Below are 118,731 nucleotides of genomic sequence, written 5' to 3' on the forward strand. Positions count from 1 at the left end.
TGAAGTCTTAGTCATAATGCTTTACAAAGCCTAAGTGCCATACTCCTAAATTTAGCTTCTGCACTTGATCATGCAACAATATTATGTTTTTGGCTTTTCTACGTGATGAGATTACCATCTACAAAGGTGAAGTGACTTGAAGTAGATTGCATGTCATCTACTACTTTGACCCAATCAACATCAGCATATGCATCCACACTTTGATAATCTCCATTTTTAGTGACTAGGATTCTTTTTCTAGGAGTAGACTTCAAATACCTCAAAATGCACATAATTGCATCCATATATATGTTGCTCTCTAAGGTTATGCATAAACTGTCTGATAATACTTGATGCATAAGAAAGGTTTGACCTTTTATGTGCTAAGTACATCAATCTCCTTACATAAGTCTATGATATCTCCCTTTATTAGTTAGTACCTGATCGGAACGTTTTTCCACGAGTGTATCAGTTAGTTGATATGCTAACATACCAATCTCTTGTTATAGATCTAAGGTATATTTCCCTTAAGATAAAAAGATTCCTTTATTAGATTGAGACACTTTGACCCTAGGAAAATATTTCAAAGGACCTAAGTTTTTCATTTCAAATTCTTTAAACAAGTAATTATGTAGAGAATTCCTTTCTTTAAGATCACTTCATGTAACCCCACCATGTCAGCAACATATACAAAGAGTATAGTAATCTTACCCTGTTGTTTCTTTAGGAATAAAGTGTGGTTTGAATTGCTTTGATGGTAGCCAAAGGCGATCATAGACTTTGTGAATCTTCCAAATCATACTATCAGGGATTGTTTCAACTCATACAATGATTTCTTTAATATGCACATATTTCAACTATCTTTTTGGTATCATGCACCCTGGTAGGAGATCCATGTAGACTTTTTCAAATGATTTGCCATATAGAAAGGTGTTCTTCACATTGAGTCGTTATAATGACCAATCCAAGTTCGTAGCTAAAGACAATAAAACTTGAACTACGTTAATTTTAGCTACAGGTGTAAATGTCTCTGTATAATTGATCTCATAGGCTTGAGTTTACCCTATTGCCACCAGTCTTACTTTAAAACGTTCAACTATGCCATCATCTTTGTATTTCACAGTGTAAATCCAATGACAACCAATTGGTTTCTTTCTTGGTGCATGGAGGTTTTATTTTTCCAGAAGTATTTGATATTCATATATGGTTGCTTTCCACCTTGGCTTTGCTAAGGCTTTCTTCACATTATTAGGAATAGATATAATAGATAATTGATTTATAAATGACTGATTTGATTTTGACAAATGATGGTTAGACACATAATGACTCATGGGATATTTAACTTTACTAGAAATTTTAGGTTCATATGTGGGTTTAGGAATACCTTTGGTGTGACATTATGATAACTATTTTTTGAATGACTCAAATACTAAATCAGAAACATTCTTAACAAGTGATTGGTTTGGTATATCAGTTGCTTATGGAATGATGTATTTAAACCTAGATGGAGGTGGAGGTGGAGTCACACCTTTAGTTTATGAGCGTTCACCACCACTCAATTCTAATTCACTAGTTTCTTGATTGACTGGTCCAATTTATGATTCATCACCACTGGAATCCAAAGTTTATACCACTCATACTCCAATTGCCCACATCCTAGTTATCAGATTTAGGGAATTCGTTTACCTCATAGGTGTGAAAATCATAGTCTAGAGTTTGATTATTTCATGATATTTCTGAAATAACAAGTTCACTTCACCTTTGGACTTCATCAAGCACAACCAGGTCATCTTGGTACATTCATCAATAAAAGTGAGAAACCAATGTGATGCATTCAAAGTGCGGACTTTGGACAGATCGCAAACATCAAAATATATAACCATAAAAAAGATTAGACATTTATTTAAAATGAATGAAAAGGAAGTACGATGGCTCTTTGCCAGTTCACAAACATCATGATGCGACCAAGACACATCACATTTTTACATAGACATCACGGTGTGACCAAGAAACATAACATTTTTACAAATATATATAAAACATCACATTTTTACATAAACATTGCGATGTGACCAAGAAAGATCAATCCAATGACTAAGGGTTAAAGGTTTGACCCAAATGAATACATCCAATTTAAAGAGACAAATCCATGTGAAATTAGAAGTTCGTCTTGGGGCCAAGTCTTGTCTGCTGGTTGTTACGCCTCGACAAAGAGCTTATAAAAAAATAATTATAATTCATTATGCAAATGGAGTTACCAAAGATGTGAATTGTCATTATTGGTGAGGTTGAAGATGTCTTTGTCTTTCTTGTTCCCATGCCCATCCCTTTCATTCCAAAAAAGCAAAATTTAAGAATAGTGACAAACTGACCTTAAGCAAGTTACCAATTTTTAATTTCTTCTTTAAATAAGTACTGCATATTGAAAAGTTTTCGGCAAACCATAGATTAAGCCTTCTGCTCTCCCTCTCCAAAGAAGGTCTCATGGCTGACATCAATTGTACAGCCCAAAGGGGACGCAACAGGGATTTGTGTAATGCTTTGATGGGCAAACAGGACATGGAAGTGATCCGAGTTTGCCGTGATCTTCCTGAAGGCCCATTGCAGAGAATTGGTGCTAACAACGATACAGTCCTCCACATGGCCGCTCACTCCGAACAAAGTGATCTGGTACTCGAATTACTGAAACTTTTACCCGGAAATTGCAGCCATGGACTGGTAGATATAAAAAACAACGCCGGTGACACTATACTCCACGAAGTAGCCACCAGCGACAACATGATCGGGGTGGGGGAGAAGGTGTTGAAGAGAGATGAGGGGTTGCTCTTTGCGCAGAACGACTAGGGAGAGATGCCTATTTTTTGTGCAGCCCGCTATGGCCAAATTGTGATGTTTATGTTTCTGGCTGACAAAATGGAGCTGAAGAAACGAAGTTCAGAAGATGGTAAACGCCATTTGCAAAGGAATGATGGAACAACAGTTCTTCATATTTCCATCGTCACTGAGTGTTTTGGTAAGTTTCTTTAAGCACTTTCACTGCTCAAATCTTTGAAGGTATGTGATCTCTATTTCGAAAAACATGAAGGGTATGTTTGATTCCCAAATAATTGAGAGAAAATAGAGATAAAAATTGAAAAAAAAAATAGATTTAAAGTTAATAAATTACTTTTATAGTTACTTCAAACTTATTAAACTTTTCCATATATAAACAAAATAATTTGAAAATGTACAAGTTTTTTACTAATTTTAATTATATTTCATTTTTTTCTATTTTTTAATGATAAAAATAAATATGAGAAAATTATTTTTTAAATATTTTTTTATTTTTATTTTTTAGTATCTTTTGAGATTAAACATAATGTAAAAATAAGTTTTAAGAATAAGTTTAAAATAGTAAAAAATTAATAATAAGTTTAAACTCAATGAACTTTAATACATTCTCTAAATTCATTTTTCTTTGTTTGTCTTTCTATAAAAAAAAATTGAAAGTGTGAGAATTTATATATTTAGAATAATTTTGATTATATTTAATTAATCAAATAAGAGAATTTATATGCATATTTATCTTTTAAATACTTTATAGGATGCAAAGACTGCAATAGGCTACTAATTTAAGAATTTTGTTTTTTGTTTTATCTTGCATGATTACATTGGAATAGAGTTAGCCCACTTAATTGCAGAGAGCTACCCATATTTCATTGAAGAAAAAGATCAAGACTCAATGACCGCTCTTCAATATCTCGCATGCAATCCAACCGTATTTGGAAGACAAAAAGTGAAAATGAGACGAGGGTTCGTCGAGGAGTTGATTAACTCTTGTATAGTACATTTGATTTCTTCTTCATTATCATTTATTCTTCTTTTACTCAATTACACTTACTTGCTTTTTTAGTGAGGTAACTTTTTTTTTTATTGAAATTAGGTGTGTTGTTCTTGTTTTTTTCAAGAAAAAAAATAGTTTAGAGGAGAGTTAATTAACAATCTTATAAAGTGTAGTGCACTCTTTTGTTTTTGTTTTTGTTTTTGTTTTTTATTTTATTATTATTATTATTATTATTTTAATCTTTCATCTTTTAACTTTTTTCTTTTGTTACATAGATTGAACTATATAGGGAGGGGAATAGATAGTTCAAACAAGATTAATTTCAAGTTAATTCAATAAGACTAAAAGTAATGCAAAAAGCAATAGGTGAGACAGATGATATATGTGGGACTTCCTTGAAACTCTTTTCCTTGGATATGTTTTTCATTTTTTATTTTCAAAAAAGAAAATATTAGTAATTTTTATATAAAATATAAGAACTCTTAAAAACATACATTAAAAAAAATAATGGTTTTCTAAAAATAGTTTAAAATTTTGAGGTATTAGAAAATTTTATCACCTCAAATTTTAAAATTTTTAAAGTGGTTTTTAAAGATGGAGGCTAAATCTATACCTAAATCTATACTTTTGTATAGGACTTTCTAATTTTATATTAAAGTTACTATTTCTTGTTTTTAAAAATAAAAACAATAAATATATCCAAATGAGAACTTACTCTAACTAGAACCTACTCTTTTTTTAATGGTATTTACATCTAGTAATCATCTTTAGTCTTCTCTAACTATATACTGCTTCATTCATCATGTGCATTAATGGATTACTTCATTCATGTGATATTAGACACTCTCTTTAATTGTGCTACTTTATGTATAGATTTGTTCTAATGGATTTGTTTCTTGGTCTGTCTAATAAAATTTGGTAATTTTTTAAATTTCATTCACCATTAATTATTTACCTTGATTTCTTATAATCGATGACTGTTTTTTTTTTTTTCGTTACATAATTTTATTACTATTCCTTACAATCATAGCCTAAACATCTCACAAACAAAGTTCTTTTTCAGATTGGTCTCCCAGAACTAACAGCATGACAAGAGATGAAAGGTGAGACATACGGAAATTTTTTGTATGCATTGATATTATTTTGATGGTTTTTTCTTTTCTTTTGAAAGCTCTTGCATTAGAAAATTAAAATATAATCATGAATTTTAAAAATATTAAGTTGGAGGAGAAAAGAAATGTAATTGAAAAATGTTATTGATAGGTTTTGCAAATTTCTTCTCGAACATATGAATTCTTTCTCAAATGTACAAAAATTGTTGATACAAAATTATTTGCACAATCCCAAAGATAATGTTCGACTTAAGTCTCCTACTAGGCCTAAAAACACTTTAATTAATTTTTGGCTTTTATTCATAAAAGGAAAATTTTAAAGGAAATTTTTTGGCTTTTTAATGGTATCATAGTTTAGCTAGGCTTCGTTCCATGTTCTTGGAGTAAACTTTACTAACCTTTCCTAATCACCATCCTTTTGCTTAAGGATTTAAAAACTTTTGGTTTAAAAGATCATCTTGAAATTTTGAAATATATAAAACAATGCTTAAAATTTCCTTTTTAATGGTACTATAGTTTAATTGGGCTTAGTTCCATGTTCCTGAAGTAAATCTTGCTAACCTTTCCTTATCACCATCATTTTGCTTAAGGATTCCATGATACCCTATTTCTAAAGCATCTATTTCAACAACGTTAAAAGCTTTTGGGTTGGCTATGTTCGGGCAAGGTAAAGTTTTAACTCGATCTAGTCTTGATAAGTTTAGCAATTCTAGCATGTTTTCAATCCATACAAGAGGATCCTTTTTAAGTCTCAATCTTAAAGGGGCATGAATGTTGCTTAGGTCCTTAAGTTCTTGTTTAGGATTTTCTTTAAATATTCTCGATCTAGTCTTGATAAGTTTAGCAATTCTAGCATGTTTTCAATCCATACAAGAGGATCCTTTTTAAGTCTCAATCTTAAAGGGGCATGAATGTTGCTTAGGTCCTTAAGTTCTTGTTTAGGATTTTCTTTAAATATTTTAATTAGTTCATTAGCTTCAACATCTAAACTAATGTCTTCATTAATGACATTAATTCTTCTTATATAAGAGGATTGTGGAGTGTTTGAAGTAATTAAATTCTCATTTGATGCTTTTAACTTATCACTTATTCTTTTTATTAGATATTAGTCTAGTATAGGGTTTTCTTGAAATTTCTTAGATAGCTTAAATGACTTAAATAAAGGTTTATCATCTTTTTAAATAAAGGTTGTCTTAATGTTCTTGATTTTGGACGACTTCTACTTTATGGAGTTGATATACTAGAGTCTTAAGAAACAAATTAGCATAATTATTTTGTTCTATGATTTTCTTTATATCTACTACATTATCATTTTCTTTATCATCACTCTTAGTCTTAAAAGATGATGTTTTTACTATTGTTCCATTAACATTTTTGTCTATCTTAGCTTATAGGGAATGATTGGATTCTATAATAATATTATTGATAGTCTTCCATCGTTTAACATTTCTTAAGTCAATATTGATATCCTTGAATGGGTAATTGGGAATTTCCCTAAAACTTTTGAACCATTGCCAAAATTTAACATGTGTTTGGAGTTTTCTTAGATAAACATAAAATTCTTCTTGATATATGGTTCTAAACAATTAGGATACATTATTGAAGTACCATAATCTTTTGACTTTGTTTTTTTTCTATGAACTAATCTTATCCTAATAGCTTCTAATTAATCACAAATTCTTGATCTATCATATTAATCATTTGGGAATATGTGGGTGACATATTTGGTGATCCTTGTGTAGACTCCTTATTTTCTTAATAATAGAGTTGTGCTATATTTGTGTGGCTTCTAACCCTTAATAACTTAATATTCTTAGATTTTGAGGACATGGATCCTTCTTCCATCTTAGCAATCCTAGTATAAATGGACGAGCGTGATGCTCTAAAGGATTTATATTTTGAAATGCTATGAATTCCATAATGTCTAAATGAACTAGAGAATATCAAATCTCCTCATCCACAAGGGTATTGAACTATTTGTTCAATTTTTTCCATTCTTTGGTTTATGGGTTGAACAACATTAGATAAATGTCATGATTTAGGAAAATCAACCTTTTTCCACAAGATTTCTAGGATGATAAAGTTAGATTTACTAACTACATCCTATTGAAAGAAAATTGTCTCTCCCTTAATACTGGTGCATAAAGCTCTAGATCCCACAATGGTGGTCATACTCTTGTAAGCAAACTTGGTATTTATGAAAACTAAGATTGTTTCCTTCCTTAAACCTAAATTTATGAGTCTTAACATGAAGAACAATTGAATATAAGATATCAACATCTTTTAATCATATTGTGAAATTAGGATACCGCTAAAAATAAATTGATTCATCATTTAATTGTGTGTCTACTGCTTTAATAATAGAATCTTTGTAATCAAGATATCTATCATTTGTTAGACTACTTAACAATTAAGTTATTTAAGCATATTCTAACCAACGGCTTAGAACCTACTTAAACAATTCCTAAATATATAAAACTAGCTATAATTTGTCTTATGTGGTTTTTTTTTTTTTTTTTATGGATTTGCTATTTAGAAAACTTATTGCCTGAGCATCTAATTCTAAGCTTATGGTTTGTTCAACTGTCTTAATAATGTTATTTGAGAAAAATTTAAAAGATTATTTCTTATAAAAAAAAAAATTGCTAGAAATCTTAGGTAATTTCTAATTTTCTAAGTCATTTTAATCTTAGAATAATTTACTTTTTCATTGTTTACTATTGCTTCTTTGGGGATTTATGGATCTCCCAAACATATATATAGATTGAACCATTTTAGACCTTAATCTATAGCCTATTGACAGGTTTAGAAACCTATGTAATCATTAGAAATCTTGTCTTAAAATGCCTCTTTTTTTCAACTAACATGAGCTCCTCTAGATTGTCTTTAGGCAAACCATTATTGCTACAATAGATGAAGCTTTATAACAAACCCAATATCCATGTCCATGGCTTTGATACCATTAACAGACTAGACGCTATAGTATATAGTGAAAGAGTAAATGTGGCTAAGTAAATGAAAACAAAATGTGGACAGTGAAAATAGAATGGTTTGTGGCTTTGAATTAATATGTTAAGAATTTATTCTTAGAGGTCCGTTAAATCTATATATTAGTACATTGTCTTAATTCTTGAACTTCCAATTTGTATTGCCTTATTTCTTCTTGAAGATCTTTAATGGTAGCTTCCTTAGAAACATTATGATGGAACCTTGTTAAAATTTCTATGGATTTCTTACTTTCAGGCTTGTGAACAAATTTCCTAAAGATTTCATTGATTACTACTCAAAAAGTGCTATTTGATAGCTTATAATTAATCCTTTTAAACACTTTTGAGTAGTAGTTAGAGCCTTTTAACCCAATTAGCATGTTAAGGCCCCTTTCAATCAATTCTAATCAAATTGTGTAAGTTTTGGTGTTTTTGTTAGTATTTTGATCACCAAAGCATTATGAGATTGAGGAGAGTTATATGGAATCCTTGGCAAGTAATGGGAAGCTCAGAGGCATGAAGAATCGAAGCTTTGAAGCTCTTTTGCCATAAGCAAAGTGGAAATGCAAGGGGAAGCAAAGAGAATTCAGCCATGAAGCATTCTTGATGACAGTCACTGTAGCCAATTTTGGAGCACTTCCTGATGTCCAAATTATGCATGCTATATGTCATTTGAAAGCTTAGGAAGTCAACAATCTAATGCTTCAAACCGTGTGCAATTTGGAGCTGAAATGAGGAAGTTACAGCCTTTGGAAGATAACTGCTCCAAGCTGAAGAAAGGATTCAGAAAAGTGCTGCGGAATCAGCCTTTTGTTGCGAGATATTTCGCAACACTTTTGTATAGTGCTATGGATTTCCCCTGAAGCTTCACGCCGCGATGGAAGCCAAACACCACAAGATAGAAGTCCACTTTGCAAAGGTGTTGAATCAGCTGGTTGCTATGAAGAAATTTCGCAGCTCTTCTTGTTCACCTGCGAAATTTCGCAGACCTCACTTTTCACCTGCGAAGTGGTCCTGAGTGCTTCCCGATATTTGTAACCGACACTTGGAGATATTTTTCATTAGATTTTTGTTGCCTAAATGCCCAAATTCTCCTTGTAAGTCACCAATGATAGGATTCCTTAGTTTTTAAGTTAGGAATTTGGCAAAAATATCAAGGTAATAGCTATCATTGTAATTTTGGTTTTTAGGGAGCCCGAGGAGCCTGTTCTGAGGGTGTTAGAAAAGTGATGAACCTTTTGTAAAAATTTCAAAGGAAGAAATACACAGAGCTTGAGCTCTGCTTTACCTTCTCACTTTGATTGTGTCTTTTATTTATTTTACTAAGTTATGCACTCTCTGAGGAGTTTTCCCCAGAGAATGAGTAGCTAAATCTTTTAGTTCCTTGGAGTTAAGGTTGCCGGGAAAGGTTCCAAGTGCATCAATCAGAAGCTTTGTGGTTTCAGCTAAGAATGAAGAGTAAGTGTGTCCCGTGAATGGTTTCTAATGTTTTTAGTTAACTTAAAACACCTTGGAGTCACCTGGGCCAACACTTGGTAAGGCAAGTGATCTCTAACCATGGAGATGCACTAGTTTACCCCTTGCGAGCCTCTGGTAGGTGACTTGAAGGTAGGATTTTCTAGAATAGCCAACACTTGGTAAGCTTTTGGACTCTTAGGAGACATCCATTAGTTACCTCTTGCGAGCTTTTGATGGGTAATCCAAGGTTAAAGATCACCTTGAATGGTAAAGGCTAAGTGAGAGGCTCAAACCATTGCAAGTTGCATCAGTGAGAGAATTAAAGCTGAAATCCAAGTGAGGGATGCATTTGTGCAGCACCTGTTAGAGAATTGACTTTAAGTTAATTCTCTAATGTGAGGAAATGAACCAACTGACCGGAGCTATGCTATTGCATGAGGAACCTCCCCTGTATACCTGAATCTCCAAGGAATGCTTTTCTTCTTAAGTTATTTTCATCACTTGTTGTGTTGTTAATCTAAGTCCATACCTTTTTCAACCAAAGTTTGTGTTTTATTTCTTAAGCTAATCTTGAAATGAAACAACACCAATTCACTTTGAATTGGTATCATTTTCAACTTGAGTACCCTTCCCAGTGGAACGATCCTAGAGCCACTATGCTATAGTAGCTTTGTATTTGCTACCCTAGTTCATGGTGTTATAGGTTATAAATATTGTTGATTACTCTCGCCATCAAGGAGCACCAGCTGGACACGAATCAGCTGAGACACCAATTAGGTATGAATCAAATACAACTCTATTTTTACTGAAAAGTCTTCTATTGTGTTAAGTAATTCTAAATTCATTTTTTGTTCTTTGGTTATGACATTTATAGTCTTAGGTTGTGAATCACAATCATTTTTAATATATCCTCCTTGATCACTAGAGTTTTGGCTTAAGCTTTCTTCAATGTTTTCAAAAAGGTTAAAGATACAAAGAAAAAACAATAAGGTACAAAAACATTGGACCTTAATACAAAGATAATTTACAAACAAATGGAGTCATTCTTGCTATGTGACTATTCTAATTGGCCATGACCCAATCTTTAATAATTTTTAAAAAATATTATTAGAAAAATACTAAAAGGAAAATGAAAAAGTCTATTTTATAGATCAATTGACCTAATACTTGGAAAATTTAGTGAAATGTTCTTCACCTTTTATATATTGGATTAAATTTCAATTGTGATGCTAAAAGCTATTGATGTTGGAATATACTATTGGCATAATATTAATCAAAATGTGTTTACTAATACATGCATGGCATGTGAGGACTAATATACAGTATAATAAACTATTAGACTTTAATTATCTTCTTCAATGTAATGATATTTCCTACTCAATGTCTCACATTACTGAAAGCAGATACTCTTCACTTCAACAACTTGTCACACTTTTGGTAGAGAATGATACTTCATGGGAGTTTGAAGCCACAACAACAGTGCCTTATTATAATAGTGCCCCAAACCTAGTGGAAAGGCAAAACTCCCAAGAAAGTTCAACTAGCGAGCCCAAAAAGAGTGATGAAACTCCATTATTCTTGGCAACAATATCAAACAATCCAGATATTGTCAAGGCAATACTTGCATTCCACCCTCATGCACTCCAGAATACTAATAAGAAAGGAAGGAACATATTACATGAGGCAATCCTTTACCGTCAAATTGGTATTTTTGATCTAGTGTTAGAGTATGAAATGTTTGCAAAAAGGCTATTAACAGCTACGGATAATGAAGGGAACTCCTTACTACATATGGTTGGCAAAAAAAGAAAAAGTCAAGCTAGTGAAAAGATGCAAAGCCCTGCACTCCAGCTGCGAAATGAGATGCTTTTGTTTGAGGTGCGCTTCCGTTTACCCATTCATCATAAACATAAACATTTTTCACATGCATCCACTTGTGTCAAGCCATAATTTGATTGTTAGTCTTCATTACTAAAAGTAGTAAATTATTAAGAAAGCAATGAGAAATATGTATCAAGTCAAGATGATAAGGTACATGCCACATGGGTATCATACCAAATTTGAGTCGTTATTATGTATACCAAAATATAGATCATATAATAAATAAACAAAGAAATAAAACTTAGATATAATTAAAGAAATAAAATCAAATTAAGTATAAGGAAATTTAACCTAAGCACAAACAAATAAAAAATAGGTAAAAATAAATAGGACCTTACTAAAAGTATAAACAAATAAGATCATTTTTGTCATATATTCACTTTTCATTGAATATTACTTTTTTTGTATGGTATCAAAGTAGATTGTATACTGTAGAATGATCTTTTTAAGACTTAGACAGGGCTCAATTCTTTTTTCCTTTTGGAAGACAGGAGCGAAACAATCAACCTATTTTATATGTATAGGTTTCATATTTTATATGTATATAAGTCTTTTATTATTATATGTTAATATATAATAATATGATAAAAACATGGGAAGAATAAATACATGGGCAAAATAAATATATCAACTAGATTTAGATTCAATTCTTCCCATAAATTAAGATACGGTAAAAAGTTACTAGCTAGTTGACCTATAAGTTTAAGTTATCAAATAATAAATGATATATACTTCCCCAACTAGGAGTAAAGTTTAAGACTATGTTTAGTTTCTAGAAAGTATTAAGGAAACAAAAACATGATATAGAAAATGATTTTTCCATATTTAATTTTATCTGAAAACTACAAAATAAAACCAAATATAAATAAAATTAGTTATAAACTTATATATTTTCAATTAAGATATATATAGAAAATTTAAAATAAATGAAATGAGTTTAAACTAATATATAAAAATAATTTTTTTATTTTAGATCTATTTTATTTTCCTTCACTTTTATTTTCATCTTCTTTTCCTCTCTATTTTCTTTCCTCTAGATTTTCCCTCAAATTTTTTTTGGAACCAATCATAATCTAAAGGTTAATCATAAATAATTGGTTTGAGTCACCATGTTCTAATTTTGTATGATGATAGATGAAGGGATTACAAACAAAAAAAAAATGCTTGTAGTCAAGGTTATGTTTCGTTTCCAAAAAAATACTAAGAAAAATAATTTTCACATATTTGATTGTATCATGAAAAATATTAAAAAATAAAATAAAATATAATAAAAATTAATTAGAAACTTATGCATTTTCAAATTATTTCATCTTTATATTAAAGAATTAAAATGACTAAAATAAGTTTGAAATAGTATATAAAAATAATTCATTGACTATAAATCTATTTTCTACTTTCCTTCGTTTTTTCTTTCTTTCTATTTTTTCTCTCTATTTTCTTTCTTTTGCATTTTCCCTTCAAATTTTGGGAACCAAGCATAGCCTAAATATATTACAAGAAGAAATGATACTACTTGTGATTGTATTATGAGTGCAGAAAGTGAAGTCAGCCTCTAGGATGCATTTCAGCAAGGCTCTCAACAGAATGAACCAGACTGCCGAAGAATTATTTGCTGCTACTAATGATCAACTCCATCGGGAAGCAAAGGAATGGCTAATGCGCACCACGGAGAATTGCACCATTCTTTCTGTTTTCATAGCCACTGTTGCCTTCGCAGCAGCCTACACAGTACCAGGAGGTCCTGATCAAAGCACTGGTATTCCAATCCTAAACTGTCAATCCTTCTTCGTGCTTTTCATTTTAGCCGATGTGATCTCCCTCACTTTGGCTTTAACATCTGTGGGTATATTTCTCTCAATCCTTACATCCTCATTTCCATTACGAGACTTCAAGGCATATCTCTTTAAGAAGCTGATACAGGGAATTATATGTCTGATCCTCTCGGTCTCAATGATGGCGGTGGCGTTTGGAGCAACAATCATCCTGATAATGGCACATAATTGGGAAAATGTTTTATGGCATGTGGTTGCATTCCTTCCTGTCCCCATTTTTTTTCTCTCATATTCACCTCTACGTTCAGCATTCTTGGGAACTTGCAGAGAGCTGCTCAAAAAACTTGCTCTTCTTGTGCTTGTAATATTCCTTGCTCTCCCCATCTTTCTTCTCTGGGAAGCTGGCAAAGGACTGTTCAGGACTCTGGCATGGGGTTGTGCATCTGTAGATAAATCTGTTCGTTCGATATCTCGGAATAAATCACAGCCCACATCCGATACCCATTCTCCTCAGCCAGCTGGAGGTCATCGTAGCGAAGTTTGCAAGCACAAACAGAATCTCGTTTCAGAACTCTTTCAGAACACATGCATGCATGGATGAATAATGAAATATCACACTCCTCTATTAAGAGTGTAGCATTAGTTGATTACTATGTTTTGGTTAACTTCACTCACGGCCCTTGGGTCCGAGGTTTGAGTTAAATACATCTAGTTACCGTTAGATTGAAATTTTATTAAATACCTTTTTTATCCTTTTTATCCGAGGTATTTGATGAAATTACAAACTTTCGGGAGATAAGTAAAATTTACCCAAATTTTAAATGCTATATACGATGTGCTTCAACTTTATCTCTTTGAATATATAGAAGATGTGTGTTGAATATAAACCATAATCTGGGTGAACACAGCACACTAGGTTGGATTGTTGCTAGTTGTACTTCTAGTTCTCCTACCACTAGTAATCATACGCGCAAGGGCTAAGTCAGCCTGAGACAGCCTGATGCTCAGTCTTGGACATAAAATTCCATTTCGGAGATAGGAATGGCAGGCAGGAATTTTCGGATACTTGTCCTACTCGCTACTCATAAAGAGCAATAAGAGACAAATTCACAAGAAAATTTTGTTGTGTTTAGTAAAATTAACAGAAAAGACAAACATGCAAATCTACCAAAACCAAGAAGTTGGGAAAAATAGATAAGGACTTTGCAACCTTAAAACCAAAATAGTTACTTGCATTAAGGTAAATTGTCCACTAAAAGAGTCAAGAATCCTTCTCGTTCATCCAAGCCAATGATCACTACATCCAAAAACAAATAAAATAATTATGGGATTAGATGAAATGATTCTTTTGTTGAGTATGAAAATGCTAAATGAAGTACTGGAAAAATAAAAAAAGAAAGTGAAAATACCTTAACACAATAATGTTGGGACAATAAAAGTTTTGAAATTGCTTTTTATGTATGCGAAAGCTCTCGTGAAAGAATATAAAATAAAATCATTCACACATAAAGGTATACAAGGTCCTAATATGGTTTGACTGGTCATATCTATCTCTATGGATGAGAGATAACATTCCATTATAAATTAAATAACATTAAAAATGACTGATCGAAACAGATACACAACTATTGGATTTCGAAACATCCCACGGTTTCCCACTCTTTGTACATATGTTCACCCTGCCACCTTGACCAAGAGCCCTTTTGCTTCACCGAATTTTTCTCACCCTTCCTCACATCTTTATTCATCTCATATAGTTTTCACAAATCTATATTTTTTAAAACTTTTTTCCTAAAATATTTATAGAGATATTTTTATTAATTGCAATCACATATAAATTTTGAAAATATTATATATATAATATTCCTTCTATAAAAAAAAATACATTAGAGTTAAGAATTCGAGACACTTTCAAACAAATAAATCACTAACCTCTTGGTCAAGGAATTCAATCTTCCACACGCTTCCATGTACCCTGCTCATATATTTCATTCCACCACCTAAGCCTCACTAAGATCCTTCCACAAACATCCTTGACTACCCAAATCATTTGAGGTCTAAATTAAAAGATAATTTTAATCAAAGTCCACATCTAATTTATAGATCAAGAACGCCCCCTATTGGAGACTTTTCTTAATAATCAAATTATCACACGGAAGTGTTACACAAGGGATAGCCTTGGTCCAAAAAAAACCATTTCCATCATGAGTTTAGGCCTTCCCATTAGCTCATGCATGTTCTTCGTTACTCCAGGAGCTGACCAGTTCAACCCTTGACCGTCAACCACTTAATACAAAGTTTATTAATTTGTTTACAAAAAGCGTGGTCGATCATACACCGCAAATTTTAGCAGCACGCGTAAGGAGGGGGTTTCGTAAATCCCCTTCATGACTTAAAGTCAATTAATAACTTAATTTAAGTTATTAAATGATTAATTATATTTAATAAAATAATTTAATATCATAACTTAAATTTAAAAATGATTTTAAGTATAAAGTAGTTAATTTATTATTAATTTTAAATCTTTTTTGTCTTATTTATCCATATCTAATAACGATTTCATATTCATGACTTATTTTTTATAATAAATATTTTAAGATTTATGAATGTTTAATAAATAAATTTATTGATTAAAAGTAATAAAATAAATATTAATTAAAATTAATGATAATAAATGTTAATTACAAGTAAATACATCAATTTAATAATACAAAATAAATTTATGTAATTAAAGGATTTCTTACAAATTGACATTTATTGTCAGTAATTATTGCCAAGTCTCTGCAACTTGATCATATGGTCGCCGAGAAGCAGCCTAAACGCGGAGACCAAGTCTTGGGTATCTCTTTCACGCACGCTGTGGACGTAAAAACAGACGCAACTGTGGAAAAGTGTAGCTATAAGAATCCCAAAGTGATTCCTTGTAATTCATAGGTATTGAATAAAGTTAAATTAATCTCTTTTGCATATTCTGATCAGGAGTTCAAACATGGAGTGCAGGAAGTTCCTGATTACCCTTCGTTCAGCTCAAGATCTTGTGGACGTCCGAGTAAGATTCAGAATGAAAGTTTACGCCCAGATTTCATTCGCTGGCGATTCCCGAACAAACAGAAAAACCCCAGTGGACAAAAAAGGGAAGACCGACCCCGCATGGAACTTCACCACTGGATTCACAATAGGCAATGAGGCAATTGAATACCAAGGCGTCATGCTTGTCATCAAGCTATACTGCAGCCGGACTCTAGGAGACCGGTACGTCGGTGAGGTGAGAGTATCTTTCAAGGACCTGTTTGATGGTGCCGCGCCCACCAGCCAAGGCCGCAGATGCGGTATTGTAAGTTACCCAGTGATGAGAGGTGCAGCGGATTCACAGGGGCTGTTGAACTTGTCATACTCTTTCGGTGGTATAGTGATGGTTAAGAAACCATCTCATGTCTTGGCCAGATATTTGGCGGTTGCTGGTATCGTTATTGTGAGAGTGGTTTTAGAGGTTACCTTAGGAACAAGCCTCAGTCTCGAGATTCCATTCTTTGGAGAAGATGTTCCAATTGAACTCCGTGAAAGTGTATGATATCCGTATTCAACCCAAATTCTGAGCTTAAGCTCTTAGAAAAATTAGTAATTTAATATAATATTAAAACTTGGTGTTCAACCCTTATCCATAATTTATCTTCATTTTTTTTTTTTTTTTTTTCTTTTTTCCTTTGAAGTTTCCAAAAATTAAACATAACCCTAAAAAACTGTCATAAATTAAAAAATAATAAACAAATGTCTTATCAAACCAAAAAATAGTAATAACACTAAGATTATGTCATTTTTTATTACTTCAAAAAAAATTAAATTTGATGTAGTATGAAAATTTTAATATCATCTATTTCTAAAAGTCGTTACTTTTTAAATTTAAACTTGTAAAAATTATTGTATTTTGATATATACTTGTTTTTTTGAAAGAGAAAATATAAAATATATCCAAACACAGCCATGACCTACAAGTCTCGAACTTAATTAGACTTTTCAAAGAACTAGCATGCCATGTTATTGGACCAATTTTCAAAGAAAGTGATGTGGCAGGAAGGCTCTTCCTCCCTTCCTTCCTTCTTCCCCTTCTCAATCCCTGTGGGTAGCCCTGAAAAAACCATTCCTCCACTTTCTCAGTGGAAGGCGTCTCCTGCCAGCTGCCAAAATGTCCCCCTCAAGAGTGAGAAAATATGGACAGCCGCCAAAATGTCCACCTCAAGGTGGTCCTCAAGAGTGAGAAAATATGGAGCCTAAAATAATGGTCCACAAATATGAAAATCTTTGGTATTTTCTTTTATATTTTTAGAGTCATTTTTTATTTATCTTTTTGCATAGTAATTAAATATAAGAAATTTATTTATTTTAATATTCTTTCTACTTTCATCAGAATTAATTTTGAGCATGCAACATAAGTAATCCCAATAAAATAAAAAAAATAAAAACTATTAATTTTACAGCTTAACATATAAATTTATGTAATTAAAGATTTTATCAAAAAATGAATATATAAAAAATCTCTTTTATAAAAAAATAAATTATTTATTTATTGAATATGAATCCACCCGTATTTGTAATTTGTATTTCCCCCATTTATTTGTAAAATACGAATTCAAATTCTGGATATCTCCCATCAAATGTTTCCTACTTTTCCTATTTATAGAGTCATTTTTAGTCTATTTAAAAATCTCTTTTCTATTATCATGATTCCATAAGAACCGCTTTTGGTATATCATGATTCCAACAAGAACCACTTTTGTTGTGGTACAAGAGATCTTTCTCATAATCTTTAAGTTATGTTTGATTCTTGGCAAAGTATTAAGGAAAAAAAATGTTTAGTCATAGAAATTACTAGGAAAAAAATGTTAAGGAAAATTATTTTCTTATATTTGGTTTTATTATGAAATATGTCAAAGAAAATCAAATATAAATAAAATTATTAAAAAAATTATATATTTTAAAATTATTTAGTTTTTATATATAAGAGTTATATACATGAAAAGTTTGAATAGTATATAAAATAATTTATCGATATTAAATCTATTTTTTATTTGGAGAATCATGTAAAGCTTTACTAACAAAAAAATATATATTTTTAAGTACTTTTAAAAAGTAAATTTATAAACATGCACTCCAATAGTAACATGAACAAAATTTCAAAATTGTCCTTAACTTTTCTACCTTCCATAGCTTGTCGTTAACTACTATACCTAAAAAATTGACATGACAATTGAAAGAGCTTATAATTGTCATTTTAAAAAAAAAAAAATTGACATGGGGAGATCAACCATCCCACATAAATTTTTTTTTTTTTTTTCCCTTTCTTGGTTTTACCATGCTCAGTTTTGGACATAAAATTCGATTTCAAAGATAGGAATGGCAGGCAAGAATTTTCGGATACTTGTTCTAATCTTATTCTATCTTGTCCTTTATAGGATGAATTTGGGGAAAAAAATTTTAAAAAGTTTAATTTGAGATAGGTTAGGGTATGATTTTGTCCCACTCGAATTATATATATAATGTTAAAAAATTATTTTAATTGTTTTTTTTTTCTCATTTTCACCTTTTTAAACATATACAATAAAAAAAATTATTTTTCACAAAAAAAAAAATTATTTATCTATAATTATTTTATTTTTAATATAAATTACAAAATTTAAAGTTGAAACAACTTGAAAAAATAAAAAATAATGACAAAGATCAAAGTGGGGTAGGTATAGACCATTGATACCACCCCATTAAAATTTTTTTTTTGAGTAAGTACAAGAATAGATATAAATAAACAAGATATGGTCGAAATAGGGTAACTCGTTTCAAACCCATTCTATTACCATCCAAGTACCATAACAAATTGGGGTTTTAACATGAACTATTTTGTGATCAAAAGAAAGCATTTCATGGTAAAAGAGTTCTTCCCATAAAAAAGTTATTTATGGTGAGTTCACTTATATAAATTTGTAAGTAATTATCTGTAACCATAAAAATGATATTTGTAACATAAAGATGAACTTAGCTAAAAACAATCAAAATCCCTGTTATTTTTCACAAGAGATGGGACCAAACCACACAAAAGACAAGCAAGGAGAAGCAGAACTTATTTCTTTATTTTTGGATATACAAAAACATTGAAGAGTAGCATCTAAATAGTAGTCATAATTCTGATAGAGCATTCCGGCCTCTACAGCTTCTCTAACAAACAAGAGAAGACCCTTTTTCCAAATTTTGTCCACAAACTTTGCTAGCTTTAGCTTATGACTCAATTACCACCTAGGGTTGGCTATGACCAGCTTAGAGAGAGAGACAGAGATGAGGGTTAATTTAAATCAACAAAAAGAAAGCTTACTACCTCACCAAGTTAAATACCAATATGAGCTTAAAGATCCCCGCCCCTCCATAAAAGCAAATCCTGAGGTATCCATGTTCATTACACTTATTAGACATGTCCAGAACTACTAGTTGAGTCCTCATTTTACCACTTCCCTTGTGTGCTCTTCTTTCGTGTACTCACATGCATTGTCCTTAAAGATAATAGAATAGGAAGACTATGTTTAGTTTATGGAAAGTTTGGAAAATACGAAAAAAAGAAAATAAAGATAAAAAGTAGAATGAAAGAAAAAGTGCAAAAATAAATAAATAAATCTAAAGTTAATATATTGTTTTTATATCTTACCTCAAATTCATTTCATTTATTTAACTCTTTTATATAAAAATTAAATAATTTAAATATATATAAATTTTTCAATAATTTTAATTATATTTATTTTTTTTTCATATTTTTTTAAGGGAATCAAACATAGTTGAAGAGTATTAGAACTTTCAATAAGTTGGCTATCACAAAAGGTTTGATATGCTATATATATTTTCACAAGGTAAAACGAAAGCATAAATATTAAAATAATGGCAACCAATTACAGAAGAAACATTACCTTTTAACTATAGCATCCAGCTGCATATCCACTCGTTACTCACAAGGAGCAATAAAAGATAAATCCACAAGAAAAGTTTGTTCTGTTTAGTAAAATTAACATAACTTGCAAATATACCATAACTAAGAAATTGGGAAAAATGTACAAGTTCATACCAATCATATCACCGGATAAGGACTTTGCAACCTTAAAACCTATATTTACTTGCAACAAGGCAAATTGTCCACCAAAAGAGTCAAGAATCCTTCTTGTTCGTCTAAGCGAATGATCACTACATCCAAAAATAAATAAAATAATTATGGGATTAGATAAAATGATTCTTTTGTTGAAAATGCTAAATGAAGCACCGTAAAAATAAAAAAGAAAGTGAAAATACCTTAACACACCGATAATGTGGGGGCAACAAAAGTTTTGATACCACTTGTTGCATATGTGGAAGTTTTTTTTAAAAGAATATAAAATAAAATCGTTCATACGGAATGGTAGATAAGGTTTTAATATAATTTAACTAATCATACCTACCTTTATAGATGAGAGATAATATTTCACTATAAAATAAAGAACATTAAAAGGATAAATCGAAGCAGATAAGAAATAACATTCCACTATATAATAAAGAACAATTCAACAAATAAATCAAAATATATATATAATTATTAAGTCCCAAAACATCCTACATTTTCTTACTTTTTATACTTTTACCCTAAATCAAGAGTCATTCTACTTCATTAGGTACTTTTTACTCTTCCTTACATCTACCCAATGATCAAATTAAGAAAAATTTTACTTCAATATAGTATCAGAACTTAGTTTGGTAGGATGTTTCTGATTCGACCCTTTTTCTGTAATTTATATTCATGTGATGCAATATTGGTTGATCCCTCTCTCCGCAATTTATATTTTCCCTAATTTTTTTGTTAAATATGAATCCAAATTCTCCTCGGCAAGAACCCAAATTCTATCTATCCTATATTCTATTTTTCAATCAGTTTCAATCACTTTAGTGTATTTTCTATCATTCATTGTATGTTTCTTATTTGTAGAGCAATGTTTCTTCTAACAAGAATCCCTTTTAGAATGGTATAAGAGATCTTTTCCCTGATCTTTAGTCTATGTTTGGGGAGAGCCATAATTGTTGAATATTCCAAGCTCAGTGAGGGCATCCATCAAGGTTTGACCCAAATATCTGGGAGAGGGGAAAAGCCTACTATAGCAGCTGCATGTGTTCATATGGATAGACAATACAAAAAGAAAAATAAATAAAATAAAATAAAAATACATAAAAAAAAATTTAAATAAAAGACGGGATCTCAAGGATTAGGGTTTTAAGGTGAAAACACAAGAAAGAGAAAGAAGATAGGTTTGAAATTTGATTGATACCCCTTTTTTTCATTTTTATTTTTTATTTTAACTCACTTGCCCTTTGACTCAAAGTAAGAAATGTGTATGATGAGATCAAACTTATAAAACTAGATATATTTAACCTAAACTTCAAGAAAAATAAATTAAATTAACTCCAATTTTAAAGGTAAAAATAATTTTGATAAATCTATTTTACATGGGTTGTAATTTTATACAAATTTAAATTACCTTCCATGATATTAATATGATAAACAAAAAAAGGATGAGATAGGAATATGTTCATATGCTAATATGTTATTATTAAAATAATAAAATATTTTTATTAAAATTATGTTTGAATATGAATAATAATAATTGAAAATAAATATAAACTTTTATTTATTTTTATAAAGAATAAAAATATGCATATCCAACTGTCTAAATTTGAATTTCAATACATACCATTATGGTATGTTAGCATCTGCCTAGATTTTAATACAGTTAACGGCGCCGCTAATTGCCAAAACCCCGACTTTTGCTGTGTAGTGGGAAACGGAGATTATGAATTTCAGACGACGTCGAATTCTGCCACAACAGAATGAAACGGCGGCATTGCTGACCTGCTACAGTGTTTTCTGAGTTCTTCACGAGACGCCATGGACGACGTTGATCGCTTGTTTCAGTGCTTCAAAGGTGGCGTGTCTCCTCCAAGTACTCTCTCTACTAGTCTTTATATAGATAGATATGATCGATTTATGGTATGTTTGGTCGCTGAGAAAATGTGGAAACAAGGAAAAGAAAAATCAAAATTGTGAATCATGGGATGTCTGAATTGGGGACGAGAAACCAAGACCTCTACTTTTTTGCGATTTTCATTATTTGGAAGCCAATATAAAATACTAAAATAAGTTCAGAACTGTTTTCTTGAGCTTTCCTCAGTTTTCTGCCAACCAAAAACGGTGTGCTTGCTTCTCTTTCTTAAATGCTTGGTTAGGGCTTTGTTTTCGTTACTGTGACCGGACATTTAATTAAAGTTAGTAAAAGTGGAATTTTCTGATAATTATGTTTAATCGAAGCAAAATGCGTCCCCAAATTTTCTGATGATTCAATATTAGGGATTTTAGAATTTTTTTCTTGCTTCCTTCAAGTGGATTGGTTTTCAGACTTTCTAGGGAAAAAAATGTTACGCACACATTGGTTAGAACTCACCTTTGAAAACCGACCATCGAAGATAGGGTGCCCAATTGCTTATAAGCCAAATCACTAACCCTTAATTTCTCGATATGGGACGCAATTAGGTCGTTACAAAAACTTCTCCGAAGTTGAAAGATTTGAGTCCACTTTTTAAGGCATGGTGTGCCAGCATTTTCAAGTTACTTTTTCTTTTGGCCCTTCAAGCAAAAATTTCAATGATTTTTTTCTTTGATAAGCATAGACTAAGGAATGGCTCACAAAAACACTAATGATAAAGAACTTAATTCACTTTATTCCATTTGTTTGGGGCTGTTGATACCCTTTTCTTGGCTGACTTTCAGGTGGGCTCACCCAGATAGCCTATGAAACATCCCCTTTTAGTGAACTATGATCCCATAAAACCAAGTTGGAAAAGTATATTCAAATTTTATGAAAACAGTACAATCATTGCATTGGCCGCTGAAAAAGTTCAAGAAAAATTGAAACTTTGTGCACCAACATCTCATTATTAGGCAAAGAAGGGAAAACTTCTCTACTCAATATAACATATTTTATTTTAGGTTAATTTTTCTTTTCCCTTCTTATAGAAGAAAAAACCACTAAACATAAGATTTAAACTTTAATTTTCTTTTCTGTTCATCAGTTTCTCGGATACCAAGTAGAGGAAGTGATAAATGGTGTGAACCTTGGTCTCCATAAAATGAAACAACTTTGTGAAGTTTGAAGTGAATCGAGAATTATGCCTTTCACCATACTATTTCTTGACATTTTGAATTAAACAAGTTACTTTCCCTTTATGTTCTTATGGTAATTGTTTCCTTGTATATTTACCTTGTATTTCAGAATCTGCTATTAAAGAAAGAAAACATAATAAAGAAAAATTGAAGCAAGCAGGTTCAACTCATGAGGCATCTGCATATTCTGATGTTCAATCTCCAGGATCAGCTGGAGAAAGACATCAAAACACAAACAATGTGCAATCCTGCATGAAGGAAGTATATGTTGTAACGACTCACTCCCAACCGTGTAGATATTGTTCACTTTGAACCCAAAGGGGCCCTCACGGCTTTAAAACGCGTCTACTTGGTTAAGAAGAGTCTCTACATATATAGCGCCAGAAACTTTCTCCCTTATCCGATGTGGGACATCACAAACACTCCCTCATGCAGACACAGCGTCCTTGTTGTGTCTCATGAGATTGCGGAGTCAAACAGACAAACACCCCTTACGGGGTCAAACAAACCCCCACACCCCACTCCCAACCATGTAGATATTGTCTACTTTTGACCCAAAGGGGCCCTCATGGCTTTAAAACGCGTTTACTTGGTTAAGAGGAGTCTCTACATATATAGCGGCAAAAACTTTCTCCTTTATCTGATGTAGGACATCACAAACTCATTAAAGGTAAAAAAGTCCTTTTACAATTAAAAATCCTAGATATAAATTAGATTTTCCTCTTATCTTCTTTATTTAGAAAACTTTATCAACCAAAAAACTGAGAATTGAATAACGTAGGGCTAAAGGTCATTGGGATGATTATTTGCCCCTAGTGGAGTTTGCCTATAATAATAGCTTTCAAGCTAGCATTGGGATGACACCTTTTGAGGTGTTATATGGTAGGAGATGTCGATCTCCTGTTTGTTGGGATGATGTTGGAGAAAAGAAACTTTTGGGGCCTGAACTTGTGCAGTTAACTGTTGAAAAGGTCTCTTTAATTAAGGAAAGATTGAAAACAACACAAAGTAGATAGAGTGGTATTGTTTATGATGTTCCACATCGGATAAGGGAGAAAGTTTATGACATGATATATGTAGAGGCTCCTTTTAACCAAGTAGACGCATTTTAAAGTCGTAAGGGCCCTTTTGGGTCCAAAGCGGACTATATATACACGATTGGGAGTAGATCATTACAAATGGTATCAGAGCCGATCCTTCACCCCGGTGTGGAGGTTTGTTTGACCCCGTAAGGGGTGTTTATCTGTTTGACCCCGCAATCCCATGGGATACAACGAGGACATTGTGTCTGTATAGGGGGGTGTTTGTGATGTCCCACATCGGACAAGGGAGAAAGTTTCTAGTAATATATATGTAGAGGCTCCTCTTAACCAAGTAGACGCGTTTTAAAGCCGTGAGGGCCCTTTTGGGTCCAAAGCGAACAATATCTATACGATTGGGAGTGAGTCGTTACATATGCTCTGTCTTTCATTTTGTTTTTAGACTTTCGTGTTTTCTCTTTTTTTATGTCGATTGCTTTATGCTTAAAATGAAGTTTCTATATTTTTGTTGCGGGCAGCAAGCAAGCAGGTATCTTGATTCATGGAACAGTCATAACTCATACAGACTGGTATTTGGTTGCATGTAACACCAAGCATCTCATTGAAGCTTGATATCCAGTCTCAATGACTTGTGTGCTCATGCACACACAAATTCTTGTATGTTAAAGTTATATTCAATTAAATATTGTTCCTACAGAAAATAATCATTTGGCTTCTTGAGTTAATCATGAATTTTGAAAGTGATAGCCATTGAATCTGTTTGAATTGTTGGTTGGACATATCATACTTCACTATTTATTACTTATTTTAATGGATGGTTTGATTCTATATATCATTATTCCTTCATCTTGGTCCTAGAACAGTTGAAGCAGAGAGGTTTAATTGTCACAAGCACATTTCTCCAATCATATTACTGGATAAGGACTTTGCAAGCTTAAAACCTATATTTACTTGCAACAAGGCAAATTGTCCACCAAAAGAGTCAAGAATCCTTCTTGTTCATCTAAGCCAATGATCACTACATCCAAAAACAAATAAAATAATTATGGGATTAGATGAAATGATTCTTTTGTTGAAAATGCTAAATGAAGTACCGTAAAAATAAAAAAGAAAGTGAAAATACCTTAATACACCAATAATGTTGGAGCAACAAAAGTTTTGATACCACTTGTTGTATATGCGGAAACTTTTTTGAAAGAATATAAAATAAAATCATTCATACACAAAGGTAGATAAGGTTTTAATTTAATCCGACTGATCATACCTACCTTTTTAGATGAGAGATAATATTCCTATATAAAATAAGAACATTAAAAGGGACCGATCAAAACAGATAAGAGATAACATTTCATTATATAATAAAAAGACAGTTCAACAGATAAATCAAAATATATATAATTATTAAGTCCCAAAACATCCCACATTTCCTTACTTTTTATACTTTTACCCCTAAATCAAGAGTCATTTTGCTTCATTAGGTATTTTTTACTCTTCCTTACATCTACCCCATGATCCTTCTTACTCCATTGAGTAATATCTCTCGCTCTTCATCATATCTTTATGCATTATGTATAGTTTTCACAAACCTATATCGCTCATCATTTTTTTCTCCATTATAACTTAAAATATTTATAGAGATATTTGGACTAATTTTCCTCATTATATAAAAATTTTAATTTGAAAATATTATATATAAAATCTCTTGTCAAAAAGGAAATATATTTCGCTTTGGAATACACTACTCGATCAAGGCATTCAAACTCCCACATGCTCCCACCCTGCTCATACACCTCATTCCACCACCTAAGCCCCACAAAGATCCTTCCACTAACGTTCTTGACTACCCAAGTCAATGTCTTATCTATGCAATAAAGTCCACATCTGTCCTTATAAAGCCCCTCGTTTCAATGATATATTTGTTGCAGAGACAACTAATTTTGTAGAAGAAAGATATAATGCAAAAATAGCTTCAAAAAACCAACTAAACCTCTAAATCAATGTATATAGAACAAGACACAAGCAGGAAAGGATTTTCCTTCAAGCAAGTTTAAGTAACTGTCCATCAAGAAAATGGCTTCCATGATTCCGTCTAAACAATAGAAACTCCAAAAAGTGGAGTAGGGTGCACGAGATCAAATCGAGATGTTTCACGACCCAAATTCCGGGCGACCCAAAATTTGGTCCATGACCCCATGTCAAAGGTTTGACCCTAAGGGTTTCTCATACTCCACGATGGTAGTCAACCAAAACACTCTGAATTTTTTTTTTTCCACGTATAAACAGCACTAAGGTTCTCACCAACTAACAATATTTCAAACATTACTCAAATGCATCAAGATTTAATAATTATCATTACAGTCCAAAATAAAAGTTCATAGTTAATCCACTTAATCAAATTAAGGTCTCATTACACATTCATAGTTCACAATTTATTAAAACAAGTTCCAATATCACAAACGCCATAAATAAGACATGTTCCACTAAACCGCTCCAAGGGCATCCTAAAGTCCTCCCTGTCACACCTGTGGATCCTCAGGAGCGATATCTACATCTAAAAAAATGTAAAAAGGAAGGGGTGAGCATTTTCACATTGCTCAGTAAGGTGCCTAACACCCAAGGGGTTACGAGGAATTACTAAGTTACACAATAACATAAAAAATAAAAAATAAAAACATTTCAACAACATTGATCAAGCCCCATAATTTAATATACATAATTATACACAATTCCACAATATTCAACAAATAAATGAAATGCATATGAACATATGTCACACAGTCATACAATGCACTATCGTTCTCGAGCTTTCACCGAAGGATACGCGTCCGCACCCAAATACATTCCCCATTCGGAGTCTTCTCAGAGTAAACTTTTGGGTTTTTCACCCTGGGGATCTCTCTCCCTTCTTAATTCGCTTCATACGGATTTTCACTTTTCATCATTATTTCATATTTTTTTTCTTTCTTTTTTCCATTTCATACACTTTTCACAATTTTTATCTTTTCTTCACACAACCATGATGCAAATGTATGTTACAATTCCAAAATTTCTCAATAATTTCAACAACTTTAACAATTCCAACATTTCCAATAATCTAATAAAATAAATTTTCCACATTACAATTTCCAAAAATATTCCAACAAATTTTCAAAATTTCACATATCAATTAACTTGAAATTATACCACACTTTCGGAATTTTTCAATAATTCTAATAATTTCCAATATTCTAAATTAATCAATTCTCCACAATAAAATTACAGAAAATATTCCAAAAATTCTCAAAAATTCACATACTAATAAATTTGAAATTATACCCTAATTTTAGAATTTTCCCACACTTCTAATAATTTTTAACAATCCAAAACAATTAATTATCAACCAAAAATAAATTCCCGAAATTACAAAAATTCCTAAAAAAATTCCAAATCATCCAAAAAAATTCCTACAACACCAATATTATCTACTTAACTCAAAATGACAAGAATTATAATTTTTTTCAATGAAAAACGCATTTAATTAAAGTTTTAGGGCTAAGTTCATCTACCACAGAATTAAGAATTTGACAGTTAAAATCAAAATCGGTCATCGTAGAATTGTTTCTCTTATCGAGTAGAACACCTCCTCAAAATTTGGGCTGAAACGAGCATCGTTCGATCGTCCAAATGGTGGGTCAAAGTTCCAGCGACAATGAGATTCTCCACAGTCCGCAAGTCTCCTTCTCTACGTTTTTTTTTTTTTTTTGTCCTTTTTTTTCAGTCACCAGCTGCTCAAGCCCAGTCCAAGGCCCAATGAAGTAATTCCCTTTCGTTTTAACAACCAACAGTTCACGGCCCACTATCCAACTTTTTGATTTATTATTTTTTTCTTTTATTTATTTTCATTTACTTATTTTTTATTTCCAAATTCTTTTTTTTTATAACATACAATTTAATTTATAAAATGCCAACTCAAAAATTTAATTTTCTCAATTTTATTAATAAACAATTTAATTTAATTTTTTTAAAATTAATTCTAATTAATTTTAACTAATTCACTTTTCATTTTCTTTTTCAGAAATTTTCAATTTCTAAAATCTCAATAAATTTTTTATCCTAAGACTCACATGGTACAAAATTTTCAACTCACCTAATTGACCAACATAATAAATCGAATTTCACCAATTTAAAATTAACATTTATTCTCCAAACACTTCTCATTTTCACTTTTCAACCACCACACACAAAAGAAAGACATTTTAAACTAAAATTTTCAACGTGACCTAAATTATCAGTCAATGTGTGAGACCCTTATAATTAATGACATTAGGTGTGAGACGACCCTTATAATTAATGACTAGTTGTGAGACATCGAGTGTTTGACAGGATGAACATGCAAAAGAATTGTTGATAAGAAAGAATCTCTGCAGCTCCATTAAAAAAGTAGGTCATGGTCTTTGACTATTCCAAGAGCTAACCAGTTCACGACTTGACCATCAACCACTTAAAGCAAAGTCTTTTGGGCTTTAGCAATATTACATACTTAGACTATAGTTGCATTTCAATTACATTTGTCAAAAAATTGATAAAATTACATACTTAGACCCATTAAAATCTTAAAGAAATCTTCCCAAAATAATATGAGAATTTAAGATTAATAACATATCTTAATTAGGTTATTTATGAGAATTTGAGAGAAAAATAAATTTCCTCGTACACTTTTAAAAAAAAAAAGACTTTTTCATAGTAATTAAATATAAGAAAGCTATTTTTGAAGATTAAATTTAGTTTCAGATTTTCTTAAAATATGAACAATTACTGCCAGTAATCATTGGTTGGCCGCCAAGTCTTCTGTAATTGATTATGTGGTTGCCCACTTGCCCACTTGCCCACATGCAGCCTAAACGCGTAGACCAAGTCTTGGGATCTCTTTCACGTACCCTATGGACGTAAAACCAGAAGCAACTGAGGAAAAGTGTAGCTATAAGAATCCCGAAGTGATTCCTTGGAATTCATAGGTATTGAATTAAGTTGAATTACTCTCTTTGCATCTTCTGATCAGGAATTCAAACATGGAGTGCAGGAAGTTCCAGATTGCCATTCTTTCAGCTCAAGGTCTTGAGAACGTCCGAGAAATATTCAGAATGAAAGTCTACGCCCAGCTTTCAATCCCCGGCAATCCCGAAATAAAGAGAGAAACCCCAGTGGACACAGAGGGGGAGACCAACCCCGCATGGAACTCCACCATTGGATTCACAATAGGCAATCAGGGAGTCGAACACCAAGGCGTCGTGTTCGTCATCAAGCTATACTGCAGCCGGACCCTAGGAGACCGGTACATCGGTGAGGTGAGCCTATCTTTCAAGGACCTGTTTGATGGTGCCGCACCCACCAGCCAAGGCCGCAGCAGCGGTATTGTAAGTTACCCAGTGAAAAAGGGTGGAGCGGATTCACAGGGGGTATTGAACTTTTCTTACTCTTTTGGGGATATAGTGATGGTTAAGAAACCATCCCTTTTCTCGCGCAGAAATTTGGCAGTTGCAGGTATCTTTATTGTGAGAGTGGTTTTAGAGGCTACCTTAGGAGCAAGCATCGATCTCGATATTCCATTCTTTGAAGAAGATGTTCCTATATGTTAACGAGCATGATAAGCATATCGAGCTCAATCAAACTTGGTTTGATAGGATGTTTCAGATTCGACCCTCTTTCTGTAATTTACATTTCTACTACTTGTTCTGTAAAAGCTTAACCTTTAGTGTATGGTGGGAGGTCTTGGTGTCAATCACTTTAGTGTATTTTTTAGTATTGATTGTATGTTTCTTACTTGTAGAGCAATGTTTCTTCTCTTCAAAGATCTCCATGATTCCAACAAGAATCCTTTTAGAATGGTATAAGAGATCTTTTCCCTAATCTTTAGTCCATGTTTGGGGAGAGCCATAAATGTTGAATATTCCAAGCTCAGTGGCATCCATCAAGGTTTGACCCAAAGATGTGGAAGAGGGAAAAGCCTACTAGGGCTGCTGCAACTGTTCATAAGGATAGACAATACTAAAAGAAAAATAAATAAACTAAAATAAAAATACATAAAAAAAAATTTAAATAAAAGACGGGATCTCAAAGATTAGGGTTTTAAGGTGAAAACACTAGAAAGAGAAAGAAGATAGGTATGAAATTTTACCGATACCCATTTTCATTTTCATTTTTTATTTTGACTCACTTGCCTTTTGACTCAAAGTAAGAAATGTGATTTTCAATTTTTATTTTGACTCACTTGTCATTTGACTCAAAGTAAGAAAGGTGTTGAAATTTCAAACTTACAAAAATAGATATATTTAACCTAAACTTTAAGAAAAATAAATTAAATTAACTCCAATTTTAAAGGTAAAAATAATTTTAATAAATCCATTTTATATGGGTTGCAGTTTTATATAAATTTAAATTAGCTTCAATAATATTAATATGATAAACCAAAAAAGGATGAGATAGGAATATGTTCATACGCTAATATGTTATTATTAAAATAATAAAATATTTTTATTAAAATTATGTTTGAATATGAATGATAATAATTTAAAATAAATATAAACTTTTATTTATTTTTATAGAGAATAAAAATATACCTTTACAACGGTCCAAATTTGAATTTCAATACTACCATTATGGTATGTTAGCATCTGCCTACATTTTAATACAGTTAACGGCGTCGCTAATTTCCAAAACCCCGACTTTTGCTCTGTGGAGCGGGAAACGGAGAGTATGTATTTCGGACGACGTCGAATTCTGCCACATCAGAATGAAACGGCGGCGTTGCTGACTTGCTACAGTGTTTTCTGAGTTCTTCACGAGACGCCATGGACGACGTTGATCGCTTGTTTCAGTGCTTCAAATGTGGCGTGTCTCCTCCAAGTACTCTCTCTACTAGTCTTTATGTAGATAGATATGATCGATTTATGGTATGTTTGGTCGCTGAGTAAATGTGGAAACAAGGAAAAGAAAAATCAAAATTGTGAATCATGAGATGTCTGAAATTGGGGACGAGAAACCAAGACCTCTACTTTTGTGCGATTTTCATTATTTGGAAGCCTATCTAAAATACTAAAATAAGTTCAGAACTGTTTTCTTGAGCTTTTCCTCAGTTTTCTGCCAACCAAACACGGTGTGCTTGCTTCTCTTTTCTTAAATGCTTGGTTAGGGCTTTGTTTTCGTTACTGTGACCGGACATTTAATTAAAGTTAGTAAAAGTGGAATTTTCTGATAATTATGTTTAATTGAAGCAAAATGCGTCCCATATTTGCTGATGATTCAATATTAGGGATTTTAGATTTTTTTCTTGCTTCCTTCAAGTGGATTGGTTTTCAGACTTTCTAGGGGAAAAAATGTTACGCACACATTGGTTAGAACTCACCTTTGAAAACCGACCATCGAAGGTAGGGTGCCCAATTGCTTATAAGCCAAATCACTAACCCTTAATTTCTGACGCAATTAGGTCGTTACAAAAAATTCTCCGAAGTTGAAGGATTTGAGTCCACTTTTTAAGGCATGGTGTGCCAGCATTTTCAAGTTACTTTTTCTTTTGGCCCTTAAAGCAAAAATTTCAGTGATTTTTTTCTTTGATAAGCATAGACTAAGGAATGGCTCACAAAAACACTAATGATAAAGAACTTAATTCACTTTATTCCATTTGTTTGGGGTTGTTGATACCCTTTTCTTGGCTGACTTTCAGGTGGCCTCACCCAGACAGCCGATGAAACATCCCCTTTTAGTGAACTATGATCCCAAAAAACCAAGTTGGAAAAGTATATTCAAATTTTATGAAAACAGTACAATCATTGCATTGGCTGCTGAAAAAGTTCAGGAAAAATTGAAACTTTGTGCACCTACATCTCATTATTAGGCAAAGAAGGGAAAACTTCTCTACTCAATATAACATATTTTATTTTAGGTTAATTTTTATTTTCCCTTCTTATAAAAAGAAAAAACCACTAAACATAAGATTTAAACTTTAATTTTCTTTTCTGTTCATCGGTATCTCGGAAACCAAGTAGAGGAAATGATAAATGGTGTGAACCTTGGTCTCCAGAAAATGAAACAACTTTGTGAAGTTTGAAGTGAATCGAGAATTATGCCTTTCACCATACTATTTCTTGACATTTTGAATTAAATAAGTTACTTTCCCTTTATGTTCTTATGGTAATTGTTTCCTTGTATATTTACCTTGTATTTCAAAATCTGCTATTAAAGAAAGAAAACATAACAAAGAAAAATTGAAGCAAGTAGGTTCAACTCATGAGGCATCTGCATATTCTGATGTTCAATCTCTAGGATCAGCTGGAGAAAGACATCAAAACATAAACAATGTGCAGCCCTGCATGAAGGAAGTATATGTTGTAACGACTCACTCCCAACCGTGTAGATATTGTTCACTTTAGACCCAAAGGGGCTCTCACGGCTTTAAAACGCGCCTACTTGGTTACGAAGAGCCTCTACATATATAGCGCCAGAAACTTTCTCATGCAGACACAACGTCCTCGTTGTGTCCCATGGGATTGCGGGGTCAAACAGACAAACACCCTTTACGGGGTCAAACAAACCCCCACACTCCACTCCCAACCGTGTAGATATTGTCTGCTTTTGACCCAAAGGGGCCCTCATGGCTTTAAAACGCGTCTACTTGGTTAAGAGGAGTCTCTACATATATAGCGGCAAAAAATTTCTCCTTTATTTGATGTGGGACATCACAAACTCGTTAAAGGTAAAAGAGTCATTTTATAATTAAAAATCCTAGATATAAATTAGATTTTCCTTTTATCTTCTTTATTTAGAAAACTTTATCAACCAAAAACAGAGAATTGAATAACATAAGGCTAAAGGTCATTGGGATGATTATTTGCCCCTAGTGGAGTTTGCCTATAATAATAGCTTTCAAGCTAGCATTAGGATGACACCTTTTGAGGCGTTATATGGTAGGAGATGTCGATCTCCTGTTTGTTGGGATGATGTTAGAGAAAAGAAACTTTTAGGGCCTGAACTTGTGCAATTGACTGTTGAAAAGGTCTCTTTAATTAAGGAAAGATTGAAAACAACACAAAGTAGACAGAGTGGTATTGTTTATGATGTTCCACATCGGATAAGGGAGAAAGTTTATGGCGTTATATATGTAGAGGCTCCTTTTAACCAAGTAGACGCATTTTAAAGCCGTGAGGGCCCCTTTGGGTCCAAAGCGGACAATATCTACACGGTTGGGAGTGGATCATTACAAATGGTATTAGAGTCGATCCTTCACCCCGGTGTGGAGGTTTGTTTGGCCTGTAAGGGGTGTTTGTCTGTTTGACCCCGCAATCCCATGGGATACAACGAGGACGTTGTGTCTGTATAGGGGGGTGTTTGTGATGTCCCACATCGGATAAGTGAGAAAGTTTCTAGTAGTATATATGTAGAGGCTCCTCTTAACCAAGTAGACGTGTTTTAGAGCCGTGAGGGCCCTTTTGGGTCCAAAGCGGACAATATCTATACGATTGGGAGTAAGTCGTTACATACGCTCTATCTTTCCTTTTGTTTTTAGACTTCCGTGTTTTCTCTTTTTTTATGTCAATTGCTTTATGCTTAAAATGAAGTTTCTATATTTTTGTTGCGGGCAACAAGCAAGCAGGTATCCTGATTCATGGAACAGTCATAACTCATACAGACTGGTATTTGGTTGCATGTAACACCAAGCATCTCATCGAAGCTTGATATCCCGTCTCAATGACTTGTGTGCTCATGCACACACAAATTCTTGTATGCTAAAGTTATATTCAATTAAATATTGTTCCTACAAAAAATAATCATTTGGCTTATTGAGTTAATCATGAATTTTGAAAGTGATAGTCGTTGAATCTGTTTGAATTGTTGGTTAGACATATCATACTTCAACTGTTCTAGGACCAAGATGAAGGAAAAATGATATATAGAATCAAGGCTGAGAGTGGTTTTAGAGGTTACCTTAGGAACAAGCCTCAGTCTCGAGATTCCATTCTTTGGAGAAGATGTTCCAATTGAACTCCGTGAAAGTGTATGATATCCGTATTCAACCCAAATTCTGAGCTTAAGCTCTTAGAAAAATTAGTAATTTAATATAATATTAAAACTTAGTGTTCAACCCTTATCCATAATTTATCTTCATTTTTTATCTTTTTTTTTTTTTTTTTCCTTTGAAGTTTCCAAAAATTAAACATAACCTTAAAAAATTGTCATAAATTAAAAAATAATAAACAAATGTCTTATCAAACCAAAAAATAGTAATAACACTGAGATTATGTCATTTTTTATTACTTAAAAAAAATTAAATTTGATGTAGTATGAAAATTTTAATATCATCTATTTCTAAAAGTCGTTACTTTTTAAATTTAAACTTGTAAAAATTATTGTATTTTGATATATACTTGTTTTTTTTGAAAGAGAAAATACAAAATATATCTAAACACAGCCATGAGTCCATGACCTACAAGTCTCGAACTTAATTAGACTTTTCAAAGAACTAGCATGTTATTGGACCAATTTTCAAAGAAAGTGATGTGGCAGGAAGGCTCTTCCTCCCTTCCTTCCTTCCTTCTTCCCCTTCTCAATCCCTGTGGGTAGCCATGAAAAAACCATTCCTCCACTTTCTCAGCGGAAGGCGTCTCCTGCCAGCTGCCAAAATGTCCCCCTCAAGAGTGAGAAAATATGGACAGCCGCCAAAATGTCCACCTCAAGGTGGTCCTCAAGAGTGAGAAAATATGGAGCCTAAAATAATGGTCCACAAATATGAAAATCTTTGGTATTTTCTTTTATATTTTTTAGTCATTTTTTATTTATCTTTTTGCATAGTAATTAAATATAAGAAATTTATTTATTTTAATATTCTTTCTACTTTCATCAGAATTAATTTTGAGCATGCAACATAAGTAATCCCAAAAAAAAATAAAAAAATAAAAACTATTAATTTTACAGCTTAAACATATAACCACTATGAGCTTAAAGATCCCCGCTCCTCCATAAAAGCAATTCCTGATGTATCGATGTTCATTACACTTATTAGACATGTTCAGAACTACTAGTTGAGTCCTCATTTTACCACTTCTCTTGTGTGCTCTTCTTTCGTGTACTCACATGCATTGTCCTTAAAGATAATAGAATAGAAAGACTATGTTTAGTTTATGGAAAGTTTGGAAAATACGGAAGAAAGAAAATAAAGATGAAAAGCAGAATAAAAGAAAAAGTGAAAAAATAAATAAATAAATATAAAGTTAATATATTATTTTTATATCCTACCTCAAATTTATTTTATTTATTTAACTTTTTTATATAAAAATTAAATAATTTAAAAATATATAAATTTTTTTAAAAAATTTAATTATATATATTTTTTTTTCGTATTTTTTAAGGGAATCAAACATAGTTGAAGAGTATTAGAACTTTCAATAAGTTGGCTATCACAAAAGGTTTGATATGCTATATATATTTTCACAAGGTAAAACGAAAGCATAAATATTAAAATAATGGCAACCAATTACAGAAGAAACATTACCTTTTAACTATAGCATCCAGCTGCATATCCACTCGTTACTCACAAGGAGCGATAAAAGATAAATCCACAAGAAAAGTTTGTTCTGCTTAGTAAAATTAACATAACTTGCAAATATGCCATAACTAAGAAATTGGGAAAAATATATAAGTTCATACCAATCATATACTGGATAAGGACTTTGCAACCTTAAAACCTATATTTACTTGCAATAAGGCAAATTGTCCACCAAAAGAGTCAAGAATCCTTCTTGTTCATCTAAGTGAATGATCACTACATCCAAAAATAAATAAAATAATTATGGGATTAGATAAAATGATTCTTTTGTTGAAAATGCTAAATGAAGCACCGTAAAAATAAAAAAGAAAGTGAAAATACTTTAACACGCCGATGATAATGTGGGAGCAACAAAAGTTTTGATACCACTTGTTGCATATGTGGAAGCTTTTTTGAAAGAATATAAAATAAAATCGTTCATACACAAAGGTAAATAAGGTTTTAATATAATTTAACGATCATACCTACCTTTATAGATAAAAGATAATATTTCACTATAAAATAAAGAACATTAAGAGGACAAATCGAAGCAGATAAGAAATAACATTTTACTATACAATAAAGGACAATTCAACAAATAAATCAAAATATATATAATTATTAAGTCCCAAAACATCCTACATTTCCTTACTTTCTATACTTTTACCCTAAATCAAGAGTCATTCTGCTTCATTAGGTACTTTTTACTCTTTCTTACATCTACCCAGTGATTTTTCTTACTCCATTGGGTAATATCTCTTACTCATCATCATATCTTTATGTATCATGTATAGTTTTCACAAACCCATATCTCTCATCATTTTTTTCTCCATTATAACTTAAAATATTTATATAGAGATATTCGTACTAATTTTTCTTATTATATAAAAATTTAATTTAAAAATATTATATATAAAATTCCTTGTAAAAAAGGAAATATATTTCGCTTAGGAATACACTACTCGGTCAAGGCATTCAAACTTCCACATGCTCCCACCCTGCTCATACACCTCATTCCACCACCTAAGCACAACTAAGATCCTTCCACTAACGTTCTTGACTACCCAAGTCAATGTCTTATCTATGCAGTAAAGTCCACAACTGTCCTTATAAAGCCCCTAGTTTCAATTACATATTTGTTGCAGAGAAGACTAATTTTGTAGAAGAAAGATATAATGCAAAAACAGCTTCAAAAAACCAACCAGAAATCTGAATCAATGTATATAGAACAAGACACAAGCAGGAAAGGATTTTCCTTCAAGCAAGTTTAACTGTCCATCAAGAAAATGGCTTCCATGATTCCGTCTAAACAATAGAATCTCTAAAAAGTGGAGTAGGGTGCACGAGATCAAATGGAGATGTGTGATGACTCTTACAATCAATGACTAGTTGTGAGACATCGTGTGTTTGACAGGATGAACATGCAAAAGAATTGTTGATAAGAAAGAATATCTGCAGCTCCATATGTCAGACATGATGTAAAAAGTAGGTCATGGTTATCGTAGAATTATTCCTCTCGTCGAGTAGAACACCTCCTCAAAATTTGGGCCAAAACGGACATCGTTCGGTCGTCCAAATGGTCGGTCAAAGTTCCAGCGACAATGAGATTCTCCACAGTCCGCAAGTCTCCTTCTCTACCGTTTTTTTTTTTTTTTTTACCTTTTTTTTTTTCAGTCACCAGCTGCTCAAGCCCAGTCAAGGCCCAATGAAGTAATTCCCTTTCGTTTTAACAACCGACAGTTCACGGCCCACTATCCAACTTTTTGATTTATTATTTTTTTTCTTTTATTTATTTTCATTTACTTATTTTTCATTTTCAAATTCCTTTTTTTTACAACACACAATTTAATTTATAAAACGTTAACTCAAAAATTTAATTTTCTCAATTTTATTAATAAACAATTTAATTTAATTTTTTCAAAATTAATTCTAATTAATTTTAACTAATTCACTTTTCATTTTCTTTTTCAGAAATTTTCAATTTCTAAAATCCCAATAAATTTTCTACCCTAAGACTGACATGGTACAAAATTTTCAACTTACCTAATTGACCAACATAATAAATCGAATTTCACCAATCTAAAATTAACATTTATTCTCCGAACACTTCTCATTTTCACTTTTCAACAACCACACAAAAGAAAGACTTTTTAAACTAAAATTTTCAACGTGACCTAAATTATCAGTCAATGTGTGAGGACCCTTATAATTAATGACTAGTTGTGAGACGACCCTTATAATTAATGACATTAGTTGTGAGACGACCCTTATAATTAATGACTAGTTGTGAGACATCGTGTGTTTGATAGGATCAACATGCAAAAGAATTGTTGATAAGAAAGAATCTCTGCAGCTCCATTAAAAAAGTAGGCCATGGTCTTTGATTATTCCAAGAGCTAACCACGGCTTGACCATCAACCACTTAAAGCAAAGTCTTCTAGGCTTCAGCAATATTACATACTTAGACTAGTTGTATTTTAATTATATTTCTCACAAAAATTGATAATATTACATACTTAGACCCACTAAAATCTTAAAGAAATCTTCCCAAAATAATATGAGAATTTAAGATTAATAACATATCTTAATTAGGTTATTTATGAGAATTTGAGAGAAAAATAAATTTCCTCGTACACTTTTAAAAAAGACTTTTTCATAGTAATTAAATATAAGAAAGCTATTTTTGAAGATTAAATTTAGTTTCAGATTTTCTTAAAATATGAACAATTACTGTCAGTAATCATTGGTTGGCCGCCAAGTCTTCTGCAATTGATTATGTCGTTGCCCACTTGCCCACATGCAGCCTAAACGCGTAGACTAAGTCTTGGGATCTCTTTCACGTACCCTATGGACGCAAAACCAGAAGCAACTGAGGAAAAGTGTAGCTATAAGAATCCCGAAGTGATTCCTTGGAATTCATAGGTATTGAATTAAGTTGAATTACTCTCTTTGCATCTTCTGATCAGGAATTCAAACATGGAGTGCAGGAAGTTCCAGATTGCCATTCTTTCAGCTCAAGGTCTTGAGAACGTCCGAGAAATATTCAGAATGAAAGTCTACGCCCAGCTTTCAATCCCCGGCAATCCCGAAATAAAGAGAGAAACCCCAGTGGACACAGAGGGGGAGACCAACCCCGCATGGAACTCCACCATTGGATTCACAATAGGCAATCAGGGAGTCGAACACCAAGGCGTCGTGTTCGTCATCAAGCTATACTGCAGCCGGACCCTAGGAGACCGGTACATCGGTGAGGTGAGCCTATCTTTCAAGGACCTGTTTGATGGTGCCGCACCCACCAGCCAAGGCCGCAGCAGCGGTATTGTAAGTTACCCAGTGAAAAAGGGTGGAGCGGATTCACAGGGGGTATTGAACTTTTCTTACTCTTTTGGGGATATAGTGATGGTTAAGAAACCATCCCTTTTCTCGCGCAGAAATTTGGCAGTTGCAGGTATCTTTATTGTGAGAGTGGTTTTAGAGGCCTTAGGAGCAAGCATCGATCTCGATATTCCATTCTTTGAAGAAGATGTTCCTATATGTTAACGAGCATGATAAGCATATCGAGCTCAATCAAACTTGGTTTGATAGGATGTTTCAGATTCGACCCTCTTTCTGTAATTTACATTTCTACTACTTGTTCTGTAAAAGCTTAACCTTTAGTGTATGGTGGGAGGTCTTGGTGTCAATCACTTTAGTGTATTTTTTAGTATTGATTGTATGTTTCTTACTTGTAGAGCAATGTTTCTTCTCTTCAAAGATCTCCATGATTCCAACAAGAATCCTTTTAGAATGGTATAAGAGATCTTTTCCCTAATCTTTAGTCCATGTTTGGGGAGAGCCATAAATGTTGAATATTCCAAGCTCAGTGGCATCCATCAAGGTTTGACCCAAAGATGTGGAAGAGGGAAAAGCCTACTAGGGCTGCTGCAACTGTTCATAAGGATAGACAATACTAAAAGAAAAATAAATAAACTAAAATAAAAATACATAAAAAAAAATTTAAATAAAAGACGGGATCTCAAAGATTAGGGTTTTAAGGTGAAAACACTAGAAAGAGAAAGAAGATAGGTATGAAATTTTACCGATACCCATTTTCATTTTCATTTTTTATTTTGACTCACTTGCCTTTTGACTCAAAGTAAGAAATGTGATTTTCAATTTTTATTTTGACTCACTTGTCATTTGACTCAAAGTAAGAAAGGTGTTGAAATTTCAAACTTACAAAAATAGATATATTTAACCTAAACTTTAAGAAAAATAAATTAAATTAACTCCAATTTTAAAGGTAAAAATAATTTTAATAAATCCATTTTATATGGGTTGCAGTTTTATATAAATTTAAATTAGCTTCAATAATATTAATATGATAAACCAAAAAAGGATGAGATAGGAATATGTTCATACGCTAATATGTTATTATTAAAATAATAAAATATTTTTATTAAAATTATGTTTGAATATGAATGATAATAATTTAAAATAAATATAAACTTTTATTTATTTTTATAGAGAATAAAAATATACCTTTACAACGGTCCAAATTTGAATTTCAATACTACCATTATGGTATGTTAGCATCTGCCTACATTTTAATACAGTTAACGGCGTCGCTAATTTCCAAAACCCCGACTTTTGCTCTGTGGAGCGGGAAACGGAGAGTATGTATTTCGGACGACGTCGAATTCTGCCACATCAGAATGAAACGGCGGCGTTGCTGACTTGCTACAGTGTTTTCTGAGTTCTTCACGAGACGCCATGGACGACGTTGATCGCTTGTTTCAGTGCTTCAAATGTGGCGTGTCTCCTCCAAGTACTCTCTCTACTAGTCTTTATGTAGATAGATATGATCGATTTATGGTATGTTTGGTCGCTGAGTAAATGTGGAAACAAGGAAAAGAAAAATCAAAATTGTGAATCATGAGATGTCTGAAATTGGGGACGAGAAACCAAGACCTCTACTTTTGTGCGATTTTCATTATTTGGAAGCCTATCTAAAATACTAAAATAAGTTCAGAACTGTTTTCTTGAGCTTTTCCTCAGTTTTCTGCCAACCAAACACGGTGTGCTTGCTTCTCTTTTCTTAAATGCTTGGTTAGGGCTTTGTTTTCGTTACTGTGACCGGACATTTAATTAAAGTTAGTAAAAGTGGAATTTTCTGATAATTATGTTTAATTGAAGCAAAATGCGTCCCATATTTGCTGATGATTCAATATTAGGGATTTTAGATTTTTTTCTTGCTTCCTTCAAGTGGATTGGTTTTCAGACTTTCTAGGGGAAAAAATGTTACGCACACATTGGTTAGAACTCACCTTTGAAAACCGACCATCGAAGGTAGGGTGCCCAATTGCTTATAAGCCAAATCACTAACCCTTAATTTCTGACGCAATTAGGTCGTTACAAAAAATTCTCCGAAGTTGAAGGATTTGAGTCCACTTTTTAAGGCATGGTGTGCCAGCATTTTCAAGTTACTTTTTCTTTTGGCCCTTAAAGCAAAATTTTCAGTGATTTTTTTCTTTAATAAGCATAGACTAAGGAATGGCTCACAAAAACACTAATGATAAAGAACTTAATTCACTTTATTCAATTTGTTTGGGGTTGTTGATACCCTTTTCTTGGCTGACTTTCAGGTGGCCTCACCCAGATAGCCGATGAAACATCCCCTTTTAGTGAACTATGATCCCAAAAAACCAAGTTGGAAAAGTATATTCAAATTTTATGAAAACAGTACAATCATTGCATTGGCTGCTGAAAAAGTTCAGGAAAAATTGAAACTTTGTGCACCAACATCTCATTATTAGGCAAAGAAGGGAAAACTTCTCTACTCAATATAACATATTTTATTTTAGGTTAATTTTTATTTTCCCTTCTTATAAAAAGAAAAAACCACTAAACATAAGATTTAAACTTTAATTTTCTTTTCTGTTCATCGGTTTCTCGGAAACCAAGTAGAGGAAATGATAAATGGTGTGAACCTTGGTCTCCAGAAAATGAAACAACTTTGTGAAGTTTGAAGTGAATCGAGAATTATGCCTTTCACCATACTATTTCTTGACATTTTGAATTAAATAACTTAACTTTTCCTTTATGTTCTTATGGTAATTGCTTCCTTGTATATTTACCTTGTATTTCAGAATCTGCTATCAGAGAAAGAAAACGGAATAAAGAAAAATTGAAGCAAGCAGGTTCAACTCATGTGGCCTCTACATATTCTGATGTTCAATCTCCAGGATCAGCTGGAGAAAGACATCAAAACGCAAACAATGTGCAGCCCTGCATGAAGGAAGTATATGCTCTATCTTTCCTTTTGTTTTTAGACGTCCATGTTTTCTCTTTTTGATGTTGATTGCTTTATGCTTAAAATGAAGTTTCTATATTTTTGCTGTGGGCAGCAAGCAAGCAGGTATCCTGATTCATGGAACAGTCATAACTCATATAGACTGGTATTTAGTTGTACGTAACACCAAGCATCTCATTGAAGCTTGATATCCAGTCTCGGTGACTTGTGTGCACATGCACACACAAATTCTTGTATGCTAAAGCTATTTTCAATTAAGTACTGTTCCTACAGAAAATAATCATTTGGCTTCTTGAGTTAATCATGAATTTTGAAAGTGATAGCCGTTGAATCTGTTTGAATTGTTGGTTGGACAGATCATACTTTACTATTTATTACTTATTTTAATGCATGGCTTAATTCTATATATCATTATTCCTTCAGCTTGGTCCTAGAACAGTTGAAGCAGAGAGGTTTAATTGTCACAAGCACATTTCTCCAGTCATATTTTATGGATCTCCACATGGTGTGCCTCCAAAAAGGCCATCCAGTTTGTTGCGATTATTACGTGAAATACGTGTTGAGCTCAGTGAACAAAATAAATCAGACCTGAGGTATTTGTAATTTTTGTCTTAATCTACTTATTCACTATCAAGTTCTACTTATCTTTCTTCATCTTTCATTTGCTCATTTATTTATTTGGGCTTTTTGGGTGGTTGGAGGGATTATATTTCATCTCATACTATCTTTCCTATGTCTGACTTGCTTCTAGTTTTTTGTTGGCTCAGGGAGGAAGTATGGGCTACATTTCCAAGACAGGATGAATCAATTAAGTTTGCACAAGGACATGCCGATGTGCATATTTTCAGTTATCAGGATCACTTGAATGGACAAAGAAGATTCCTGGTTTCAACATACAAGGAGTTCTGGCAAAGGTTGCCTTCATTCTTTCTTGCTTCATAATATTTTTTATGAATTAAACACAATTGCTATCTGACAAGTATTTGATTTTGCTGGTCATTTTAAGTTCAGGTACAAAAATATGGATTCTAAGTTCCGCCATCATTATGAAGTGATTCAAGAGGTGAAGTACCTTTAATATGTGTGAGAGTCACTTTAGTGGTTTCCTTGGCTTTGAATGCCAATAGTTTGTCTCTATGTTGCTTTCAGGGTTTCCCATGTCACCTTTATTTTGATTTGGAGTTCAATAAGAAAGACAATGCAGAAAAAGATGGAGATGAAATGGTTGATCTCTTGATCTCAGTTGTTTCAGAAGCCTTACTGGAGAAATACTCTATTCAAGTAAATGAGAAATGGATAGTAGAGCTTGATTCCTCCACTGGAGGTATGGTTTTCTAGTAGGTGCATGATATCAATCATGGTTGTGACCGTTAGAGTGTCTCCTAAGACTTGTGAGGAAATTTTATTGGATAAAAGAGTATGACACAGTCTCCTAAATCACTCATAAATTGCCTCATTATTATTTTCACTGATTGTCTGAAATTCCCTTGTTTCTTTGGTTGTCTGGATGAAGAGTTATAGGTGGAAGAGTGGAAGTAGATTAGGCAAAACCAAAGTCCATTTTGATTCAGACACAATTATCATCTTGGTCCATGTTCTTTATGTTCTTTTGGATCTCAATTGAATTTAATGCTTTTCAATGTTGCTGAGCTATAATGACTTGAAAGGTTGAAACTGAACAAATGTTAGGAAAAAAAACGAATGCTCTTTGAAATGTGGACCTTGAAGTTACTAAATATATATCATATGCTTCTTGGAAGAATATATTGTCAGTACTTGTATTCTATCAAAGAAAAAAAATATATTGTCAGTGCTCATAAGAAAGACTATTTTTCCTTCATGGGAGAGGATGCAAAATGTTCCTGGTGATTGGGTTTGAAATTAAATACTGAAGGGAGCAAGTAGAAGTTGGGTTTGAAATTAAGCTGGTTGCTGGATCTGGTAGGGGCATGCACTTGCACTCTCTCTCCCTCTCTCTCTCTATATATATACAGAGAGAGAGAGAGAGAGAGATTGCCAAAGTTTTTTGTGATCAACTTTTTTTTATTCTTTCCTTCTAACTTTATTGTTATTTCTAATAATACTAACTTACAGAAAAATTTTCACGTCATCTAATTATTCGCATACCAAAGATTGCCTTCAAGGACAACTCACATGCTGGTGCATTTGTTGCTGAGGTATGTCTTATCAAATAAGGATATTACTTGGTTATTACCTTGATAGACTTGATGCTAGATTTATCTTTTTAATCTCCTACTTACTATAAAGATTGAGACTATATCATGTCAATATTAAATTTACTGAAGACACCTCTTCTGATATAAACTTGTTCAGTTGATCTCTCTGCTGTGTTTGAGATTAGTGAATGATTTTGTTTCTTCTTGTAGAAATATTAATTGTTGTTACCATTGGCATATTATCAGATATGCTCACAGATTTCAAGTGCAGGGGAGGGGGATGGAAATTTTAAGAAGTTGTTTGTTTCAAAAGGATCAACCTCTGCTGAGTTCCCCTGCCAGCTTTTTGTAGACACTGCTGTTTATTCCAGAAATCGCTGCTTTCGTTTAGCTCTATCATCCAAGGCTGGGAAGAATTCAGTGCTTCTACCTACGGGGCGTTTCAAATGCAAGGACATGGTATGATGCTCCTTTTTAACTAGGAACAACAATTCAACTTTGCCTGATCAATAGTAACTTTTTTAGATATTGTCCTCTACTTTCCTTTAATATTTTCTCTAGATCAACCTAGGGGCTGTTAAGATGCTTCTTCAAAATTTGAATGGTGCTTTTAATGAGTTTGGTCTGGGAATTTCTGGGTTATGTATATTTTGGGTTACATAAAAATGGCCCATGTTCCATCACCCAGTGAATTTGGGTGGTATCTAGGTTTGAGTTTGCCATCTTGTTTGTCTGCAGAATAGCTCCAACAAATACAATTAGAACTTAAGATGTTCTTTGCTCAACAACTGCAACTGTCCTTGCTTTTTTCTTATTTTGTATCTAACAGTCCATAGAGTGTTTTGATGAATGGTAGTGCTTTATTTGTAATGTCTTTGCTAGTTCTTCAAAGGTTTAAACTTGCTTGTCAGCACGATGAGCTTGTTTCTCTGGTGTTGGGATTATTAGTAGCAAAACTTTCACATTTCTTCTCATATTTATCATTTTTCTTAACTAGATGGCACATTAGTGTGGCTGGAAAGTGTTAAGTGAAGCTTGAGGTGTGTGGAATCACATTCACCAGAGAATGTTGATCTTGATATTCATTATCTTTCAACAAAAAAACATCTTCAAAAGAAAATCCTGTTTTTTCTGCTTTTATGACAACTTGACCATATCAAATCCAATTCTAATTCATATAAGGTTATCTGATGCTTAGCACATACTAACTTGCCTTTTATCTAATGATTAGTTTTATGTTTATGAATTGCAGTGTGAGGAAGAAATGTTCATGGCATCCTTGATCTGCAATATTGATGTTGACTGTGAGAAGTTTCTAGTCTGTAAAATGGATTTAAATTGTGTGAAGACCCTACATTTTGATATGGAGGTTGTTTTTAGATTCTGAATATGATTCATTTTCATTTTTCAAGGTGCCTTAAAAAGTACTTAGATATTTTATGCACTCAGTACTTGGATGCTTAAGCAGTACTCTTGAAAATGTTTTTGCTGCTCACAGGATCCAAGTGTCTTAACGGCCTTTCATTAAGTTTGGGGATAAATTATTGTTGTCATATTTAGAAGAGGCTTGTTCTTGTTGAATTGAGAATTTCTGTGTTCACCAATGGAAATTTTTGTTCATACAGGAGAACCATAATTGTAGAAAACATTCCAGCTCCCCTCAAGACTTTGCATTGAGTGCTTGCACAAGCAATGTTTCAGGCACATGCTTCATGGGAAATTCACCGTTCCCAGCTTTGGATATATTCGTAGAATCCATTGCCTCCATTGGAAATGTATCAGGTGGTATCTTGTCATAATTTGTATTTTGACTTTTAAGGCAATGTAGTAAATCATGGTTTTGTTTGTTGGAGCACATTAAAAGCTGTTTTCTCTTTGCTATTTATTTCATTATTCTGATCAAGTTCTTCCCTGCTTTTAAACATAACAATGAAATAATAATTTTCTAGTCCTATTCCCAAACTGAATTTTCCTACTAGTTCTGACATATTTGAGTGTAACACAAATCAGGGAGTGGGGACCCTAACTCCGACAGGGCTTCAAATTTTGTATTATTAGGTTGTATATGGTTTTGTTTCAACTTCATTTAAGAAACAAGGTCAAATATGAAATTTGTTATCTTGTCAGTGCTTCTGCTTCCATACTTCTGCTGCCAAATTGTGTAAGCATCAAATCTCCCTTTACATCACATTGCTGATTATTTAGTGCAATTTTAGGAAAAATTCGAAGCTGGTATTGGTTCTCAGAATACAGATTGATGGTCTACAGCATGTCAAGAAATAGATACTGTGAGCGAATTGGCAGACAGCATAAAAGCAATCATGGTAAACTTTAATTGTTCAATACCCTTATCTAAAATGTTTCTCTAGTTTAAACTTCTTCTTAAAGTAATTATTTAGTGCTTGTACATCTTTTTTATTTATAAATACTTATATTATTAGCTAAATGAGCCAAAAACCATGTGTACATTATTTTGTCAACTAATTGTCTTCTGGAATTAGAAAGATCAATTTGAGCTCAGTGTCGAACAGAACTGGTCAGAGTGGTTTGGTGCACATTCTTATTATCATGGATCCAAAAATGGGGAAGGTCAATTTTCTTGGCAGCATATTTAGGGGCTTATTGAATGTGCCTTGCCTGCAGAAGATGATACTTGCAGGGAAAAACCATGCATGTGAAGGTTGTCTATGTGGATGCTACTTGTGGACAGCAAGGAGTGTCTCATGGTGATGTGCTAGGAGGAATTAGATAGAATTGTTTGGATATGTGTTCAATATTATAGGATATTAGGATGTTCCATGGAAGTCAGTGGAGAGTCTAGATACTTAGGTGGGAGATTTGAGAGTTATCCCCAAGAGATCAAAAATAGAGTTTGTGGTTTAATCCCCTCAGTCTGCTATGAATGTGGGACCCTATGGCTTGCCTATATTTTACTTGTCTATTTGCTGACTATGGTTTCCTAGTGTGCCTTAAGGCTGAGTTGCCTATGCTAGCAAGGGACATTGGAAACTCCCTGCCCTTGACATTATTCTTTCTGGCATTTGGTGGAAGATTGATAACATAGTACAGTACTTGAACAGTTCAATATTTTGTATGGATCCCATCAAAAGCATCTGCTCATGATGGTTATGGTGATCAAACCAGCATGGACCATTTTCAAAATCAGACTCAATTGGGGACAATTTTGTGCTGAGTCCTCCAGGCTTAGCATGTGCCTTGTAAGATTGCTTCAGAGCCCATATTCTGGATCTGAGTTTCTCTGGAATTGATCCATAAAAATATCATTTTTGTGGTGGACAGATTGGCTGCATGTTTTCCTGCTCTTCCAGCCTTTTCTTTTTTTCTTATGTCTGATACAAAACTGGCTTAACAACTATCGACGTTTTATTTGTTCAGTTATCTATGTTGTTGACCTCAGAAGGGCTGTTTTTTATCAGAAATGTCATGATCCAGATTGCAGAGGTGCATACAGTTTTACTTTCATGAATTTTTTAATTTGAAAAACAAATTTGTGCATGGATTCTCAGTTTTCACTGGATGCTGAGGTTACCAGGTTATCGGTCTCCCTTGCGTCCAATACCAACGGATGTCATTCCCAATACAGCAGTTCTCATGGATTCAGTACAGACAGAGCATCATGTAGAGTCAACCAGCAATCACCTTGGATACAGTCTTGTGGAAAATGATCAGGAATGTGTTTCAATTTACAATGACAAAAGCATTACCGACAGCTGCAGGAAAGATGCATGGTGGCTTGAAGCCATAAGATTTGCAGATAATGTCGAAAGTGTGCAACATATGCAAGACCTCAGTGACACGGTTAGACCGTTTGCTCTACTCATATATATAAGTGTTCCTGCCACCTAATTTTTTTACCACTGCCATCTTGCTTGGAAGGAGCTCTAGGGCATGCATATGTTTGAAACATGTTTGTTTGAGATGCTCATATGCCCAAATGGGACTGGGAGAACCCTTGAGATTTGAGGACAAAAAAGTAGGTGGGGATTTGCTCCCAGAAAGCTCTCAAAAATATGATTTCTGGTGGAAGAAAAGAATTACTTGCTAACAAATTATCCAGTATGAAGAAAAGATGACATTTTTTAGTTCTATTCTGATTCGATGTGGTATCAAACAGTCAGTTCTCATATTACCTTGATTTTATTTTCTGTTGAAACAAATTTAGCTGTCAACCCTGTGGCTGTAATCTAATTTTTCACAAATCACCCTGTAAGCTTGACCAATTGTCAGAAACGGGTCAGTTCAAAACATGCATGAGCTTGAAATATTTAGCTTGAAGAACATTACTCATTTTTCTCCTAACAATGCCCTTTCATTTTCTATGGCAGGAAAACATAGATGATGAAGACGATGATTGGTGGATGGCTGCTGAAAGGACTGCTTCCCAGACTGAACAAACCTACTTCAACCACAAAAGTTAAACCATCAAAACCAAATCCAGTTTTCAATGATCAATGTTCAGAGGCAAAAGGAAAGTTTCTTGTGGCATTTTCCTCTCGAAGAGAAGCTTAACAATTAGTAGATTGCCTCGTGATGTCATCGGATGTGGTGAACTCGTGAGGAAGCAAGGGCTTTTACAGACGACATCAACTTCAGTTGAGCTCAAAACAACTGACAGATGCAGAGCTGGTGGAAATCATGTAAGAAATCCCATGCAATTTAAAATAATTAAATAAGAAAGTAATATTCAACTATAAGTCTTTTTTCTACTTTGACCCCAAATTAATTTTTGTCCCACTTACCTACCTTAATTAATTAACTCATTTATATAGCTTTTGTTTAATTTTTATGCAACTTAATTTATCAATTGGTTAAGTAATTCATCTATATTCTAGTCTATTTAATTAAGGACAACATGACTTATTCCATTAGTATTTTACATTATCTTTGACCATTTGTTTTTGAGCAGTTGAGCCTTATTTACCATATGATTAAATTTAAAAAAAGAATCTAATGCAACTTATTTTTAAAAACACTTTTTAAAAATTAAAAGATCAAAACATTTTTGGATAAATTAATTTTGAAAAATATTTTTTATTAAGATTTTGTAAAAAAAATAAAAAATAATAAATAATAATTCCATTTATATAATATAAACTAACTTTAATTCAAGTCTTATTAAAAATAAAAATAGTTTTGTAATTATAAATAAATTAAAAAGTAAATAGTTTTTAATCAAATATGAATATTAATATTATAATAAAACCATAAATTATATTTTTATAAATATTACAAAAAAAAAATATGTATATTAATATCTTATTAAAGCATAATTGATTTATTTTGTTAAAAATAAATAATAATAATTTAAAATTGATAATTGTTAATATTATTTTATTTTAAATGAATTTAAAAACAAACAAAATTTAATTATTAAGGTATAAATGAGTCAAATTTTTCATTACATGCATGCCTTTAATACTTAACTAAGGATATGATATTCTAAACCTTTTTATTTAATCTATAATTAATTAATGAGTTTTTGAATTTCAAATTATTCCTAAAAATAAGAAAATTCATTAAAGAATTTAAAGGATTAATTATGTCTATTAATTTATATATATATATATATATATATATATATATATATATATATATATATATATATATATATATATCAAATTATTTTTAAAAATTATTAAACTTCTTACTTTGCTTTTAAAAATTGTTTCTCAAAAACAACAATTAATAGTGGTATAAATTTTTAAAACAAATTTGTTTTAAAATCACACACCAAAATAGTTTTTTTTTTAAAAAAACTATACACAATGTGAGAGTTTTTCTAAAAATGAAAATAAATATTTTAACATTGAAATAAAAAAGAAATAATCATTCCAACTTTATATTCCTAATTACATCCAAATGCAATAATTAAAATCACTAAATTCATTCCTATTCAACGAGGAGGAATGAGAATAAAAACAAAATATTCATTCTCATTCCTCCTACCAAACTGTCCATAATGTAAAAATTGCTTTTTAAATTGATAAATTTTTAAAAATTTTGAAAAATCACTTAAAATGTATTTGACAAGTGCTTTTCTTAGGCTATGTTTGGTTTTTTAAATTTTAGAGAAAATGTGAAGAAAGAAAATAGAGAGAAAATGTGGAAGTAATTCTTTTAGGCTATGTTTGGTTCTTACAATTTTAAAGAAAATGTGAAAGGAAGAAAATTGAGATGAAATGTGAAAGAAAAGAAAAAGTAAAAAGATAAAAATAAAAAATAGATTTAAAATTAATAAATTATTTTTATTTATTTTTTAAAATTCATTTAGCTTATTTTTTTTATTATATAAAAATAAAATAATTTAAAAATATATGAATTTTAATTATATTTGATTTTGTTTTATATTTTTTATAATGAAATTCAAAACAGGTAAACTATTTTTTTTTCTTTATTTAGTACTTTTTAAGGATCAAACATATATCCAGAAAGTGTGTTTGATAATAATTTTAAAAAGTGTTTTTACCATTTTCAATACTTACAAAATAAAAAATTTCAAGATTTAAAAATGTTAGAAACACTTAAAAATTTTTATCTTTCAAATATTAAAAATTGTTAGAAACACTTCGTATAATCACTGTCAAATGCATTTTTTAAAGTGTTTGACAATAATTTTAAAAAGTAATTCTAACATTTTTAATACTTGAAAGATAAAAATTTTCAAATATTAGAAAGATTAAAAATACTTTCTAAAATCACTATCACACGCACTCTTAGTCATGAGTTTACAAAAAAATATTTCAATTAAAAACACTTTTGAATAAAAAAAACTTTCAAATCCCCTCCTACTTGTTGTACAAATTGGTACATTTGTATCGGTGCCGAAGCGACCCGATTTTTTGCTCTGGTGCCAAAGCGACCCAAAGTGGCCTCCCTAGGATTCAAACTCGAGACTTAGTCTGTGTGGTTGCCCTCCTGGTACCATCTGAGCTACCTGCTGCCAACCAGGCATTGAAGGCCCCAGGTATGAATAAGTTGCTCCTTGTCCTCCTGCGGTTGTGAGTTAGGTCAACATTATTGGGTGGCTGACATGCTTTGTTCTCTTGGGTGCGGGCAAGGATAGAAGGGGGAAGTTAGTAGAGTGGGTGGAAAAAGCCTCGTTCGACCGGTTGAGCAGGCTGTTTGAGATTGCGGCGGACGAGAGGAGCTGTCAAACGCTTCTCTCCGCGCAGAATCTCCGCTTGGTTACCCAAGAGCCCCAGCCGTACGTACTCAACATACTCCCGAGGCAGCTGCCCAAAAAGGTGGTGGCCGGAGAACACTTTGTTCTCAAAGATCTCCCATTCTACAAGGAGGCGCGCGAGGCAGACGCCCAGGCACGCCAAGCACTTCTCAACCAACGGGAGGAAAGAAGCCAAGAGGAAACTTTGCGGAGGGCCCTTGGTGATAAACGTCCCGCGCCCTTTCCTTCCGCTTGCGCCCCAGCGGGAAAGAAGAAGAAGGTTCCCACAAAGGGAATAGTAATAAGATCTCCAGCTCCCTCCGGCTTGCCCGCTATTTCAAGCGATTCCGAACGTATCCCTGGTCAAAACGGATCGGGGCCTTCAATTCCAACGGCTGAACGACTGGCTCTTCTGGCTGAGGAAGAAACCTCAGTGGATCAGCCCGGCTCTCCCCACCCGGACTCGGATGTAGCCAGGGCCTCTTGCCCTGACTCGTTGCCTCCTACGGTCCCCTTGGTCGAGTCAGGAAGGCCAGTCACCAACTGAAGGGATGGAATGTTGGCGACAAAGTTATAGATATCATTCTCCCCCTTCTTGACGGAGTAGGTGAAAAGGACCTCCAGTAGGGACAGGTCCAAGCTGAACAGCATGTCCAGAACACTGCAGCCCATCAGTACCCGGACAACGTTGGGATGGATCAGAGCCGGGGGAATCTGGGTGTAGTGGAGGAATTGCTTGAAAAGTGAAGGAAGCGGAAGACGAAGTCCCGCATTGAACTGCTCCTTGGAAAAGCAAATGGAGTTGTCCCCCGACTTGGCGGTAGACATGGCATCGCCCTCCAGCAGCCGAATGGACACTCCGTTCGGGATGCCGAAGCAATCTCGGAACTCCTTCTTGTTTAGGAGCTCAGTACGATTGGCTCGCCCGCCCGAACCGCCTTGCCTGGCCGCGCCAGTCGCCTCTTTTCCCTTCTTCGAAGACATTGTCGATTACACAAAACCTGCGTTACAAGAAAGCACCGGTCAAAGCGCATTCGATACAAGTCGCATCGTAAAAACCCTAAACCCATAAACTCTAACTCGAAGATTATAGCAACACCTCACAGACCCGCCAGAAAAACCATTCTCTTGGCAACCTCACATTCAAAGAAACCTATGAAAACCCCCAAAATACATCAGAAGCATCCTTGACGAAAATCACAGAGCAACACTCTCAAAGGAAAACTCTATTTTCCAACAACTTCCAAAAGACTAACTTAATCATCGAAGGGTGTGTCCGGACAACCCATCCGAACATCTTTTTGCAGGAGGAAGGAGGAATTACTACTACGCGTTGATCGAGATTTTGTTGCTGGTGACTACTATTGTAGCAGGGGAATTTTGCCATCAACACTACCGTCAATTATCCATATTTATTTATTTATACTTATTCTCAATCCTACCGGTCTTAAATATTGTAAATTCCACTTAATGGTACCTTCCATCTTCCTCAAAAACATATGATAAGAGGAAAAGTTGGCTTGTGGAAATTTTCCTAATGGAAAAAGTATTCTTCTTTGGAAAATGTTTCATTTTCCACGAGACAACTAAAACCAAGTATTTTCTACGTAATCATTTTCCAACTCAGTCTTCCTTCTTCCTCCACCTCCATGGCTACTCCGCCAGTCGTACCGACCGCCGCCGCCGCCGCCTCCTTCACCCCAGTATTCATCAACACTGCAACTCTCCGATCCATCCTTACATACAAATCGCTAATCCACCACTTCCGCGCGTTTCTTCCCACAGTCACTTCCAGTCTCCACTCCCCACCTCGCCAAAACTACGCCCTTTCCCCCTCTTCATCTCTCCTCCTCATGCCCTCTTGGTCTTCCTCTTCCTCCTTCCCCTACCTCGGTGTCAAGCTCGTCACCTACTTCCCCCAGAACTCCACCCTTGAATTACCGGGAGTGCACGGGAGCTACGTCCTGTTCGATTCTCGAACTGGGCAAACCCTAGCTTCCATGGATGGCACTGAACTGACTCTGTGGAGAACTTCTTGCGTGTCCGGTTTGGCTTCCGAGATTTTAGCCAGAAACGATGTGGGGGTTCTCGTGATGATTGGTTCGGGCGCTCTAGCCCCTCATCTGATCAAAGCCCATCTCACAGCAAAACCCAGTTTGAGAAGAGTGATAATTTGGAATAGAACAGTGGAAAAGGCGAGAAAATTGGCCCAAGAGCTGGAAAACGAAGGAAAATTTGAGGGTGTTTGTTTTGAGAGCACTGAGTGTTTGGAGGAAGTGGTGGGCATGGGCGATATTGTGAGCTGCGCCACGAATTCTGAGAGCCCTCTGGTCAACGGCGCAAGGTTGAAGGCTGGGGCGCATCTGGATTTAGTCGGGTCGTTCAGGCATTCAATGAGGGAGTGTGATGATGAAGCAATAAAGAGGGGGAGAGTTTTCATCGATAACGAAATGGCATTGGAGGAGGCAGGAGAACTGGTGGGTGCTTTTGAAAGGGGAGTGATTGGGAAGGGAGAAATTGGCGGCAATTTGGTGGAATTGATAAAAGGGGAGAAGGTTGGGAGGAGGGATTCAGAGGAGGTGACAGTGTTCAAATCAGTTGGGTCTGCAGTTGTAGATATTCTGAGTGCTCAACTGGTATATGAGACTTACATCAAAAATGGAGGTGGACTTTAAGCCTCACCATGGGGCTTGGCTTACATCTATTGTAAGTACTGTTTTTGGGGGAGGCTTATATTAATAAGACTAATAAGTATGGATAATCTTAGTATATATGGATTCTTCTAATAAGCTCTTCTCTACTGTTTGATTTTACTTCATGGAATTTGGAAGTAGCTGAGGTTGTGGTTTCTTGCATGGTGCTGTACTATTCAACTTGTTTCTTAGTTCATACCATTATATGCATATTTTGATCCTTTCTGATGGGATGTAATAACTATGTCCTTAAACCCAAGATGGATTATCCAAATGACGACCCTTTGAGAAACGTCTTATGAATGTGATATCTAATGTCATAAAAGGTTTGGTCTATACTTCCTAGAACAAAGGTAGCGGGAAGATTTTTGTGCCTTGGGTGCAAGCACCTTGCGCTTTTAAAACTATGCATTTATGTGTAAAGCTCCCAATTACGGATAAGAAGAATGTTTCTGTCATTTGGGCATGTGGTACCATTCCTCCTTCGAATGCTAGGAAATATGTTTTGTGTGGTATAGTTCAATAACATGGGAATAAGCGAGAAAAAGAATGAAATATCCATTCTCATTCTCTTATGCCAAACACCTCCTAATGGTTTTGATAATGTTCTTGAATGCATTCTTATATATTTAACTACTGATGAAATAGATTTCTCTCCTCTTCCCAAAGGGTAGTTTTTCTTAATAAACATCACTACTTCAATTTTCATTTAGGGCTCTTTCAACTTCATATTTTTCGTTTTTGGGGTTCTTTTTCTGTGGCATTATTATATTTTTGTTTTGCCAAGACATACTAGACCTGGTAGATGCTCCCATATTGCACAATCAATAATTTCAGCAATTCAACAATAGCAAGGAAAAGACAAAAAATAAATAAAAATAAAAAATCCTCTGCAGTTAGCTTGATGAAAAAGGTTCATCTCAATCTTTCTTCCTAAGTTTTAACAATCTCTCTGATTTTAAGTTAACAAATCTTCTCGACTTCAACATTCACCTCAGATGAGATATGGTCACATCTAATTTACAGAACATTTGTTAGACCAGAAAAGAAAAATAGCTACAATAAATGAGCACATAGTTTGAATGGATGATTAACATAAGGAAAAAAAATTGGCAAAGCAATGGATTCCCATTACAGTTGCCGGGGTTACAACTTACAAGTTAAGCTGGGAACTGGGTCGAGGAATCTGCTACCTGTTGTAGCTTTACCCATTCTCAGCTCAAGATAGTACAACAAATCAATGGGAACTAGAGTATGCTGATTACAGAGTTAGTATTCTTTTTGTTGAGCTTGTTTCTTTTTTTGTGTCTTTTGGTGGATCCTGGGGAATAGTAGATCGTTAAGCTGTCTCTCAGCACTGTACTCCGATGTAGCCTGCAAATAGAGGTCGAGAATTATTAGAAAGTGGTGGCACATTGCATTTTGTTGCTGGTTCCTGATTACTTCAAAATGCAGTTCAAGGGCATGTAGATTTCTCAAACTTAAAACCAACTTGGGTTTGAAGTTCAAAATACATCATAGTGAATGCATTTAAAAATTAATTTCATCATAGTCTATATGATCAGTTTGTTGACAACTGAACCGATCTGATCAGTTTTGATTGGGTTGGATTGGTCTTATCAGTTTTTAAGTTTTCACTCATACCCCTAGATATCCATAATTTGTGCCACAGAGGAAGCAAATAAAAAAATCATACATAATTTTGTTTCAAGCTGCCATAAAAGGAATGAATTCTAACAGAACAGCAGAGAGAGATTATGGGTCGATGTCACTTGAGAAGAGAGCATTGCAATAAAGAAAGGGCAGAGAGAGGGAATGAGCATAATGTCTGTGAAAGCAAGAGGTCATAGACTGAGGATGAGAAAATGTTATATAAATTCATCAAAAGACTTGTATCCTTGGGATGGTGATTTACAGCTCCTTTTTAGAGGTAAGTTGCATAATTCTACTGGACTGCAAGGGTGGCAAACTCCTAACCCTTGCTGTTTCTAGTTAGAATCTGGCTGAACCACTTGAAATGATGCTCTAGGGAACTAGGGCGCAAAGGAAAAAACGATGTCCCATATGCGAACATCTTAAATTCAAAACTCACAAACATGAGGGTATTGATTGCCAAATAGAAATCTAAAATATCCTTTTAAAGGCCAAGGGAACCTAGAAGAGCATAATATTTCACTAATCTGAAAAAGAAAGCTCATAAAACCACTAACAAGCTTAGAATGTGAAAGGAAAGCACTTGTAGCCAAAGGATGATTGGCATACCCGTGTATTAAATGTAAACCGCAATGTTTGGACTTGCCTTCCTGAACAAACTCTCAAGTCAAAACCAAGGGTATCCACACCAATAAGTGTTGCCTCCTACAATAAATTGCACAAAAAAATGATATATTCTGTGATGAATCCATAACTATTAGCCTATGATAATTCAGCCACATTATCAAATGAACTTTGAAACTTCATTGGAACGCTTATGTGTCTTACCTCCACTTGAATACCCTTACATCTCCAACACAAAGATTTGAGAGCTTGTGTGGTCTTTTCTCCACCAGCTTTTAAGCGAGATATAATTTTGCTTGCTGAATGTGCAATGGCATCAGGTTGAGCATTCCTGAAATCTTCTAGGTCAACGACAGCCTATAGAGTAGAACAATAGAAAGTTTTTATTGTAATCAGAAGAAATTCTCTATCACCAATTCTGAACAATATATGATTTATCAATTTATCGTGCATTTATTTACAAAAGAAACAGTGTCTCCAAAGTCACTGATAACAAAATATGGAGTACTCTCCAGGTTTGAGATTTCATGTGGCCTTTTCAGTAGTTCCTTTAAAGTTTAATACCTATTTCTCAGGCCAACTGGATGACAAGGAACACTACTGATAAAAATTACTTACTAACAATTTTCCAATTGCAGTATTTGAGGCACCGAGTATCCCAAAACCTAAATTAAGCACAAGTTACCAAAATTCAGTTGGTGAATGTATATTTGGTGGACAGGTGACAGACTATAAACATAATACTGAGATCAGAATACACAAATATAGCTTTCTCATCTTGATGAAATTGATTTGAATTTAAAGAAATGATATTTCACATGATTAAAGTAAAGCAGGCTTCAGTCATGGTAAGAAGGCCACTAATACGGGTTCTAAGATTTTGCACTAGGTTTTTCAGTGAGAAACAAACACCAGAAGAATGTCTGGTACTACAATTAAAGTATTATAGTCCACATCATGCATGTCAAGTTACATGTTTCAATGTTCAAAAGAAGTTGACAAGAAACACCTAAGGCTAAAATACATCAGAAAAATCTAAAGGCATACCTGAAGTCCATGAGCTGAAATCAGCAGTATTTTAATCATCTCCAGTTTGTAAAATGAAAACCCATTCATCATGTTGTAGTCTTTCTCTATATCTTCTGCCTGGATTGAATTATCTCTAGATGATCCTGATTCCTGTCCATGACCATTAATCTTTTCAAGATCTTCTGCTTTGTCTTCTGAATTTTTCTCAACCTGATTTACATTAGCATTACTGGATTGGTGGCTAGATATATGCTTTTGGATGACAGATTGTTCTTCTATTAAGGCAGGTCTTAGAAGGCCTTGGATGGCAATACCAGCTGGAGGCTGATTCATCCAATCAACAGGATCCCCTGATGCAACCTGCCGAAAAAAAAGAAGAAAAAATTCACCAACAGAAAAAGTTCACCCAAAATCATGACCAACAGTAACATATTGCTATTCAATGCTTCATTAAACAAAAGGGAGACACTCAACATTGAAGGAGTAAAAACTATTAATGTTATATGTGCTACTGTAGATGACACCCAGATTTCATGCCACCCTGCTAAAAATGTTTCCATCGTACTCCATTAAATGTGAAATATTTATGTCTGGGAATTACCTCAACCATTGTTTTAAGCAGAAAAATTTGGACATGGATACCTCCACTATTTTTTTCAACAATGTAATTTAAAGATGGTTACCTCTGCCATTGTTTTAGCAAAAAACATTGGATGAGAAGAACGCATAGTTTCCAATTTTGCCCAGTCTCCAACTGCCTCATCAGAATCCTCCTGATCTTCCTCATCTTCAAGAATAGCTACCCAGTCCTACAAAGAAGCATTTAAAAAGAAATGGATAATATTACATGGCTGCATAGCCCACAAAAGAATAGATCAGGCCAAGTACAAGTACAAGAACATAAAAGACCTGACACCTGTTCATCATCCTCATCATCATCATCATCATCATTCTCATCATCCTCGTAATCAAGATCGCTATCTTCATCTTCAATTTCCTCAATCCCAAAATCAATTTCTGCTGGACCTGTTAACTCCATCTCATTGAGCATTTCCGAGGTATCCAAGCCTATAATAACTTGCTGCATTGTTTGAAACAAGTTCTTGTTACATGGGATAATCTCCCAAATGTTGTTTGGTGGGATGAATAAGCATGTCACTGTGTAAGCTTTAGTGAGACGCTAAGGGGGAAGGACCTCATGTATCATGACTTTAACAAAGCTAAAAGAAAATGTCGTACTAGTAAGTTTTATACGCTACTTTCTCAGAGAGTCAGAACGAAATAACCAAACAGCATTTGTTCTTCCCACTTCCATGTCAACTGGGAACATAAAAGGTTTGAGTGAGTCATCCAGACCCCACCTAAGATATGCATTTGTCTAATTGTGTATTTGTGCAAATTACATGAGCAAGTTGACTAGAAGTCCACATTCCATACCACAAAGTTACTTTCAGAATAAGCATGTCACTGAGTATGCTTTAGTGAGATGCTAGGGGGAAGGACCTCATGTATCATGAATTTAACAAAGCTAAAAGAAAATGTTGTACTAGTAAGTTTTATACGCTACTTTCTCAGAGAGTCATGACGAAATAACCAAACAGCATTTGTTCTTCCCACTTCCATGTCAACTGGAAACATAAAAGATTTGAGTGAGTCATCCAAACCCCACCTAAGATATGCATTTGTCTAATTGTGTATTTGTGCAAATTACATGAGCAAGTTGACTAGAAGTCCACAGTCCATACCACAAAGTTATTTTCAGAAGTTAGGGATTGCATAATGTCTTCATCGTTGTTCACCTGAAAGTAAATATCTGACACCAAGCCAGAGATATAACACTTCAGTACAATAAATCAGATTGGAACCACAAACAAAAATAAATAAACAAACATCAAATATCCTTACTTCCATGTTCATCTGTTACATACGGCAACTCTGGCCAGAAAATGTTCTCATGAACTTCATTATTGATTAAATTTGAAAACATTAGTGTTGCTTTGTTGTTGACCTGAAAGTGATGAGGTAGGAGGAAAATTAGCAATGCAGAGATGACAGGAAATCCAATACATAATGAGTGGGAAGCAAGCTAAAAGTTTGGAAGAATAAGTATGAGAACCATTCAAAACTCTATTTCTGTGTGTATAAGTTATGAGAAGAAAGAGCCAATATTTTCAGTATAATTATAGCACTAGAAAATATTTGCAAAGGACATTGCTATAAACAAAACTATCAATATATAGGCAAAGTTCATTCCTGTATGGAGAATACATAGATTTCCATTCAAACATTTCTTTAAGCTTGAATAATACAACAAAGAAGCAATATTTGTAGGCTAAATTTTAGATTTGGAATCCCATCTTTTTCTTCCTTCATATTGTAAATTACTTCATAGCTGAAACCATCTAAGTTTCTTTTTTTTTTTTCTTCTTGATAGGCAAATGAAAAGAGATTTAAATAAAGCGCCAAAAAGAGCGCACCAAAGTACACATGTTGTATACAATGGGCGTGAAAAGGCACAGCCCAAAAAAGGAGATGACACAAAAACAACTCTCCTCTCATAGCAAGATCCCAACCAATCTACAAAGCCCATTAAAGAACCTCCCTCTATGAACAATTTCACCCATGAAAAGCATCTAAGTTTCTTAATAATTAGGACTTGTCTCAAGGAATGATTTTTTAGAAGGAAAAGAGACAAGCACAAAGAAGGATGAGCAATCCTTCAACTAAGGTAGTGACATTGTGGTCCTCAAGGATGCCAATCAAAAAAAAAAAAATTGTGGTCCTCAAGGATGCATCATGATTCTATAACAAGAGAACCGTGACCCATATAATTTCCTTACTACGAAGCTTGAAATTGAGGTTCCAGAGATAAGCATAACTAAGCATAGATCAATTATCTTATATCTACATTCTGCAGTGGTGTCTTGTGTAAACTCTTGTGACATCAGCAATGACGCTTTCAGCATGACATAGGCATAATACAAAATTTGTGCTTGATAATATCGTCAACAAGAGGTAGGTCAGCGTCAGTTTTAGAGAGATGAGAAGAAATGCTTAATTATCACTAAAGACTCCAAAGCACTCATGATTCCACAATTATCATCCAAACCAAAAAGGAAAAAAAAAGACCTAGCAAATTGTGGGAAAGGTGCAACCCTTTGGTTCACATTCATTGAATCGTCATCTTGCTAGTGCCTGGTGATTTAATGCCCCCAATGTCATGGGTTACCAACTAGCCATTAAGATGTCCCATTAAGTTCAATTCTTAACACCTACCTACAACTAGAAATTGTGTTGTGTTCATTGTCTTACCATCATAAGAAATGAATTGACATCAATGAACTTGCAACTAGAAATCATCTTCCTCGAGAAGTTGCCTCCATTGTTTTCAGAGTGAAAGTATGCTATATTACCTCAATAACAGTCCTAGTAGTTTCAGCAGCTGTAAGTCTAGCTTCTCCACTCTCCGGAAATGATGATTCCACAATCTCTTCAAATGGATGGTACTGCGGCTCCCTCGAACCCAAATGCTCTGCAGATACCCGAAACCTATGCTTCACGGGATTTCGCCTTTTTGTGAAAGATCCACTGGTTACTCCTATAAATCTAGTCCTGTAAATCAATATCAACATTCTTAATTGTTCATTCTCACATACATATTAGTTCTGAGAAAACCGAGGAAAATATACAAAAAGCTTATGTTTTCCAGCTGAATCTCCCCAAGTAATGAAAAATGGAGACTTTACTTTCCTACATTTTCTCAGCAACCAAACGGAGAATTGAGAATTAAAATTAGTACCGAGGTGCATCAAAGCTGCCGGAGTGAGATAGCCGGCGGGAGGCGACATGGACTCCCGGAGCTTCATCAGAACTCCACGTGGCACGACAATCTATAAACAATCAGCCACACAAAATTTCAAGTTGACTGCATAAGAGTGCAGACTGTAATGCTCCGTTTGGTTGCTGAGAAAAATGTAGTGCTCAGTGGAGGTTAATTTCCATTGTGATATATAAATTTATTTTCTTTTTCTTTCCTTAAATTTCTCAGCAACCAAACGAGGAACAGATAAAAGAAGGGAGCCAGTGTAGAGGAGTAGTAGTTACTGGAGACGGCGGCGGTGGAGAAGAGTCCGGCACGGGCACCGGCGCCGGCGCGGAATCGAAAGGCCATGGTTGATTCGATCATCTTCGCCTATTTCCCTCTGGAGTGTTATGTTTGGTGATCGGATGAGGCGGGGCTTCTTTCCCGTGTCTTGGCTTGTGGGTGGTGGAATCATATGCGGTAGTGAAAGGCTCTTCTTGCTACAATTGGCCAGGTGGCGGAGTGTAAGTGGATAAATGATGCGCATGAGAAAAGAAGAAGTTTTGAGCTACTTAAAATATTCGGATAGGAGGTATATTCTTATGGGAGATTAAAATGCCGATACTACCCCTTTAATAACGGGGTGATATTTGTAATTTCATAATAATATTTCAAACTTCAAAGCAGAAAAGGTACAAAAGTTTTTTGTTTGAAAGCATCTAGTTTTAGGCTTTCAAAAATAGAGGGGAAAAACAACAAAAACCTTCCAAACTTGATAATAGTTTTCAAAAATAGTTTTAAAAAATTATTTTCAAATATTTTATAAAATAAAAGTTTATTTGAAACTTGAAATTTTTTTAATTTATTTTTAATAATTTTAAAAATAATTTTATATTTAATATCTTTATTTTAATTATTTTATATATTTATATAATTATTTTTTAAAATAATTCTTAAAAAACAAGCTAATGAAATAGTTTTATCCTATATATTTTTTTAAAAGTATTTTGAAATTTTAATTTTAAAAAATTACCATAATGAAAAAAAAAAAACATTTAATTAATAGTTTTTTAACTTTTTTCCATCAAGTGGTTTTTAAAACATTTCATAATAAAATTTGGAAAAATGTCTTCTTCTTTTTTTGGTGTTTTTTATCACTTAATTAATCATTAGATATTAGAAAATTTGTTTCGTTTTTTCTGCCAAACGGGCCCTTATCTGTGTAAAATCCGGAGAGCATTTCTCCCTTTAAGCACAGGGAAAGGTTTTCTTTCGAACCAAACAGAGACGAGCGAACACAGGAAAATACCCACTCTCTTACACTGACCCACAACAATTCCTTTCCCTGTGAGCATCGTCCACGACCCTCAGAAACCAGGCGGGTAAGTTTGGTTCTCAGGAAACCGGGAGAAAAGGAAAGAAAAATTTTAGGAATCCTAATAGGTTTTTCCAGCTTACATTTTGCTTATCTCGTACACCTTCTCAGGATGCTCTGTTTGCGATACTCTCCGGCTACCATTACTAGAAGATTGGACTCGGTTGAAATTCCCAAAAACCCGAGAAGCATCGTGGTAACGTGTTTGTGTTTGCGCTTGCAGAATATTTTTTTTCTTTGAAAAGAGAAAGTAATGAAAGCTGGGATTCTTGCAACACGAAGAATTCAAGCTTTCTGCTGTTTTCAAATGATTTCGCAGCAGCCAAACTGTGGTTTACACTCTGTTTGGAAGTATAGGAAGTAGATTTCATTTCCTTTGCTTTGTTTGGCACTGGGAAGAACTCAGACACCGGGAAATTGAGTGCAAAATAGGAATTTAGAGAGGTTTTTTCAGTGTTGAATTTAATCTCGTCAAAATTTCTCAACTTTTAGATGTAATTGAAACCAAGCTCCACAACTTTTGGATGGAATTCACTCGTCATATACTCAAATCCCTCTATGCTTCAATTTCTCAATTTTTTTACATTTTCTATTTCCGATAATCCGGAACCACTGGATTCTAAATTTTTAAGAAAATAATTTCATTTCCACTTCAACCCTCTTGATGTGTAGGTCTGTGGTGCAAAAGGACCTCGTCCGAGATATCCTCGGGTATGGAAAACCAGACAAAGAATTGGGACCATCTCCAAATCGGCAAAGCTTGTGGATTGTGTAAGCTTTTCTTTCATTTGAATTCTGGGTTTTACTGCATATGATGTCAAGAGCTCTTATTCCCTGAATGGATCGACTTAAATGTTGCCAATACAGAGAAATTTTGATTGTCTAGAGAAACTTTACAATTTTATTTTATTTTTTAAATTTGATCTTGCAAATTTGAATTGATGTGTGTATTGGGGGATCTATTTATGTAGATAAAGGGGTTATCAAATGTCAAAGAGGAAGTTTATGGGGCTCTTGATTCTTTCATTGCTTGGGAGTTGGAATTCCCTTTAATCACAGTGAAGAAAGCTTTGAAGACCCTTGAGGATCAAAAAGAATGGAAGAGGATAATTCAGGTATTGTGGATTCTCAGGGCTTTTTTCCCATTTAGAGTATCTCTAGATATGATTTCTGAATTTTTGATCGATCAAATTGTATATGGGGATCTAGGTGACAAAGTGGATGTTAAGCAAAGGTCAAGGGAGAACAATGGGGAGCTATTTCACACTGCTGAATGCTTTGGCAGAGGATGGGAGGCTTGATGAAGCCGAAGAGCTTTGGACGAAGCTGTTCTCAGAGAACTTGGAAAGTCTGCCTCGTGTTTTCTATGATAAAATGATCTCCATCTACTATAGGAGAGACATGCACGATAAGATGTTTGAGGTAATTCTTTGCCTTCCCTTTTTCTTAAAAACTATTTGTCATGTTAAGTCAGTGTTCATCTTCTTGATGCATTTGAATGGCAAAGTTGAAGCTCCAATATATAAATATTATTGAACATGATAATGTTGCATTTAGTAGCCTATCGATGTTTCTAATCAGGACATGGCTTCATTTGATTTGATCAATTGGTATCTTTACAGATGTTTTAAGTCTATGTTTATACATATTTTTCACAACTCAAATCTGAATCCAATTTATGCGTACTGAAGACTGAAAAACTGATATACATCTGAATCCAGTGGAGTTGAGGCGGCTAGAAGGACACATTCTTAGTTGAAATTCTGAATGTGTCGTCCATCTCCTTGATTTTTATTCTTTGTGTCCATGTTGAAGCAATATTAGCATATGAAATGACTGTTCTCTTGGATTTAACATCTTGTATTGAATTAAAATGGTTGTCATTAGGGGTGTGCATGGTTCGGTTGGTTCAGTTTTGAGTATTAAAGTCAAACTAAATTGATTTAATCGGTTTTTATGCATTAAGAACTGATGTAATTGAACTTAAAGGAAATTGATAGGCTGGGTTTGGGTCGGTTTAATAAAAATGACTGATCTAAGTCAATTTACTTTATTTTGGTTTGGTTTGATTCGATTTAACAACAAAAGCCTTTTTTTTTTTTTGTTAATTGGGCCAAAACCAAAACCTATAATTGGATATCATGGACAAAAAAGGGAAAAGGTAAATGATACTAGCATGACAAGTTGTTTTATGATATGTTTTTTCATATCATATTATTACAACTTATTTCAAATTATATTGTTAAGATTCCCAATGATATAAATGGCTATTTTTACATCCTGTATAAGCTGAATAGTTAGTGCTATAACTTGTATAAGCTATACTAAGTAGCACAAAAAAAAAAAAAAACACTATGTAGAGTGTGGTTTGGGATCTCTTTGAATGTGAAAAATGTGCATTAAATTAATAATGTAATCAATGGATATTGTGTGTCAAGTTTTATATGCATAACTTTTAGCTCGGTTTGATTCATTATTGTTTTTTTAAATGGAAAATCATGGATTGAATCAGTCTAGTTCCCATTTTTGTTTAGAAAACTGAAATTGTTAAAATAATCTTTAAAATTTTATCAATGCGGGTCAGTTTGGTTCAATTCAGTCAGTCTTGTTGCTTCAATCGGTTTTTTGCACACCCCTAGTTGTCACTTTCACATTTTCAGAGAGAAACTAGACCTGTGTTTTCTTTTAAGTTAGTCTAGAATTTCAATTGCACAGCCTACGTATGAAACCATGTATACCATCTCTTGCTTTGCCACTTTTTTTATATTTGATAGCCTATATAAATTCTTTACCATTTTGGTCAGCAATTACATGCTTAGATGTCTCTGCTGTCTCCTTTTCCTTTAACACGGAGCTTGTGAATTTCATTTTGCATTTGTAGGGCATTAGAGCAACACTGATTTTGTAAATTAGATGATCTATAGACTTTATCTGATAATCACTTGATTTTATAACTCTCTTGTAGATATTTGCTGACATGGAAGAGCTCGGGATTCGGCCTAATACTTCAATCGTTAAAATGGTTGGAGATGTATTCCAGAAGCTGGGTATGTTAGACAAATACGAGAAACTACAGAAGAAATACCCACCACCAAAATGGGAATACCGGTATATCAAAGGAAAGCGCGTTAGAATTCGAGCAAAACTGACTGGTGAATCCGATGATCCTGGTGAGGCTGAATCTGATGATCCTGGTGAGGCTGTAAATGAAATCAATGACAAAACTGACATGAATTCAAATGAAATGCATGATGAAGCAGATAGTTCTGTAGATGATGCAGATGAACCAATTTATGAAGCTCACAACTCTTCTTGACAAGCCAGAGAGGCTCATTGTAATACATTTTTATTTGATTCTCATCGGCTTGAGATTCATGGGTTTTAGTCAACCTGTTTTCTGGAAATTCTTTTATATTTCCACAGCAATTGCAGAAAGTTAAATATGTGCTTCAGACCAAATCAAAATCAAAAGAGAAAGTAAATGACAGAGGGAGACAAGGTCTAAAATGCATAAAACCCCATCATTCTCTTGAAAAAAAGAGGCAAGTGTTCCACAGATCAGTAATTAAAAACCAGCCATGAGGGGCCTCTGGACCCATGTCTACAGGGGCTCTGTTTTAAGTTCCCTTTCCAAACAAAATATTTTTTAAGAATAAAGATTATTTGCTCAATGTAGGATAGAAATCAGACAATCATATCACTCTTCATCTGTGCCTGAAGACTCTGAACTTGACCGGTTTTGGCTGCCTTTATTATGTGCTTTGCCATTGGCAACAGCACCTTTCTTACTCGTTCGCTGTTCGTCTGCATCATCTTCACTGTATTCACTCTCATAATCATCATATTCCTCTCCTTCATCCTCTTCTTCCTCCTCGACCCCATCCTCCAAAATAGGTCCCTCTTCTGCCACAGGACCTCCCCTGGTGCCAGCCCTAGTCCGTTTCACAACTTTCACCTTTAAGTTGATCTTTTTGTCGCAGCCAATCCAAGAGTCGCACAAGCAGAAACAGCTCAAGTTATAATTCCCCTCTGCAGGGGCCTGCAACTTCCCCATAACCAGTCGGGAGCCAGCCTTCACCTTGTCGACTGCTTCTCTGACTGCTGCACTTGTTTCCTTCACGCTTGCTCCAGATCCCTCCATTGTATCCTCAATTGCCTTTGAGGCAGCAGTTATAGCTGCAGCTTCATCCATGAAACTCATCTTCTGGGAAAACCAGACATTATTGGACACGGGGTCTGCAAGCAGGAACCAGAAATTTTCTTCTTTGTGAAATGGGAAGTAGGGCGCATGAGGGAGGGCACCAATGAGGCCGTTAGTTCGTTTGAGTGTTACCCAGGCCTGAACTGTGACAATGTCACCCTCTTGTATACCCTCTTCGCCTTCAGTCTCACATGTAACTACGATCGTTATGGAAGGCATCATTTCCAGTACCATCTCAACATCTTGTATTTCAGCAGAAGAGAAACCAGCTGTTTGAGTAAGCAGCTCAGCACGCTCCTGCAGGGGCATGTCTGAGAGCTCCTGAAATGTCCGCACTTTCTGCAAATGAAGAAGAAAAAAATAATATGGTAAAATCAGAATAGCAGCACAAAAAGTAAACTACCCAAGTAAAAGATATTATTACTTTGTTTCAGAGACTGATGCAGATTATTCAGTCTTGATTAATGGTGAGTATGGACAGGATGATCCATCTGGCCTAGTGTTTGGACAGGCTTGACCATCGTCTTTAAATCAGAAGGAACTAGTTGGGCCATAGAAATTCAATCCTAGGATCAAGATGCCCCATTATTCTTAAATTATTCATTCTTTTTCGGATATGGTGCATTCACATAAAAATTATATGGTTCATATTTAGTAATAATAAAGTGAATATTTTTAAAATCTTTATAAACTTAAAGAGGTTCAAAACTAACTGCAAGGTTATGTTGAAAATGAAATCAGTTTTAACAACTCGAATGATCAGATGCATAGTATGCAATCCAATTTAGGACACCAAGCAAACGGGATTACAGTGATTCAGTAACTTTTAACTCAAAACAAGCAGCAAATATTTCGGAGTTGAAAGCTATAAAGAAAAGTAAAAAGCATATGAGAGATAGAACTGGTGACAAAGGCATGTGGAACAGAAATGAGGAGTGTGCTCCTAATTCTTGTGTTTGTTATTATCAAAAGATTGTGGCAGAAGTCTCTGTTTAGCTGAATTAATTCCAACATAGTAAATCATAACTGAAACCATTGGGGAACAGGTAATTAAAGCTTTTTGAATTTTAGGAAATTTCTGGTCAAAAAGTATGAATATTTCTAGTTACCTTACGGGCTATCTTTTTTATAATAGCCTCACTGAAATGCGGCAACTGCAGAAAGGGTGCAATGCCTTCAGGAGATCCTCCAGCTGCCTTTTTTGCACTGAGAGGAACAGCCTGCATCAAAATCAAATAGAAATATTAACTCTAGCATTAAGGAGGGCTATACATTGAACAAAAAGTCTGGACTCAATATAAACAACATATAGTAACTAGTATTAGTTTCATGCTCTACAAATTGGCTACAAAAATGCAGGGACTTCATGAAAAAATGAGATACACAAATCTGGGCAATGTATGATGAGAAATAATAATGTATGTACCCTGCCCTGAAGGCTAGGCTCAAGTGGTAAAAGGGTGGGGATGGCTTGTGGGAGGTTCTAGGTTCGAGTCCCAGCGAGGACAAAAATTGACCTATAAAAAAAAATTAATAACGTATATACCCAATACCAATATTCCACAATCAATGACTAACAAAAGATACAAGTATGCCTGCAGCAGGCAGCAATCAGCTTTTCCAAGAAAAATGTAAAATGTACTAATTTCACCAGTTATAACTCAAGTATATTCAAACATAAGGACACAACTCATAGACTACAAATGAGTGGAAATTGCAGCATATTTAAGTTTTATTGAAGTATCAGACTCATAAATCAAGATTCAGGGTTTATTGCAAGTGGCATTAATTTGAAACTTAGACAAGAAGTTTTACCAATATGAATAATTTGAAATTCAGGAAGGAATTAGAAGTTATTAGGGATAAGTTTGAAGAAATGGTGCATTTGGTGGTGAAAAAACATGAGAGATAGTGACATTCCTAAATTATTAAGAGTTTATGATAAATCAGGAAATATAAATATAATTTTTTTTTATCAGGCTATAAAAATAATTATCTGTAAATTATAGACTTATACAAAGCAAAAAAAAAAAAAATGAAGAAGAAGCTTAATGAAAATGTACTTCAATCAATTAACATTTTTAAAACTTCAGGAAATTTCATCAATATGATATCAAGTAGTACTTCAACACGGCACCTGAATGATACATTGAGAAAGCTCAACAACACCAATTGCAGGCCTCAACCATCCATGTCCTTGAGAAGTGCGTGGTATAACTGCCATCTGTATAGAGAGAAAAAAGCAAAACATAATGGCACATGAGAAGCAACATACACATGAACAAGTGACTGAGTATGAGGTGAGAGCAACAAATACAATACTGGAACATAAAGAGCCAGTACAACTTTATAAGTTAGTATCCTAGCCACAACCTGTGGAGTGATTCTCTTTTTCCTTCTTTTTTTTTTTTAAACACATTTCTTTATGATTTAATTACTCTAAATCACTCTATTTTCAGTCACTGATAATAGTGGTTCATCTCTTGTATGACTCACCTCTAGCAGATTACTGCCACAAACTATGTCATTTGCTACCTCATTAATTTTTTTTCAGTATATATATATTATGTGAAACTCTAACAAGACAAGGGAGGGGTATACTTTCTGCCATAGATTAACGAACGTAGAGAACAAAGAATGGAGCAGTTAATTTTCTATATCCTTTTCTCATACTTTAATATCATAGCAAGATCCCAAAATCACAGCCATCCTATATTCTGTTAAAACAAATCCTAGTTCAGAAGAGACTTGACAAATAATGGGCTGGGGAAATTCTGAAAGAAAACTGTGTGAATATACTTTGGTATTACTGTTAAGTATACCCACATAATGGATTTTGAGAATCTATTATTCATGTGTTTGAAGCACAAAATAACTGATAATTTTTTGAAAATATATTCCATGATTCAAAAAACAAGGGAAAGAAAAAAAAAGAATAAAAAAAGTAAAATTGAGTTCCTTTATTTTCTCATGCACTGCTAATTTATCAAAAAGCAGGCTGGTCATACATGCCACATCCTACAGCTTTTAGTATTTCTTTCTGAAACTTTCCATTAAAATGAAGAAGCCTTAAGTTTGGAGTCTAAAATACAACAGGAAACACTGCTGGTTTACAGGAGATATCACTGTTTTTTAATGCATAATAAATTCATCATCAATATTAGAAGTCTAACTGGAGAATTTAGACGGGATGCAGAATTCACCTTCATTAGTTCTTCAAGAAGGCGAGGTGAGAGTTCCAGCACACGTCTGAAATCACCTAGCAACGCAGGTGATAAGGTTGCTGATTCACGAGTTAATTGCGCCTGAATCAACAATTCTGTCTGAAAGGAAAAGGCAAAGAAGTAAGAAGCTGATGCTTCATTAAAGACTAAGACGCTGATCTTTAACTGCTTTATATAGCCAAAACTTGGTGAACAAATTACCTTAACTAGTGATGGATGCTGCTTCCAAAACTTTGCCTGCTCTTGCTTAATGTTCTTAAGGTCCAAGTTTAACTCACTCCTTACTAACATGAACAGTTTCTGAAGGGGCTCATTGTCAGTCCTACGGACTGGAATTTCCATGTATTCTGCAGCCTTAATGAAGACATCCATAACTTTGCTGTAAAACCAAGTTATCACATCATCATAAACAAAACTTATAATAGAAATCACACACTAAGATACATAAAAACATATATAAACATAAACACCCATTTTTCTTAAGCAAATATAATGTGTGCATATACATCCACATATATGCACACACATTACACATCATATATACACATGTATCCCAAAAAATCACCAAAGGAAAGATTCAGTGATTTCTTATAAATCCCAAAGATATCATGAAAAAACAAAAAATAACAAAGTTAAAGAGAGTTTCTAAAACTGAAAACATATGAACAGACTAAATTTTGCCAAAGATCCGAGAATCAACACATCATCTAATTTTATGATTGAAAAATGAAAAAAGAAATTCACACATGCAACATTGAAGAAAACATTTACCCCAACACGATGACTTCAAAAATGATTCAATTTGGTCTAGGCATAATACTCAAATCAATTAGCTTATGAGAATATTACCCCAAAATGATAACTTCAACCGATTCAATGTGGTTTGACCATAAATCGCAAATTAATCAATCATATCTAATGACTACAGATTTTAGCTTTGATCAACAAGAAGAGATGCGAGAGAAAGACACACACAGAGATTCAATATGGTTTGGACTGTGACATTCAGCTCAATCAGTTGTACTGAAAAACTGGGACGAAGAGAGGGGGTAGTGGGAGGGCGAGGGACAGGGAGAGGGAGAGAGCCCATGAGAAATGAGATCTGGGTAGTTTGCATAACATTGTGACACCAACCAACTTTCCTAGATAACACCAGTAGTCTATTGTCAACATTAGACATGAGATGTGGGAAGTTTACATAACATCGTGAAATTGATCAACATGTTAGATAATATCAGTATTCGATTGGACAATACCTTATGCCCCTGAGAAGTGGGTAGTTTCTATAAAATTGCGATGTCAACTGGCATAGATAATACCACTGGTCTATCATATATAATATGTTAAATATGAGATTCTGGTGGTTTATATAGCATTTTGATGTTAACAAACATGTTAGATAATGAGTATTCTATTTTGAATAGTCAAGATACATTACACCACTGATGCAACTAATTCAAAATAATATGTGTGACAATTGATGCAAAGCAATATGTTCCTGTGTACCCATGAGTGTGCCTATGATCAATTAATACTTAAAGCTTCTTATTCTCAGACCCATCAATGCCTTTCATAGGGCGGCCCACATTTTGTAAAGCTTACTGTTGCATTTATCAGGTTGGTGGGATTTTGACAACCATCCAATCCAAAAACCACAAGTTTTTTAAATAAAAAATAAAATAGAGCTCCAATTTAGAGCATTACATGGATGATATAGCTTTGATTCTTGATCAACTTGATATTTGGCAAGTAAAAAAGGTAAGAGGAAGACATCTTATCAGCAGGCGAGCTTTACAAAATGTGGACTTTCACAAGAAGTTACTGAAAGATGGAAGAATAAGACGTTTCACACCAATCCTAATTTGATCCCAACTCTCATCCACACTTCTCATTGGATAAAAATTTAGTTTATGAGTGACATTAATAGGAGCAATGATCTGCAGCAACAGTAAAAGTCTATGAGTGCCAAGTGTTAATATTGGATCCAGGTCTTAGGAGCAGCCACTTGGTACAACTATCCAGAGTTTAAGGCTGTATCCAAATAACACCTTCCAAGACTCTACTTGAGTGGAAATATTCTTTAAGAATAAATTATGAATGAGGAAAAAAATTAAATAAACATAATACCTTGGGGCCAAAGAAGGTTTCATGAAGTAATAGTAAGTAGACAGAGTTTGATGCATGACATAGTTCCCAGTATATTTTGCTGATCTTGATAGATATACAACAGCTATCACCAGTGGCAAGAGAATACAAACACCAACAATCCAAAGTAAAAGAATTCCACCAGTTGCTCCATCAAAGTTTAACAGGAACTGAGGGAGAGCTATGCCCATTTGAAATCCCTGCATCAACAGATAGTACATTCAGTTTCAGAAACATGATTTCTTATAAATAGTTTCTTTATTTTTAGGTAAATATCAAAGCAAGTCCTTCCTTATCATAGGAAAATTCATTACCTGCCTACCATCAGGATGGCCATACTTTTCATAATTCTCACGTGAGATTGGATCTGTGAGAGCCTGATAAGCCTTAGATATGAACTCCACAAAATATTTATGGGCCTCTGGAAAACAAAAAAAAAAAGATAAATAAATAAATGCAAAAAGAAATTGATAGTAAACACAGATGATTCAAAAGAAGACGCATTACTTGCTAAATCAAAGCAAAGCTAAGGAACACATATTAACTGAAGAACTAGAACCTCAACCTGGATCCGGATTTTTATCAGGATGGTATTGAATCGAGAGTCTCCTGTATGCCTTCTTTATTTCTGAATCTGAAGCTCCAGATTCTAATCCAAGAATGCTAAATGGCTCAAATATTTGAATCTGCATAAACAGCAGAAGACTTTGACCTCAGCAAGATTCATAGCATTCAAACTTATGAAGCAGAAGTAGAAAATGAAAACCCTCTCTGATGGCAAACAAGCCCCGAGTAGTTGGAAATATTAAGACTTTTGAGTCACTATCAATTTATATTGAAACCTAATATAAACTTCTGATTCACAAAAGAAGGAAATACCAAAAATTTAAATAAAAGAACCCACCCAAAGTCTAAAATTTGTCAGAAGAATGACAAATAAATGAACCTATTAATGCAGCCTTCAATATCAAATAAAGGTCATTACCTCTTGGCTTATGTGTTTAATGTAATAAACCAAGATGATCATGACGACCCAAAGTAGCACCAAGGTTAAGTTGCTACATGTCGAGAAGTTTGAGATCTGCAAAAGAATATAAAGAACCGTAAAAAATGGGTATAGTTACAATAAAATGACGATTACACCACTATCTCATATTGTAGAGAATAAAAAAACTTTTAAATGTAGGAGTTATTCACCCGCTTAAATATTGATCTGCGGTACTTCCCAGAACGAGTGCATTCAGAACACTGGCAGTGGATGCTCTTTGTTTTCCTGGAGGCAGCACGGCATAACTTCATTATAGTGTAAGGCACCAAAGGGAGGGCCATTATAGTCAATATGAAAATTGGGAACAATGCACTGTTCTCTTCTGAAGCAGCCATGATGACTTTCTCTTTGCAATAACAAGTATATAGTTATGATGCCTGCAAAAATGATTCAAGTTAGAGCTTCCTGGTTAGTTGATACATTGAAGGGAGCAAGTATGGACAATGCTAGCAAATCCAATTTAGAAACAAGTGGCAGACCCAGAAGTTCAATTTAGGTGGGGTGCAGGGGGCAGAATAAGATGTAGTTGAGATGTTCGGCCTAGTGGAAACCTTGTTTTGCCTCTGTAAAGGAGTCAATGCCAGCCTAATGTAGTATTTTATTTTAATTTTTGAGAAGTGGGTGTGGGGGCATGCATGCCCCTTCTAGGCCTTAGCTGGCTCTGCCTCCGATAGAAACTGAAGCATGCCTTAATAATTTTAAAAGTGAATAACTTCAAATAATTCGATACAATAACATTTTACATTAAAAATTTAGTATAGTTTTTTCTATAATGTTTCAATTCTGCCTGAGATTTCACAATTCAAATAATTCTTAATAGAAGCAAGTAGTACTTGCTGCCGGGGGAACATAAAAGACGTATGGAGTTGCAGTCAAATCATTTTACTTTCATTTTCTGATTCTTTCTTCCACATTGAAATAAAGAAACACCCAGTAAAAATCATTCTTGGGGGCTATTAGAATGCATTCTTTCCTGATATTACTTTAAAACACACTTCATAATCCACTGAAACATGAAATTCACAACAAATCCGAAATTAATCCATAGAGATTCAATGGGCAGTGCTCAAACAATTCAAGAATCTATACTAAAAAAAAGAAAAAAAAATCAAATAGAACCAAACTGAAACCTATAATCCAAACCAAATCAATCTGACTTTTCATGGGTAAGCTGAAATTGAATAAGCTACTACTCCATGGCAACTTAGCCTTAAAAGTTTCCAGTAAACAGATTCAATCAACGTTTTTTTACGGGTCAAACCTAAACAAACCCAGGTTCGTGTAGCAAAGCTCTATTTATAGTATTAATCATAGCTAGAACCCCAATTCTATTCATAACATCAATCAAAAACTGAAACCCCAATTCATCAAGGCAGCTAAAAACCCACACAATACAATCTTTGAACAAGAAAAACCCAAATCACGCCATAACTGAACTGAAACATTAAAATCCATCTGCAAACCACCCCAAGAAAACCGAAACAGCTCCTTCCAATATGAATCATAAACCCCAAAACTCAAATTAAATTCTGAACTGAAAAAAACGATAAAGAAAAATAAATACACATGAATCATAAACCCCAAAAACTCAAATTAAAATTGAAGAAATGGAAACAAATTACCTGCAAAATGGAGACGAGGATCAAGATCTGCTGCTTATTATTCAAAGAGAAATTGGTTTTCCGTGCGCTGGCGCCAATGTGAAGGTGAAATTTTGGAGAGAGGGTATTCTTGGAGCTTGTGTGAAGGTGTTGAAACGTAACAGAAGGGTTTCCCCTTTTTTTATTCCAATTTTACCCATTATGATGCAGGGCCTTCATGTGTACTGTTAGAGTCAATAAATCTTGGGAAAGAGGCGTTTATTGGAATAAAATTGATGATTTCATTAATGTGGAATAATGCTAATTTTCATTAGTGATTTTTCTTTTTCTTTTTTTGGGGATTTTAAAAATTATTAGAGAAATGCAAAAGAATAAAGTGGGAGAAAATGAGGAGGAAAATCAAAGACCAATTCATAATTTAAACTATATATTATTTTTTATGTTTTTAATGGAATAACAAAAGATCCAACAATTTTGACATTATACCAGTGAGACAATTTTTTATTAAGATAATGACACTGAGCCTTTATTGCAACCCGTGTTATAGAATCCGCTACTTTATTTTTTGTACCTGTTTTCTCCTATTTGTTTGTTATATATATAAAAAAAAAAAACTAATGGATTTTATAGAATTTTCAAGAAATCCTTCAATTTCTTCTTGAAGCAAATGAATAATCATCTGCTTTTTATATAGTTACAACATTGACATGGTGAAATATTCATAAATAAATTTTGGGAATTGATTTGATTCTATCTTTGTTAGTTCAATTTGAAGAAGATCCCGAATAATCGATCTTTCTATAAAAAATAATTTGAGCAAAAATAAAATATAAATTATAATTTCCAAACAAAGCAAGTTTATAAAAAAATATATATATAGCTATGATTTCTCAAATTTTCATGGTATTCATTCCTTTTGAAAGAGGAAAAATAAAACAAATTAAAAAAGACAATGTCTTAATTTTTTTTAAAGATAATGTCTTAATTTTTTTTAATTGGTAAATCATAATTAAGATAATCCAAATAAAAAAATGTAAATTAAAAAAATCCCAAAAATTTTAAAAAATTATATCAATTCATTTTTAGTAAGAAGTTCATTGTTTTTCAATATATATATAAAAAAAAGAAAGTAATTAAATTATATTTTAAAAATTAAAGGAAATGAAAAAAAAATTAAATTAGTAATTTAAAATTTAAAACTAAGAAAGATTATATATATATATATATACACATATGATTATAATAATCCTCCAAAGAAATAGTGAAAAATAATAATAATAATAATAAATAAATAGATAAATAATATATGAGGTTGAAGGATAATAAATTAATAATAGAAAGAAACAGTCAAGATCTCCTGCCCAAAAACCCTTTCATCTTTCCTCGCCAAAACTGTGTCACCCGCTAGTGACCTACCATCTTCGTCTCTCCAAAACAGCCCCTTCTCCAATCCAAAGCCAAAACCCTTATCTGCAAACCCTCTAGAATGCAAATCTCAACGTAGAACCCATCGCTCTCATCACCAAGAACCCGTCAATGGATTCACCAACTCAACCCCAGAACCCTCTCCACCACCACCCCCTCAAGGCCGCCCACCAATTCTTCTGCTCCACTGCCTCCAATCTCCTCTCCCTCCTCCCCTCCAAAACGACGCCGTTTTCTCCTAAACCAGCTCCGGTTTGCTTCCCAAACCCATCGAAGATCTGCGTCCCCCTCTTTTTTGCTTCCCCTGCCCCTCAACTTCCATCCTCCGAGTCAGCTCAGTCTAACTCGGCGTCCGCGACGAAGGGAGAGTCGCCGGAGTCGGGCTCAGCGTTCCCGAAGGATGTGAGAATCGGCGGCCTGAACACTTCCGGGAAAGGTGGAGGGCCAGCGTTTGTGGGGCAGGTTTTCAGTATGTGTGATGTTTCTGGGAATGGTATCATGGCAGTTTCGAATCATTTCGATATACCTTTCATTTCGAAAAGGTCCGAGCTTTGTCTATCTTTCCGAGTATTGGCTGAATTGCTGTTAGTTTTTGAGTTTCTTGTCAGTAATTGCCATTGATAATTATGTATCAGAACTTTGATGATTTGTCCAATTTCACGAACATTTGAATAAAATGAGAAGAAATTGAACAATGGTTTTTGATTTCTTTTTCATTAAATTTGACCTGAGAATGGCTAGAACTGAGGGGAATATCGAAAGATTAATGAGAAGATTTTCCATTTCCAATGAGGGGGAAGCTTGTAGATACCTTTGTATGGCAAAGAAAGATTCTTGTAGTTGGGTCAAGTAGATGGACTAAGTTTCTTTTCTTTTCTTTTATTTTTTCTTTCCTTTTCTTGAACTTGAATTTATCTGACCCGATAAAATGAATGTATGGCTATTCAACTGAAGGTTAGATAATTTGGCTTAGCCAAAATAACGTTTCTGAAGACGGGGATTTTCCGTTTAGTCCATTTGTAATCTTAAGCTTACAAGAGTTCCTTAAGCCTTTAACACTAGGCAGTTTTCAGTAAATTGCTTATTAAATGGATACAACTCACTGTTATGCAGGGAATATTGATTAGAATATTATTATAATTGTCATCCAAGGAAAGATTGCACACTTGTATTTATATGAATAAGTCTATGTTTATTAATGTCTCTGCATTTTTTCTTTTTTGGTGGTTGCTTAATTGTTTCTTTTAAAGTATTTTCAGCTGATGATTGTAGCTCCTCAGGATGCCTCAGCGGATTAAGAAGATGTTTGCAACAATCACTAAGAGTGATAAGAATGGCCCTGTATTTCGGTTTTTCATGGATCTAGGTGATGCAGGTATCATTTACAATACCTTTATGCATTTTTCCTTCTCTATCATCAACTTGTCTGCTAGGCAGAAGATTCTATACAGCTGGATTACAATTGCCTTAGGCACAATTTCCTGTATCAAGCCCAGTAAACAACTTCTTCCCATTGGTTTTTTTGAACAGGGATAGGAACACTTCTAGTCTTAGGTCTTTGAAATTGATCGGATCTATTTATGATTCTTAAGGTGTTTGGAGTTGGCAGTAGGAAGTTTTCTGTTTTTGGTCTGTTCATTTTGATTGTCAGTTTTGCCACTCATGCAAGCTCTAGTGTTATGTATTTTATTTGTCTTTATAACTGTTTTTTAACCCTGATTAAGTTTCTTTGAAACTAGTGATGACTGACATTTTGATTGGTTTCATTTGTCTAGTTCGGTATGTTAAAAAGCTGAACATTCCAAGTGGTGGCGTGGGTGCATGTCGTCTTGATTTAGCTTATGGGCATTTCATGGTACGACCCATTTGACTATAGTGGACTTAATTGGTGTTTATTGGTTGTATATTCTGGTAGGAGTATTGCCTATTATTAAAAAAAGGAAAAAAGAAAAAGGAAAAAAAAAACCTAGGAGTATTGAGTTCCTGCTTGTTTTTGTCAGTTCAACTCTGTTTTTCATTGGTTTTTTAACTCTCTTTCTGTGAATATCTCTATTTAATATAGAGAAATTTTTGTTGGTTTGTAAGTCCATTTTAGCTTAAACCTTTCACCTTGCATTGATGAGTTCAATAATGTCAGTGTGTGTTTTTCTAATATTGCAAATCATTTTGGGATTGTAACCTGGGAATGAAATATATAATGGGCAGTGTCATTTGGTTGTCACTTATTTGGATGATGTTTCCGGCAAGTAGCTTGTGACAATGAAGATTATTCAACTTTAACAGTTTTAAACTATCTTGCTACTGTTTTTAATATTACTTACATACATGCTGGTTTTTGTTGATTGTAGTCCACATTCCACATTTTTCTAGTCATTCTTATATACATAGTGGTTAATTTGAAGCTAATCATTCTTTTTGGTAAAGAGTATTGGAAAATGAAGGAACCAATTGTTCATGAAGTGTGTGTAGATTAAGTTGGGATTCTAAGAAGGATAAATGGCAGGGCAGGAAGCGGCTTCCAGAAAAATCCAGTCAGCTGAAGATAGTTGGCTTAATTTTATTTTCAATAGATAGAAAGTGCTGGTTGCCATTCAATTAACACTTAGTTCTCTTGTACTAGATAGAGGCATGTGCATCTACTTCCTAGACATCCCAAGAAATGATAAAGTTAAGGTCTAGTGTGTTTGTTAATGGGAGAACACAATGTCTATAAGGGTGCATTTGACATAGGGGAATAGGAATATAAATAGGAAGGTAATGGAGGTGAATCATACTGCCATGTAGAAGAGAGATTCAAATTCTAAAGACAGTTGGATTTGGTTTCTATAATGATTAATTTTTTATTCCTATTTTTTTTTATAAGTAAAAGTATTGTATTACGACAGGGCGCTAAAATAGATTTTATTCCTATTCTTATTCTGCAAAACAATCCAAACACTCTAATGAATGAGCATTCTCTATTCCAGCAATCCAGATATGGCCTAAGTTGCATAGATGCTTTACTCATTGACAATTTAGACTAGTGATTGCACTAGTTAAGAGTAATACGGTCCACATTGAGGGTACTACAAGGATGGGGAAGAATCCTGAAAGCCTTTAATATTGCCTGATTTAAACATTGTTAGTTTGAGTATCTTCTATTCTGACATCAGCAATGGATTGTTTTGATTATAAATTCTATAGACAGAACAAGAATAGCTTATGCTGTGAATATTTCAAGTTAAGGCTTTTGTTTATTTTTTGATTTAGAAGGTTTTCCTGAACTTTTTATATTTTGTTGGGTTTCTATCTTGGTTCTTTTTTCTGGACTAACTTACACATTGTTTGCCATGTGCAATTCAGGAAAAACCTCACTTATTCCGGTTTGTTCCAAATGAGAAACAGGTAAATGGCAACTGTCCCTGCTTGTTGTATATTAGCATTGGTTCAATATTTTGTTGCTCTCGCAGGTCAAGGCAGCCAACAAACTTCTTAAGAAAATCCCACGAAATGGTGGAAGGAAAAGGATAGATGGTGTTCCTGTTTTCACTGCCCAAAACTTAGACATAGCAATAGCAACAACAGATGGGATTAAGTGGTATCTGATTTGTCCATGATTCTGTTTGTTTCATAGTTTCAGGATCTTGGCATCTATAAAAGATGCTTCTTTCTAATTCACTGTATACTAAACAATAATTTATGTTTCAACATAGAGATGGTATTTTCTGTTCCTTTTCAATTAAGTTTTTACTCTGTTACTGTTCCTTATATCAGGTATACTCCATACTTCTTTGATAAACATACGCTGGACAGTATTCTTGAACAATCCATCGATCATCATTTCCATCATCTAATTCAAAGTCGGCATGTACAACGCCGGCGGGACGTAATCGATGACAACTTGGCAGCGGAAGTGGTTGAAGACAATGCTGAGAGCCTATGGGAGCCACCAGAGGTACACAATCTAGTGTGTTGTATTAATTCTCAGAATTGCATGATAGGAAGTTAAAGAATTTTGGACAAAGAAAAAACAAAGTAACAAAGAATTTGAGTTGAATAAAATCAGTGCCTGTGTAACTAGATTGATGTCATTGATAGTGGCAAATATTTTCTCCAAGGTTCAAGAAGTGCTTGATGAGGTGGGCCATCCTGGAATACCTTTGAGTGTCATATCAAAGGCTGCTGAAATGCAGCTTCTGTATGCTGTTGACAGAGTGCTGCTGGGGAACCGGTGGTTACGAAAAGCCACTGGCATTCAACCAAAATTTCCTTACATGGTGGATTCGTTTGAGAAAAGGTACATCCTTAACATGTGCATTGATTTCAAAAGAGTGTTGCCAAACCACCTTGCCCCCTTTCAATTTATCAGATGGTGGATCCTGTCTATTTCTTGATACCATGATGAGATCTGAGCAGGGATCATGATTTTTTTCTTTCTTTCCCTCTTTAGTGTCTTCTTTTGCAACACCATGTTTATTTTGTTGCAGGAGTGCAGCTTCCTTTCGTAGAGCATCTGCGTCAAAGAGATTTGTTGCCAGCCCTGAAATGGGAAATGACAATAAAGATACTGAAGAGCTTGGCCCTTCTGACCCCAAATTAGAAGATAACACTCAAAGAGACCAAGGACAAAATTCCGCATCCTGGTTCCCCATTTGGGATTTGTTTAACCATCCATGGTCGAACAAAAGGCAGGAACCCCAAAACAGATCAAACGCAAGGTACATTCACATTGGCAGTTGTTGATATTTGCTATGGGGGATTGCAATTCTGCATTCTTCTGCCATATTATGGTGCTTCCGTTCATAATACTTCCCCTTTTCATGCAGAATTGAAGAATCATCCAGGGAACACATAAAGCAAGAATTACAGCTCGCCCCGTTTCTTCCAAAGATTACGATGGTTGGCATCTCTGCAGGGGAGTCTGGGATGAGCAAGGTCAATTTAAAGAAGACCATGGAGGATCTAACAAAAGAGTTGGAGCAGGCAGATCAGGAAAATGCAGTTGGTTGCATTAACAGTGAATTTGAAGTCGAAAATAGGGACCCGTTGTTTGTAGCAAATGTGGGTAGTTACGGCACAGGCTTGGTAGCAAGAAGTCCCGTTCCATCGGTTCGTGGGGAAAACAATTGAAGAGTCTGATTAGCAATAAGTTTCTCTTTAGCCGAGGGTTAATGATGTGAATTCATGTACGATCCCAAAATAAAAAGGAAAAAAAAATTGTAAATTTTCTTTGTAATTTTCACTTTTAACATGGCTTATTTGCTTCATTTGTTGCCTGTTGGTAGTCTAGTTTTAGGCTGACTGGGGATGTCTTACCAAAATATTGTAAAGGGTGTTTGTTTGATGGTTGGTAGATTTTATGATTTTCAAAGGTTAGATACTTGTGAGTTGTAACAGAATGACTAAAATTTAGTGGCATTCTCGGTAACATTAGGCTGCATCACGTATGGCTCGTTTGGGAGCGACTTTGAAAAGGGTTGATAGCTTTCATAATCCACCCTACTCATTAAAATATTTTCTGATATATAATGTATTATTAAAAACATTATTAAAACATTTCTTTTAGTTTATATCCAAACACTAAGGCCATGTTTGGTTTTGATTCTTGAGGAAAGAAAAAGTGAAATCCAAAAAATATTAGGAGTAAAAAATAGGGAACAAAAATGTAAGAAAAGAAAAAATAAAAAAATATTATTTTAATATCTTATTTCACTCATTTCATCCATTGATTTTAACTATATAAAAGTTAAATAATTTAATTTAAAAATGTATAAATTTTAATTAATTTAATATATATATATATATATATATATATATATATATATATATATATATATAATTTATAGGATAATCAAATATAAAAAAATTATTTTTCTTAATTTTTTTCTTCTTAATACTTCTGAAAAACCAAACATGATATAAGGGTTCTTGAATAAGGTAATCGGGCATTTAATTTACATCAATTTCAAATATTTTTATTAAAATAATTTAATATCACAACTTAAAATTAAAAATAATTTTAAATATCAAGTTAAAATACTTAATTTATTCTTATTTAAATCTAAAATTATATTTTTAAAAATTGAGATCGATATAAATTAAATCAATAAATCACTTTTAATTAATGATTTACGAAATACCCTCTTTCCACCTTGCTTTGAAATCAACAGAATTTGGATGATGAGCGAGCAAACCAATCCAACACCGCTTGGCTCAAAAGACTGAATTCCATTTCTTGATAGGAACAAAGATGAAGGAAGACCATGTACTTAAACAGAGGTAAATTAAGTCAAATCAAAACTGTGCCTTTTTTTTTCTTTTCCTTTCCCTTTCAGGTGGTCCCAATGAACACCCACAGATGCAAGGTGGGGAAAATGGGATCCACCTTTACAGCAATATCCCATTTCTGGCTGTTCACTTAAAAAGAGTATGATAGGAATGTGTTTTTCCATTTCTGGTATCAGTTATTCTACAGGTTATCTAATAATGGAGAAGGCACCAACAAAGGCCACAGACACAATCATCGATTCATAGTGAGTGAGCTCAACACGTGGTGGGTGCTTCCTTGGAGCTGTGGGGCGTCCCCTACTCCTACCTAGTGTGTGGCATGGCCTCTTCCCCACGCTATAAAGTGATGGATTGTGGCCTCTCACTCACTCAAGTCTCTCATTAGACATGGATGTAAAATTAATGGAAGATAAGTTTGGTTGGAAGGAGGATGGGTAAGTGGGGTGGGATGAGTTCCTTATTCATGAGAACGGAAAAAAAATCTGCCTTTTTTTTTTAACATGCTTCTTGCCAAACCCATGGATCATGATCCATTACTACCACCACCACACACCTCCTCTCTCTCTCTCTCTCTCTCTCTCTCTCTCTCTCTCTCTCTCTCTCTCTCTCTCTCTCTCTCTCTCTCTCTCTCTCTCTCTCTACATAATAAAGCATAAATCAATCTCTCCCATTACATAATGAAGGGCAAGTGGGGTGGGATGAGTTCCTTATTCATAAGAACGGAAAAAAATCTGCCTTTTTTTTTTTAACATGCTTCTTGCCAAACCCATGGATCATGATCCATTACTACCACCACACACCTCTCTCTCTCTCTCTCTACATAATAAAGCATAAATCAATCTCTCCCATTACATAATGAAGCATATGTCAATCTTGTCATCTTCTCAATGCATCATAAGTTCATAACACGGTTAAAATATATATCTCTCTCTCTCTACATAATAAATCATAAATCAATCTCTCTCTCATTACATAATGAAGCATCTATCAATCTTGTCATCTTCTCAATGCATCATAACATAGTTAAAATATCTCTCTCTCTACATAATAAAACATAAATCAATCTCTCTCTCATTACATAATGAAGCATATATCAATCTTATCATCTTCTCAAGCATCATAACATGGTTAAAATATCTCTTTCTCTCTCTCTCTCTCTACATAATAAAGCATAAATCAATCTCTCTCTCATTACATAATGAAGCATCTATCAATCTTGTCATCTTCTCAATGCATCATAACATGGTTAAAATATCTCTCTCTCTCTCTGCATAATAAAGCATAAATCAATCTCTCTCTCGTTATATAATGAAGCATATATCAATCTTGTCATCTTCTCAATGCATCATAACATGATTAAAAGTTATAGTATCAATTGTCGATTCTACATGTTGCTAGGTGTATTAGTCTCACTAGCTTAAATTGATATATAATGTACTTATGCTATAATGTTTATTTCATTCCCTTTTTCTTAAGTTTTGGTTAGATACGCTTAACCCATATTGGTTTAAAATTTTATTAAATACCTCTAACTTTTTCATTTTACATTTTCGCTTCGGTGATACAAAAATTTTGTTGAGGATAAATTTTTATAAAAATCTCAACAAGTCGATACCTTAAAAGTGACATCTATATATGTTACTTTTTTTTTTTTGGAACATGAAATCATGTTAGGAAAATCCTCAAAAGCATGAAAACCTTAAATTTATTTTTAATTTAGTACATAAAGCCAAATAGCTAGAGAAAAATCAATAATAAAAATAACAAAGTATTGAAACTATCATAAGAATCATTTAGGATATATAGACCCCACAAATTTGAATGAATTAACTTAAAATGTTTGTATATATTTAAATGTTAAGTGATTAATTAAATTAGACACTTATTTGCTTAGAAGATTGACCAACGTTATAGATATAAAACTAAATGAAAAAAATTAAATGGCTTGCATAGATTTAAATGTCGAATGATTAAATAGGTACAAAATATGATACTAAAATATAATACTAAGGGAAAATAAAACATGGAATAACAAGATTAAAAATGAGAATAATAAAGGCAATGCATAGAATTATGATAAAAATCCATTTCAATCAATATTATTCCACAAGTCAAGATCTATAATTTAAAAAATAATATATTTTTTCCTTTAATTTTAGGATATTTATTATTATTATTATTTTTATAATTCATAATATATTCTTGTATAAATTTGTAAAAAGAAATAGTAAAATTCACCCAACTCTTCATGGTGTAGAGTTACGGGAGGAGGCCCGTACTTGGGTCTTCTCCAAAAATGGTCAAATGCCTAAAAGGCGTGACCTAGCCTTGCCAAATCCAACTAAATATCACAAATTTCCTACTATGTCGAAGCGTTCTATCAATATTCTTTTTAATTTGATTCCAATTAAGCTAAGCATAAAAAATTTCCTATTACGGCAAAAACAAATCATCTCCTTATTTCATAGTGTCTGTGTTCTAGCCTTCTTATTAATGTTCTTTCTAGTTTAATTGAAATCAAACTAAACACCATAAATTTCCTACTGTAACAAAATCAAATGATCTCCTTAGTTCATAGTGTTACTGTTTTTCAACTTCTCTTAAGTAGAGAAAAACTTGCTAAAGACATTAAAGATGATGAGGTAAGCAAAAGTCTTATCCTGCAATACTAGTTATTGATCAATAATGACAGATTTGTCACTTCATGAGTTCTTATAACTATAAAAGATATTTTCAATGTAATAATTGGTATTAACAAGGTGTATGAGGTATGAATTTCCCTTAAAGAGTACTCATTCTATGTTACAATTGAAAAAAAAAAAGAAAAAGTGGTGATTTCTTGAAAAATATTTAAGAAATCTCAAAAGTATATGAGACAATCTTGTTAAAGCCAATTTTAGACCTAAACAAAGTTTGTCTATCTACACATGATTTGGGATGCTAAATCATTGTAGTTCTTCAAGGACACATACAATCACTCACTCCTTAAAGGATGAGAGAAAATGTTCTTAAAGTATGTAAAAGTTTTTATTTGGATAATATAGTTATGGTTGAAATGCTCAAGGATAATTTGAAGGGAAGAAGCTTTACTTTTCCTACATATTAAAAAAAATGAATAATTTGATATTTTTATCAAGTCTTTGTCAAAAGAAACCTTCACCGAAGAAGACACGAGCTCATAGAACACAAAATAATAATAATAAAGACGTTAGATTTTTTAATTTAGGAAATAATATTATTCTTAATTTTAGGATATTCATTATTATTTCTTTCTTTGTATAATGCACTATACATTCTTGTATAAATTAAATCATAAAATTCACGTCTTCCATTACCAAATTATCAAACTTTTCAAATAAACCTTTAAAAAGATGGAAGGTACAAAAAGAAACGAGTCAAAATCATATTTTAAGGATTACTTAGCTGCTAATGCTAACTAAGATCCTATTGTGTGAAAGGAGACTAAATGCTTCATCTTTTTCTTTAGATAAATAGCTTGGAGATTAAGTGCACTTGCTAATCTTTTTGCTCATGGTTGGACTCTAAAATAGTAAAATTCCATAATTAAATAATTAAATATAAGAAAATCTTAGTGCTTGCTCCAATTGAAATGAGTTGAGTGGGAAGTTAGAATATGGAAAAAAAAAAAATTCAACTAGAATAATTACTAATCAAATTGATGTTACCATGACTAAGAATAAGAAGTGTCATTTGCAATCTAGATGACTTATTCACCATATTTTCATATAAAACTCTAATAAATTATTTAGATTAGTTGTGCATTTTATGACACCCAAGCCACTAAAAGTGTTACGACTAAAGAAAGAGGATATAAAGACATGATTGCAATTTGAAAATAAGAAGAAGAGTCTAAGAAGAAGAGATCTTTTAATAAATTAACTTATTAATTTAATATGATTTAATAAATTTAAGTGATTAAGTATATTAAGTATGTTTGGTTAATAACTAATAAATTAAATATGATTTTAGTAAATCAATTTAATGATTTAGTAACTTAAGTATAATTCAACTAAAATTCATTTTAAGTCATTAATCATTAAGTATTATGTTTATCAAATATTCTCGATATTTGGTAAAACTTAATACTTATTACTTAATAAATTAAGTTGACTTTAAATTGAATTATAGTTAAGTTGTTAATTTAAAACTTATTACTTAATTTTTATTTTTAAGTATTAAGGTTGTTTAATAAAATTAACTTAAAATTTATTCTAAATCATCAAATTAACATATTTATCATCATAAATTATAATTATGATAAAAAAAAAACGAATAATAATGGAGATCGTAGAGTAGCGAAGGAGATCGGCCTAGAGATAATTACGGCAAATGATAATAAAAATGTAAAATGAAAATGCACGTCTACTTAAGAATAAATTAATTATTTTTATTTATTACTTCAAATTATTTTTTATTTTAATTCATAACATTAACTTATTTTACCAAACATACTTAATTTACTTAATAACTTAAATTAAGTTATTAAGTTGACTTATCAAATACTAATAAATTTCAAACTTAATTAAAACTGTTGAAGAAGTTAAACAAGTTATGAAATTGAGATTAAAACTTATTTATGTTGATTGATAATAAAATAATGTTATAAATTAGCTAATAACTTATCTTTTGTTCACGTCTATAAGAATAGTTTAATAAATTAAGTCGATTAAACTCAACCTTACTTTTAATCTTCATTAATAAGAAAGTTAAAACCTAGAATATTAAATCCACTTCTCATCTTTATTGTCACAACAAGACATACAAATCTTTGAATCTTTATTTGGTATTATGTCATATAATCCTTTCTATCATGGCCTTAATTGTCTTCATATCTTTTCATTATTTGTCTTCCTTTTTCTTCATCCTCCTTTTATGCTTCACTTCAGTATCTTCCACTTCTTCACTTGCCTTATATGTCATATCTTTATCTTATTATAATTACAATAATTATTATTGTAATATAAATTTTAAAAATTAAAATAATATTTATCACTGAGGCAATCTATGGTCCAAAAATTCAAATTCTAATATTGAAATATACCTATATCTAGATTTACCCTCACCATCATTAAAGTGAAAAATCAATAAAATATATCATACATATATTTTGGTGGGAGCCACCAACTCACTAGTCAAATTTGCTCATCAAGATTCAAATGCTAATCCTTGGTGGGTCTCACGTGTCAAACAACAAATTTGTATCGCATTCTATAAAAAGAGAGTGAGATTTTTCTTGGGCATGTGGGCCAACTTCTCATATATAGGAACAATGTCCTTCATTTTATATAAATATAAAGTTACATTTTAACACTATAAAAAGGAAAGCAATTTAGGAAAATACTTTGCAATTTTTTTAATATAAATTATTTTATTCTTAATAATGGAAAAAATGGATTTTGACTCACTAATTTTAATATATATATATATATATTGTAAAAAGAACCTCATATTTTATAAATTAGATTTATTTTCATCCATTTAAAAATATTTTAAAATACATGCACTATTTCATAAGTCGAATAATTATTTAATAATATCACAAAAATTTTACTGTGAGAATTAATTTGAGATGAGTAATATAAAAAATTTAAAAAATTAAAAATATAATTAAAATTAAAAAAACTTAAAAGGTAAAAATATAAAAAACAAAATATTAATTTTCATTTCGTTAAAACACACTAGTAAAAAACATAGATATGGGGAAAGAGTTGGAAATTGAATGAGAGTCAATATTTTATTTTTAAAATTTTTAAGTTTTTTTTGTTTGTATTTAATTTTTAAGTTTATTTGGCTTTAATTGTACTTAATTTTTAAGTATTTTAGTTTTAATTATATTTTTAATTTTTAAAATTTCTTATTTTATTGTTGATATCAACTAACAAATTTTTTTGTTTAATTTTATTAAAAGAGGATGAGAAAATGAGTGGATTTATATAATACATGATGAATTTATCACAAGAGGATTCTAGAGAAAATTTTCACAATGATTTGTATCTCATATTGTATAATAAAAAAATTTATAATGTATTTATTTGTAAAATACTTTTATCAAATTAAAATAATAAATTAATTTTTTGTTAATTTTATTTAATATCATCAAGTAAAATGATATTTCAGAAAATAATTATATGATTTATTAAAAATTGTATATGTTTTAAAATATTTTTAAATTAATAAAGATGAATCTGATTTATAAAAATTTGGGTTCTTTTTTCTATATTTTTTTTCAAATTAATGAGTGAAAATCCACTTTTCCTTTTATTTATTTTATTCCATTTACCTTGCAATCCCATGCCAAAATCAATAAAGCCATCCTAAATACTAAATGAAATCACATAAAATCTCTTGATTTCATCATTCAATAAATATTTGATTTTAAAAAAAAAATCTTTAAAGATTATTTAAAATTAAATTAATTATCTTAAGAAACCCACCTTTTAAAAAATCTTTTAAGATTGTTTAAAAGTAAATAAATAATCACATGTCATACTAAAATTGGTAAATTAATCCACTTTTCATATACTTACAATAATTATTACATCAATTTAGATTAATTTCACTACCTTAACATGTACAAAATCAAATTAATACCACATATTTTTTAATAGATTAAATAAATATAAGCATAAATATTCCTAATTTATATAAATAAATAAAAAATCATAAAAAAAGATCAAATATTTTTTCTAAAATTACAACCCTTAAGAGGTCCATGGAAGGAAGAAGTGGCGGTGGGTTGTGAATGGAAGGAGAAGTGAGACTTGGATTAGCAGCGTTGCAATGCACAGGGTCAATACAGAATTTGAAAAAGGGAAAAGAGAAAGAAAACCACCGACCCAATCACAAAACCACTATCTTGTTCTCTGTGGGAAGTATTGATTGGGAAGTGTGAATCCACTGTTCATCACATCAAGCTCTGTACAGTTTCTGTCTCTAAATCTTCATCTTCTTTGGTTTTTTTTTTTATTTAATTTAAATTTTTGGTATCTGCTCAAGTCAGCGCCTTTCTGGGTCTGGGTAGTCTAGAAATTGAGAGATACTGAAAATGGCTAATGATTGGGACCTGTTCGCCATTGTCAGAAGCTGCTCAGCCGCTAAGTATCCAAAGAGGGATGGCAATGACGGAAATGACGAAGTGGAGAAGAGTTTATTCAACTTTGATGGGCTTTTCACTTCTGGTAATTACGAAGATGATGTAAGAAATAAAGGCGATGATCCTTTCGACGAACTGCAAAATGTCTACAGACCATTCTACCGGAAGGCCCAGCCTGGTGGGGTCTCCATTTCTGTTGCTGTCGCAGAGGATTCTGCCGGTGGGGGGTCGGAAAACAAACACCAACGGGCAGAATGTCAATCCCACCAGGAGAAACCAGAACTGCCGCAGCGGCAACAGCAGGGGGGCAAGACCGAGAAAAATGGGGTTGGTTCTGGCCGAAGAATTCCATCCCAAGCCCCCGGAAGAAGGAGGTGCTTTATTTTTCTTGAGTTTTCTGTTGTGAAAATCTTCTTCTAATGTCTGAAATTGGCTTTGTTGTCTTTTTGCAGGAAGAGCCGGCCAAGGCTGATGATGAGAATCAACGCCAAGACCCTTTCAAGGGACTCGTGGTCTTGGCGGAAGTATGGGCAGAAGCCAATCAAGGGATCCCCATATCCAAGGTTCGTTTCTAGCCATTTTCTTTTCCTTTATTTCTGAACTTCGTTTTCTCGGGAAAATGATGCGTTTCTGATTGATTTTTGCAGGAACTACTATCGCTGCAGCACCTTGAAGGCTTGCTCTGCTAGGAAACAAGTAGAGCTCAGTCAAGACAACCCCGAGGAGTACATCGTCAGCTACATAGGTGATCACATCCACGCCCGCCCCACCACCCGGAGATCCCTTGCCGGCACAGCCAGAAACCCTCCACCGGCCGCCCCCACCTCCGTCACAGATCTCTCACCAACCACACCATTGACTGCTCATTACAACAACAAAACCCAAAAGCCAGACACGGAGAATGAAAACGAAAACAGTGAGCCAATGTTTGAAGACGAAGAAGAAGAAGAAGAAGCTGATATTCTCACAACAAACATGCAGATGTCAGAAGAAACATTCATGGCCATGCATATACTAAACTCAAGAGCTTCACAACCGACCATCGCCGAACCTCATTCTCCGGCCAAAAACTCCATTAACGCAGCCGGAAGCTCCGATTAGGCATTCTTTAAATCTTCCTTTTGATCTTTTGCAATCCAAATATGAAGCAAAAGATTGTAAAACGTTGGCTATTCAGGAAGGTTTTAGTAAAAATAAATATATTTAATTATGTTTAAAAAATGAATATATTTTATTAGATTATGAATAATTTTAGAAAAAAAAAATTGCATTATATTATCTCAATTATACCAATGAACTTTAAGTAATCTCTTTTACCTAATAAAATCCAATATAAAGATGGGTTATTAAGCAATAATTTTTAGGTGATAATGGATAGAGGTGTTATGAGAATAATATAAACATATCAACAATTAGCTATGTTTGTTCGGGGAAGAAAATAGAAAGAAAAAGTAAAAGGAAAAAATAAATAAATAAATAAAAAATAAATTTAAAATTAATAAATTATTTTTACATATTATTTAATTTTTTTTATTTAACTCTTCTATATAAAGATTAAATATTTTAAAAATAAATAAATCTTTTAATAATTTAACTTTCTTTCCAAAAACCAAATATAAGCAACTTTTATATAAAATTTATAGATTTATTTCATATCCTTAAAAATTACTTTCAAAAAATTTAAAACAAAATTGTTGAAATCTTAATTCATAAATACATAAAATAAATTTTCTTTTCTTTTCTATATATAACCTTTCATGAATTTTAAGATTAAGGTAATGAAATTTGGTAAGTTGTAAGTTTGAAATTTCTTTCTTTTTTTTTTTCAAAATATGTAGTAAAAATCCATTATGAATTTAGTGTGATAAATCATAAATGATAGCTGTAAATGAAAGTGATAAATTATTTGGATAAAATTGTTATAAATGGAATATTTATAAACAAAACACTTTTCCTTTTTTTACTTTGATATTTGGTCTCTTGTAAAATTTTAAGTTAAGGTAAAATTTATTGTAAAATAGGCAATTAATTAAAGATAGTTTTGGGGGAAAAAAATTGCATTTCAAAGAGGAATTTTTTTTTATTGTTGTTGTCTTAAGCACCCTTAGGATGAAATAATCACATATTTCATATGGTGATCATACTCAATATAATTTGTTTTAAGACATATGTAAAGACAATAATAATATATAATAATAAAATGCACAAAAATATTATTTTGGTATAAAAATGATGGTTTATTTGTAGGAATTATTTAGGTCAAATATAAATTTATTATAACACACGTATGGTCCAATTTGAGAGCTTTGACCCAAAACAGTACATTTAAAAAAAAAAAAATCCAAAAACTAAACTTGTTTTCAAAATAATGTCAAATCTAGTGCGTTTGTGCCACATAATTTGTCATGTTATAAAACCGTAGTTGGTGACTACGGTTTTATTTTTCTAAAGTGGTTAGAAACTATAGTCACCAACCACGATTTTAACTTTAACTTTAAAGCCGTAGTTGGTAACTGCGGTTTTGACTTGTTTTAAAAATGGTCAAAGTCGTAGTCACCAATTGCTGCTTTAACTTTATATATATTTATTATATATAACTTTAATTTTTTAAATAAAAATATTATATTATTTTGATTTTAAATATACTTATTTCATTATTTAAAAAATAATAATATATGAAATTAAATAATTGATATTTTTAATTTGATATAAAAATATATTTTTAAATTTTATTAAAACAATAGGAACTATATTTAATATAAATATAATTAGTTAATTAAAATTAAATATAATAAATTATGAAAGCCTATTAAAAAAACAAATAATATAAATTATTATATTAATTAATAATTTTTTATATACCATATGTAAGTGGTATATAATATCACATGTATATAAGTTCAATTAAGTTTCAAATTTATCATATTTTAATTTAAGTTCATAATATCATATATATATATATATATATATATATATATATATATATATATATATGTGTGTGTGTGTGATATTATACCACTTACATATAATATATATATAAAATTATTAATTAATATAATAATTTATATTATTTATTTTTTTCTAAATAGACATTTATAATTTATTTATTATATTATATTTATATTTAATTTTAATTAACTAATTATATTTATATTAAATATAGTGTCAATTGTTTTAATAAAATTTATTTATATATTTAAATAAAAATGTGATAAATTTTAAACTTAAATTAAACTTTTATATATATGTGTGTGTGTGTGTGTGAGATATTATATACCACTTACATATAATATATAAAAATTTATTAATTAATATAATAATTTATATATATATATATATATATATATATATATATATTTCTAAATAGGCATTTATAATTTATTTATTTTAAATAGATATAATTTATTATATTTTATTTATATTTAATTTTAATTAACTAGTTATATTTATATTAAATATAGTGCCTATTGTTTTAATAAAATTAAAAAATATATTTTTATATCAAATTAAAAATATCAATTATTTAATTTCATATATTATTATTTTTTAAATAATGAAATAAGTATATTTAAAATCAAAATAATATAATATTTTTATTTAAAAAATTAAAGTTATATATAATAAATATATAAAAAGTTAAAGTCGCAGTTGGTGACTACGACTTTGACCATTTTAAAAAAAAAGTCAAAACCGTAGTCACCAACTACGGTTTTAAAGTTAAAGTTAAAATCATGGTTGGTGACTATGATTTTTAACCACTTTAGAAAAATAAAACTGTAGTCACCAACTACGGTTTTATGACATGACAGAACATGTGGCATAGACGCACTAAATTAGACATTATTTTGAAAACAAGTTTAGTTTTTTGATTTTTTTTTTTTTTTTAAATGTACTGTTTTGGGTCAAAGCTCTCAATTTGATGTGAACACAAACTCATATAAATTAATAAAAAATATTTTTCTCTTAATTAATTTTGCATTGAAATTTAATAATATTTAAGGTGGAATATAATTTATTATATGATAGGCCATGCATAATGCAATTAAAAATTTATTGGGGTGTACGCAAGCTTGTAGGGAAGAGCAAGTATGTTTTTTAATACGTCATAGAATTTATTTTATAATATTTAATATTTATTATTAAATCCATTTAAAAATAAGAAATGATATTTAATATGTAGTAGCCTACCCAACATATTATTAAACATATTACAGTTTTCCATAATATTAAATTTTATTATATACAAGAATATTATCAAAATATATTGTTTTCTTTTCTACCAAAAATCTAAACTTTTAAGTCACTAGTGTTTTTTTTTTTAAGTATCTCAAATTAATTATGGTTGTCCAATATTACAGTAAATCAATCATTTAAAAAGTGACATTGTTTTAACCTTAGTACAACTCATAATATTGTATGTCTAGTTGGAACTCTTTTATTATCAAAATGTAATATTTGTTGGGATTAATGTTTAATAATAATAATAATAATAATAATAATAAATTTTATCAGGAGAAAATTATTTAAATTTAGTTAATGTAGAAGAATACAATTACTTATTTTAATTATAAATTTGGTATAAAAAAATTTAAATTTTAAATATCATTATTTTCATTATAACACATGTCACAACAATTTAGTAATTTATTTTAAGGGATACTTCAAGGTTACTTTTGAAACTCATGGCAATTTTAAAGCCATAAATTAACATTAAGTGTTTTATGTACATCACTATTCTTTTTTTTTTTTTTGGGGTATAGTTAAAATTGATTTCCCTAAAAACTACATAGTAATGATTTGCTCCTCTCCTGTAAATATTGTCCACTTTGAACCAAGATTTTCATGACTATAAAATATATATACATAATTAAAAGAAGTCTATTATATGTGTTAGAAACTTCTCCCCGATTAATTGATCAAGTAAATTATTATAATCATATCCTCTCATGTAAGCATGACGACCTTGTTGCATCTCATGATATAAAGTGACTACTCCCAAATATGTACGCCAATATCCCCAAGTTTAGGGAGTCAATTATTGTAGTTTTAATATTTTGATGAGTTGGGTGTCAAATCATATGGAGATAATATTAGATGTACAAGAGAATTAGAAATATTGGAGGATGAGTGGAATTTTTCAAAACAAACTCTTTCACTCAATTGTATGTTTGAAAAAAAAAGGTACATGAGTTTTGTTAAAATAGTGAAAAATTGGGTTGAAATTTAATTAAAAAGTACTTGTAAAAGGTCTAAGGATAGGGGGATTTCTTAGCTCCTTTATTTCTATGAAATAACCTTCAATAAAGTTGACACAACTGAGATTACTTATAGGTATTCTCATTTGAAGGATTTTCAATAGAAGTACACTTTAATAAAACCTAATATCTTATACTTGTTAAAGAGCTCCATATGATATTGATGAAGCCTCCATTGCCCATTTGCTTACCAAATCATAACATTAGGGACTCAATAATGGTCGTTTCAAGTCAAAATAACTCTCAAACATTAAACATTGAAGATACCCTCAAAGGAATCCTTAAATTTCAATTTTCAAGCATCAATGCGTGATGTTCTAATTAAAAACAAAGGAACTCACAAGCTGAATATATCATCAAACACCTAAGATTTGAGGGTCATTTTATGCACAATAAAGGTCTTAAGGACCCTTTCCCCTTAGGGAAAAAAGAAATACTCATAAGACATGAACTCAACACCAAAATAAGAAACACAAACAAAACATAAAATAATAATCTTTGAAATCTAAGATTAAGCTTCAAAGTCAAACAAAACAAGAGAGTAAATATAACTAACTAAAAAACCGTTAAAATTTGAAAACATTACAAAGATTAAAGTTGTAGTAACAAGTCCTAAGGTTAGAGGTTAAAGGAGAGCTTCCCATTAAAGAGCCCCTAAGTCCATTTATAGGTTTTCTTGGGTTGCCCTAAGTATTTGGCCATGTGGAGGCCTAGACATCTAAAACAAGGTAGGAGATCCAATGTAGGCTTAGGAAATATCCAAAAAATTATACCTTACATATTCTCGGAGTTCTACCACAAAATGACGGTAGTGTAGGGAAAAGGCCAACATGTTATAAGGCATGATGTCATCCTAACCCTCATCTTTTGGAAAAAATGGTGCTATGGTAGGGAGAAAATGATGCTAGGGCTTAAGGTGATGCCATCTTAATACCATTTTTTTCCCACGATACCTCCTTTAACACTCTTCATATTTTTCATCAATTTTCTTGATTTTTCCATATAGACAAACAATGTTTAAATCTTCTAAAAAGTATGACATGTATCTTTAAAGGATCTAGAATTTAAAACTTACTTGAGCTTATTTGAAAATCTCTAACCCTTTTAATCAACCTAAAAGTTTTGATTGGTTGAAATAAGACTATGTCATTGATCTTCATGCAACTTTGATACTTTAACTCTACCCATGCTCCACTTTTACCATGTGGATTGTGCCAAGAAGTTTCCAAGACCATCATTATATGTGAAATTACCTATGAATATCAATGACTAAATAGAAAATGTGAGAAAATTGAAGGTGACATAGAAATAACTAGTCTAAAGGTGCTTTTAATGTTCAAATGGAATTTAAGATGTGATTTTTGTTCTCATTACCAAGCAACATATGAAATCAATTATAGAATTAGATAAATCGATACCTCTTGCAATGCTAGCCAATCTTACCTAGGGATTAGGGGTTAACCTTAATACTATTTTGTAATAACTTGTTTTTTATTCTCATGTAAATATTGTTTATTTTAGGTTGAATTCATCGCAACTTCAAAACATATTTACACAATTTGTGCTAGGAATTTCTCTACCTATTATGTAGTGAGTGCTTCTTAAAGTGTATATATGTTTTAAAGTAATTAGGGTCTTGGCCTAAAGTGGACAATGAGTGAGTTATTATAAATGGTGTTAAAACTAATATTTTTTATCTCTATGTAAAAGTTTATTTATCTTGTCTTATAATCTTGAAGGACATGATGAACACGTTGTACTTGTATAGAAGGGTGATTGAGGTACCTCATATCAAATAAGGAGAAGTTTATGACATTATACTATGTGATAAATTCTTCTTAATCCTCTAAATGACTTTTAAAGTTAGAAAAAACCTAAAGCATACAATATTTACATTAAAGGAGTGATCATTACATTTAGTTGTATTAATTTGGACATGAATATGTGATTCTCCTAATTTAGGAAATAATTTTTATTTTAAATGAATTAAGAGCAATCAAATATTAATAATATTTGATTTTCTTAATTCATGAAATAATATTTGTTATTTTAGGATATTTATTATTTCTTTCTTTCCATAATTCACAATGCATATCTCTTCCGTTGTCAAATTATCAAATTCTTCATTCAATACTCGCGTACGAAAAGGTAGAGTTCTAGCAGCCTTAAAGCAAATTTTTATTTTTATTTTCTCTCAATGACCCCCTTGTGTTGAGGAATATCAATACATGAAGATTGTTGAATGATCTCCCTTTTTACAATGAGATATCAATTTGTTATTAAAATATTCCATTCTATTATTCGAGCCAACAATGTGGACTTTTGTTTCAAACTGGTTGCAATTGAAATCACTCATTGCTAGTCAATCTTATCTTAATTAATATGTTTAAGTATAAAATTGGGGTCAAGATTGACTCTTTAGAGTAAAAATACCAAGGGAATGAAAAAAATTTAAAAAAAAAATTATTTTCTCATATTTAATTTATTATAGAAATGTGTATATTTTCGAACTATTTAAATTTATACAAAAATAAATAAATTATATAAAAATATTTTATTAACTTTAAATATGTTTTTTTTTTTTACTTTTTTTTTCTTTCTATTTTCTTTTCTTTTATATTTTTCTTTGAATTTTCTAAAAACCAAACATTGGGTTAAGGATCTTATTTGCTACAAGTTTAAACGGGCCAAATGAAAAGATAAAATTTCACTTAAAAACCATCTTTTATGAAAAGAAAAATAAAAATAAACAAGAGTTGTCATGCCTATCTCTAGGTCCTTATTGTTGTGTAGATTTTCATTATCGTTTGGATGGTTGATAAAAAGAAAAGCTTAAATTCAAAAACCTATTATGATCTCTTGGATTTCCCTCCTTACTAATTAAAGGTTTGCTCCATATTATGTGGACAAGACTATGCCCTTGTTGGCCATCTTGACTCAGATAAATAAAGCATATGGAGATCATGATGAAGCTTAAAAGTACATTAGCCTCGTGCCGTAATGATGCCTCAAAAAGAGAGATAAGATGACAACGTTGAGGCATTTACGGGGAATGCTATCATGGGTGCTAGTCATGGATCATGGGTTTGGCAGGAGAGCAAGTTTGTGATGTTGAAATGCAGATATATATTTGCCGTCAAAAGAAAGAGATTTTAATTTCTTTTTTCCCTTCTTCATCATCTTCAATCAAATCACCTTCCCTTTTTCTCTAGAGATAATGAGGGCCACCTCTCCACCATCTTTTATGCAGCAATGCTGCTGCATCCACGAATGAGGGTAACTTTGTGTAATGTTCTTGATTTCTTGGAGTTGATGATTAATTTGTTGTGAGTAGCAGTAGAAAAAACTTTAATTCAAGACTTCTGTGGCCTTTGCTGGTGCCTTCTTCATCATTAGATCACATAAATGGGAAAACAGTTCCATGAATTGTATATTCATCACATTGGACTAGTAATTATTACCTCAAGAAGATAGAAATCTGATCAACTCAATCTCAAGGTCCTTAATTGGCTTCTTCTGTAATAAGCGATGAGGCAATTTTTCCATTAATTGGCTTCTTCTGATCTGCTCATGCTATATATGTTCTTTATTCCTATCAAGAATTAAGGGCATATCATTGTTGTTTGAAGGTGATATGTCACCTGCATACCACAAGTCCAGGGTTGATATATCTCCAAGTTACAACCCGTTCCTCTTTATATGTCCAGATACAACTACATGTAAACGGTGGCTCCTTTCATGTAAATATTGTATATTGTGCGTGTGGCCTTTACCACTTTAAAAGTGATCATTTATACAATTAAGAAAAATTCATTGCACATAATATTGGAAACTTCTACCTTTATGTGATATGAGATACCATAATCATCATCCCATATAAATACGATGCTTTCATCGTATCTTTTAAGCTTATGGGACAAGATAAATAAACTTTTACACGAAGGTTAAGGATTAGATTTAATAAAATTTATAATAACCCACTCCTTCATTAATGTAATGATTATCTACGTTAGACTAAGGTTCTCATTACTTTAAAATGTATCTCATAGATAAGAAACACTCATCACATATATAGGGAGAGAAATTCCTAACATTATATTTGTAATTATTTCTCTTAATTATGTAGATATGTATTAAAACCGTAAGTACTTCAACCTACAATGAATAATATCTAGATGAGAAAAAAGCAAGTTCTAGCAATATTATTAGAGCTAACCCCCAATCCCTATGTGAAACTCTCTTTGGCCTCATATCTATCCATCTGACTTTATGACTGAAGTCATATATTGTGTATGGTAATGAGAATGAAAAATCACATCTTGGGTTCCATTTTAACATTACAAGCGCTCTTTATCTAGCTAATTGTATATTATCTTTGATTTTCTCATATTTTTTATGTAGTTATTAATGTGTAAAAATATTTTTACAAATAATGATAGTTTTGAAAACTTCTTGTTCCTGAGGTTCAAGCGGGGTTTGGAATCAATGGTACGATCCTTTTTTCCACAATCAAAACTTTTAGGTTGGTTGAGGGGGTTAGACATTTTCAAATTAGCTCAAGTAAGCTTTTTTAAATTCTAGATTCTTTGAAGATTAATGTCATCAATTTTTAGAAGACATTTAGACATTGTTTGCCTATGCAAAAACAAAAGAAAAAAAATTGATGAAAAACACAAGTAGTATTGAAGGAGGTGAGGAGGTTTTAGGAAAAAATGACGTCACGATGGTGCCACGTCAAGCCTTGATATCATTTCTTCCCTACCATGGCACCATTTTTTACTAGAAGAAGTCCACCTTCTAGAGAAGAAAAAAATGACATTAATTATAGGATGACATCATGCCTTATGACCTGTTGCCATTTTCCTCTGCACTACCGTCATTTTGTGACTTCCAAAAATACGTGGAGTCCATATTTTTGGACACTTATTCATTGGACCTCCCACCTTGTTTTGGATGCCCCACTTGGCCTAATACTTAGGACAACACAAGAACACCTATAAATGCTCTCTTTAGGAGCTAAAGAAGGGGGACTTGGGAGGCCCCTTGATGGGGGCTCTTCTTCAACCTCCAACCTTGGAAATTGTTATTACAACTTTAATCTTTGTGATATTTTCCAAACAATTATATTATCATAAAACGATTTATTTCTTATTTTCAAAGTATAAAAAATATATATTTTTTTATTTTTCGGTTGACAAATATCTTTTTTTAATTTTCTGTCATTAAAAACAAAAACTTTTTTTTGAAAATATTAATAAATATTCCACAAGCCATACTCGTTTTATTTGGAAAGCTACTTACAAGGTTTACAAGAAACATTTTTTTCTAAAAATCAAAGAGTGTATTGGGGTAGAGTTAATTCACTAAGAGTACGTTTGATAGTGATTCTATGAAGTGTTTCTAACATCTTTAATATATGAAAGATAAAAAATTTCAAGTATTAGAAATACTAAAAAATTTCATAAAATCACTATCAAACGGACTCTAAATATAAAAAATAATAACCTATTTACCTGGGTCAAAGATGCTACCACGCCCTTTAGTCTTACACTGTCAATACTTGTTTTTAAAGACACGGTACCTTGGTACTCTTTTCAATTTGAACTCAAGTTTATGCTTATTTTATAGCCTAAGATATGGGAAGCAAGAACAGGCAAACACCTTGTGGCTGTGATAAGGGCACTTCGTGATGGAGAAGCTGACAGGGTAAGAGCAGGGGAAGTTTGGAACATATATGCGTAAGGGCAATGGGAAAGAGGAACAGAAGAGTGTGCTACAGGGGTCAATATTAATCCAGCCTCAACCACATGCCTATTCTTACATTCTAGTCTCCTATTTTGTTGGGGAGTATAAAGGCAAGAGACTCTATGGATATACTTTGAGATGACAGAAAGATTGAGAGAAGTCAATTTCCCCATCTAAATCAATTTGTAATGCCTTAATCTTTGTATCAAATTGTGTCTTAATCATTGTTTTAAATTTCAGGAAGGTGGAAAACACTTGATCTTTGGTGCACAGATGGTAAAACTAAAGAAAACCGAGAGAAATCATCAATGAAAGAAACAAAATATCTTAAACCAGCTATTGATCAACTGATTAGAGAAGTCCCCACAGATCAAAATGTACTAATTCAAAAAGTTTCATTACAAAAAGAAGTCTGACTCTTTGCATACTGAAATGAAAAGAAAAAGTAATAAAAACTAGACTTGTACTTTCATTTTTTGTGCAAATAGCAAATCTCTAAAACATGGTTGACAATTGGAATAGATGGACGCTTAAGATGACCATGCTAGAGACTTAGGTTACGTTTTTGTTACTCATGACAAATGCAATGGGTAGAGCTGGAAAGAATAGGTACTGAAGGAATTAGTTGCAAGAGACTAGATGATTAGTAAATGGCTTGACAGACTCAGGACTTTAGGTTGATAGCACTTGAAATTGGACTAATTTTTGCAGCTTGTTATTCTGGAAATGAGCTAATCAAAATGGTTTCTGATATTTCCTTTGAAAGGAGGCCATATTAGCTTGCATGATATTCATTTGGTCAGTGAAATTTTGTTGCTCAAGCCTATATTCATAGCTTCCAGCATTATAAATGGATGTAACAAAAGCATTTATACTCAGAACCCAAACCTGCAGGTAGGCACATGATGTGCTTTTTCTAAGTGATAGGTTCACCAATGGCTGCTAAATTAAACCATCAATTGTGTGTTTCATCTTGCTTATATATTCTATTACAATCATACCGGCATTCTTAGTTGCTTGAAGCTGTTGCATGATCAAATCCGTCACCCGAGCACTAGTGGTTGCCCCATATGCTCAATTGATGTTCAATTTTCAAGTATTGTTTGTAAACTAATAATCTGATCCATGACTCTTTCATTGAGTGAAGAGTATACCTATCGATTCAATCTTTGCAACATTTTGCATTGTGAATTGAGCAATGTTTGCTTAGAAAGCATGCTAAGCAGAGGGGAGTCCTGTGATAGAAATTGAGTATGTTCTTTTATGTGCTGTCTCTATTCTTTTCTCTAAAACTTTCAGTACTGCAACTTGAAAATAAGACAATAATTGAAACAAAGTTAAGAGTTGGTCGGGTTTGGTGAAGCACGTGGTTTTACGTTGTCTTAGAGTTGTTATCTCCTACCTACATGCGGTGTTAATAAATGATAACTGCTCCAAGATACAACCTCAATCATTAGCTCCCATGGGCACGTCTATCTGAAGACTATGGAGAACCTTAACCACAATTTAGTTGCTTAGAAAATATATATATATATATATATATTTATATTCCAAAATAAATAAAGGACATATAGAATAAAAAGATGACCATTATTTGAGTCATACTTATCTTACAATCATCAATTCCATAAAATCTTATAAACACTAATAAAATCTTATAAAATCCAACCTAACCGTTAGAGAACACTACTACAAAAAGTTTATTTAAGGACGCTTCATTCCTTAGCGCTTTTAATAAGTGTCAATAATGTTAGGCAAAATGGACGAATCATGGCGTGTAGAAAAGATACATTAATGTTGGCGCTTCAATGGAGAATATAACGGCGCTTATGAACCTTGGCGGTTTCAAAAGTGACATGGAATTAAAAGGCAATCTTTGGCGTTTCTTAAAAACGCCATTATCTTTGCTCATATATAAATCCCTCTTTTCCCTCATACTCTTACACCCCGACTCCCTCTCGATACAAATAGCTAATATTAGAGAACCCACCAAAACCCTTGTTGTCAACCACCAATACCTCAACTTTTCTGATTATGGATAACTTCCTTATCTTTTTCGGTAGCTAACAAGAAACTCTCTGTTATCTGACTACCTAGATCTGTACTCACTCTAGACGATGATCTTATTTTGAAGTTTGAAGCCTACACCCTAATCGACATCCGAGGTAAAAAAAAAAAACCCCCCTTTTCTAGCCACCATCAACAAAATCCACTACCAGCTACATTCATAGTTGGCCACGACTTGAAAGATTCATTTACATGTAAGTGTTATGTTTTCTTTTTAGGTTTATTTAAGGCTAGGGTTTGTGATTTAATAGTTGTTTCTAATGTTTGTAATTTTAAAGGCCTTGGAATTGGATGGTTTTTCATTATGAGAGAAGTGTGGCAGCTTGAGATCAGGAGTAGGAGTTTAGGAGGGGAAGTCTCGGGAAAATGTCATAAGATGGATAAAATCATGTTTGCATGTCTATTTTTATGAATCTTGGATTTATCATGAGATTTGAATTGGGAAAGCTCCATCAAGGTTCCAAATCTTTGATCAATTTTTGTTTTGAAATTGTGTGCGGTCCTTGGTTCTGGATTTGGATTAAAAAAAAAATTAGTGTCTTAATTTTCTTCGTTATTATTTATTTATTTATTTTTGGTGTTGGTGTTTTCTTCTTCGATTTTAACAACTTGATTTCTTAAAGAGGTCTTTGTTTTCTATGAAATTTGTTCAGGTTGGGTTGTTGTATAGCTTGTATTCCCTAGTTACATGCAAGTTGCATGATAAATTGGGTGTGAGAATCAGATATATGTTCCTTTTGTTGAATTAATGTGAAAATATGTGTTTAATATCTTTATGTTTTGTATCTATGGTTTCAAGTTTCCAGGTCTTGAGTATTGGAGCAATGATTTATCTCTTCTTAGTTTATGGAATAGCCTGTAAATCACCGATTCATTCTATAATGAAATTAAAAGGAAATCCATTAGACATGAAGTACAGAAAAAAAAAACAGAGAAAAATTGAGGAAAAACAGGGGAAATCTGAGTGTGTTAGCACCACTTGTTAGTTTTGATGGCCCCAAGACTTAATTCTCTACGTTATTTTCTATTTCACTATATGATCTTTGATTACATTTTGAGCCAATGTTAATCCACTTGCTAAACTAAATCATCAACGCCTGTTTCAGGTTTGTATTTGGTGGGCCCTTGGAGAAAATCTCATATACCTCGCATATATAGGCTTGATCATCGAATAAAGTTGCAAGATCAAGTGGTGATCGACCTAATGGATGATTTAGAGTTTCCAGAACTCACTTGATCATCTAACTGTTGGGGGACAGGTAAAAATACGTTGGCTTTGGCATGATGACACCCATTCTATGTTTTTTTTCTTTTAAAAAAATTAGTTTTCAAGAGGCAGAACTGGTATCACTTTTAGAACATAAAACATGGACTGCTATTGGCCATTTTCTTGTTCCTTGTTCTAGATAGTTTTTGAAAAGTTGTAAAGTTTTCTTTATTATTTTCTAGAAACTACTAAAACGGTTTTGGTGTGGTCACTGTGAGATGTCTGAATTCAATTTGACCATTCAGTTCAAATCCAAATATAAATGTCATTAAAGGCATGTTGCACTCTGAAATATATGTTATTATTCTTATACAATTTTATACATTTGAGAAAGATATGAATATATATCTAGGAAGCATTGAATTGTTCTAGGCTTTCAATGATATATATAGTTTTTATGCTATTATAGTTATCGTGTTGGGATTCTTCACTTATCTATTAGTTCTTCTTGCTCCAAATATTGATGAATTTTGTTGTTGTGTTATTGTTATTATTATTATTATTATTATTATTATTATTATTATTATTATTATTATTATTTGGTTCAATATATTCAGAATTTTGGATTTTCATTTATCATCCTTTGCCAGAGAAGATTTAGAAGAGTTTTCCTTCCAATTAGGATTAATTGTGAGCAATAAGTATATATATATAATTCTGGTTTTTAAAGAAACCGGTATACATATCAGTAATTGACAAAACCTTATGCTGGGAGGTTGGGCAATGGTAGGAATGTCCTCCAGAATCACATTACACTATCACCATCTATTCCTTAATATTTAAAAATAAGCCCAAGCATTTCTAATATTTGTATATTTTTTGACAAAGAGAGAATACTAGAACAAGAAATAGTTGTTTTGTATATTTTTTAAATAGTAAAAGAAGTTGAGTTTTATTTCTATTTATTCTATAGTCCACGTTGGATCATACACAAAAAGGAGTTAAGTTTAAATTTTGATACAAAATGGAATTGACGCCCTAATATTTTTTAATTAAATATTACTATGTTATCCTTATATTATTTTTAAATATTTTTTATGAAACATTTATTTTAGTTGCTTCATTATAGTTTAATTTACTATGGAACATTTATTTTGTTTTTTTTTTCATATATTTTAGTTGCTTCATTATAGTTTAATTTTTAATTAGAATCATATTAGGAGAGTTGAAATGTTAGTTTCATTAAAATATTAACTTTTTTTTTAACGGTAAGTGAAATTAAATTAGACACTTGCATAAAAAGATGGTTGATGCTAAGATGGCAGGATGATTTGCTTTTGTAAATCCAGCTTTGGTTTCTAAAGTTGGAATGGGGGAAGCAAGCAAGGAAAGTAGGTCAAGGGTTATTGCTAATCGATTGATAAATGCAAAATCATGCTGACTTTATTTTCATTCCATACAACCCAGGGTAAGTTATAGAATTTAAGTAAGCTATGTATGTAAACTTATCAAATGATAATTAATATATAACTAAATTTATGTAAAATTTTGTAGCTATCATTGGGTTTTGGTGGCACTGGACACAAGGATTATGATTGCATATTACCTTGACTCATTGCAAGATCAACCTTCTGATGATCTTAAGGAGATAGTTAATATGTAAGTTTCTCCCTCAATACTAGAGCATGAAGCATAATTGGTAACAAATATTATTTTCTTCATGTAGGCCCTTAGAATTCATCCACCACAAAAACATAAACCATCAATTAAGAGGGAGCCTATTTGGGTTGTAGTAGGGGTGAGTAATTCATATAAATTAAGTAATGTAATTTTTAATACCATTTCTTAATTTTTAATTAAGTACAAGATATCTTACAACTAACTATAAAATTGGTATATTCTACAATGATTTATTTTTATGCATAAAGTGCCCAATACAACCATGTAGTGTTGAATGTGGATACTATGTGATGAGATATATGAGAGATATTATTGTTGATCAAGGATGTCTTACATCAAAGGTATGCACCAGTTTATTAATTTCCAATATATCAATTTTTACCTTATTTTTCAATGTAATTGATCAAATTGTTTACATTACTCCTTAATAGTTTCATGGAAAAAAATTGTATAGCAAAGATGAGTTGAACAAAGTACGATCTAAATGGGTAATGTTGGTCACTCAATTGATACTTTCTTCTGTTTGAAGGCTTTGAAGACACATTTTTGTATGGAAATAGATCATAATTTTTCCCTATCCAACTATCACTTTTGGTGAGGTTAATATTTTATTTCTTTCTCTTTTGAACCAATTTATGATTAAAAGTAAATTGTTTGATGGAATCACAACCAAATTGATAATATTTTCTTTCTATTGTCATGATATTTCTCTAGTTTCCCATAACTGAACTAAGTTGTTAATTGCATGCATGACTCACAGGCATCCAAAGGGAAACTTTCAGAAGCTGAAAGTTGGAAGCTTTTCCAAGTTTTTAATAGTTCATGAGATACTGCCACAACAAAGGTGTTTTTCATAGGGATATCAAGTTTATTATTTTTTTGCTTCCTATTAAAGATCTTCTAAAAGGGGATATACACTTGGAATTTTGTTGTTCTCATGTGATCATTTGTTTTCATTCTCAACTACAGAATGTTCTTGTTGGTTCAAAAGGAAACATGAAAATTTCTAATTTTGGTCATGGTGTTCTACCACTCTATTGTAAGTTACATCGTCACCCTCATAAAACATAAAAATTTCTTCATAAAATAAACTTTTTTGTTTCATTGCTTAACTTATTTATTTTTCAATGAATCTAAAACTACAAGATGATGGATTACTATGTATATATATACAACCAATGGAAGTTCAAATTACATTGCTTAATTAACTTCCAATAAGTTTTTTCAAGTGTCGAAAATGTGGTTTGTAGTTTAATTTTCATTTTATTAAAATTAACGATTCTATTTTTATCTCTTCAACCAATTTGTAGATTGGGTAATTGATTGAGCATAGCTCTAGAAGCTACCAATGAAGTATCTCTATGAACATAATCCCCTCATGATAGTGATAAATAAGATGAATGATAAGTATGATACAATTGGCCACTATTATGGATGCAATGTTGCAATGCATATCAGATGGTAGGAAATGTTTATTCTTTTAACTTAACAAAAAACTTAGTTGATAAAGTATCATGGTGTGAACCTTATTTATTTCATGTTACACCATATTCCCAAACCTTCCATTTACAATGTTGCGCATTCGATGAGGTCTATTACTGTTAGACAATGCCTAATTGAATATTTTAATAAACTATTGATGTTGATATTCTTTTATCCCAAACTTCGTTTGTTTTTCTATTTTCTTTTGGGTTATACTAAAGATTTAATGGATTATTGATGTTGATGTTCTCTTGTCCTATATTTGATTAAGTTCTTACTTTGTGTTTTAACTATTGATAGTAATTTTGTTGCAATTATTCTTAGGGTCACATATATATGTCAATTGGTACACACATTTGTTTTCCTATTATATTTTCATTGTCATTTCTTTCAATCTATTTATAGAAGTATTCACTTATATATCTTTTTTCTGAAATTATAATTGATTTTAGTTTTTTGTGCATGTAGGTCATCTTTTTGAGAAATTAACATTGTAGTTGGATAAGCTAGCATGAAGGAGTATGTTGAAGACCAAAGCACAATTGGGTTGCATGTAAAGAAAAAATGGACTATGTTAAGGGACTAAACATTAAAGTGGTGACTTTTTTTCTGTTATTTTAATATATTTTAGCTTTTTTGTGTTTCTTATTTATGAAATACAAGTTCGACTATTTGTGATTAAATACTGCAATTTGGAAATGTTTTACCAGGTGAAAAATTAGGTGCAACAACTAATTTCATTGGTACATAATTTTTTTTTTTTTATGTGTATGCATTATTTCAATAGTAGGTGAAAAATTAGGTGCAACAATTATTAAATTAAAACTGAATTTAAAATTAAACAATTATCTTCCTTGATGCTTTTACTAAATGTCAAGGAATGACAATAACCACATTTATCCAACCCAATAATGGCACTAATAAATGTGTCAATGTAGTGCGAACAACTAACAATGACACTTTTTGAAGTGTCAAGGTTCTCTTCAATGACGCTTTCTAGAAGTGTCCTTATAGTTCGATATTTGAAACTGCTAAACAATGACACTTATAGAAAGTGTCAAGGTTTCTTCTACTCAACAATGGCGCTTATAAAAGTGTCAATGTAGTTTAACATAACTAATGATGACAGTTTTTTTAAGTGTCAAGGTTCTCTTCAATGGCGCTTTCTAAAAGCGCCATTGTAGACAAATACTTATTATGACAAGCTGGTAGATGACGCTTTGGGGAAGCGCCATTGAAGGTATTTTTTAATACTTAAAAAGCGTCATGGTTAACGTTTTTTTTTTTTTATAATGGAAGTAATAAAAGGTATAATATTAAAATGTTAAACTCTTCTTCTTTTGTAAAAGAAAATTTAATATTATATTTTAAATATAAAAATCTTACATTTGCCTACAAGGTTTAAAATTTTAAAATAATAACAAAATAAATAAATAAATAATTAAATAAATAATAAGTAGATAACTTTATACTATGTAGTAGATATAAGTATTTATAAACTTGAACCTACACTTATTGAGAAGAAACGTACACCTAGAGTGGCAAGTCTTGACTCAATGTGAAATGGAACGTCGGATAACTTGTGGTTGCTTGAAGCGGGAAGAGACACCTTTGGCTCAAAGAGTGTATTTAGTTGGGTGGTTATGATAGTTGCATAACCATCATCCCCATACTCCTGTTTTAGATTCAAGTATTTGAATTCAAAATTCAAACGGATGACAACATGTATAAAAGTCTCCTCCATTGTAGAGAGATAAAAGAGCATAGAGAGAATAAACAAATTGTGTAATATTTTCTATAACTTAGGCAAAATTGTATAAGGTGTTAGAGCACTTAGTAAAAAGTTTTGTGATCTTATAATTGTTGAGTAATACAAGTAAGGAAAGCTCTTGTATCTTGTTGGTTGCGTGTATCATATTTCTTTTGTTGTGCCTTTTGGGAATGTTGGCTAAGGTTAGTGTCTTAGCACCGCACACTTGAAAAAAAAAAATTAAAAGCGGTTTTTATGGGGTGTGACACTAGGCTTCTTTAATTTATGCTTTAGAGGAAAAATCTTATGTCAAAATAAAATGATTTTGAACACTTGAAAACATTTAAGCTATGATTGGTTCCCAAAAAATTTGAGGGAAAATGCAAGGGAAAGAAAATACAAATGAAAAATAGAAGGAAAGAAAAAGTGAAGAAAAATAAAAAAAATAAATTAAAAATTGATAAATTATTTTTTTTGTTACTTCAAACTCATTTTATTTATTTTAACTTATTAATATAAAGATTAAATAATTTAAAAATACATAAGTTTTTAATTATATTTGATTTTCTTTTATATTTTTTTTATAGAACAACCAAACATGAAAAAATCATTTTCCTTTATATTTTTTTTCTTTCTTTAGTATTTTCTTGAACCAAACATAACCTTAAGGTTTGATAAGTGAACAAAGTCTTTACCTTTCTTCTCTCTAAGCTTTTTCCCTCCTAAAAGTTTAAGGTTTTTCTTGGTCCAAATTTGAGTGAAAATGAGTAATGATCAGGACCTGTCTACCATTGTTAGAAGTTCCTCCTCTAGTGCTGCTCATAAAGCCATAGCCAAAAACACACTAGAAAATAGCTTCTTCCACTCTGATGAGTTTGCCTTTGACTTATCTCCTTCTCCTTTTCCTATATGATTGATCCCAAAAATGAACTGGACAAACCTTTTGACGAATTGTCTCATGTTTACAAACCTTTCTACAAGAGGGTTCACTCTACCACCACAAGGCAAAGACAAACAATGCTGCCAAAGAGGGTTTCTTGAACGACAACTCATTTTCGTTTCCTACTTTAGTTGATACCAGGAATGAATACCAGGACACATTTGACTAACCTTCGATGAGTATCAAATTGAATAATACCCCACAAATGATAATACCAAAATCAATTCCAGCAAATACAATTCCACAATTCGATCATGTATGAGTTTTCTTCATTTTTCTTGTTCTTTTCTTAGCTTTTTTCTCTGTAGTGAAGAGGACCTATTTGTCCTCTTCACTACATGCACGATCACACCTATTTGTCACTTCAAAATTTTAAACATTTTTTATGTTTGTATATCCTTAAAAATATTGAAAATATTAATTATAAGAAAAATAAAATTTGTAACGTGGTAAATTTCAACGTTAATTAAAATTCATTACTATAATTTTGAGTCACACTCATTTGCTGCAAGCTTAAAGGATTTATAAACGCTCTCACTCATGTCCATCTACCACAACTTTAGAAAATAACACCACTTGCTACATCTCCAACTTCCACACTGCTACAACACTTTATTTTGAATTTGAATTTTACTTTGAATTTGAATTTTATTTTAAAATTCAATGGAAATGCAATATCATAATTTTCATATCAATGGAAAGATAATATCATAATTTTCAAAATTCTCTTTATATCTTTAAAAAAACTCTTATAAAATATATTAACATATTACAATATAAATAGCATGTTATAATAAAATCATGTCATTTATTAAGTTTATCTACAAAAAATAATCTTTAATTTATAAAGCTTCTAATATTATAACAAAAATGTACTCCTTAAATAACAACATAAACTTATGAAATAAAAGTTTATATATATATATATATATATATATATATATATATATATATATATTAAAAGGGCAATAAATAGTTGAAGACAACATTACTCAATATTAAATTAAGAAAAAAAATGGAGAATGGAAATTAGAAAGCTATATTACAAAACAAAGATGCATTTTTTATATAAAAAGATGCATTTTTTTAGTTAAGTATTTGTTTAATTTATAAGTTATATTTTCATTTATTTTTGTTTAATTTATGAAAACAAGTTGCGAATTGATTGACAAAGACATGAAATTCATACGCATAATCATGTGGGTAATACGTGCACAATTCGGTGTGTTAACGCGCAAAGGCATGTAAAGTTATGTGATTAAGAAGAGAGACCTAATATGAAAAGATTTTTTTTTTTTTTGGTTAAAAAAATGATAATATTTAATTATTTAGAAATTGATTAAATGATAAGGTAAAGGGTGTTTTAATAAAACTTAATACTTATTACTTAATAATTTAAGTTTATTTTAAATTAAACTATTTTTAAGTTTTTGTTTTGGTAAAATTAAGTTAAATTTTATTCTTAATTATCAAATTAACATATTTACACTTATCAATTTTAACTTTAACGTATTCTAAAAATATGAAATAATTACAAAAATATTTTACCATAAAAGATGAATTGTGAATGTAAAGTGATACTTGTAAAATATGTTTTCACTAAATATGGGTAAATAAGGTAAAAGAAATTTGAAATTAAAAATAAATTAACTATTTTGACTTAATACTTAAAATTCTTTTTTACTTTAAATTGTGATATTAAGTTATTTTACCAAATATATTTAATCTATTTAATAACTTAAATTAAGTCATTAAGTCATATTATGTCATTAAATTGATTTACCACACACCCTCTAAACAAAAACTTAGTAAACTAAATGTAAATTAATCTACTTGATTTATAAAGTTACTTCCTCACGTATATCTTAAGAATATTAGTTAAGTTAATCATATTATTATATATAAAACTAATATAATTAATTAATTAATGACTCATATTTATTTCTATTCCTTTATTAAGAAATGGATGTAGGTTGTAATTAATAGTTTTATTTCTATTTTTATTCAAATGTAGTAAAGATAATTGATAATTTAATTATATTTAAACGCATTTAATATATCTTTTCCTCATTAAAAAAAAATAATAAATGACTCAACTTTACCTTGACCTTGTTAAAGATAAAGAGAGATATATCTTACATTAAGTGAGAATTATTAGATGTGTCATCCCTCTTAATTGCATATTGATGTTAGAATTATTATTATTATTATTATTATTATTATTATTATTATTATTGTTATTAGGGTTAAATATAATTTACTCCATCACTCTTTTTCGAGGCTGAAATTTGATCCCTTAATTTAAGATTTTGACTTACCATTAGGTTATACGAACATTCATATGTTGTTCTACTCTCCTAAAATAAATTTCATGTTATGTCTTCCGTAACCTTCCTTTTTGACTCCATCATTATTTTTCATTTTCATATTCAATTTTTTTTATATTTTATCTCCTTAATTACATTCAAATATGTTTCACAACAAACATCTAAGTGATAAATTGAGTTATTTCTTTTTATTCATCTAATAAATAAGACATACATTATTTTGTAATCAAATTACAATAAAGAATGAGAATTTATGAAGCATGTGGGTCTAAAATGGACAAGTGAAGTGACATCACAACAAACATCCAAAATTCTCCATTCCATCCTATAAGCAAATATCTTTCATTTTCATAGAATTACATCATACTTGTCACTAACTACATTGGAAAAACAATTTAGTGGACTATTTTTGGAGGTTTTTGTAGATGCAAATAAATGATATTGCATTTTCCCAATCAAACTTTTGATTAAATAAAAGATAACAATAATTGTTATTGGGATCATCAAAGAGGGAATTTGAAAAATCAAATTAGAATATGAAATCAATTTTCTAGTGAAAATATAAGAACTTTAAAACTTGGTTTAAATACTGGAGAAATATTTCGTAACGGAGGATAGAATCATTATTAAAAAGTTTTTTTTATAGATATGAGAACGATATATATCTATCAAATATTATAAATGACACGAACTGACAAATACTAGTAAAAAATTTATAACAGACATAAAACGACAACTATCAACCGAAAATTTACGATATCGACAAAAAGTCATTTTCTAGATGACATATTAGTTAATGTCTAATATATACAATTTGACAAATACCGGTTTTTTAGTTGAAACGTTAGTTAATATATCATCTTTTCGATAAATATACTTATAACAAAATTATAATAAATGAGATAAAATTAATTATATATATATAAAGCAATAATAGTATATATTTTAGTTCAAATTTTTTAAGAGAATAAAGATTATTTTCAAATTGATTTTTATGCCTTGTAATATGAGTAAAGCTATTATGCACTCAATTATGACAAGTAACATGCATAAAACTAATTTCTTATTTAAAAATAAATAAATAAATATATATTTACTTTTTTTCCTTTTATGAACAACTCGGTTTAGAGACATTGAGCTAGTAACATCCGTACGCGGAGTGTCAGTACATGAGAGTCAGAGAAAAAAGCCAAAACAAAAATAAATGAAAAGATGAGTGGTTTTGTAGTGAAAGAAACCACTGGCTCAATCCACAAAACCACCTTTTCTGGGACTCCACTCCAAAACCGCCATTGTTACACACCCTCTATAAACAGGGCACAGTCCGTATCAGTCTTCTCCACACCAGCTCTTTCCTTTCTCTGAACTTTGAGGTTTCTTTCTGATTAGTGAGCAACGTTGTTAGCCCTTCTTCTCTCTAATTTAGGGTTTTTTCAGGTCGAAATTTGAGCGAAAATGAGTAATGATTGGGACCTCTCCGCCATTGTCAGAAGCTGCTCCTCCAGTGCTGGTCATAAGGTCATAGCCAGAAACACACTGGAAGAGAGCTTCTTACACCCGGATGAGTTTGCCATTGATTTATCTCCTCCTCCTTTTCCTGTTCTAATTGATCCCAAAAATGAATTGGACGACCCTTTTGACGAATTATCTCATGTTTATAAACCCTTCTACCGGAGGGTTCAGCCTACCACCGCCGCAGCTGCCGCCATCGTCGCCACCCCGGTGGCTGCTGATTCTACAATTGGAGGATCGGAAAAGAAACGCAGACGAAAGGAAGTGCAACAACGAACAAACGCTGCCACTCCTATTGTCGATGCACCTGCTATTCCAATTAATGCTGCAGTTCAACCAGAAGCGCCGCAGCAGCAACAACAGAATGAGAATGATGGGGTTGGATCTCAAGCGCCTCGGGGAAGACGGTAACTCATTTTTCATGGGTTTGGTGTCTAGAAGAATTCCGTAATCTTTGAAATCTCCGGTTTTGCTTCCTTTTTTGTTACAGGAGAAAGCAGCCGAGGCTGGTGATCAAGATGAGTGCGGAGTCGCTGTCTACAGACTCATGGAGTTGGAGAAAATATGGACAGAAGCCGATACAGGGCTCCATAACTCCAAGGTTTGTTTCTGAATTTTTGAATTTTACTTTTCATCAGAATTTCAGGCATATTTCTAATTCATTTCATTTTGAGAAGCAGAAGCTACTATCGCTGCAGCAGCTTCAAAGGTTGTGCAGCTAGAAAGCAAGTGGACCTAAGCGAAGAGGAGCCGGACGTGTACATCGTCACCTACATCGGCGACCACACCCACCGCCGCCCCGGAGGCTGGAGATCCGACGTCGGAACAACCGAAAAAGTCTCCGCCTCCCCCACCTCCGACAATACTCCGAAACCAGACACTGAAGACAACAATGAAGACACCGAACCATGGTGTGAAGCCCCAGAAGACGATGATGATACTGTCATGGCCATGCATGCACTCGACTCAACAGGATCGGCTTCTACCAGCAGCCAACCTCAGTCTCCACCCAAAAATTCCGTCAGCACCGCCGGAGAATCTGTTTAGATCGCCCTCAAACGTCAGGACGAATCAATAGATTTTTCCCGATCTTTTTCTTTTTGCTCTTTTCGTAGGATAAATATGAAGGAAAAAAAAGCCCTCGCTACTTTTCCTTCCATTAAATTCGACTGTGACGACAAATTGATAAAATCATGGAGTTTGTCCCTTTGTTTTTGTTCACTCTACTAGCCTAAAAAAATTGGGCAGGTCCTCGGAAAATTTACAAAGTCAAAGCCCCGTCTAAAGTCTAATTTAGGGCTTATAAAAAACGTTTTTAATTTTATAAATATTTTAAAAATTAAAAAATTTTAAATATTAAAAAAAATTAAAAACGTTTCGTATAATCATTATCAAACGAAATATAAAAGTGGAATTAATATACGATTGATTTTATTTATATTTTAGTTATAATTTTGACTTTGGGAAGTATTTGTCTTTAGTAAAAGTAAGAATACCTATTTTTAAGCATATAAATGAACACATAAATCAGGTTGAGAAGTGTGGGACCCAAATTTAATGGTCCAAATAAGCATCTTTAAAAGTTATGCATGATCATCACCCTCATTGTTAGTTCGATACAAGTTGTCCAATTGAAGTAAGACATTAAAGCTTACTTTTAATGTTTTTGATAATATTTTATATTTAAATTCAAATTTTTATTAACTTTATATGACTTCTTGTGAAGTTATAATAAGTTCTAACTTTTAAGTCGTAATATTAAGTTATTTTAGTACTGTGTATATTATGGTGTTGTTTAAAATGATCATTGAAAATCCGATTTTAGAAATCTAACCCTTCATCATTTTTTGGTTATATTTTGACGAAAATCCCTTTATTTTTTTATTTTTTTGTTAAAAAAATTATTATTTTTAAAACTTATATGTCAATACTTGAAATAAGTAAGGGCAATTATGTCAAAAATGGGTTACTCTTCAAACAAAAATATAGAAAATGTTAAATTCACAAATATGAGAATTATTTTCTACCATTTTAACTAATTAATTCTTAGTTTTATGTCCTAAAATTAAATAAAATTTAATATAACTCATTAAGTTATTCTAGTATGGAGCATACCCTGGTGATGTTTATTTTTATGTCTTAAAACTAAATAGATTTTAATTTGACTTAAGTCTAAATAAAAGTTACTTTCATTAAGTATTTATTGTATTTATTTCTATTAACATTTGAATGTTATTTAGAGTTAAAATATTTGTTTTTATTATTTTCTTTTGTTTTAAATAAATATTTTTTATTTTTTCAAAAATAATTATTTGTTTCTTCTTATTCTACATAATTGAGATAAAGTCAATAATTATTAAAAAATAATAATAATCTAATATTGAGAGCTTATTATATTGTATCATATAACCACCCACATAAGGTGAATAGGTAATCTTTTTAATTTTATCCCAAAATCAAATTTTTTATTTTTTATTTTTATTTTTTTTACCTAAAATACCATCCACAAAGTCTCCTAAAAAATTGCAAATGGAAAATCACAAGTTAGAGATCACATAGTTATAATCCATTAATTATAAAGAATTAGATGTACAAATTTACATTATTGTTACTACTTTCTAAGACTTACACTTGAACTCATGTCCGCAATGCAATATATTCATGTTCTTTAGTGAACCCCCTCAATACTTTAAGGGGATACGCTCCTCTATAATGAATCTAAAAATAGACATAAATTGATTCGAGAGTTTAAATACAAGAGTAATGACTTTTAGCCTTAATATGTGTCAAAAAGAAAAAGAAAAATGTAAGACATATAAATACAAGTGAAACCCTAAAATTGAAAACCTTGCAAACTATCAAAACTAGGCAATTTAAGGCTTGAATGCTTAAGCTCTCGACATTAATATAAATACTATTTTTAAATTAAAAATGCTCAATTTTCAATTCCTTAATGTCCACCTTATGTCTTTTTAAAAGTCATTACCCTTTTTGTAACTTATGATGCTTACCTATGCTAACCGAGGTTGATTCTACTACAACTTTTTGAGTTTGGTAAAAGTTGTATAAGTCATAGGAAGATATACAGTCTTGAACCAGGATAAATGGAAAATTTATTATTAACTTAATCTAGCTAAACTAATGAGAGCTTATAATCTTGTATCATCAAACTACCTAGAGAGGTGAATAAGTAGTCTCTTTAAGTTTAGCCCAAAAATCAATTTTTTATTTTTATTTTTTTCAAGCTCTTTGATTAGGATATAATTATTGAATAATAAAAAATAAAAATAAAAACATTCAATTGCACAAAGGAACGCGCAATTTACATGAAAAATCACCCATAAGTTTTAAAATTTAATATATTGCAATTCTTTCTTTCTTGGCATTTGATTGAATTGAATTTCATAACAAATCAATATAAAACATTGTTTCAATAATTGAACACACCACCTTTATTTTCTTCGCATTTGCACATTGTGTATAAGATATTTGTACTAATTATATTATGCTGATCGTGTAAGGCCAACCTAATGAGAATACATTCCAATCATTTCATTTCTGCCATTTGGTTGGGTTTCATGATAGACCAATCAAAAATATTTTTGGCACAATTGAACACATGCTCCCTTCATTGTCTTCACATTTGTGCAAAGCATTTGTATAGATTATATAAGGCTATTGTGTTGATGGTACAAGGCATCCTGATGTGAATATATTCCAGTCCAGTCCTTTCCCTTTCAACATTTGATTGGATTTCATAATAGACCAATAAAAAAATTGTTGCCATAATTGAATACATATCCCTATTTTTCACATTTACATGTTATTCACAAGGTATTTGTATTGATTGTACAATGTCAATGTGTTAATGGTACAAGGTTTATATAGGCTTTTGTTTGTATAATTGAACAAATGTCACTTTTATTTTCTTTCTATGTACATATTATGTATAAGATATTTATACTAATTATACAAAATAATGGATCCGACAGTATAAGACTTATATAAGATATCTTATTGTAAATATCCTCGTGAAACTTTTTCTTCTTTGTGAAACCCCTTTTCCCATGTAAAGTTATTTTTGCCCACCCGAATAAGTCCTCTTATTGAAAGAAGTCACCCTTATTTATAAGTAAGATTAGGGAATTAAATTTTAGAATTCTCTAAAATTTAGTTGTTTGATTCAAAGAATTTGGTTTTTTGATTTTAATAACTTGTCTTCTTCATTAAGGAAATTTGTTAGTAAGAGTATTTATTTATTCTTTATCCTCTTTTAACTTCATTTCCTTTAGAAATTTGTCGACAAGAGATAATATTTTATTTTATTTTGTTTTGTTTTGTTTTTTTAATTCTCTTTAATAGAAAATGAGAGATTTGATTTTATTTGTAAGACGAAATTTTATAGTCTTCCAAATTTTATCATGTAGCATTTTTTTAATACATGTAATGTGTTAGATCTAGGACTTCTCACTTATTGATCCTAAATTTTGTCGAATTTGGGAGTCATGTTTTTTGGAAGATCAATTTTCACTTATCAATGCTAAATTTTGTCAAATTGGGGAGTCATATTTTTTAGAAGATCAATTTAGTGATAACTTATTTCACTAAAAAATTTGATCTCCACGGTAAAAAATTAATATTTTTTACCCAAATTTATTTATTATTTTTTTTTTTAGATAAATCAAATAAGAAAACTCAAAAGTCCTTTTAAGTTTTCATTATAATTTTTTTTAAAAAAATGTTATTATAAAAACTTTGTTAAACCTAATTAAAACTTTTACATTTATATGTTGATTTTTAATAATTTGCTTTTAAGGTATTAAGTCCTATTTGGGAGAATATTTTAAGTAATTAAATAACATACAAATGTTAGATCCAATTTTAAAGGGTGTTTGTGGAATTTTCAAATATGACCCATATTAATATTTAAAGACCTTTTTGGAAATGTTTTTCCTAAATATAAAATATAAATTTCTAAAAAATAAAAATAAAAATCAGAATTTATCCTTTTTTTTATTAAAAATATATTTAAAAAAATTTTGAAATAAAGTTCATAAAAGATAAATTCGATTTATTAAACAAAATATTGAAATTAAA

General features: G+C 32.2%; 11 protein-coding genes across 18 annotated transcripts; 8 read left to right on the plus strand and 3 right to left on the minus strand.

Moving 5' to 3' along the window:
- The first annotated feature begins 15,859 nt into the window (after window positions 1-15,859).
- Window positions 15,860-34,325, plus strand: LOC117933796 (protein SRC2-like). Of its 2 annotated transcripts, none has more exons than XM_034855338.1 (2): window positions 15,860-15,925; window positions 16,013-16,656. In XM_034855338.1, exon 2 carries the CDS (start codon window positions 16,074-16,076, stop codon window positions 16,581-16,583), a length of 510 nt encoding a protein of 169 aa, XP_034711229.1. In that variant the 5' UTR covers window positions 15,860-15,925; window positions 16,013-16,073; the 3' UTR covers window positions 16,584-16,656. The 2 variants fall into 2 exon arrangements, with proteins under 2 accessions (XP_034711229.1, XP_034711228.1); XM_034855337.1 differs by lacking the exon at window positions 15,860-15,925 and adding an exon at window positions 34,215-34,325 and having other exon boundaries at window positions 15,991-16,502.
- A 4,467-nt stretch (window positions 34,326-38,792) lies between these two features.
- LOC117933373 (protein SRC2-like) lies at window positions 38,793-40,551 on the plus strand. Its single transcript, XM_034854736.1, has 2 exons — window positions 38,793-39,264; window positions 40,412-40,551. Exons 1-2 carry the CDS (start codon window positions 38,793-38,795, stop codon window positions 40,549-40,551), a joined length of 612 nt encoding a protein of 203 aa, XP_034710627.1.
- On the plus strand, window positions 40,408-49,086 carry LOC117933795 (DNA-directed primase/polymerase protein). Of its 2 annotated transcripts, none has more exons than XM_034855335.1 (14): window positions 40,408-40,623; window positions 41,945-42,096; window positions 42,532-42,701; window positions 42,876-43,022; window positions 43,120-43,171; window positions 43,258-43,432; window positions 44,203-44,285; window positions 44,532-44,744; window positions 45,538-45,654; window positions 45,911-46,067; window positions 46,502-46,609; window positions 47,682-47,747; window positions 47,839-48,128; window positions 48,629-49,086. In XM_034855335.1, the coding sequence occupies exons 1-14, from the start codon at window positions 40,569-40,571 to the stop codon at window positions 48,722-48,724; spliced, it is 1,881 nt and encodes a 626-aa protein (XP_034711226.1). In that variant the 5' UTR covers window positions 40,408-40,568; the 3' UTR covers window positions 48,725-49,086. The 2 variants fall into 2 exon arrangements, with proteins under 2 accessions (XP_034711226.1, XP_034711227.1); XM_034855336.1 differs by having other exon boundaries at window positions 40,409-40,623; window positions 47,839-48,104; window positions 48,632-49,086.
- Window positions 49,087-51,090: 2,004 nt separating this feature from the next.
- On the minus strand, window positions 51,091-52,988 carry LOC117932996. Its single transcript, XM_034854343.1, has 2 exons — window positions 52,946-52,988; window positions 51,091-52,469 (listed from the first exon to the last, which is right to left on the minus strand). Exon 2 carries the CDS (start codon window positions 52,450-52,452, stop codon window positions 51,907-51,909), a length of 546 nt encoding a protein of 181 aa, XP_034710234.1. The 5' UTR covers window positions 52,453-52,469; window positions 52,946-52,988; the 3' UTR covers window positions 51,091-51,906.
- Window positions 52,989-53,019: 31 nt separating this feature from the next.
- Window positions 53,020-54,399, plus strand: LOC117932995 (protein SAR DEFICIENT 4). The gene has a single exon (XM_034854342.1). The coding sequence runs from the start codon at window positions 53,118-53,120 to the stop codon at window positions 54,141-54,143; it is 1,026 nt and encodes a 341-aa protein (XP_034710233.1). The 5' UTR covers window positions 53,020-53,117; the 3' UTR covers window positions 54,144-54,399.
- A 636-nt stretch (window positions 54,400-55,035) lies between these two features.
- On the minus strand, window positions 55,036-61,766 carry LOC117934296 (uncharacterized protein At3g49140-like). Of its 5 annotated transcripts, XM_034855973.1 has the most exons (11): window positions 61,572-61,657; window positions 61,267-61,357; window positions 60,881-61,079; window positions 59,373-59,475; window positions 59,213-59,280; window positions 58,384-58,548; window positions 58,151-58,276; window positions 57,486-57,827; window positions 56,643-56,795; window positions 56,424-56,519; window positions 55,036-55,535 (listed from the first exon to the last, which is right to left on the minus strand). In XM_034855973.1, the coding sequence occupies exons 1-11, from the start codon at window positions 61,651-61,653 to the stop codon at window positions 55,431-55,433; spliced, it is 1,530 nt and encodes a 509-aa protein (XP_034711864.1). In that variant the 5' UTR covers window positions 61,654-61,657; the 3' UTR covers window positions 55,036-55,430. The 5 variants fall into 5 exon arrangements, with proteins under 5 accessions (XP_034711864.1, XP_034711865.1, XP_034711868.1 ...); XM_034855974.1 differs by lacking the exon at window positions 61,267-61,357 and having other exon boundaries at window positions 61,572-61,766; XM_034855975.1 differs by lacking the exons at window positions 55,036-55,535; window positions 56,424-56,519 and adding an exon at window positions 57,057-57,103 and having other exon boundaries at window positions 56,726-56,795.
- A 739-nt stretch (window positions 61,767-62,505) lies between these two features.
- Window positions 62,506-66,048, plus strand: LOC117933564 (pentatricopeptide repeat-containing protein At4g21190). Its single transcript, XM_034854985.1, has 6 exons — window positions 62,506-62,651; window positions 62,756-62,840; window positions 63,317-63,415; window positions 63,616-63,759; window positions 63,854-64,066; window positions 65,610-66,048. Exons 2-6 carry the CDS (start codon window positions 62,757-62,759, stop codon window positions 65,958-65,960), a joined length of 891 nt encoding a protein of 296 aa, XP_034710876.1. The 5' UTR covers window positions 62,506-62,651; window position 62,756; the 3' UTR covers window positions 65,961-66,048.
- Window positions 66,049-66,128: 80 nt separating this feature from the next.
- Window positions 66,129-75,031, minus strand: LOC117933563 (dnaJ protein ERDJ2A-like). Its single transcript, XM_034854984.1, has 11 exons — window positions 74,885-75,031; window positions 73,412-73,639; window positions 73,200-73,295; window positions 72,780-72,900; window positions 72,529-72,635; window positions 72,197-72,414; window positions 70,271-70,448; window positions 70,049-70,168; window positions 68,983-69,069; window positions 67,955-68,065; window positions 66,129-67,184 (listed from the first exon to the last, which is right to left on the minus strand). Exons 2-11 carry the CDS (start codon window positions 73,595-73,597, stop codon window positions 66,342-66,344), a joined length of 2,067 nt encoding a protein of 688 aa, XP_034710875.1. The 5' UTR covers window positions 73,598-73,639; window positions 74,885-75,031; the 3' UTR covers window positions 66,129-66,341.
- A 1,184-nt stretch (window positions 75,032-76,215) lies between these two features.
- Window positions 76,216-81,723, plus strand: LOC117934032. Of its 2 annotated transcripts, none has more exons than XM_034855624.1 (9): window positions 76,216-76,830; window positions 77,569-77,663; window positions 78,064-78,143; window positions 79,631-79,672; window positions 79,738-79,865; window positions 80,042-80,222; window positions 80,386-80,564; window positions 80,755-80,985; window positions 81,094-81,723. In XM_034855624.1, the coding sequence occupies exons 1-9, from the start codon at window positions 76,400-76,402 to the stop codon at window positions 81,395-81,397; spliced, it is 1,671 nt and encodes a 556-aa protein (XP_034711515.1). In that variant the 5' UTR covers window positions 76,216-76,399; the 3' UTR covers window positions 81,398-81,723. The 2 variants fall into 2 exon arrangements, with proteins under 2 accessions (XP_034711515.1, XP_034711517.1); XM_034855626.1 differs by having other exon boundaries at window positions 76,745-76,830; window positions 77,548-77,663.
- A 7,898-nt stretch (window positions 81,724-89,621) lies between these two features.
- Window positions 89,622-90,770, plus strand: LOC117933374 (WRKY transcription factor 22-like). The gene is made up of 3 exons (XM_034854737.1): window positions 89,622-90,043; window positions 90,122-90,232; window positions 90,317-90,770. Exons 1-3 carry the CDS (start codon window positions 89,622-89,624, stop codon window positions 90,768-90,770), a joined length of 987 nt encoding a protein of 328 aa, XP_034710628.1.
- Window positions 90,771-113,577: 22,807 nt separating this feature from the next.
- Window positions 113,578-114,681, plus strand: LOC117933375 (probable WRKY transcription factor 27). Its single transcript, XM_034854738.1, has 3 exons — window positions 113,578-114,041; window positions 114,125-114,235; window positions 114,315-114,681. Exons 1-3 carry the CDS (start codon window positions 113,578-113,580, stop codon window positions 114,679-114,681), a joined length of 942 nt encoding a protein of 313 aa, XP_034710629.1.
- The last annotated feature ends 4,050 nt before the right edge of the window (window positions 114,682-118,731 follow it).

This window comes from Vitis riparia, chromosome 16, assembly GCF_004353265.1.
Source record: "Vitis riparia cultivar Riparia Gloire de Montpellier isolate 1030 chromosome 16, EGFV_Vit.rip_1.0, whole genome shotgun sequence".
Lineage (NCBI taxonomy): Eukaryota > Viridiplantae > Streptophyta > Magnoliopsida > Vitales > Vitaceae > Vitis > Vitis riparia.

Excerpts from the sequence above, each read along its gene's own strand:
- LOC117933374 (XM_034854737.1), top strand. The coding sequence starts at position 89,622 with ATGGCTAATGATTGGGACCTGTTCGCCATTGTCAGAAGCTGCTCAGCC. Across the intron at positions 90,044-90,121 it reads CAAGCCCCCGGAAGAAGGAG|GAAGAGCCGGCCAAGGCTGA; the intron begins GTGCTTTATTTT and ends GTCTTTTTGCAG. Across the intron at positions 90,233-90,316 it reads AAGGGATCCCCATATCCAAG|GAACTACTATCGCTGCAGCA; the intron begins GTTCGTTTCTAG and ends TGATTTTTGCAG.
- LOC117933373 (XM_034854736.1), top strand. The coding sequence starts at position 38,793 with ATGGAGTGCAGGAAGTTCCAGATTGCCATTCTTTCAGCTCAAGGTCTT. Across the intron at positions 39,265-40,411 it reads CAGAAATTTGGCAGTTGCAG|TTAACGGCGTCGCTAATTTC; the intron begins GTATCTTTATTG and ends ATTTTAATACAG.
- LOC117934296 (XM_034855974.1), bottom strand. The coding sequence starts at position 61,744 with ATGATTCCACCACCCACAAGCCAAGACACGGGAAAGAAGCCCCGCCTC. Across the intron at positions 56,520-56,642 it reads GTAAGGGTATTCAAGTGGAG|GAGGCAACACTTATTGGTGT; the intron begins GTAAGACACATA and ends AATTTATTGTAG. Across the intron at positions 55,536-56,423 it reads GGTTTACATTTAATACACGG|GCTACATCGGAGTACAGTGC; the intron begins GTATGCCAATCA and ends CTCTATTTGCAG.
- LOC117933795 (XM_034855335.1), top strand. The coding sequence starts at position 40,569 with ATGGACGACGTTGATCGCTTGTTTCAGTGCTTCAAATGTGGCGTGTCT. Across the intron at positions 42,097-42,531 it reads TGCAGCCCTGCATGAAGGAA|CTTGGTCCTAGAACAGTTGA; the intron begins GTATATGCTCTA and ends TTATTCCTTCAG. Across the intron at positions 42,702-42,875 it reads CAAAATAAATCAGACCTGAG|GGAGGAAGTATGGGCTACAT; the intron begins GTATTTGTAATT and ends TTGTTGGCTCAG.
- LOC117934032 (XM_034855624.1), top strand. The coding sequence starts at position 76,400 with ATGGATTCACCAACTCAACCCCAGAACCCTCTCCACCACCACCCCCTC. Across the intron at positions 76,831-77,568 it reads ATACCTTTCATTTCGAAAAG|GATGCCTCAGCGGATTAAGA; the intron begins GTCCGAGCTTTG and ends GTAGCTCCTCAG. Across the intron at positions 80,565-80,754 it reads GTGGATTCGTTTGAGAAAAG|GAGTGCAGCTTCCTTTCGTA; the intron begins GTACATCCTTAA and ends ATTTTGTTGCAG.
- LOC117933796 (XM_034855337.1), top strand. The coding sequence starts at position 16,002 with ATGGAGTGCAGGAAGTTCCTGATTACCCTTCGTTCAGCTCAAGATCTT. Across the intron at positions 16,503-34,214 it reads TTGTGAGAGTGGTTTTAGAG|GTTACCTTAGGAACAAGCCT; the intron begins GTTACCTTAGGA and ends GTGGTTTTAGAG.
- LOC117932995 (XM_034854342.1), top strand. The coding sequence starts at position 53,118 with ATGGCTACTCCGCCAGTCGTACCGACCGCCGCCGCCGCCGCCTCCTTC.
- LOC117933563 (XM_034854984.1), bottom strand. The coding sequence starts at position 73,597 with ATGGCTGCTTCAGAAGAGAACAGTGCATTGTTCCCAATTTTCATATTG. Across the intron at positions 70,449-72,196 it reads AAACCTTCTTTGGCCCCAAG|CAAAGTTATGGATGTCTTCA; the intron begins GTATTATGTTTA and ends TTGGTTTTACAG. Across the intron at positions 70,169-70,270 it reads AGCATCCATCACTAGTTAAG|ACAGAATTGTTGATTCAGGC; the intron begins GTAATTTGTTCA and ends TTTTCCTTTCAG.
- LOC117932996 (XM_034854343.1), bottom strand. The coding sequence starts at position 52,452 with ATGTCTTCGAAGAAGGGAAAAGAGGCGACTGGCGCGGCCAGGCAAGGC.
- LOC117933375 (XM_034854738.1), top strand. The coding sequence starts at position 113,578 with ATGAGTAATGATTGGGACCTCTCCGCCATTGTCAGAAGCTGCTCCTCC. Across the intron at positions 114,042-114,124 it reads CAAGCGCCTCGGGGAAGACG|GAGAAAGCAGCCGAGGCTGG; the intron begins GTAACTCATTTT and ends TTTTTGTTACAG. Across the intron at positions 114,236-114,314 it reads CAGGGCTCCATAACTCCAAG|AAGCTACTATCGCTGCAGCA; the intron begins GTTTGTTTCTGA and ends TTTGAGAAGCAG.
- LOC117933564 (XM_034854985.1), top strand. The coding sequence starts at position 62,757 with ATGCTCTGTTTGCGATACTCTCCGGCTACCATTACTAGAAGATTGGAC. Across the intron at positions 63,760-63,853 it reads AATGGAAGAGGATAATTCAG|GTGACAAAGTGGATGTTAAG; the intron begins GTATTGTGGATT and ends ATGGGGATCTAG. Across the intron at positions 64,067-65,609 it reads TGCACGATAAGATGTTTGAG|ATATTTGCTGACATGGAAGA; the intron begins GTAATTCTTTGC and ends ACTCTCTTGTAG.